At 35.6% G+C, this 136421-nt stretch overlaps 8 protein-coding genes across 10 annotated transcripts; 3 read left to right on the top strand and 5 right to left on the bottom strand.

The window, feature by feature from the left end:
• Positions 1 to 7100: 7100 nt before the first annotated feature.
• LOC121428778 (heat shock 70 kDa protein IV-like) lies at positions 7101 to 11445 on the bottom strand. The gene is made up of 2 exons (XM_041625600.1): positions 10962 to 11445; positions 7101 to 9735 (listed from the first exon to the last, which is right to left on the bottom strand). The coding sequence occupies exons 1-2, from the start codon at positions 11147 to 11149 to the stop codon at positions 7998 to 8000; spliced, it is 1926 nt and encodes a 641-aa protein (XP_041481534.1). The 5' UTR covers positions 11150 to 11445; the 3' UTR covers positions 7101 to 7997.
• A 1600-nt stretch (positions 11446 to 13045) lies between these two features.
• On the top strand, positions 13046 to 16573 carry LOC121428833 (heat shock 70 kDa protein IV). Its single transcript, XM_041625698.1, has 2 exons — positions 13046 to 13373; positions 13958 to 16573. Exons 1-2 carry the CDS (start codon positions 13186 to 13188, stop codon positions 15693 to 15695), a joined length of 1926 nt encoding a protein of 641 aa, XP_041481632.1. The 5' UTR covers positions 13046 to 13185; the 3' UTR covers positions 15696 to 16573.
• A 3634-nt stretch (positions 16574 to 20207) lies between these two features.
• On the top strand, positions 20208 to 41259 carry LOC121428582 (protein GPR107-like). Of its 2 annotated transcripts, none has more exons than XM_041625307.1 (13): positions 20208 to 20343; positions 25063 to 25233; positions 26794 to 26894; positions 27484 to 28096; positions 29941 to 30033; positions 31032 to 31241; positions 31871 to 31944; positions 32741 to 32858; positions 34029 to 34203; positions 37375 to 37421; positions 38712 to 38759; positions 39386 to 39552; positions 40737 to 41259. In XM_041625307.1, exons 1-13 carry the CDS (start codon positions 20260 to 20262, stop codon positions 40828 to 40830), a joined length of 1995 nt encoding a protein of 664 aa, XP_041481241.1. In that variant the 5' UTR covers positions 20208 to 20259; the 3' UTR covers positions 40831 to 41259. The 2 variants fall into 2 exon arrangements, with proteins under 2 accessions (XP_041481241.1, XP_041481240.1); XM_041625306.1 differs by having other exon boundaries at positions 37372 to 37421.
• A 9047-nt stretch (positions 41260 to 50306) lies between these two features.
• On the bottom strand, positions 50307 to 76320 carry LOC121428503 (folylpolyglutamate synthase, mitochondrial-like). 2 transcript variants are annotated; one of them, XM_041625161.1, is made up of 13 exons: positions 76155 to 76320; positions 67997 to 68581; positions 64536 to 64682; positions 62127 to 62245; positions 57610 to 57802; positions 57118 to 57179; positions 56450 to 56552; positions 54762 to 54839; positions 53794 to 53956; positions 53028 to 53156; positions 52547 to 52773; positions 51719 to 51788; positions 50307 to 50872 (listed from the first exon to the last, which is right to left on the bottom strand). In XM_041625161.1, exons 2-13 carry the CDS (start codon positions 68396 to 68398, stop codon positions 50352 to 50354), a joined length of 2214 nt encoding a protein of 737 aa, XP_041481095.1. In that variant the 5' UTR covers positions 68399 to 68581; positions 76155 to 76320; the 3' UTR covers positions 50307 to 50351. The 2 variants fall into 2 exon arrangements, with proteins under 2 accessions (XP_041481095.1, XP_041481096.1); XM_041625162.1 differs by having other exon boundaries at positions 64551 to 64682; positions 76155 to 76319.
• Positions 76321 to 82923: 6603 nt separating this feature from the next.
• On the bottom strand, positions 82924 to 93386 carry LOC121429314. The gene is made up of 11 exons (XM_041626325.1): positions 93246 to 93386; positions 92610 to 92684; positions 91677 to 91728; positions 90537 to 90768; positions 89975 to 90083; positions 87882 to 87954; positions 87015 to 87072; positions 86553 to 86647; positions 86253 to 86335; positions 84883 to 85089; positions 82924 to 84051 (listed from the first exon to the last, which is right to left on the bottom strand). The coding sequence occupies exons 2-11, from the start codon at positions 92673 to 92675 to the stop codon at positions 83692 to 83694; spliced, it is 1335 nt and encodes a 444-aa protein (XP_041482259.1). The 5' UTR covers positions 92676 to 92684; positions 93246 to 93386; the 3' UTR covers positions 82924 to 83691.
• A 5156-nt stretch (positions 93387 to 98542) lies between these two features.
• Positions 98543 to 117262, top strand: LOC121429090 (4-trimethylaminobutyraldehyde dehydrogenase A-like). The gene is made up of 9 exons (XM_041625993.1): positions 98543 to 98828; positions 100464 to 100609; positions 101655 to 101784; positions 102396 to 102602; positions 103589 to 103713; positions 104560 to 104700; positions 112258 to 112446; positions 112841 to 113070; positions 116294 to 117262. Exons 1-9 carry the CDS (start codon positions 98696 to 98698, stop codon positions 116499 to 116501), a joined length of 1509 nt encoding a protein of 502 aa, XP_041481927.1. The 5' UTR covers positions 98543 to 98695; the 3' UTR covers positions 116502 to 117262.
• Positions 117263 to 120880: 3618 nt separating this feature from the next.
• Positions 120881 to 129570, bottom strand: LOC121428525 (selenoprotein F-like). Its single transcript, XM_041625213.1, has 6 exons — positions 129517 to 129570; positions 124605 to 124737; positions 123827 to 124003; positions 123395 to 123458; positions 122918 to 122967; positions 120881 to 122300 (listed from the first exon to the last, which is right to left on the bottom strand). Exons 2-6 carry the CDS (start codon positions 124653 to 124655, stop codon positions 122172 to 122174), a joined length of 471 nt encoding a protein of 156 aa, XP_041481147.1. The 5' UTR covers positions 124656 to 124737; positions 129517 to 129570; the 3' UTR covers positions 120881 to 122171.
• A 1797-nt stretch (positions 129571 to 131367) lies between these two features.
• LOC121428881 lies at positions 131368 to 134742 on the bottom strand. Its single transcript, XM_041625756.1, has 2 exons — positions 133533 to 134742; positions 131368 to 133095 (listed from the first exon to the last, which is right to left on the bottom strand). Exons 1-2 carry the CDS (start codon positions 133823 to 133825, stop codon positions 132447 to 132449), a joined length of 942 nt encoding a protein of 313 aa, XP_041481690.1. The 5' UTR covers positions 133826 to 134742; the 3' UTR covers positions 131368 to 132446.
• Positions 134743 to 136421: the final 1679 nt, after the last annotated feature.

The following is a 136421-nucleotide window of genomic DNA, read 5'->3' as shown; positions in this document are numbered from 1 at the left end:
TCTCGATTGATTTCTTCGATGGAATCGGGAGTACTCTTAAAATTATCGACCCTAGCTGACCATGCACCTTTATACCTCAGTGTAAATTGATTTCTCGAGTCTCGACTGCAGGCTCTCTTTTTTTTCCTTTTCAGAGCCTATTTTATTTCATTTCATTTTATCTTATTTATTCTTTTATTTTCTATTCAATTTTTTGTTTTCATTTTATTTTATTCTAATATCCAATGCAAAATAAACACCCTTTTTATCGAACGTTATTACAATCTTTCTTTCCAATTAAGTTTCTTCCTGTCTATTTATGCCCATTCATATATTTCCATTTGGTGCTGAGTAGTAAATTAAGCGAGAATGGCACAACCCATATTGATTTTTTTATTTAGTTCTGTTCAGAGTATTAAAAGGTATATATCAACAACTATATAGGCAAATGTAGAATTATAAACAACACGTCATATGTGCAGCTTGTGTATTCCCTAACTGATTCCATTTTGCAACCTGACAATCGCTAAATAACTTGGCTGAACTTATGCCCACATAGGCCTCCCTTGATTATTATCACTATAATGGTTATTATTATTGTTGTTATTATTATTATTGTTATTATTATTATTGTTATCATTATTACTATTATTAGTAGTAGTAGTAGTAGTAGTAGTAGTAGTAGTAGTAGTAGTAGTAGTAGTAGTAGTAATATTAGTACTATTAGTATTATTATCATTATTATTGTTATTATTATCATCATCATCAACGTCATCATCATCATTATCATCATCATTACAGTAACCAAACGGCCCAATTTTTTGTTTGGGGATCAATTAAATTCCAATATATATTTTAGTCAACTGATTTTCAAAAGCTATACTTTGGACTTATCACTATAGACCTACATGATGTATTTTTGAGTCTTGCCTTCCATAAAAATATGAAGACAAAAATGTAGTATTTTTATGAATGATTCTGAACCAAGTGTCCCCCGAAACTACCATTCCATTCCATTCCTTGTTTTTATTTGGCAATAAGTCATAATTGACTATTTTTGCCACTCACTGTAAAAAGAGTTGGGTAACAATTTTATTGAATAATATTATTTTCATTTTTTTTCTATTTTTTTTCTTCCCTTTTTTCAATCATTTTTTGTATATTCGTTCCTTTTATTTCTATGTTTTTTCTATGAAAAAAACGAACAAAACAAAACATTTAATACTATAAGGTCGTTGATCGATGATCTATGTGATATTATACGAAAGAAAATCATTATAACAAGGGGGGCTAACATTTTAACAGGTTTTCTGTATATACTCTGAATTATCAGTGTACCAAGCATCATTTGTGATATATTTGGGTTTTTTTTCTTTACAATTCAGTTAATCTCAGTGGCCTAAGATAATTTTCTGGGGTTTTATTGACCCGTAAAGTACGTAAAGACAGAGGAAGAAAAGATTTATGAGATCAAGAAGTGATAAGATATGGAAAATGAACTGATTTGGAATGACTGAAAGAGAGACAGGCAAAGAAAGAAGAGCCCCCTCCCATACACGCTGGACATTATACAGTGGTAAACTGATCCAATCCCATTTGGGTACATTCATCATTTAAAATTGACCCGATTGGTAGGATTGATCAGAAGATGGCCGAAACAATATGCCTTCAAAAAACATTCTCATTGCTTTTCATTGAGCCACTCCATTTTCACAAAAATATAAATCTTCTGTTTAGTGTCAAATTTATTTGATTGAAGTACAATGATTTTATAATCTTGTTTATCGCAATGACTTAATATATGTTTATTTTACAAAACTGTGTTTTCCTGATCTGTAGTTTATATAAAATGAAAACAAGACCAACAGAATTTGTACAGTTTTTAATTGTCTGGAATAATTATTGTAAATGAAAATATTGACACTTTAGATATACGGATACAATGGGAAAGTGAGCTTGCCTTATAGTCAACTTATTTTTTTCTGCTCCCTTGTCAGTTTTTAGGGAGGGGTAGTATATATTACTATTGTAATCCCTATACACCAATGATATGCTCGTAACCCTCGAAAGAACTTCAATTAATGTCATCATAAGCTCCCAGCGTGGATGATTTTGTGCAGAATATTTGGTGCCATATTTGTAATTATATGCTAATGCATTGACTCTCTGATATAAGAGTTCATTCGAGTACAGTCCTGTACATTGATAGTGGAGATGAATTGCAAGCATGTTAACATGCAATAGCCTACCGTGATGAAATGCATTTAATTACATCTCATCTCTTTCATTCCAACTTATACCCTATTGTTGCATCACAACTACTTTTTACACTCCTTGTGCTTCATCGCATAATAATGAGCGAACATGTGCACGCTTTAATTAGTCAGCTCTTGTTTCCATTCTCCCCCTCCTTCTCCTCGTACTCTCTTCCTCCTCATCCCCTCGAACCTTTGTCTCATGTTGTCCTTCTCTTCCATCTCCTTCTCCTCCTCCTCCTCTTTATCCCCTCCTCTCAATTCGATTCCTCCTCACCCCCCCCCCGACCACCGCCTCCTTCTCATGTTCTTTCTTTTCCTCCCCTCTTCCCGCACAACAGTCTCCTCGCCCATGCATCATCATTTTCGTCTCTACCATTAAAATCACCAATATCGTCATCATCATCACTCGTCATCATCACATGATTTGCAGGAACTCGATCCGAGGCCTTTTGAGATGAATTAACGATTTGATATTAGACTTAAGCACTGACTTTTAAAACTACGACTCCAAAATAAAGTATAATAGGCATTTAACTATCTTATATTTCTCAAATCTCCTAAAATACATGCATAAAGCCCATAGGTGGCGGAGCAGAGGATTATCTTTTGTGTTTGGGGGGGACGCAACAATAGCCGTCCCCCCCAAACACAAAAGATAATCCTCTGCTCCGCCGCCAATGATAAAGCCTTATCTACTGAAAATGATAAAAATAAAAAGATATAGTGATATGATGAGATCATTTGATTGGTGCGTTTGTTCTTTTTTTAAATAAGAGCGCCGTTAAAAACCATGCAATCAACAACAACATTGCTAGTGACAGTGATGTGATCAATTGATATAATCTTAATTAACGTGAAACATATAGTTTTAATATCAATTCAATTGTTGCTGCATTTTGTATATGCAAGAAGGCAAAGGGGATAAAATATTAAAACAAAACCTGAAATTATGAGTGTTTCATTTGATTTCAAGTCATTTTCCTGGATCATCAACTCAAACTTAGAGTGTGCTTTGTCTTTATATTGCTTCACAACGTCTGCGAGACATAAAAAAGTAACATCTTCAAGCCAGCAGAAAGATTGAACGATATTTTGCCCTCTGTCTTAAAGGTCTTGTATACACTCAAACACAAGCAAGTATATATTCTCCAGGCATCTTTTCCTTTGCACTCATCTGCGTAGTATACACCAATGGGGCCCCCTTGATGAATTATTCACAGAATTTGATCGCTCAGCATAAGAATACGACGAGGGGCCTCTATCTAGCTGGTTGGGGATGCACTACTAAGTGACGTGTATGCATAGCAACACATTTCCAATCATTGCCGACAGCAGTTATACTTCCAGCAATAGCATTTTGGTATAATACATTGATTCCTAATATTGGGTGATGTAGTCAGGGGGTAATTGGATTTGTAAAATGGTAAATAAATCAATACATATAATACATGAAGGCGTAAAATATAACTGAAGCCTCTGTACTTTAGTCATACTCGACTGATTTTCGATTATCTTTTTCTTTGGGAGAGCATCCCCTTATAAGGATAATATAATATGACTATCATAAGGATATTTTTACTGGTGTGGGTCTTAATACGGCGCCGACCCCCCCCCCCACGAAGGGTAATATTATTTGAGTATGATAAGAATCTACTTGTGTAGGCCTTATTGCGACGACCCCCTCCCCCCCCACACACACACCATCCCCCGAAAGGAGAGTATTATTAGGGTATTTGGGGGATTTTTGTTGGTATAGGTCCTATACGCCTCCCCCCCCCCTCCCTTCTGGAGAGAGTGGGATCAGGCGGATTATTCTTCTCATCTTAATAATCATCTAGGGAAACTCATCAACATAAACAAAAAATATGACCCCTCCTGTACCGTATTTTTCTGTTCCTTATGAAGAGCGGTACATGCATATCGATAAATATATAGTCTCGATATCGATATACAGTAGTTCAGTATATAACTTACACAAATAATCAGTTATGACAACGAAAAGCAAAATGGTTGATTATCAGCAACTAAAAAAAGACAAATCATCAATTTATGTTAATCAAGACAATGAGCGATTATCAGATTGTATGTGATCTGCCTCGGAATTAAAATGTTAAATTACCAAAAAATTATCTGACGATGCGAAAATGGGACCCGTCTCAATATTAATTGTAAATTTATCAAATTCTATCAAGTAAGACAACAAATAATTACCTGACAGTGATAATATGTGATCCGTTCCCATCCAAATCCTTTCCAATAATTCCATCATCACTTGGCCCGCTAACACTCCTCTCAAGAGACGGTGCGAACGCCATACAGGAGAAAATTTATAATCGTCTTCATTGGCGGGAAATCGCAGAAGCAGTGTGTATCTGCATTATTAGTGATCTCCGTGTATCTCTTTTTCAGATCCTGACGAATCACAGACTTGCCGGCAAAATAAATCCTTCTTTCAATAATCATGAACCTATGGAATGTTCAACACGCCTAATATTCGAGCAACCAATTGCATAATACCATTTCACGTTACATAGCTCGATAATAGAGACAACATTATTAACATGTCCTTTTTCAATAAAACGCGGAATATGTTTCCGAAAATGTTGTGAATGAATATTTTGACGCCATGCAGGTATCGCCAGTGTAATTTTTCAGGGCTCCGACGTTAACGCAGAATCTGGTATCCATAGAAGTGAAGAAAAAGCTACAATAATGAGCTCAAGTCTTCATGAAGAAATAAGCACATATGAGTCACGTCGACATTAAGTGAGGCAGGCAAAATTAGAGTTGTTCACTTGGGCAACATCGACGTCTCTAAAAAAGAGAGCCCATGCATTTTCAGCATAATGTCGGCCTCTGAGGAGGCAGATGCGTTCATGTATACCATTCGTTCCATCCAAACCACCTTCCTGCATAGAAAAGACAGTTTGATCAAGGTCCATGGTTTGATCGATGGCCCATTTACTTAAATATTCCCTTGGGGTATACGATAGTTAGTAATTACACCATTAAGTTGCTTAAAAATGCAAATGTGTTTCGTGACCCATACACAACCCGTCTGCTTTTGAAGATTGGATTTACATCTAAGATGAAGGGCTAAATACAGAAAGATGAATTGATCTTACGAAATTCGCTCAATTACCCCCCCCCCCCCTATGGCCCTGGGGTTGCTGAAGCACCGCCCAAGATTTGTCTGGGCGGTGCTGCGTAACCATAGACCATACAGGCAGCACCCCTAGAACTCAGGTTGGTATGCTGTAAAGTAGGCAATCAACCATGCAAAATCACCTTCATTTTAGAGCGAAACGATTGTGTTTTTTTGCTTGCTTGTCACTATTTTTTTTTCCAAACCAGCACTCCCTCTTAAAAATTCGTTCACAGGGCACTACCCACCCCCCCCCCACTTCTCCAAGCAGGCACTCTAATATCATTTGCATAATGTAATGAATATTTCATGATGTTTGTTCCCGGTCAGGGCAGTAATGAAATTTGAGCCAAGGAAAAAATATTTACATCAGGGTATTATGACCAGCTATAAAAAGAGCCAAGGAAACAAAACAGTAAATTTTCTAGGTAGTCTTTTTTATAACGATAATATCTTTTTAATGTGGGGAATTAAAAGAAAGCCTAGTACGAAAACACTTACCATAACTCATATCAAATCATAATAACGTGCTAATTAATTTTGACCATAAACCGTACAACTTGCACAATTCTATACCTCATAGATCAATCTTTTTCATTTTTTCGCTATTGAAAATGACCATTTCTATATACTTTTGTTCGAAAGAATAGTTCATGTCATTCCCCTTATTCTCTTGCTCCCTCTTTCTCTCACACAAACACACCCTGCCTCCTTCTCTCTTGAGCCACCCCCCCCCCCCCTCTTTCTCTCTCTCTCATTCTCCATGTACGTCACTCCCTATATTGTGATAGTCAATGAACGAATTTAATTAATTTTTTTATTCATATAGATGATAATAAAGTCTACGCTCCCCTTGATCTTCAATTCCCACTTTCTTCCACCTTTCTCTTGCCAAATGTCAATCTCTTGAGCATCTCCCCTCCCCAGCTCTCTCTCTCCATCTCCTCTCTATCTATCTATCTATCTATCTATCTATGTACACAGTAAAAAAAATTATACAACGCTGTTTACTATATGAACCTTACAGTAATTGTTTAAACAGTTATAAAACAACTGTTTGAATATTAAGCAACAAAGTTTAATTTTCAATATCTAATTGTCAATAAATTAAACATGATTGTTTAAATGGTTTAACAAATACTGTAAGGTTCATATAGTAAACAGCGTTGTATAAAATCTTAAACAGCGTTTTTACTGTGTATCTGTATGGATACCCACTATCTCTATCTTTAATATCTCTCTTTCCTCTCCCTCTTGTCACTCCCGCCCTATATGCTCATTTCCGCTCTCCCAAACCCCACGAATACATATATGAAAATGCACAGTTGATTTTATTTATCAAACCTTAGATTTTATTCAAATATTCTGTATGTGCATGTAATATTATAACAAATAAATAGAGACAATACGACAATACATAAACGAAGGCACACAGGGTATTGACATCCTATAGACTCTCAGCTGATATCGAATATTGGAGAGAAATGTTGGATACAAGTATAATCATCGCGATTAATGAACAATACATTATCTCCCTTTCCTATTTTCTAATAAGAAATCATATCAATTCTTTGGTATGAAATAGAAATCAATCATTCATAATTATGAAAGTTTCACATTTTGGTGACACGACATTCCCTCCTGCGACATTTGCTCCGGTAATATCTCAGAGGGCACAGGGTTAGAGTTAGGACTGTAATTGAGTTTTTGGTTCAGAATCATGTTAATATAAGGATTATTTTATAATGGTTATGATATTTTGCTTATCTATAATACTCTGTTTTTGTTTTACTTTTACTTATAGAAATATCATATACTGTAATTAGGGTTTATTTAGTCATGGATGATGGATTTTATGTTTTGCTTAACGGGAATATTTTTTCATCGGAGCAATTGTCGCCGGATGTCATGGAACTCGCATTTTAATCATACAATGCCGTATAAAAAGGAGCCCGTTACACAAAAGTTAACTATAAATCGCTAATTCAGTTGGTCTATCAAGATCATCGTTGCATGCGCATTTTGCTCAGTATATTGACTAGGAACCAATCAGAACTGTTCTTTCAAATTAGTGATTAATCGCTAACCTTTGTGTTACAGGTCCCTGGTCATTATCAAGTAGCGGTAAATCATGACGTATTGTACTTTCTGCTAAGTTTGACCTACTATCATGAATATATATTTATATTAAATTAAGTATAAAAAAACCCAAACAAACTAGTACTGCATTTTAAATGTTTGGCTCTTTAAAACTAAAAGCCACGACCCTAATGACAGAGTAGGTTGAAAAAAGAATAAGGCACAACCTATTAAAGAACAATGTGACGTTAACTTTCATGACCTTTGAGATGTAAATGTTACATTAATGAGCCACATAATGGAAATAATTACAAATATGTATATACTTATAATAGACATTTTCAACACTTTATGAATTTCGAACAATTACTTACAATCAACTGGTCTTATAAAATATTATAAGATATGGGGTAAGAGTTTTTCATCAGGATAGGGTCAAATATAGCGGCCACATATATCTCTGTGATGCAAATGAATTTATTCCAACTGAGCAGATATTGCAACTAAGTCATTTTTAACACAGAGAGTGTATAGATTTAATCCACTTCCTCGACAGTAGGTCCTCCATTTCCTGATGATGGTGAGTTGGTCTGTGGTCCTGGTTGACCTGAGCTACCACCGGCATGAAGTTTAGCCATGATGGGGGAACACGTCTTCTGCAGCTCTTCCAACTTGAACGAGAATTCTTCCTTGTTCGCCAAAGAATTATTGTCCATCCAGGTGATGACTTCATCGACTGCTTTTATCACGACTTCCTTGTCACTGGAGCTAACTTTGCTCTCTACCGATGCATCATTGATTGCGGACTTGACGTTGAAAGCATAGCTCTCAAGTTGGTTCCTGGCAGCGATGCGCTCACGTTGAGCATCATCCTCAGCCTTGAATTTTTCAGCGTCATTGACCATCCGATCGATATCGTCTTTAGAGAGTCTTCCACTGTCGTTGGTGATGGTGACCTTGTTGCTTCGTCCAGTGCTTTCGTCCTTTGCAGTGACGTTCATGATACCGTTGGCATCGATGTCAAAAGAGACTTCAATCTTGGGGACTCCTCTGGGTGCAGGAGGGATACCAGACAACTCAAACTGGGCAAGTCTATTGTTGTCTTTTGTCATGGCTCTTTCTCCTTCGTATACTTGGATGGTAACAGCTGGTTGGTTGTCTGAGTATGTTGTGAAAGTTTTGGCTTCTTTAGTAGGAATCCTTGTGTTTCTCTGAATGAGCTTCGTCATCACACCTCCTGCTGTCTCGATGCCTAGAGAGAGCGGAGCCACATCGACAAGAAGAACTTCTTTGATTTCTTCACTCTGGTCTCCTGATAGGATGGCAGCTTGGACAGCGGCGCCATAGGCAACTGCTTCATCAGGGTTGACGGACTTGTTGAGATCTTTGCCATTGAGGTATTCCTGGAGAAGCTTCTGGATCTTTGGAATTCGTGTCGATCCACCTACAAGTACGACGGTGTCAATCTTATTCTTGTCGATCTTTGCGTCAACGATTGCCCTCTCTACTGGTTCAAGGCACTTCCTGAAGAGGTCTGAACAAAGTTCCTCAAATCGTGCTCTGCTGACATTGGTGTAGAAGTCAGTGCCTTCATAGAGTGAGTCTACTTCGATGCTTGCTGAAGCACTGCTTGACAGCGTTCTCTTGGCCCTCTCTGCTGCTGTTCGGAGGCGACGAAGTGATCTTGGGTTTGACCTCATGTCTTTCTTGTGTTTTCTCTTGAATTCCTCTGCAAGATGATGGACTAGTCTGTTATCGAAGTCTTCACCTCCAAGGTGAGTGTCACCAGCTGTCGATTTCACTTCGAAGATTCCATCATCGATGGCCAGAATTGAGACGTCGAACGTACCACCACCAAGATCGAAGATGAGGACATGCTGCTCTTCCTTCAGCTTCTTATCAAGTCCGTAGGCGAGAGCGGCAGCGGTGGGCTCGTTGATGATTCTGAGAACATTGAGTCCTGCAATAACACCTGCATCCTTTGTGGCCTGTCGTTGTCCATCATTGAAGTAAGCAGGGACAGTGATGACGGCATTGGTGACCTTCTGACCAAGATAAGCTTCTGCTGTCTCCTTCATCTTTGTCAGGACCATAGAGCTGATTTCTTCTGGTGCCATAATCTTTTTCTCTCCCATGTATTCAGCCTGTAGCATTGGCTTGCCTCCTTTGTTGGTGACAGTGAAAGGCCAATGTTTCATGTCAGCTTGAACGTTGTCATCTGTGAATCTCCTTCCAATTAGTCGTTTGGCATCAAAGATTGTGTTCTTGGGATTCCTGTAAATATGGTATGAAAATAATATCGGTAAAAACAATAAAATACATATTGATAATGGAAAAGTTACTAGTTTTTGTAATGTATTTTAAATGTTTTTTTTTTTTTAGTTTCAGTCACTTCTACAATGATTATTTGCTAATATCGGAAGATCGGAAGTGACCAGTGGCCCGTTGCAGAAAGAGTTGCAATCAAACGCAACTCTAAAAATCACGTGCAACTTGATTTTCAACCAATCAACAGCGCGCATTTGGGACTTGCGATTGATTTTTTGACTTGCGTTTAAACGCAACTCTTTCTGCAAAGGGCCCCAGATGACTTAACCTTATAACATGTATACGATTTATAAAATAAAGGCCTGCGTGAATTGAAAACATCTCGTGTTTTTCTACTGCATACATGACTTGTATAAAATATGACATTGCATTGTTGTGAATACTTATAATATCTTCTGATTATACAATTATGAATGAATCACAATCAATCTGTACATATGGTACATAATATTATTTTATTTCATCTAATTTGTTGCATCTATTCAGAGATTACTTCGAAGAGTTTTTTGGTTCATTATATTTTCTAGTATTATTAAAATGTAACTTCTTGTATTATTCACGGCCGAAGAAAACAAAGCAAATTGGTTTCCAATTGACAAGAAAAACAACGCAATTTAATGAGAACTCGGATGCAAAGCAGTGGCGTACCTAAGATTTTCCAAAGAGGGGGGGGGCAAATTCGTCAGCCAAAAAAATTGACAAGCAAAAAAAGGGTCTTCAACCACAAATAAAGGACTTCGTACCATAAAAAAAGTTCAAAGGAGCGGGCCACTTGTGGCTCGTCATGCAGGGATCAGTTGTGACACGTCAGGGGGGCAGGGCTAGGGATTCGTCCCTTGCATGGGTTGTGACTCATCGGGGGGGGGGGACTCTGCCCCCTCTGTCCCCCCCCCCGTGGGTACGCTAATGATGCAAAGTACTGTATGGAAATTAATACTGCGCATGCTTTAGTTTGTAATTCACTTTTTTTCCTAAGTATTGTAAACTCAAATGATTTTTGAAATGAACTTGATCCAATACTTTAATCATAAAGTAACAATTTAATTCATATATTGGTTTTTATCCCGTCTTCTTTCTCTCTCCTTTCTCCTGGTTCCTTTTTTTTTCTCTCTCTCTCTATCTTTAAGTCTAGGCCTGTTATTTATTACATAATATTGTTTTAATCTACTTACATTGCCACCTGGTTTTTAGCCGCATCTCCAATCAATCTTTCTGTATCTGTGAAGGCGACATAGCTGGGTGTCGTCCTATTTCCTTGATCGTTAGCAATGATCTCCACCTTTCCATTCTGGAAGACTCCAACACAAGAATAGGTGGTACCCAAATCAATTCCAATCGCTGGTGCTTTTCCTGGTGCCATTTCTTGTTGCAGATTATTATTTTCGACGAGTCAATTTGAAATTTGTATTATTAAAAAGAAATATATCTGGCTGGTGTCTGTTTGTGAAACTTTGTCGATAAGAACTTCAGAAGAAATTATTCGCAAAATTTAAAAATACTCGTAGAATTATTTTGTTAAACACGGGTTACACAGCTTTATTGCAGTTGTGGAATCAGTTTTCTTTCCTCTCAGAGAGCCTTCCGAGCTATGAGAAATCGAGTTCGAATTGAAGTTTGAGAGACGGTCAGCCTGGTTATATACTCAAACCCAGAGCTGAGAGAAGCTTCCAGTCATTAGAGAAGTTTCTAGTCGGAGAAGGTTCGAGTGTGAACACAATAGAACAAAAGAAACTCGCTGATCATGCTCCGCACGGGGGCATTCCCAGATTGTTCTCGAACGTCTGCGAATACAAGACTAACGTGACGTCATTACAGACATGTAATCCATTCTCTGTGCAAAGTACAGGCCTATTGTACTGTTCGACACGCGCCGTAAATAATCACTAATAGGTTACAGTCTGGAAAATTCTGTGTTGTGCAAGACTGTTTGGTTGTGAATTACTTCATTTCATTCTAGAAATATCGATCTTTTTTTTCTTTCTCTAGTCAGACCGGCAGCAGGCAGCAGCAGAAAGTGAAAACCACATCGCATGCAGATCTATTTCCTCATCAGCTATTTTAATCATATTTCATGCATGATAGTGCGATGATTTAAGAAATAATATACATGCCAGGCTTGACCTACTTCTGTTTTTGTGTCATTTTCTACGACAGCTAGTGTGTGAACTACAAATGAAATATAGACTTAAGCATGATACTATAATCATAATTTTAAAAAGATTTCCATTATTATAAAACTAATGAGTTCAATATCAAAATTTTGTTAGTATAGGCGTACATTGTTGTTGTTATAATAATAATAATATTGTTTATCATTATCACTGTTATTATCATTATCATTGTTGTTGTTGTTTTTATTGTTATTATTATCATCATTATCATTATCATCATTATTATAATTATTATTACTATCACCATTATTATCATTATAATTAATATTATCATCATTATCATTTATAGTAGTAGTAGTAGTAGTAGTAGTAGTAGTAGTAGTAGTAGTAGTAGTAGTAGTAGTAGTAGTAGTAGTAGTATAGTGGCAGTACTAGTATCAGTAGTAGTAAATAGGAAAACTATATAGCCGTAATTATGGTGGTATATAATCAAAATTAGATATAATTTCTATTCAACTATGTGTTACTTTTTTATTATGTGGCAATCTGCAACAAAATAGTTTATAGGTGTAACTCAAATGGAGTACTACATATTTTCTTTCAGATGGTGCAATTATTTTCAAATCATTTCATATTATCGGCGGTGTTAGAATCACACATTTTACTACTAGCTGGGCTGATGTACATAGTATGTATCCTTTCTATCATATATTCTTCGTTATTTTATTAATCTCAATCTCTTGAGTTTTATCACCAGTAATTTGAGGTAATAATTGATATTTTGTACAGTTAAAACAGTATCAGATTGAAATAAACCTAGTGATATGAATGACATAATATATGCGACCGTTATATCATTTCTCGGGATAATAGGCACCTATACCGTGTGTCTCTATGGAACGAGCAGGGAGATTGGACGAGAATGTTCTTGTACGTTCCACACACCCCGAATCGCAACACTGCGCACACTGAATGGGCACACTCATGGTGACGTCATGAGTCGGCTTGGCTATTTGACCAATGGCGATGCTCGGTCGAGAACGATCGGGGGATTCCCCTAGGGGTGCTATTCGTGTTCACACTGCTCACGCTCTAGAATCTTCTCGTTTAGTCGGCGAAGCTCGTGTTTTGGCTATATAATCAGACTCACCGCCAGTCGGGCTTCAATTTGAAAACTCGACAACTCGTAGTCAACACGACAAACCGAGAGGAAACCAAAGGAAGAACGAACTTGTATTATCAAAAGCATTTTTGGAAGCAAAATTTTGATCAGCTAACAGTAAAAATGGCACCAGGAAAAGCACCAGCTATTGGAATTGATTTGGGTACCACCTATTCTTGTGTTGGAGTCTTCCAGAATGGAAAGGTGGAGATCATTGCTAACGATCAAGGAAATAGGACGACACCCAGCTATGTCGCCTTCACAGATACAGAAAGATTGATTGGAGATGCGGCTAAGAACCAGGTGGCAATGTAAGTAGAATTATTTTTTTTAAATTAATTTCTGTGTCAAGTTGGAATGAAGTTTCTACTATGGTAACTTTACCATCCAATTAAAACCTTCATGGAATCCTTGATTTTCATTTATGCCTGAAATGAATTTATGTTAATTATAGCTTACTTTCTATTAGAATTCAGTCATATTAGATTATAAATAACTGATGCACAACATTTATAGTATACCAACCCATTCACATAATGGAAGATTGGGAAGAAAACAAATAAGTATGATAACTAAGAGGGATGCGCGCTGGGGTATAAATTTCTGACACGGGTATGGAAAACAAATTTTCAACACTTTATTCACGTTTGCTTTTTTGTCATCATTAAGCATTGAATATTAGCATGGACCCGAATTTGTGTACAGATATTTTTAATCTATTATTCCCAAAATATGATTTCAACATAATTTATGGAGCATTATAATAATAGAAACATTATTGTAGACATAATTTATGTCATCTTTAATTGGACAAATTAATTAATAGGAGAGTTTTATTTGCCTTTGTACAGTAGTAATCTAAACAAGTGCTTTGTTTTCATCTATCATTATACAGGAATCCTAAGAACACAATCTTTGATGCCAAACGACTAATTGGAAGGAGATTCACAGATGACAACGTACAAGCTGACATGAAACATTGGCCTTTCACAGTCACCAACAAAGGAGGCAAGCCAATGCTACAGGCTGAGTACATGGGAGAGAACAAGACTATGGCACCAGAAGAAATCAGCTCTATGGTCCTGACAAAGATGAAGGAGACAGCAGAAGCTTATCTTGGTCAGAAGGTCACCGATGCCGTCATCACTGTCCCTGCTTACTTCAATGATGGACAACGACAGGCCACAAAGGATGCAGGTGTTATTGCAGGACTCAATGTTCTTAGAATCATCAACGAGCCCACCGCTGCCGCTCTCGCCTACGGACTTGATAAGAAGCTGAAAGGAGAGCAGCACGTTCTCATCTTTGATCTTGGTGGTGGTACGTTCGATGTCTCTATCCTGGCTATCGATGACGGAATCTTCGAAGTAAAATCAACAGCTGGTGACACTCACCTTGGAGGTGAAGACTTTGATAACAGACTAGTCCATCATCTTGCCGAGGAATTCAAGAGAAAGCACAAAAAAGACATGAGGTCAAACCCAAGATCGCTTCGCCGCCTCCGAACAGCGGCAGAGAGGGCCAAGAGAACGCTGTCAAGCAGTGCTTCAGCAAGCATCGAAGTAGACTCACTCTATGAAGGTACCGACTTCTACACCAATGTCAGCAGAGCACGATTTGAGGAACTTTGTTCAGATCTCTTCAGGAAGTGTCTTGAACCAGTAGAGAGGGCAATCGTTGACGCGAAGATCGACAAGAATAAGATTGACACTGTCGTACTTGTAGGTGGATCGACACGAATTCCAAAGATCCAGAAGCTTCTCCAGGAATACCTCAATGGCAAAGATCTCAACAAGTCTATCAACCCTGATGAAGCAGTTGCCTATGGCGCCGCTGTCCAAGCTGCCATCCTATCTGGAGACCAGAGTGAAGAAATCAAAGAAGTTCTTCTTGTCGATGTGGCTCCGCTCTCTCTAGGCATCGAAACAGCAGGAGGTGTGATGACAAACCTCATTAAGAGAAACACAAGGATTCCTACCAAGGAAGCCCAAACCTTCACAACTTACTCAGACAACCAACCAGCTGTTACCATCCAAGTATACGAAGGAGAAAGAGCCATGACCAAAGACAACAATAGACTTGCCCAGTTTGAGTTGTCTGGTATCCCTCCAGCTCCCAGAGGAGTTCCAAAGATTGAAGTCTCTTTTGACATCGATGCCAACGGCATCATGAACGTCACTGCCAAGGATGAAAGCACCGGTCGAAGCAACAAGGTCACCATCACCAACGACAGTGGGAGACTCTCTAAAGACGATATCGATCGTATGGTCAATGACGCTGAAAGATTCAAGGCTGAGGATGATGCTCAGCGTGAACGCATCGCGGCTAGGAACCAACTTGAGAGCTATGCCTTCAACATCAAGTCCGCAATCAATGATGCATCGGTAGAGAGCAAAGTTAGCTCCAGTGACAAGGAAGTCGTGATAAAAGCAGTTGATGAAGTCATCACCTGGATGGACAATAATTCTTTGGCGGACAAAGAAGAATTCTCGTTCAAGTTGGAAGAGCTGCAGAAGACGTGTTCCCCCATCATGGCTAAACTTCATGCCGGTGGTAGCTCAGGTCAACCAGGACCACAGACCAACTCACCATCATCAGGAAATGGAGGACCTACTGTCGAGGAAATGGATTGATCTATGGAACAGCACAAATTACGGACTATGAAATAATTTCTTATATACTAATCTTATAACATTGTTGTTTGAAAATAGTAATGCAAAAAATAATAATTACCAATTTGATATACAAACTCATATTTATCGATTTCACAAAGTATAACTTACTAATAAGTAATAGAAGTTTACAAGTATTATGTTAAAATGAAGAATTTTGATTTCTTACGGATACTACAACTAAACAACACAACTAATATTTTTTAACCATTTTTTGAATTTATATTAATTCATTTTCATCATGAGCAACACCTCTCTGAATTTTATTTCGTGTTTTATATTATCTTCGTATATGTTATTGCTTGACTCAATGTTTTGATGTTTATATAATATATTTATTCATGTTTTTGTCATGATTTATATTTGATCATTATTTATAATCAGATGAAATTCAAAATCAACTTATATATGACTGTCTGCATGTGTGCTGCCACCGATATATTAATTTTATGCTTATATATTCAGGTCAGTTTGAATACCATCATTTTGCAAAAGTTTAAGACCGCTATCCAATGTACAAAACTAAAAAGAAATGTATTATGTTAATTTTGCAGTCCTATATTTTCATAGGAATTTTTTTACGAATCTTGAATCTTAAACTCACCGTATGTCTATAATCACTTATTAATGTGGTAAGGAATAATTCACTTATACCATGCAGAATATTTAAAATTCGTGTTATAGCGTCTAAAAAAATGATGGTATGAAATAAAAAAAAAACGATTAGGTAATTAATCATTATTGGTATGGTGTATCATGTATCATGAACTTAAGATAATAACATTAGTGCATATTGTATTCATATTATCATGAATTTAATAAAGATAAAATTGAAGGAATATTAATCGATCGTCATTGATTGGTTCTTTTGTTTAGAAATGAAAGAGAGTAGGAGAGGGGGAGAGACGCAGAGATGGATAAGGAGGTTGAGAGAGATGAAAATAGAGAGAGAGAGTGAGAGGAGGGATGAGGTATTCAATTATATTGAGAAGGCGAGCAGATCATATGGTGAGTGGGAATTAGAGAGATGCTGACAAAACGAGAGAGGGACGGGGTGGAGAAAGGTCATTTTAGAGTATAGGAGAGGGCGAGACCAGAGAGAGGAAAGGGACTGAGAGGGAGAGAGAAGGAGAGGGGGAGGAGGGAAGAGGTATTCAATTATATTGAGAAGGGGGCAGATGGTGAGAGGGAAATAGAGAGATGCTGACAAAACTAGAGAAGGACGGGGTGGAGAAAGGTCAGAGAGAGCGAGACCAGAGGGGGAGATAAGGAAGTGAGAGAGAATGAGGGGGAGACAAGAGAGGAGGGGTTGAGGTATTCCATAAATTGAGAAAGGGGCATATGGCGAGAGGGAATGAGAGAGATGCTGACAAAACTAGAGAGGGACGGGGTGGAGAAAGATCAATTTAGGAGGGAGAGAGAACTGAGAAAGAGAGAGGGTGTTGGTGAGAAAGACACTCAAAGAGAGATCGATGAAATAAAGAATGAGAGAAGATGGTGTTTACTGACACTGGAATATATACAGTGCGTATAAAAAAAACGGGACAGATTTGAAAAGTCTATAAAATTTTAGTTTCAAATTATTATTTCTATATTTTGGTGTTAATAGATGCTCTAAGGTCTGGTCTTTCGAATGCTATTAAAAAAAATTAGTTTCGTTCATGCTTGAGCGAACACGGGACGTTTTTGTTGGGGGTTCAAAAAGAGGCTTGCGCCAGAATTGCAGAATATGAGTAATATGATGATCGGACTTCTTGCTTATTAGCAGACTTCCTCTTAACCTTTTCATTATCTTTGCCATAATTTTCAAATCATGCGGTCAAAATTCATTTTCAGATCTATTTATTTGCTTGAATTATTCTGTTATTTCTTTTTAATATGCTCTGTTAGCTTTGAATATTCCTTCTTCAAGCTAAAATTATTTTTTCAACCGAATTATGGGAGAGCATGGATTTTTTTATTCAAATCCTTTCATTATGTGCTACAAAGATTTTTGAACAAAGCCACACAGATGGGTGGGCGCTCGGGTTGCTCCCCCCCCCCCAATTAAAAAAATCATGACCAAAAAAAGTGGACAGGAAATAAAAGGACAGATAGAAAGTAAAATATGATATTATTTTCTGAATATTATGTCAAAATCTATCACAAAATTTGATATTGTAATTAAAAAAGTGGGAATATTTGCGTGCTCACTTCGCTCGCTCACAACTTTTTAATACATTTTACCCGATCTGCCATATCTAGCTCCTTCAAAATTGACTCAATACACCATTGTCATTGAAAGACCTGAATCCCTTCCTGTGTTTCCTGTCAAGCAATTAAACTTGGTCAAGGAATTAATGACCCATTGAAAAATAGATTCATGTCTTTTAAAGGTACATAACATTATTTGTTTCACATAATAAAACGATGTTAATAATCACAAGTTTTCCCAATTAATCATTCAAATCTTCTTGCTTGGGTTGACAAAAAAAATCTTCTTTTCTCAGTTACTTATGAAGGAAAATTAAAAGGTAAGAGAAGATTAAATGAAAAAACAAAATAATTCAATTAAATAAATAACTTTGTAAATGAAATTTGAGAGCATAATTCGAAAATTGTGGCACAGATAATGAAAAGGTCAAGAGGAAGTCTCCTGATTAGCAAGAAGTCTGATCATTGTATTACACATATTCTGCAATTCTGGCGCAAGCCTCTTTTTGAACCCCCAACAAAAATGTCCCGTGTTCGCTCAAGCATGAATAAAATTTATTTTTTTAAATTGCATTTCAAAGATAAGACCTTAGAGCATCTATTAACACCAAAATATAGACATCATTATTTGAAACAAAGATTTTATAGACTTTTCAAATCTGTCCCGTTTTTTTTTGATACGCACTGTAGAGTGGAAGAAAATATATGTATAAGCCACGGTAATTTCCCAAGAAATTATTATCTAGTTTGAATGTTTGACTCTAACTTATTTTTTATTTATCTATTTATTACACATATTTAAAAAGGGTATAGCCCAATAAACAGAAACACTGGTTTTCATCGGGGCCCTTTGTAAAAATGCAATCTTAAATATGCATGAAAATAACTACAAAGATATATATCAGCCCAGTACAAACATATAAATAGTGTATAGCAATAAGTTACAAAGTACAAATTGAATCTGAACATTTAGTAACCTTAGGAAATTGAGCAAAAACAAAAAAGGTGAATAAATAAAATGAATGACAAACAGCAATACATACATACATAGAAATACTGCTTGATTCTTTAACTGAAAAGATTAAACAAAAGAATAAAGAAAATGTAAAATTGAATTTGGCTAAGCGAATTAAACGAAGTGTAAACATTCGCGCACAGTCGTCCATAGATACAAACAAACAATATAAAATGAATATGTGTGATATCAAACAGACATCAACATTATCTGACATAATCTCAAATCAAGATAATAAGACTGCATGATCCAATGATAGTTGAATTTAATAAAGTGGGGTTAAGTAGTAGTATGGAGTTGATTTGTCAATATGATTACAGATTACTTTTGAAAGTATTGAGATTAGGGGAGCGTCGAATTTCAACTGTGAGATTATTCCATGCACGTGCTGGAATATGCCCGTACGTGTTAACAAATGACCGTTAGTAATATATTATGTTCTCGGGTCTGATATACATCTAGTAGCTTTCAATTTAAATTGATTAAGATTTATCCTATTATAGTTCGAACCCCCCCCCCACAAAAAAAACCACATACAATTGATAGCAAGCTCTTTGCAAGTCAATTTAATTTACGCATCTCTTGCAATACATGTAGTTTCGAATTTGCAACTGAACTGATTAGTCTGGTCCTTGCAACAACCTTAAAGTAAGCCAAATGTACTGGCTTTTTAAAAAGCCAGATAAAAGTAGATTGGGGGTTCTGCTCCCCCCCCCAAAAAAAAATAATAATAAAAATCTGACGAACAAGGAAAATGGGGAAGAAAAAAAATGATAAGTAAAGGAAACACAAAGGGCGGACATTTTGTCAAAATCTATCACAAAATAACAAACTTTTCACCCTGAAAGGCCAACATTTTCCGGATATACGCCATATGTTAAACACCACATTTGATTTTTTTTTCATTTTACCCCTTATCTTTTCTTGTACACCGTTTTAGACTGATGAAGTGTTGAAAATATATTTCCAAACGTTTCCAGTTCCACGTTTCATTTGGCATTTCGATCAAAACATTCTTGTTTTCAGACCCGATTCTTATCCCATGCTTCATTTAAATCATGGATTTAAATTCATCTTCATGCACATTATCATCGCCGAAATTTCAACCGGGGATTTCATACTGATCTTACAAAATAAGATTATATAATATTTTATTCTTTATGTAGATGTGACGAAAGGAATATGTTTTAAATATATATTTAGTTTTTATCTATTCAGTGATGCATGCACGCGCACATTATGGGTTCGGTTTCTTCATAATCATATGACGTCATCAACAGTCTGTTGAAGAGAACAAAGTCCGACCTGCTGAGGAAAATGGCAACAAAACTTATCTTTTTAGCTTTATTTATAAATTTCTTTGGACTGATAGTCTGTAGGAAGCATCATTTGGTTTTGAATGTAAGTTTTAAATTCATACTTTCTTGTAATTTGATTCATATTTAGGTAAAACGTGTGTGATAGTGTTGTTGAATTTTAAGCGTAGTCCCATACGTTGAATATCATGTGAGCTTGATGCATTTTCCAAGACTGAGCTAGTTCCACTCACACAACATGCGAGGTTAGTAATACTAACCTCGCACAACGCATGTGATTTCATAGTGGACTTTGACGCTTTCATTCATCACCCGAATGTGAGGGAATAAAACACGCCAAAACTTTCAATATTTCTCCACTGGCACTACCGGTACCGTATGTTAATCTTGTAATTTGTACATTCGTATTTTTGCATTTAAAGAGAAATTCTAGTAGTTGCAGTAAACACTGATTTCATGAGAAAGTCTGTAAAACCAGGCTTAATTGTCAGTATATCATCGAGGATCTATATCTGGTACCGTTACATAAACTGAACTTTGTGAAATCTTGAAATCTACGCGGAAAAATGTTCACACTGAAGATCACCAACACAGATAGGCACACGTGGGACAGTGTATTATTATTGCTGGAATAAAGACCCGACGGAAGTGACCGAATCCACGCTCATTTTGCTTATTTCTCAGCAATTACACAATTTCTTCCAGAATCCTTTGGCACATATTTTTTATTCATACAAACAGACACTTGGGTGGTCATTATATTAGATTCTGTAAAAATTCATTTTGAGATCATTACCAATACTGGAATTTATCTTTAATTTAAAAGGAATTATTCATAAAAGTGTTTTTATCGCTTACCTTTAAATATCAACCGTTCAATCCATCCTTATTTATCCTTAATACTGCAGTGGAAATTACGCAAACAACAATCAGAATTCAATTTTGCCTATCGAACATTCTTGATTTAAGTCGTCGGCTCATAATAGGAAATTGTACCAAAAATCAACAGGTTGCATCTCATGTATATACTTAGGTAAAGTACGCCATCTTTTGACAAGATGATGATGAAAGTGGATTGAACGAGCAAGAAAATAATGCTGATCGCCTAGAATGCAGCTAGCAATACAAGCTGCAGAACCGTAAACAAACCGGCTTGTGAATAGTATCACGCGTCCTCTTTAGGCAAAAATTGATATCCACGCTGATCAAGAGGCATCTATGTGAAGATCATGAAAAAATGCTTTTATTTTATTAAGAAACGGCAAAGAGAAGTCAACAAACGATTCATATATGGTTCGGTAAATGTCATAGCACAATTAGAATTCTTAACTATGATGTAAAGTCATAGTTATTTGAGCTAAAAAGGTGTGAAAGATTCGCGTGTAGCAGGTGCATATGAATCCTTCACACGCGAGATGATTTGAAACCATGGGTGAGCTAGTTCTAAGTTAAATTAGACGTCTAGTCAAATTTGCATTTATTTTAATTATATTTTATAAACTGAACTGTTTCGCTGCTCGCCTGGAATGCTCATTAATATTAGCTCGATCTTTGGGGATATTGCTGTAGACATCTAGCTGTGACAGTTACATGTATCAAACTCGACTAACTTACTTAAGTTTAAACTTTTACCGGAATAAAACAATTATAGTGGATCAATTTTTGTCTCACCTGCGAAGCAAAGTGAGACTATAGGCGCCGCTTTTCCGACGGCGGCGGCGGCGGCGTCAACATCAAATCTTAGCCTGAGGTTAAGTTTTTGAAATGACGTCATAACTTAGAAAGTATATGGACCTAGTTAATAAAACTTGGCCATAAGGTCAATCAAGTATTACTGAACATCCTATTAGAGTTTCATGTCACATGACCAAGGTCAAAGGTCATTTAGGGTCAATGAACTTAGACCATGTTGGAGGATTCAACATCGAAATCTTAACCTGAGGTTAAGTTTTTGAAATGTCATCATAACTTAGAAAATATATGGACCTAGTTCATGAAACTTGGACATAAGGTAAATCAAGTATCACTGAACATCCTGCATGAGTTTCACGTCAAATGACCAAGGTCAAAGGTCATTTAGGGTCAATGAACTTTGGCCGAATCGGGGTATCTGTTGAATTACCATCATAACTTTGAAAGTTTATTGGTCTAGTTCATTAAACTTGGACATTAGAGTAATCAAGTATCACTGAACATCCTGTGCGCGTTTCAGGTCACATGACCAAGGTCAAAGGTCAATGAACTTTGGCCGAATTGGGTGTATCTGTTGAATTACCATCATAACTTTGAAAGTTTATGGATCTGATTCATGAAACTTGTACATAAGAGTAATCAAGTATCACTGAACATCCTGTTCGAGTTTCAGGTCACATGATCAAGGTCAAAGGTCATGTAAGGTCAATGAACTTGACCATGGCCATGTTGGGGTTTTTTGTTGAATAACCATCATATCTCTGTAAGTTTATTGGTCTAGTTCATTAAAAAGGGAAATAGAGTAACCATGTATCACTGAACATCTTGTGCGAGTAAGAGTAGTATTCAAAGTGAGCACTGCTGCTATATTGAACCACGTGATGCAGGTGAGACGGCCAGAGGCATTCCACTTGTTAAGTTTAAAGGATTAAAGACAAGGCTGAAATTTGTGAAAATATCATTTTGAAATTCCTTCATCACATAGGCTTAAGGCTTACTAGGCTCAATGATTTGTGTTCTTTATTAAATTGTATTCTCAAGTACCGATAGAGTGTGTCTAAAATGTCATCAAACTTAAATTTGTCTATATTAATATTGTGCAATTTTTCACCTCTCTTCTACTACTAGTACTACTACTTGCTTATTTTGTGTGTTGATACAGGCTGGGGATATGGGTGTGTGTACTTACTGCGCAAAAACAATGTATGACGGGGGGACCTAAAAGCTAGTACATACACATTTTGTTTACAAATGATAAACACTATCAAATTAATATTTTGAACAACTAATCTGTCACTTATTCGTCGTAAATATTCTAAAGATCTTTATCGGTAACCTAGCTCAGTTGAAGTTTGTTCAGGCTCCACTCCACCTCACTACCGCTACACTATGCTCCACCTACCCAAACTTCGAGACCGTGAACTCTATCTGATATTCCGAGTGACAAAGGTGGGATTTTATGGGAAGAAAATATAATATTCATGTAACATCACTATCTTTTAAAACAATTAAAACTAATATTCTTACTTTACACCAAGTTTTACTTAATTTCCATGCTTCTAAGATCTATCAGTCTCAAATTTGGTGATTTAGAGCCAACTTGAAGTTCCTCATACATATTTATAATCTGCTGCCGATTTCAAAACATCGCATGCGAGGGTCCGAGCTCGGACCGGACCTCGTGCGATATGGCAGCGAATTATTTATATGTGTGAGGAACTTCATGTTGGCTCTTAAATCACCAAATTTGAGACTGATAGATCTTAGAAGCATGGAAATGAAGTGAAACTTGGTGTAAAGTAAGAATATTAGTTTTAATTGTTTTTAAAGATAGTGATGTTACATGAATATTATATTTTCTTCCCATAAAATCCCACCTTTGTAACTCAGAATATCAGATAGAGTTCACGGTCTCGAAGTTCGGGTAAGTGGAGCGTAATGTAGCGGTAGTGAAATGGAGTGGAGCCTGCAGGAACTTCGAGGTATCGGTAACCAAGAAGAAAATTCACAAAACCCACCAATAATATGAAAATCCCATTGTTTCCGCACACCTCTTGATTATGCCACTCTAGGTAGAAGGGGTCCTAAAGCTATGCACTCAATTTATCATGCAAAGAAATAGTATTTCCTGTGCCTTAATTCCTAAAATATGTTCATACTATTACATGTATTGGGAAACATGAAATTAAAGTGAACATAACTCTAAAATTTCCAAATAGTTTTGGGATTTCTATGAATTTAGTGCAGCCTCTGTAGAAAAATTGAATAGGAATCGTTTGTCACTCTGCAGTCACAGTTCCACAAATACACATTTTGCCATTGAAATTGCATGCGGGATGTGTGGTGTGTAGCTTTTAATAGGACCCCCTACCATTTAATTTTTTTTTAAAATCATGAAAATGGGTGTGGAAAGATTTCACCAGCAGCACTGACATTGATAAACAGCAGTGAATGAAAACAGCAGTGAATGAATGGACTGGTGACTTATTTCACAATAATACCCAAAATTTGAGCGAAAAATAAAATCTTTGAATCGAAAAAGAAAACACACCTTGGCCTGTCATTTTAATATTTTAGAGAGAAAAAAAAACCCTGGGCACCCTCTGTGCAAGTACTACCCAACGCTAGCACCAATGAGGTAAATAAATAACAGTTTCGACCTCATAGGCAACAATAGCGCATATAAGGGGTGCTGCATTTGTAGAAAGTCAGCACCCATGGAAACACACAAATGCACACAAATGATTGCGACAAGGCTTGTTGTGGGATGAATTGTCTGGTGATTTTTTTCCCTCTTTTAGCTAAGAACTTTTTTGAGTGAATTAGCTTATTGCAGTTTAGTATTTTAATTAAATATAAATCTTTGGATCTTGCACAATGGTGCTTGAAAGTCTGACTACCTGGCAGCTTTTTTTTCAGCCTTATTGAGGTCCAGGTGTCCCCTTTAGTGGTACTACATGTACCTGTCTAGTGAGAGCCCTTTCAATGTTTCTTATTCTTTTTTTTGAGGGGGGGGGTTCCCTCTATTCTTCTGAACTCAATAAGCCTCCATTACATGACTTATCCATTTCAGGACTAATTGTTGAACCATTGATTATTTTCCATATTCCAGGATGAACTGAGAAGAGACATCGAGATTACAAACTTTGGTCTTCTCCAGGGCGGGATGATCTCAATCAACATTACAAACATGAGTTTTGCTGCACCAGAGACACAGAGTCCAAAGACATTGATTGGTTTCACATTAGACATGTCCGGAAGCTATGAGAGTGCATCATATGCTGTGAGTAAAAGACCGGGAAGTTCCACAAAGAGTTCACTGTGACTGAGGGGATATTGCACAAAAATATGCTGCAGTTTTACAATTGATTGATCACTTTTAATTGTAGCAGAGCAGATTACAATATGTAAATTTAATGCATAATCTGATCTTGATGGATATGTGGGAGTGGGTGTCCTGTGTGCATGATCTGAGGCCCGTTGCAGATAGAGTTGCAATCAATCGCAACTCTTAAAATCATGCGCAACTCTAAAAATTATGCGCAACTCTAAAAATCATGCGCAACTCTAAAAATCATGCTCAACTTGATTTTCAACCAATCAACAGCGTGCATATGGGACTTACACTTGATTTTTTTACTTGCGTTTAAAGGACAAGTCCACCCCAACAAAAACTTGATTTGAATAAAAAGAGAAAAATTCAACAAGCATACACTGAAAATTTCATCAAAATCGGATGTAAAATAAGAAAGTTATGGCATTTTAAATTTTTGCTTATTTTGAACAAAATAGTTATATGAACGAGCCAGTTACATCCAAATTAGAGAGTTTATGACATCACTCACTCACTATTTCTTTTGTATTTTATTATATGAAATATGAAATATTTTTATTTTCTCGTCATTGTCATGTGAAATGAAGTTTCATTCCTCCCTGAACACGTGGAATTCCATTATTTTAACATTTTGTGCTTCAGGCAAGGAGGTCCTAATTGTCAAATTCACAAAAATTGAAATATTGTACTTTTTTTCAAACAATAAAAAACAAAAGAAATAGTGAGCGAGTGACATCGACTCTCTCATTTGGATGTAACTGGCTCGTTCATATAACTATTTTGTTGAAAATAAGCGAAACTTTGAAATGTCATAACTTTCTTATTTTACATCCGATTTTGATGAAATTTTCAGCATTGTGCTTGTCTGATTTGTCTCTATTGATTCAAATCAACATTTTTCTGAGGTGGACTTGACCTTTAAACGCAACTCTTTCTGCAACGGACCCCTGACCAATGCAGTGATGTGTTATATAATGCACACAACTTAAAGTTAAGTGTGACTTAAATCTTTGTGAAACACCCCCTACAGAAGGGGGGGGGGGTGTTTCAGAAAGATTTCAGTCTGTCTTTTAAAAACACACTTATATTCCTAATTGTTTGTGGTACATGCAGATAACACATCACCGCATATAATATCAGGGGATGTGTACTACCCAGTAGTACCCAGTATTTATCAATGAGGTCACTGTGAACGTATGACTTTTAGTTAGATTAAGAAATATGACAAAATATGAATAGATATGATTTCATATAATAAAATACAAAAGAATAAAAGGGGATATGACATCAACTTGCTCAATGCATATTCATAAAGACATGCAAAGAACTGTTTCACCAATGTAATGCACATCTTCAAAATAACATAATTTTGTTATTCCTTATTTGAATTTGATGAAATATTTATGTTTCATTTGTCGATTTTACTTTACCTTTTCAAATCATATATTATTTTCAGCTTGGACTACCACTTTAATATTATATAGTTCATCATTTTTTTTTCAACTTTAGGAAGACCACACCAATGGGAACTGTGTCTTGAAACCAGGAAGTGTTGGTAAAAATGATTCTGTGGCGACAGTTTATTTAACTTTCAATTTTACAACCAAAAGGTAAGTTGGAGTCATTGTCAGATGCTAAAAAAAATCATATCATTGTTATCAACAAGAAATTATGGTTCTTGATTAATGTTTGTAGAATTAAAAATTATGTGCTGATGTATTCTTATGTCATACAAAGTATGAATTAGTTGATACTTATTATAAATTCAATTCATATAATTCCTATGAAACATTCTGTATATGAGATACAATTGCGTGAACACTTTGATTAAATTTGAGCAATTAAAGATTAAAATATAATATATACGATATCAGATTAAAAAGGGCACATCAGTATTGGAATAAGGTGATTTCCTAAAACCTAAAAAGCATTTGGGCTTTCCCATCAGGGTTCACTGTTTTAGTCGAAGGCAAATTGTGGATATTGTATCTCTTCGCCCACATCCTTCCTGAATCATTTCTGCAAAAAAAGAGACTTGAAAAATACAATAAAAGTGTACATGTATATGTGAGACAAGTGGTAAAAATGAAAGGCAGTACATACTTTTAATCAGTTAAATACCGGATGTGATATTATGCGCTGAATGTTAAAAGTTCATCGTCCTTTTTATGTGTATATCTGTCTATTCTTTTTTCAAAGCCTGGAAGTCAACAGATGGGGTAGAAATCTGAGGAATCTTTATATAGTTCCGATGGTTGAGGGTAGAGACGTTTGTAGTGATGAAGAACCCCCTCCAGCCCCGAAGCAGCCTCCGGTCCCTCAACAGCCCCCAGGAGATGGGCAGAGTATGGCTAGAAGGAGGAGAGAGGTTTCCGATGTCCAACCAGGGGATATAGACCAGGAGCAGTCAGAAACTGGACCTGGACCAAATCCAGATGATAAAGACCGGGGTCAGTCAGAAAATGGACCTGGACCAAATCCGGGTGATACAGACCATGTGCCAGTGGAAGAGGAAGCTGTGGCAAGTGCCCCTGAGGCAGGAGGGGAAAAGGCAAATCCAGACCAGCCAGAGGCTGGATCTGTAGATGGCCCACCTGAGTCTAAACCAGGACAAGATAATACTGCTCCACAGGCAAATGGAGTTCCAGAGAGTGTAGGAGACACAGAATCAAATGGAGCGGCTGAGAATGCAGGAGACACAAATTCTGAAAATCAAGATTCTTTAGTTTCACCTACAAGTGCACCAACACATCTGATCAGACTGCCCACGGACATGGTGATGAAAAACAATATCTTATATATGAACACAAGTGTAAGTAGGATAAGGATTTTCTTATGAAGTATTTGCCTTTTCTGATTTTGATATTCTACAAATACAGAGAAGAAAAATAACATTATATGTGAATACAAGGGAAGATTTAATTGGGAGCAGTTTTAGCTTTTGTGCTTTGTTTTTTTCCTAATTATTTTTATCAGACTAAATGTATCAATGAAATAGTGAGGAAAATGTTTATGTAAGTAGAATTAAGTATTTTCCTTTGTATTATTTTACCTTTTATTTTTTAAATTGACAAGTTGACGAAACTGTGTTACTGTGCTCCCGTTCAATATTTCTTTGCAGATTATGATAGGTTTAATCTTACACTCTCTGATATGCATTAGCTATTTTTGTCTCAATCTAACCTAATAATCTCTTTTCCTGTTGGTCGGACGTTGGTCTGTTAGAAAATTTTAATTTTTTTGTTTAACTTGTTCTCATTTCTTTATTTTAAAATCAGTTTTGTTCATACTTGTAACACATGATCATTGGATAATGCCACATGTGACATCATGAAAATGATGGGGTCAAAGGTCAACTAGGGGTCAAAAGGTCAAATGATATAAGGCCATGTTTATCCTTTTTTGAAGTTTTTGTTCATCTTGCTTTCATTTTCTTAAAGGAGAATGAAACCATTGGAACAAGATAGCTTGTGTGAAAACAGAAAAGTCAAAGAAACAGATCAATGACAGTTTGGGAAAATTCGGACAAATAATGAGAAAGTTATGAGCATTTAAATAATGCGATCATTAATGCTATGGAGATAGCAAGTTGGCAATGTGACAAAGATGTGTGATGTCACTTGTGAACAGCTCTACCCATTACTTTAGTATATATTTCACTTGAATTGCCTCTTTAATCACATCTATCCATAGATCATGTGTTCTTTCTACATGAGGGCATGTAACACATATTTTTTAAGAATACATCATGGATAGAGAGTTTGTATCATCATAAGAAAAAGCAAAAAGAGACATTTTGAGGGTATTTTATAGTCCACCAAGGGGAAAGTTGTTCATCAGTGACATCACACATCCTTGTCGCATTGCCAATAGGAGGATCTCCATGGCATTAGTGATTGCAATATTCAAATGCTCATAACTTTCTCATTATTTGTCTGATTTTCCTCAAACTTTCTTTATTCTTATTCTTTGATTTTTCTGTATCTACACAAGCCTATTTGTTCCAAAGGTTTCATTCCCCTTTAATTTCTGAATCATCTTTTCTCACACTTGGTTGAAATAATCCTTGGGTAATACCGCATGTGCATTGTTGAGAAAGATGGGGTCAAAGATCATCTAGGGGTCAAACTTTTGTTGAATCACTTGTTGTAATTTCTTTATTTCTACATCAATTTTTATTACATTTGGTTCAAATAATCATCGGGCAATGCCTGTGTGTGTTGTTGATGATGATAAGGTCATCTAGGGGTCAAAAGATCATATTGCATATTTTATGGAATGTGAAATCAGGCGAGATTCATGGTTCTTGAACCACCTTTTTATATCAGAGAACAGAATCATTCTTTGTATTGTAGGACACAATTTGAATGAGTTAATTGGTTGATTTTAATGGCTGCAATTCTTAGCTGGCTAAGCCTTTTTTTTATTACAGGGCTATAAATTGCTTTGATTTCTCAAAACAAATGAATCTTTATCCCTTGAGGGCTTTTGTCCTGCCAGTGATTGTCAGCAAGCATATTATTGATCTCATAAAACGATAATTGAATATGATATTGATCATGAACTCTTATACATGAATATGAATAGTGGTGGCATTGCATTAATACACTTCTTGGCCTGTTCTTTTCTGATAATGTAATTTCCCTTCCTTTGCAGTTTGTAGTTTGCATTCGAAACAAAAGTGAGCAGGGCCTATACAGCTTCTTCTATCACCATTGCTCAGCTAAGAGAACACCTGTCAACTTTTCTGTGAGTATTCTCTAAGGTACTTGCACTTGTATAGCCAATGAAACTTCCAAATAAGAAAATATATGCCAATAAGTGTGATGATGTAAACTATCACTTTCCAGGGTAATTTGGATGTGGGTGTCTTTTGCTTCAGAAAGATTGCATCTGCATTCATATCAATGCGGTAGTGGTAATTTGTCTCGTCCACTGATCCCAAAAGTTGATTATTTGCTTTATATTCCACATGGGAAATGATCTAATTATACAAAGAAAAGGGGAATATTTCTTCACACAAATGACACCTGAACTGAAATACACATATGGCTATTTTACGCAACGCTGAAAAGTTCAATCTGTCTTGTCTTGGGTCATGTCCCTGTTTGCTTTAAGTGTGTAGTTGTTTTTGCTTCAATTGTGTGCTAGGTATGATAGTTCACAGGTCAAAAAACTTTTCTAAGATAGTACATAGTGAAACACACTCTAATGAAGATAGTACTCAGTGCAATACACTTTCATTTTGAACATACTTCAGATAATAACTTTTGTTGAGTCTCTAGTGATGAGATCTTTTTATTCGATTGATCAGCAAAAGCAGAACACCACTTTGAGTTTGATGGGCAAATCTATAAGTGATCACATGATTCAATTTTAACCAATCAGATAGCAACATTCTATGTGTGTAGAATCTTAAAGGGTCTAATCTTACACTTATTTCCAAGGTGGGCAGTTTGAGATTAAGCCTATATTTACAATGTAGGCAGTTTTAAATGTTCCTTCTGCTACCAATACTAAAGAAGAAAGTTTAAGCACATACTGCAAAAGTGCATCAATATTTATCTGCCTTAGATATTATAAACATTGATTGATATGGTCATTTTCAGAAGAGATATGTCAGGTAATATTGCATAAATTCCCTTTATGTTATAACTTTTACTTTCGATCTACATATATTTGCCATATACCCTAGAAAATTATATTAATCAATTCTTACATGCTTCTTTGAAATTGCAACATCCTAGGTGTCAATCGTGGAGAAGAATGTTGGGCCTAACTACCTATCGGCAGGGGATATACCTCTCCCGACCCTCTATGCTACCATGTCGCTTCTCTTCTTATGCTCGGCTATCTACTGGATCTATTACCTGTGCCATCAAGAGGTCGTCTTTAAGATACATTACTTCATGTTCTTCCTGGCACTACTGAAATCACTTTCACTTATGTTTCATGCAGTGAGTATTGTACATGCCTATCCCTTCATTTTAAACTAAAGCATCTCCTTAGAAAAACAGCCACTGAAATGGGCTTATCCAGCTATATCTGGAAAACTGATAAAAAAATGATGATACTTTTACAACTTGATTATATATTTCTTCCAAGATTCTTGCAGCATTTAACTAAATTCTTGCAAAAATTGAAGAATACTGAAAATGTTGGCTTGCATAAATTTCTGATGTACATGAGGCATAATTTACCTTATCTGATTTGAAGCAGTTAAAGAGTATAATCACTAAACTCTGTAAATTGGCAACATTGGAAATTTTTAATCACTGTGCATTATTCAATTCGATTCACATTGTATCCATTTTCCAGAACTGGACAAGATGAAAAAATATGATTTTGCCTATTTGAGGGCTTAAAAATTTTGACACAAATCCAGTGACTATGTTAATAATTCACACAGCATTTATGAAATAAGATCTTTACAAACTAGAACAGGATGAATGCATTCATGATAAAATTAAGGAATTTTCACATGTTGATTGTCAGCTTGATGCTATCCTGGCGCATTGCATTTCAACTTTTTTAAATGAGATCAGTTATGTTGTCTACTTTCCTCCTCTTGTTTTCTTTTTTCAAGGTGGATTACCACTATATTGCCCATGATGGTAGACCTATGCAAGCCTTTGAAATCCTCTTCTACATCACCTATTTGTAAGTTAAACTTATTTGTTGTTAGTGTAATCTGTTTTTTAAAAGATTGACCAGATGGAAAAAAAATGTATCCACTGGGTCTACTACATGTAGCAGATGGTCCCATTCTGAGATCCTACAACACCCTTATGGTTATATCTTCATAGTCCACTCTTGGTCTGATGCTCACTTGATCCAACTGTCATTTAGTCTAATGCTCAGATGGTCTTATTTCTGCTTTGAGTGTTCAGTTCAACTAATCGTATGTATCAAGTGGTGTTCGACCAAGTGAATATTAGACAAATTTGGTGTAATGCTAATAATACCGCTGTTCTTTGGATAAACTGTAGATGAACTAGGATGAGACCAAATCAAAAGAAGGCAAAGTGGATGTAGAACAAGTGGCAATTTCCCCAAAATACATCAATATCAAATGAATAAAAATATCCCAACACATGCTGAGACAAGGTTTAATGTAACAGTATCATTCATTTTAAAATAATAAATGAAATGATTTATTTAATCCTAAAAAACCTCTAAATCACATTTTTTACAGGGACATTTGCTGATTTCTAACTTCGTCCATCCATTTTGTTTATTTCTCATACAGTGAGATTACATGGTGAATAACACATCTGCATGCCTACATTTGATGTGACTTATCTTGTATTGAAAATTTACATTTATACACCTACCTCTGTGTGTTAACCACCTTCATGGAATTTGTAATTTCCTTGATTAAATATTAAAAATGATGAAATTTTGGGTGGGAGTCATATAAAGGTATTACTGTATATTGTTTGTTTGTCACTTACAGAACGAAGGGTGCTCTGTTATTCGGAACCATTGTACTCATCGGATCGGGTTGGGCCTTTATAAAACCTATTCTCTCCGATCAAGATAAAAAACTTTTCTGGATTGTTATCCCCCTACAAGTGAGTATTGAATTGAATTTATTTTCATACTTCACAAAATAACAAAATAATAACATAATACAAGAAATGCATTTGATTACATAGAAAATACAAAGATAATGGCAGTAAATAAAGTGAAATATGAAGGAACCTGCATGAAAAGCAGAGCTTGTAATGTCTGCAGGTTCAATTGCAATCTTAATGCTAGAATTCTATTTTTTTTTTAAATTGAAAGGCTTTTATATACTCAAGGTTCCCACAGTCATAAAAAATCCTGGAAAAATTTGTGGTCATGGAAAATTCAGGGTATTTGGAAAATTTGTGAAAAGTCATGGAATTGCATTTACCTCTTGGCCATGTCAGCTTTCCAGTTTATCATGTCTCGCAACTCTCATACTCTGTGATCAGACTCTGCTACTATGATTGGTGTTCGTGATTTCCATTTTTCCCAGTTTTGTGACATCCCAAATTCTACTCCCGGGACGTCACGGGAAGTCATGGAAAGCAGCAGTTTAGTCGTGGAATTCTGTTTTCAAATTTCTGTGGGAACCCTGATAATACATATTATATACGTGAATTCTTCCAGGGGGTCATTTCATGAAAAGCTTAATCATTGAAAATCACTGATCATTTGCTTTCAGCCAATCAGATGCATTGATTTCAGTAGCTCATAACATCTGTCCATAAAAATCACTGATGAAAGTCTTCATGAAAAACTCCCATTTATTTTCTGTAGAACCGTGGCAATGTAAATCTAGCATTGGGATCCGATGGTTTATAATCAGAAGACAAGAGGAGTGTTTCACAAAAGGGTTCGTCAGTGATTTTCAGTGACAGATGTTATAAGCTACTGTAAATCCTGGCCTCTCTTCAGCTGAGAGCAAACTTCTCTGTAGGATTAAAGGACAAACCTTTCCCACTCTACCAATAAGCATAGTCTAATATTAATTACATTCGATGATATTTTGGGGACTCCTTGCTTCAAACATATATGCTATTTCTTAGTTCTTACTATATATTTATCTACAAATGTAACTCTCTATTTTGTCATTTAAATACTAGTTTTGCATGGTAAAATATAAAACAAACAAACAATTAAATGCCACTGAGCCATCAAAACCCAATTATGTGTTTATTTGCACGGGTTAACATGATTTTAATATTCTATGCTTTCATGCCTACTTGCCATAGATTCTTGCCAATGTTGCGTACATCATTACCGATACATCCGAGGAAGGAGAAGCGCAGTATTCCACCTGGAAGGTGATGTTTGTTACTGTAGATATTATCTGCTGCGGTGCTATCTTATACCCTGTCATATGGTCCATACGTCATCTTCAGGATGCGGCACAGACAGACGGCAAAGGTAAGAAAACTTCATACGACACCTAGATAGATCCATATCATTCAATTCATTGGTTAATATTGATCATTCAGTCTATTTTATGACGTCATCCGTGTAATTTTGGATCCATCCGATTTCATCCATTATACACTCGTCAAGACCGCCGGCACTACACATAAAAACAATCCTGTTTGCAGTGTGTAATACTGTTTCATGTATGTATACGATAATCAACTTTTGCATCCAAATTCGTAAATTTCAAATGATAAGTATTTATCTGTTTATGTGTTAAGGTCACCGCACACCTTACGACCCAACTGGTCGGCGACTGGCCTGCAACTGAGTGAGGGGAGATGAATCGCGATCCGATCTACGACTCATGCATGCGCTTTTTGCTTTTTGCCATAGCATCTGAGAAATTGCGCTTACTACTGCGTATGCGCGTTGTTTATCATAATACGCGTTATGCAACTCTGCTGTCTGATTGGCTGGAGGTTGGATTGAGCTTGCGATCCAGTCATGTCAAATCCTTCCGATTTTCCTTGCAACTTGTCTCTGACTGGTCTGCGATGCTCAAGCAGACAAGAGCTGTGACGTCACATCTCCCCTCACCCAGTCGCAAGCCAGTCGGCAACCGGTCGGGTTGTAAGGTGTGTGGTGGCCTTGATATAACGCAAATGTTGAATCTTATTTTCATTCGGGCAATGGACAGAATACTTCATTCAGTACAAGACAACATGATACATTCACTTCTCTCCTCATAAAATACTCTCTCAATTGCACTCATAAACATTCATTATTTATGTACTATCATCCTCTTCAATGACACGTCTTGGTCTAGTGGTTCTGACTCCTGTACTCTGGAACAGAGGATCGTGGGTTTGAATCCTAGCCATGATGTGTTTTCTTTCAGCAAGAAATTTGTCTATACTCTGCTCCAAAGTTCAAAGTTTGCCTTTATTCATCCAAATCAGAACTTTGTTTCATTCACTACTTCAAGTTGAAAAAAAAACACCATCTAAATACCATAATGAACATACAGTATTGTTATTATTACATAAAATACACAGTTCATGTGAATGGGTACCTGGCAGAATGAATTCTTGAATGCACTGAGCGCCGCTGAAAAAAGTCGTATCAAGAGCTAACGTCAGGTGCTTTGTATTGTCATGCAAAAATTGTTCTAAATCCAGCTATTAATATTATAATTTTACTATCACAAGGCAGTCTGTCTCTTACTTTCATAAGGAGATCTGCTGGCACATGAAAAGCACTATTAGAATCGATAAATACAGGTTGATATTGAGGCTTAGTCAAATCATACCGTTAAACAAATCACATAAATGTCACTCTCTTTTGAGTATTTCTTTTTCAGGGAGTAGATTATCATAATTTGCTAATATCAAACTTTGTGAGATGCACTGATAATGAACATGTATATAATACAGCTGGATATATAGGTTCAGCATCATAAGATTGTTAAATCAAAACAAATTAGACACATGCAACGCTATCTTGAATATTGATATGGAGTTGATTGTAATATGTAAGCGCCAGACTGTATAAAAAGCACTTGAAATTCATAGTATAGACTCATCATAAGGGCTCAGCCAAGTATTATTAGTAGGTCTGCATAACAGTGAACATAGATGGCACGATGTTCAGCTCCTCTCATTCTAGTACGCAAGCCTGGGCATTAAGCCCTCGTATTTGCAGCACCGTCATAGCATTGCACTTGCAGGCTCCCCAGATCCAATCCAAGTTTCGCCCCCACATCTATTAACAAAATGAAAAAAGACTTCCCTGTATGTTGAGGGTGTAGTCCATATACCAATGTATCCCTTCTTCCTGTCTGTTCACTGAAATATCGAACACACATGGAAACTTATTCCTCATAGGACAGATCTTTTGTCTCATTTATGATGATCCCGTATGGTCCTGAAGCTTTGAACTTACTTAGGATTACACACTGTATTTGTGCTCCAATTATATCAATAATCTTGTTCTGTGTTTTTGGCTGGTGTATCTTACTGATCTTTTCAAGAAAGATTGGAGTTGTTCGTTGTCATGACAATGGAGAATAGCTCCAGGAAGTAACCTATATTGGCTGAGGTTTCTCCTTCATGTTGTCCTCAAAGTGGAAGAGTTTGCTTTCCTTGGAAAGCAATGAATCTGTCTTTCGCTAGCAATGAATGTCTTTAGATGCACCAAGCTTCAAGTGTGCCTGAGGTGCATTTTTCATCTGATAGTTGGGCAACCGAATTTGGTTTTGTTTTGCAATGAGATGAATCTGCACATGGCATCCTTGTGTATTGTTCCATTTGCATGATCTTTGAATTTCTTCATTGTCTTTTTCCAGTTGTCCAATCTGGTTTGGACAAACTCCTTTTTACCCTTTCCTGGTATACTTGCCGGAAGTTCATGACGAACAAAACAAGGCTTTACTCACTTAAATGTTATATTCCAAACATGTCAGTACACCACTCTGGTCAGAGGATTCTTCTCTTTTCTGCACTAAATGTAGTGACTGGAAATTTCTGCAGTTCTGGTTGATATTGACCTTCTTCTTATAAAGACTTCCCTGGTCCTTAGTGCAAGGTTTTTGAGGGCAGCATTCTTTTTCGTCATGTTCCTCCTTCTGTTGTGATGACAGAACTCCAATGTTTCTTCCTCTTCATTCCAAGTAGATGGACTGTTGGGGGGGGTGGACAAATTGGTGTATTCTTGTGAGAGTTGGAGAAAAAAAGGTGTCAAAGCTACCTCATTTGTTTTCTTTGTCATCTTACATGGAGTAATTACATATAGCTCAAAACCAAAGATTCACACCATTTCTCACCATTCTGTGTTTTAATTAAGATACAGTGACCAATGTACATGTACAAGACTAATACAGAGCATTCCAAATAATAAAGATCATCAAAGTATATTACACATGGAGAAAGATACGAAAGTATGCGCCCACACAATTAAGATTTTGTGAACAAGTTCAATTTTATTTAGGAATGATGCCGGCCAAATCTTGAGAGAATTTTAGAAAAAAATGGCAAAATCAGCTTGTTTCCTTGCATAGCTATGAAAATGGGGAGGAAGGGGGACATAAGCCCCCCCCCCCCCTTCCCTCCACTCTCCATAGTCAGAGTACATTGCCTTTCAAAAGTTTCTCCTTTATTATTTTGTTCTCTTTTACAGCAGCCATAAGTCTGGTGAAGTTGAAGCTCTTTAGATCGTATTATGTTTTGGTAAGTGTCAAGATCCATTTAATTTTCCAACCAATGAACATATCACTAGATTAAATTTTAATCTCCAACCATTGAACACTTGTGTAGATACTAAGGCCCTGCTACATAAAGCTTGTTGTCACATATAGGCAAGAATTCTCTGACAAACCTACTCACAGCCAAGCAAAGGACATCATTGTGGGAGCTTATAACTGGAACTGTTTGTTTGCCATTGATTACATATATTTAATGGTCAAGTCCACTGCAGAAAGATGTTGATTTGAGTAAATAGAGAAAAATCAAACTATCATAATGCTGAAAATTTAATCAAAATAAGAAGAAGGTTATGACATTTTTAAGTTCCACTTATTTTTCACAAAACAGTGATATGCTCAACTCAATTGCATGCAAATGAGACAGTCGAGGATGTCCCTCACTCACTATTTCTTTTGTTTTTTATTGTTTGAATTATACAATATTTCATTTTTTACAGATTCGACAATAGGGACCAACTTGACTGACCCATGTAGTATTAAACAATGTTAATTCCACATGTTCATGCCGGAATGTATCGATGTTTCACTTGACAATGAGGAGAAAATGAGAATATTTCATATTTTACATAATAAAATATAAAAGAAATAGTGAGTGGATGACCTCATCAGTCTCCTCATTTGCATACCGACCATGATGTGCATAACTGTTCCTGAACCTTGAAATATCATGACTTTCTTATTTTTCATCCGATTTTGATGAAATTTTCAGTGTTATGTTTGTTGGATTTTTCTCTTTTTATTCAAATCAACTTTTTGTTGGGGTGGACTTGTCCTTTAAGAAACAGGATCCAGAGCCATGATTTTTAAATAATAGGTAAAGAACAGGGGAGCATTTCATGAAAGGACTTGTCGGACGTTTTATCCGACAGTTACCATAGTAACAGTGCCATTCAGCCAATCAGAATCAAGAAAAGATGTCAGATCTGACCACTTGTCGGACAAAAATATTGATGAAACGCCCCCCTGGGGGTATTTGAAATACATTTATTACTAGTTTTTGATTAAAAATGTCAGATATAATTTTTTTTGCATTTGTGCTAGGAAACATAAGATTTTGTAGTACTTTATGATAAATGTGTGATGATATGTTTACAAGTGTGAAATGTGGTACAGTGAATCTGTTATCTTTTAATCAGCTATATCAATTTCTATGACTTTGCTACAAGCAAATTTCAAATTCATATATTAGATCCATTAAGTGCAATTTAAAATGGATAGTCTTTAAATGTATAATACATTTTACTTTACATTGCAGGTGGTGTGCTACATCTATTTTTCCAGAATAGTTGTTTATATCTTAAAGGTAAGATTTATATTTCCATATATGTTGACTTAACTTCACACCTTCCAGTCATGCATAATAAAAAGTTTGATTTCTGGAATAGGAGTCTAATTTAACAGGAAATAGAAGGAAGCAATCCTTAGAAGCATGTCATACTCCAGAATGCTTATTAGAACAACAAAAGTTTATAAATAAAATAATTTATGCTTTCTTGAAGTTATATCAATTTCATTACCATATGCTTTTTCTGGCGAAGCTAACACAGGTAACAACATATGGGACCCCACTATAAACAGATTGCATTTTTCAGTAATTTGGGGGGTCTATGTTCACTTGATACTCTGTAATTATCAATATCTGCCAAACAATTTTTCAGAAACATGTAACATGTTCCTGAAAAATTGTTTGGTAGATATTTTTTATATTTTTTTAAATTCTGTGTAAGGTTTGTTCAATTCTGTGAACATTTTATTTTACCAGTAGTTGTAACCAGTACCAGGTTTTGTATTCAAAGCTAAATTTTCTGGCCATAATATGACATACTACCCTGCCATGAATGATTAATCACATTCATGTTTTATGTGTAATCCTGTTACAGTACTTCTACATATGATTGATATTGCCAATTTGACTTTGATTCCTACTAGGTAACAATGCCATTCCAGTTCATGTGGTTGGACGAGTTCTTCTTTGAATTGGCAACCTATGTCTTCTACGTTGTGACTGCCTACAAGTTCAGGCCCGGTACTGATAATCCCTACCTTCAACTCCCATCTGATGATGAAGATGAAGATGAGATTGAGATGGACGAGGTGTAAGTATATTATATTACTCTTTAAAGGTCAAGTCCACCCCAGAAAAATGTTGATTTTAATATTTAGAGAAAAATTAAACAAGCATAATGCAGAAAATTTCATCAAAATCAGATGTAAAATAAGAAATGGCATTTTAAGGTTTTGCTTATTTTTCACAAAACAGTGATATGCACAACTCGGTGACATGCAAAACAGTCAGTCGATGATGTCCATCACTTTCTTTTTTTTCTATTGTTTGAATTATACAATATTTCATTTTTACAGATTGGACAATAAGGACCAACTTAACTGAACCATATAGTATTAAACAATGCCAGTTCCACATGTTCAGGGAAGAATTAATCGATGTTTCACTTGACAATGAGGATAAAATTTATAGAAAATATCATATTTCTTATAATAAAAAACAAAAGAAATAGTGGATGATGTCATCAGTTTCCTCATTTGCATATTGACCAGGATGTGCATATAACTGTTTTATGAAATTAAGCGAAACTTTAAAATTTCTTACTTTACATCCGATTTTGATGAAGTTTTCAGTGTTATGCTTGTTGGATTTTACTCTTTTTCTTCAAATCAACTTTTTTTTTGGGTGGACTTGTCCTTTAAATTCATAACTTCATATGGGTTTCAGGGAATAATTTTGCTTTACAAATTTGAATAGCATATTTGGTCAAAAGAGAAAAGCTCTCAACTAAGTAATGTACAGTCCTATGTAAAAATATGCTATACAAAAGACTTTATGCATAGCAGTCTTTCAAAATGTGGAGCAAATTGCGATGCGATACCAGGAAAGTTATTTCCTGGGTTTGTTGAAACTGGGCTGCCTGAACCTACACCATATGGGCCCTGTAACATAATATGAATTTGATATTCAAAATTAATTTTCTACACATCCCGATATTGAAATTATACGTAATCGTATAATTTACTATCTATGAATTCCATAAAGCAATCATACATTTGTATCTCTGACCCCCATTTTCCCATTTTTCTACTAAACTTTTTGAACTGCTAAAATTTTGGTAATTCAAGAGCATTTCATCCTTTTCATAGAACATAGTGATTTCTGTGTGTGTGATGAATACATTAAGTACATAATTCTTCAATTTGTATTCGCGTCATGATAAAATATGAGTAATTATATATGTGCGTGTGTATATATATATATTTTTTTCAATAGATTGACAGAAACTGGCCTTTCAGAGGGTCTAATAAGGCATGCTGGTAACGCTACATCCAGAGTCAAACAACGTGAGACTAACCACAGTGCATAGACAGAGGAGCAACTTGACAAGATAGGCAACTGTAGGTCAGAAAAGAATAACCACAATCCATAGACAGAGGATCAACTTGACAAGATAGGCAACTGTAGGTCAGAAAAGAATAACCACAATCCATAGACAGAGGATCAACTTGACAAGATAGACAACTGTAGGTCAGAAAAGAATAACCACAATCCATAGACAGAGGATCAACTTGACAAGATAGGCAACTGTAGGTCAGAAAAGAACAACCACAATCCATAGACAGAGGATCAACTTGACAAGATAGGCAACTGTAGGTCAGAAACGAATAACCACACCAAATAGATAAAGGAGCAACTTGACAAGATAGGTCAGTTTAGATTGGGAAAAAAGTTTTGTAATCTTTTTCCAGTAAATAGGAAGTCCCAGGTTTTATGTGATCGCACAAGCCTATTGTGTTGTCACGAGAAAAATGAACATTACGAAGGAGCAACTTGACAAGATAGGCTACTGTAGGTCAGCAAAGATTTATGAAATCCTTTTTGATACAAGTCCCTGAATGTATGCATTCAGATTGCACGGTGACACAACATTTGCTCCTGTGACATTTGCTCCGGTCTTGATATCTCAGAGGGCATAGGTTTAGAGTTAGGATTGTAAGAGGGTTTTTGGTTCAGAATAATGTAAAGGTAAGGATTAGGGTTTATTTAGTTTTGGAGGTTAGGTTTAATGTTTCGCTTGACATACAGATTTTTCATTAGAGCAATTGTCGCCGGAGCAAATGTCATGGAACTCGTTGCACATCGTGAATGTGTCTCAAGAAAAGGAGTAATTGTTTTGTTTTGATTCTTTTATGAAGTCACAATAAAAATTATCTGCTGCATGAATTACCTATCAGCTCTGTTGCATTAGAAGTTGTTGTTATAACTTTGCATCGGTATTACATGTAATCCTTGATTTTGATTGGCTCTTCAGCATGTAGTTGAAAATGTTGACTTTTATGCAACTGGGTCCTGAATCACTTTAGCTGCAGTATATAGTGAAAATCCTGAGTTTTATTTTCCTATACAATAATCTTTTGGTCTTGTTTTGGTCTTGTTTCATAAAATTTGTTATTAATAGCAAGTTAAAGCTGCTGTTATAAACTTATGAAATAGTGCAATATGGATGGTTGAGAACAAATTGTTCATACAAATTTCTCACCTCTGTTATTAATAAAAAGTTTTATGATACATTGCCTGGATGTGTTTTCATCTTTTCTCATACTCTTGTATACATACATGTATCTGAAAACCTGAAAATCAATTTCTCAACAACGACAAAAAAAAAAGTTTAAAATTGCAAGTTCTTGTAGATTTGGTGACACTTGTGCTTCACAGTCTTTATGTCCATTCTAATGCACAGTTCACTGTATAAATGTCATGATCTATTTCAGATCCACCTTTAATAACTTTCAGACAAGTTTTATTTCAGAGCTTATTTTGTCTCGCAATACTTTTTTTCCATATCTTGTTTAGTGTATAGTCCATGAGATCACAGTTTCCTTTCACTCAAAATCTTTTAAAAATGTCAAAGTGCTGTGGTGTGCCTGGTATCTCAGTGCTCATTATTCAAATCCACATAAAAAAAATAAATTTCCTTGGGTTTACCATTAAAATGTGTGTTACAAAGGGGAGGGGGGGGGGGGGTAATTTTAGGATGGTTTCATAAAAGTTTGTAGCACTTTCAAGTTTTCATTATCTAATAGTTGCCATAGTAACAGTGAGACTTATATGTTCCTTTATAGCCAATCAAAACCAGTTAAAATTGTCAAATAAATTGTGATATGCCTCTTTGATAACGCCATAAACCAAAAGTAAAATGGGCATGTAAGGATAGTGGAAGATAAATAAACCCCCCCCAAAAAAAAAAAAAAAATATGTGTGTAGTCAAGACATCTTGCTTTCTTTGTATCAATAGAAGAATTCAGAACATAAATTGCTGAGGAATGCTAGTAATCAGAAGCATTCCATGGTAGATATTGGTATTTATCAAAAGTAGATTGGATGAAAGTTCCAATGTCAACTTTGTGCCAAATGAAAAACTATGGTATTTGAAAGTTAACACGAATTTTCATTTGTTTTTATGCCATGAAGGTATTACTGTATATTATATTTATTGAGATTGTAGAAGCTATTAGAAGTTATTGTTAATTTATAGAGTTTATAGGCTTTTTGTTTCTTATGGGTCATAGGAGGAAAAATGAATATTGCATGATTCCACGATACTCCCTTTTGCTCAATCAAAAAATTCGGAGTTCAATATCTGCCTGTAGTACACCTTTAAAATGCATGTTCAAAGATTTTCCTTTCTCGCCAAAGTATTTTTTTAATGATAAGATTTGTGGGTTTTTGTTTTTCTGCTTTGATTAAAATATATTCTGTTTATAATTTCCTATCATGAAATAATCTATTCCAAATGGATAATCATCCTTGAATTATTATTTTCATTTAATGCATTGTATGTGTTGTATATTGAGGAATAATTTATGACTTTTTTGTATTTATGATTCTTGCCATGCAGTGGTCTTTTATGATTTCTATTAAGGTGAAAAGTTTGAATGTTATTGTGCACCATGTCTGAGCAAGCCTTATATTTAATCAGCAGCATATTATACGACACTCATATCACTATCAAATTTATTTCAGTGCCATTAAAAAGAACAATTTGGCCAACTTTGTGAAACAAAGTCTTTTCTCTTATAGATGTCGGGCAGAACAGATTCAGTGTTATATTGGGTACGTAACAATGGTTTGCAAAACTCTTTGAATAAATGGCCCTAGATTTTTCCCCAAAGACGCCCTCTGTTGTTGATTTGAGAAATTTTGACTAGAAATTATGCTGATGATTTAAATTGACAAGGTCTTATTATTATTTATTTATTTTTTTTTTTTTTGGGGGGGTTGCTTTGATTTTTTCACTAGTTTTTTTGTTGTTGCAGGTGTGTGCTCAAAACAATGATTCTGTTGGAGCTATCTTTGTTTAGATCTCATCATAGAAGCATAGCTCAAGTTATGTGGACACCAGCTTTCATTGAGAATGGTTTATTATTTGCTGACCCCCTGACTTTATGAAATGCATTGGAAATACATGTAGCAGAGACATCTTTGGGGGGAAAGCAAACTCAGTTTCCCAGTGAGATATTCTTTGGCCAAGCCTACTTTGCTTAGGCTTTGGGCAGTTGTCGGGTCAGGGAAAGTGAGCTTATGACTTTTTCATATTAAAGGGAATAGGTGGATTTGCATTGTCATCTGTACTGATTAAAGGACACCGCACACTGTAGGATTGGTGCGCAACCCATTTTTTTATAATGAAATGCAGTAGGATTTGATGCGAATATAGAGACATTGAACATCTACTGTATGAATTTCTAAATCAGCGTACAAATACTGCTGTTCAAATTTGTGATTATGCTACCAGCCTTATTAGAATAAGAGCAAATTGAACATGGAGTCGGAATGACGTCATAACAGTCGCACCACTGGCTACAATTTGAAACTTATTTGGCCTAAACTCCAAAATAAAGGCTTTCAATTATCCAATATTGTTATATTAGTATTCTTACAATTGATTTAATTTCATTCTCACTTTTAGAAAATAAGCAAAATGTGATTTGTTCCAAAATCAGAACGTTGACCAGTCGTAAGGTGTGCATTGCCTCTCAGCATCTGAATGGTATCAATTCCCCATGAAAACTGACGATATATATGCCTTTAACTTAAATATTGATTTGCATCGATTGATCTCCTTTAAAATTCAATTTGAAATGCATGATCATTTCTAAAAATTATGTTCTGCATGCTTGCCCAATAGGACACAAAGTATATGTCTCACACAGTTCACTGTTAAAAATGCAAGTAAAATATATGTATGTTTTGTTTGTACATCTATCCCTCGATATGAATATTCATTTAAAAGTGAGCTTACATCAGTATTTATTTAATGAGTATGCACGAAACTTATATATATATATTTTTTACACAGTATAACTGAATTCAGTTGATTTAGTTTTCACAGGTTGTAATCTCTTGCTTGGTAATTTCTGGTAGTTGCAAGGCACATAAATATCACTGGAATTTATAGAGAAAGAAAATGAAGTTTCAGAGAAAGATGATATTGAAAGGAAATGTTATGATCAAACCCATTTCGGGGCATTGAACAATCAAGTATGTATGTGCTACATATTGTCCATTTGTGTATTTGTGACAATATTTTATAATTCTTTACTGTTATTTTTGCTTCCCTCCCACTTACTGGACTTTTTTTTTATCTCTTTGATAGTGGCCATCATTACAGATTCAATGAATACCTTCTTCACCGATTTAATTTAAGCTATTGATTTATCTGTATTATGGTTGGAATTTAAGTAATTGAATATTTTTTATGATTATTCAGAAGTATGTACATATATATATTTGTGGGTAAATAATTTAATAAAGTTCACTTCAAAATTTAATAGTCCTGTGACACTTCGTTTTAATAAGCTTCTGTCTCAAATACTGTGTTTGAAGCATACATGCAAGTATAACTGATACACATTAGGGCCCCTCTTACAAAGAGTTGATTGATCACAAATTATTACCTCATTTAGCACATGTCAGCTGTATTGTGTATTAAAATCATGTTAAAATTATGAACAGCTTTATGAATTATGACACATACATTCGCTGGATCTATTATATAGTGTACACCACATCAAGAATACACAGCACAAAAGAACATACATTGTGGCCCAAGAATTGGGCTAAATTTTTTTTTAATAATGAAGTATTTGTATGTACATTGTAATCGCATGCTACAAAAAATTTAAATAGGTTATTACTCAAATCATATCAGATTTTCAGAACGCGGAATAATGTGTAATTAATTCAAATAAATCCTCTATCATTCCTCAACCAATTCATTCCCTGCCGGAGTTGAATTACATTATGACATAACCACACGCAATTTATTACTACATCTGTAAAGAGACAAAGCTAAAAGAGAATATCTCGATTATGAGTGTTAACCTGTTGCCTATTGAAACTGGGTAGTCCCTGAACAAAGCATTTGGCAAATATGGATTTCAGTATTCAAGAGGTTAAAAAATCATAGATACCACTGAACTGCTCATTCCATACCTGTATGTAATCAGAAAAGTATTGAAAAGAGATCAAATATGATAACAGTATCATCAAAAAGAGGCCAAAGTAGAATACAGTTAAATGGAGTTATACCCATGTGCCGATTTAACACTCATATGAATGCATTTCTAGACTGAAAAAAAGTAGAAATCAAACAATACCAGTATTCCAATGAGAGGAAGATAAATAGCTTCAGTATACCTATTATATCACATGCTACTTCAGACTTTGTTGTACAAAACAGCTTTACAAATATGATTACAGATACTGTAATGATTTTCATATATTTTTAGCTACCAACACATATAAAGGCACACTGAGAACACAACAAATCAAATCTGGAAGCATATATATAATATATATAATAGAACCCCATTTTCTTCTACATTAATAAGTTCCCCAATTCCTTCTTACGTAACCCAGGGAACTCCCGCCCGCTACGTGGGCGGGAGCCCAGGACCTTACGTGTAATTGACCATACTCACCTGACTAGCGTGAAGTATGGTCAAAATAATTCTCCGAATAAATAGTTAAAATAGAAATCAAGCACTTACCACGATTATATGGATGAAGGTCTAACGAGTGGCAGTTTCCTGACATCTGGGCACAAACTGGAACCTCAAAAAAACCAAAAAGTTCTCTCCTACCCCCGTCTCGATCGGCCATTTTTGTTATGAATCGTAACAAAATGGCCGATCGAGACTGGGGTAGGAGAAAACTTTTCGTTTTTTTTGAGGTTCCAGTTTGTGCCCAGATGTCAGGAAACTGCCACTCGTTAGACCTTCATCCAGATAATCATGGTAAGTGCTTGACTTCTGTTTTAACTATTTATTCGGAGAATTATTTTGACCATACTTCACGCTAGCCAGGTGAGTATGGTCAACACGTAAGGTCCTGGGCTCCCGCCCGCATAGCGGGCAGGAGTTCCCTGGGTTACTTCTTACATAGACTCTAGCCACAGAAACTGCTCTTTAGGTCTGCGTGATATGGCAAATTATGGTATTCTATTAGGGCCAGCTACGACAGCTGTAAAACCACAATATGGGGATTGGTCTCCCCCAATACGGTAGACTACAAACATCGGTTGCACCAAACAGGCCACTTTTTAACTTCAGGGTCGACTTCGCGCACAGGCAGTGAACGCGATACTTCAAAAATGAAAACCACATGGCAATATTGAATTCATCAAAGACGGTCTAAATTTTGCAAAGAAATATCGGAGCGAGTTTCTCTCCCACCTCCTAGGCCCTCGCAAACAGTATATCCAGTCGAGTCGTGTCGGCCAGTGCTGAATAATTGCATTTATGCAATATCCACTTTAGCACAAGCGCGCGCAAAGGATGTCAAATTTCCCATGAAGTATTGCAGATTTGTCGTTCGCCAACGTTCTCTTTCACCGAGGAGTTGTAATAATTGGAATTCCCTGTTGGATTCAGTTGTAAACGTTGAGCAAATCCAAATTTGCGACAAAGACTGACACATGAAATAGACATGGAGATAAGGGTGGCGGTTGATGGTTATATGGGATTTTTTTTATGACCCTTTGCAGATTTCCCCCCCAGATTCTACTGGGTTAGAGGCCATTGGAATAATGGGCATATATCTTATTTGAAACATATCAATAGCTACATTTACATTATCATTAGAGGTGATATTTAGTATCATAGAGAGTGTTGTCTATTTAATTGGTATTTCATTGACACAAGATTATATTATATTGTACAGCATATGGCTGAACAGACACATATAAAAGAATAGCATTCATTTTAACCATGCTAATGCATATATACCTCTAAAAATTTGCCACAGACATCTGCACTTACAAATCAAGTATTGAACTGGATTTTTGGAGAACTCAGTAAATTAAGCATAGATTTTTTTACAACATTCACCTAAAATCAATAAAATAAAAGTTAAAAAACATAGAAATACATAAATGCACAAAGCAATAAAATACATAGGAATTCAATAACGTTTCGGCATTCTTTTCTATTCACTCGTTGAATTGAGTCTTAAGCCCCTTTTACACCTTCACGGATGCAACACGGATCTCAGTCCGTGATGATCCGGGGTGCCAAATTTGTATTTTCCTAGTATTCCCGGAGTGAGTACGGAGTTAACTGGTTATTAACGCGGATATGTAAGGAGTCTACAAGGATATGCAAAGGTAGCAATAGGGATCCTGTTTGATATGCTCCCGGAGCCAACACGGAATACCCGGATGATCACGGATGTTACTGGGTCTTTACACGGACCTTCACGGTTGCTCACATTCTGTACTGGGATATATCTTGCTAGAATGAAGTTTCGTCCCTTTTGGCAGCATCTGGAGCATGCTCGTGCTTGGTTATGAATACGGACTATTGTTCATGTACGCAAACAATACAAACATTTGACCCCGGATAAGGCCGGTATCAACAAGGATCACCCGGTTCTTACAAGGAGCCTCCCGGATGCATTCGGTAGCTACACGGATGTACAAGGAGGCTACAAGGATGAACACGGATGATTATCAGTCCGTGTACTCCGGGATGAAAAATTGAACATGTTCAATTTTTCTCCCGGACATGCCGGTACATCAAGGATGGCGCCGGATGAGTAGCCGGAGTGTACACGGTAGTCCCGGACTGTACACGGATGACCCCGGATTGACAATCCGGGATGATCCGTGTTGCTTCCGTGAAGGTGTAAAAGGGGCTTAAGGCAGAACCATAATTTCATAAATTCATATGTGGAATTCAATAATCAAATAAAACAAGTACCCTAATCTTTTGAAAATTTAACTCATCAGTCTTGTTGTTTATATCTGTCTCTATGGGCATGCAAATTTTCACAGCACAAGATCAGTGGTCGAGATCTAAATGAAGGGGGGGGGGTCAAAATCAAATTGACTCCCTCCTGTAAAAGCCTGGTCTGAAATTGCCCAGTTAAAATGGGGTTAAAAAATTACATTTAACTTTCACATCAAATTGGATGATAATTCTAGACCTGGGTTAAGCGTGGCAAATGCAGAACCAAGGATGTTAGTGCTGCAGTTGGATTTAATCATGGTGGTGCCCCACCCACAAATTGCTCTTTTTTTAAAACTTCCAGGGGCTCCCAATCCCATGTCTTTATAAAAATTTGTATTTTTATTTTTACAACTGATTTATTGAGATAAACTTTGAATTGACTTAAACCTACACCCAATTGCAAGGGCCTGTTTGAGAAAGAATTGCGTTCAATCACAACTAAAAAAATATCAATCACAAGTCTTGAATACATGCCTTTGATTGGTTAAAAATCAAGTTGCGTTTGATCTTAAATCTCCCTGCAACTGGCCCCACAACAGCATGAGTTATCTAATTCCTTCCTGGTTCAATTATAGCTTCATTATCGACAAGCAACTATGTTTTCTTCAATTGAAGGTGAGAATTGCAATAATGCAACTGATGTTCTACAAACAGAAGTAAAATCACACACATACACACGTCAATCTCTCTCATTTCTCTAAAAATATACAGTAGTTTGTTCTAAAAGTTTGAGGTGAATGACTACCAGTAGTTAAAACTTTTCGTATAAAAATGAAATTTACATGACAAGCTACAATATGAGACTAATATTCAGCCATGCAATGGCACATATATTATGGAAGAATGATTTGAACTTTAGGAGTTGCCAAGTCAAATTATCTTCACAAATGTTACATTTGGAGAAAAATGGGTTTCAATCAGAGGTAACAGATTTCTATGCAGTACCTTATTTCACTATTAAAGCTACACCCCTTCAAGATCCTTGTTCCTCATTGTCCACTCATCCCTTTATAATGGAACAGCCTTTTTGAAGAAATTTAAAAAAATGTTCCACTTCTGAACCTTAAAAAAAATTCCTATAAAAAAATGTGTTCATTCTTTCTAAATTTCCTTCCAAGCTTTCATGAAAAAAGCCTTGAGCATTCTACAGAGTGGATTTGGCACGATACAAGTCTCATTTAAGTAATATTATTATTATCATTATTATTAAATCTTCAATTTACTTCCATTTGGCTTTAGAAAGACAAATGATTCATTCACCTGGGTTATTTGAAGAATGTTAATAAGATAGTACAAGAAAGCACCAGGTGGGTGTTTCATAAAGCTGTTCGTAATTTAAGAATGACAGGTAATTCTTTCTTGTGGAAAAAACATGGGAAAATGGTATATTCATTGACGATGATTAAGTGCGTATAAAAGGTTTACCAGTCATTCTTAAAGTCGCTCATAACTTACAAGCAGCTTTATGAAATGGCCCCGAGATATACAAACTATGTATACATGATATTATCCATGGCATCTTCCAAAATAAGACGAACCTCTTTTTCAATAAATGTTCATGAAGTATGTAAATGATGATTGTCTAAAGTAGTGATGATTATTCAGGGTTCGGCATGCATGCTAGTTTGGGATCTAGTATACTGATCACCCCTCCAACCAAATGGAGGCTTCCTGTTATCAATACTTGAATGTGATTGGCCGATATTGCATGGTTTGATGGGGTGGGGTCGTGTATACTTGGGGAGCTCAGATGGGAGTCTTTACAACATGCGGCCCACTGTAGAGCATCGGTCATGGATGGTAATTTCACTATCTTGGTATTCACGTACTGCTCTGAGCCAGGTCTATCCAGATTGCTAGTCAGTGTTCTATCACCTGATTGGTCACAAGTGCTCGAGGGCTGATCCACTGGATCAACAGGGGAGTGTTGTACCACTTGATTGAGGGACCCTGAGGCTTGCATGTGTTCAATGTGACTTGGCTCTCCGTGAGCAGCAGTTGGAGTTTCAGAGGAAGCAGCATCTGTCTGAAGTTGTTTTAGAAGGTTCTGGTAAGCTATGTAGTTCTTTTCGCACCTATTCATCTGTCTCTCCGTGGTTGTAGTATGATTGGTCGTGTCTGAAACCACAAAAAAATACATCAATCATCAGATTTCTAATTCACTCTATCAGAAAACATGAATATACAAGTATACAACAGCATATACAGTCAGGAATTATTGAATATCTTTTCATAAAGTTTGGCTTGCCTCTAGACCTACAGAGAGGGTCGCAATATCATTTCAAATGACAAATACATAAATTAATAAATCTACATCTGCCCCTACTTCCATTTTTTACAACACTGCATGAACTATGAGCAGTATGATGATTTGAGGACAAATCTTTTTCTGATTTCAAAATAATCTTGAAAATGAACTTTTCAAGAATAATTCCAAGGAATGTTAAAAATTTTCACTCTCAAGCATTTAATCAGGGAGTGTGTTCAAATAATGTATTCCATGTATTCAGATGATCTACAACACAGCCTAATCATTTCAGAAAGGTCCCATTTAGAGAGGATTGAGTATACATATTTAAACAAATTGCCCAAAAGAACTCCTCAGAACTTGGACTTGGATATTTTAACTACAGCAGCATGTTTAAGTAAAAATTTAAATTGAATTATGTCTCGAGAGCCAAGAAATAGAAACAAATTGCCAAGGAATATCTATAAATATGAAGTCTTAAATTTCCTTTTTCCATACTACATAAAACTGTTTTGATAAATAAGAATACTCTGGTTAAAAATGGCAAGTTTCCTTTCCCAAAAGCAGGAATAGTGCTATTTAATACCAGCCATATTAAACGCTACTATTGAACATGGTTGGTATGTCATACTCATCAACAAATCTGATAGACATCAAATTCTGTGGCATTTTAAAATAGTTAAGTGGATTCTTTATATGAAGAGTGATATTACTACCTGCTGATGTCTCGTGACTGTAAAGACTAATGATGTTTGGGCAGAAGACAGTACCATGGAATCCAGACTCCTAAACAGCGACAAAAAATACAATACAGGGTCTTAATCATATTCATATGACTTGACACTTGGGCGATTTCATTGGACTATAACAAACCTTTTGCCCAAGTCCATTAAATCATTTTACACAAGACATATTTTCTATTTTTAAATAAATCTTGAAAATGAATTTTTCAAGAATAATTCAAGGAATGTACTAAAAAAATTCATTCAATCAGGGAATGTGTTCAAATAATGTATTCCATCACCATGGAAACAATAGGAGATCAATATAATGAATGCATAAAAAATGTGTAATTCATACAAGACACCAACTTGCATCTACTGGGAGTAATACCAAAAAAAGATTAACTTGTCAAAGGTTGTTGCTATAATGTTGACACTCAACAGGTCAATCTTGTGATTAACACTCTAATCCACAGTTGTTTTTAAGAAATACACAAATCATATTCACACATTCATCTTTGGTGTATATCATCTACATGTATACAAGTGAATGTCAGAAACCAGGCCCTGGCACAGTGTATATAGCCTTCATACAATATTTACTCCTCACGTTTTAGGTATTCACAAACTGAAAATGCAAGAATAGAATACAAAAGAAAATTTAAGGAAAGAATTGAATGCCAAAGTTGTCAGAAAACCTGAAATATTGCCACATCCCCTCATCCCATCAGGGGAATCTGTTACTCTGAGCCAATCAGATGCAAGGATTTCAGTAGCTTATATCGTTCCATGCAATGCTCCCGAGAACACCAGCGGACTCACCACTAGTTTTGGCAGCAGACTGTACTCGTCCCTGTCCCCTGTGGTATTGAAGATGAGAACCTTGGCAACAGGCCCTTCCAGCTCTCTTGCTTCCGCTTCAGCCCTCCTGTTGAACCACTTACAGCATGCCTTGATGCTACGAGGCGTGTGAGCGCCGTCCAGGTAGTAGGTGACCTTCCCGCGCCGGATTATCTGGTTACGACCGGGCCAGTAGCATGATGTCAGGCCTGGGGTTACAAGAATTGAATTTTATATTCTTACTTGTAAATATTCTTCATAATGAGTGAAAGTTTTTTTAACACTGCATACTATTACCCTGGCTTAAGCATGACCACCTTGATTGATGCATCAAGCATTCAAGAAATTCCTTCCCATTGGGTACCCATTTACTACACCTGGGTGGAGAGTGGCAAATGTAGATAAACGCCTTGAATTTTCTCAAATGGCATGAGTGCTGAAATCAAAGGCATAAAACTCTCACCTCTTATGAACTGTTCGGGTAAAGTGAACGGCTCGGCCTGTGGTACGTCTCCTCCATTCAGTACTTCGTCCGTGACAGGTGACGTGTCTGCGATCCTAGGGTACTTACAAGACAGTTCACCGTCATCATCTAGTATCAAGAGAGAAAGATAAAAAAAAGCTGAATTAGAAACACTATGAAGGAAAAGGAATAAAATGTTGCACACGTGTTACTCTTTGTAGTAGTCTGCGGGCTAAAAGTTTGCTCTCTTCTTTAATTGTTTTAAATGTTTGCATTTTTTCTTCAACAGACATATTCTTGGTAGTTTATTAAAACCTTGCACCTCAAAATTAAGAAAATCTAAGATAGCTTAGATAAAGCTGTATTTTTAAATTATGGCAATGTTGGCAACCTCGTTTTATTTGAAAAGTCTCTTAAATCCTGAAGAGAACTTTTCTGGGTAAAAAAATGTTGCTACGTCAAAAACTCTAAAAAAAAATATTTTATTCTGAGCTGTCGTAAAATTTCTTGACTGTTGAAATGCAAGGTTTTCACAGCCCATTGGCATTAATGTAGATAAAACATTAGGGAAAACACGGTTTCACAAAAAAAATCTGAATACTTATCACATTTTGGCAAAAAAATACAAAACAGCAAAAAATACCATAAATGAAATACAAAACAACTCTATATAATATCACAGCTGAATATATCAAAATATTTACATGGAAACAAAGATATTGAGTGATTACACATTGTACAGACAGAACAAGGAGAAGTCCCTCACCATCAAAATCTATCTCCCCTGGTCGTTCCTTTGTCACCCATGTTTTAGCCAGCTGTAAGGCCAGGGTTGCATTCAAGTGCTGGTGGGTCCCAGCAAGTCCCAGGTTGATGTCATCACCATAGAAACCATAGGACATCAGGCTCGGGACGACGTGAATGGATGCCTGCAAGGAACAAATATAAGGGCAAGGTCATGAAAAAAGTGAATTTAGGTTCTTGAAATTCAAAATGTAAGTACTATTTTGTGAAATGTTCTTTTCACTACTAAATCATGTCTTGATACTGCAGTATATAAAAATATTGAAAGAACTTAAAAACTTGGTGCTTCCATTATTTTGTGATAAAAAATACTAAGTTCGTAAACAAAATGTCTCTTTAGAGATAGAGTCAAGGATCACCTTAATGTTGTATAACATAGAAGTTACATGAAATTATGACACCTCAGACCTAGTAAAACTTTGCAACAACGGGAACCATTATTTTTTTTAAACATCACAATTACAGATTTTAAATTTCAATACTTCAAGGGCAAGTCCACATTCCATTGGGCACATTTTTCTTTTTATATTACAAGACAAATAAGTTATTTTGTAATTGATTGGCCTATCACAAGGTACATGTATCTTCTATTTCGGCCAATTCCCTCCTCATTTTCCATAATTTATTTGATGTACATTGTTATTCATACATAGTTATTAATTGTTAATTCTATGTATTTTTATATGATCTCTTGAAGAGAAATGAACGAAACTTGAAAAAATTGAATAATTGAAAACCAACAAAACTCACAGGCCAATGAGAGAGGCATCAAGGTCAAACAACAGGGCATCACAGTGACGGCCTTCAATGGATATGGCTTAAGTAAGATATAACTCTAAAAAATGAAGCTTAAAGAACCATTCCACTTGAAATAGAAAAACTATATTCTCTTAAAATTGAAAAGGGCAAACTTAGGGATAAGCGTAATACCTGTTTTTCCCTCGCCCGATCTTTGATGACTTGGATAGAGTTCTCAGGTTGTGGAACAGTGAACGCAGGTCGGCCGGACTGTAAAAATGCAAAAATAAGACGTTACATTTAAAAGGGAAAACAACAAGGTGAAGAAAAAAATAAAAAATAATCTATTAATAGTATCAAACTGAAAGGCCCAAATTCACAAAGGTGGTTTTAAAAACCCACGGTTGAGTCCATGGTTTATGCAGATTTCCTGCATAAATTACGCTTATTCATACCTGCCAACCTTTGATAATAAAAAATCAGTATCAAAGCCACGAGGGCGCCGAGCGGGTCGCGCGCGCAGTCGTTCAGCAGCACAGAGACTGACCAATGATATTACCAACACACTCTAGACACCAGTACACGACACATTCACTAACTCATTCCACAATACAAAATCATCCGGCGAAAAGGGCAAAACTTCGAATAAAAAGCGAAGTTTTCTTACTAAATCACCATATTTCGCGTCAAAAATATCACCATCGTTAATTCTTTACATCATAGTTAGGAAACAAGGGGTCTAAAAAAGTGAATTTTTCACGGTTTTTCCGATGTTCGTGGATTTTGAAAATGTGTCCTCACTGAAAACTGGCACTTTCGCGAGCCGATGTCAGCCGCCATTTTGTCATGGAAGTCAACGCTAATATCGGCCGCTCGCGCTGCGTGTACGCTCGTAATTTTCACATGCAGTTGCAATGGAACTGTGCACTTAGCCGTGCACTCCAGTTGTTTATGCATTAGTCGTATGTTACAGCCGCTTATGCGTTAGTCGCATCATACAGCCGTTTCAATAATTTCAACACTATATTGATTGACCCAAAAATCAGAATTTTCGTTTGAAAATTTGGAAATCGGAATGGAGGCCAAAAAATCAGTATAATTCCGCCAAAATCGGAATGGTTGGCAGGTATGCTTATTTTACCACATATAATTAAAAATATCCAATGCTGATGCGCCCTTTTGTCACAGTGCGCAAATTTGAGGCCTGTTGCCAAGGTTATCCACGCTATTTTATCAATGAGTCCACTCTTCAAACACTGGACTCATGAAAAAAATAGCATATCTTACCATAGAAACAGGCGTCAATTTGGCGCACTTTGACTAAAGTGTGCATCAGCAATGGACATTTTTTATACACGCACCCAATGCGCGCTATTAAATAAGCGTAATTTATACAGGAAATCTGCATAAACCATGGACTCAACCGTGGGTTTTCAAAACCACCTTAGTGAGTTCGGGCTAAAATGTCTGCAATGAACAATTGTGCTGCAAATATTCTCACATTTCTAAAATCATGCAATTTTCACTATTTGGACTTGGATTTTTGTATTCATGTACAGATCTCTCTTAAAGGCAATCGATGTTTAATATTGCATGTCGTGTTTGATTAAAATTACATTGTGTACAGGTGGACGAGGGCACTATGCGGACTTAGGCAGGGATGATGCCAGACTATTTTGAAAGGGGGGGGGAAATCACCTGAATGTGGTATTATTTACTTAGTTACTTATTCATTTACTTTTCATGACCCAGAACCCTCATTTAATTCTCTTCCTTCCATTTTTTTTTCTTCTTTTCACTCTTGAGAAAACAAGGGTGTGCCCCTCCCCCACTTGTAGCACCACCCTTAAATTAGAGTACAATATCATACTTTTTCCTACCTTGATAATACCAGCTTTGTGCCATGCAATCTTGTCTATGGTATTGCCAAGGACTCCAATGTGATCCATACCAAGCGAGGTGATCCCAACTACGACAGGTTTCCTGGAAAAAAAAAAGAAATTACAATTTTCGAGACATTTGGAAGCACATTGGGAGAACATATCATAATGTGATGTACGCAGTAAAAGAACTAAGTACCATTATTACCATTTTCTCCAGTTTGGCTATGCTACTTCTGTTGTTTGAAAAAGTTTTCTTCACTCTGCTTAAAAATATACTCAATTTACAATACATGTTTCACCACAATCAAAAAGTATAGAGACATACATTACACAAGCAATTACTGTGCCTTAGGAACAATTTTTTTTTAATGGAGGTCATTTGGTTACATTTCTCTATTTTTTCACATGTTCCAGAATTCCAAGATGCTGCCTATTGAGAATAATCCATGCAGCACCCTCGCTCCCCAGGGCCATGCGCATTGATTTCAATAGGTTCCTCGTATCATATTTCAAATAACTTAACTGCATAAAATGTTTTCTTTGTCATTATGCCTAAACTTGCTTATTACATATTCTATAGTAAATTGTGAATTTCCCTTTTGTAACATGTCAAACAATCCTCTTCTTCATACAGGTTTTGAAAATAATATCTTCTTTATTTTTACCTGATGATATTAGTGCAGTCATACTCCCCACCAATGCCTACTTCCATGATAGCAACATCAACCTGAAAAAAGAGTTGTTTTTATAATCAAAACCATCTCCAATATCAATTAAATGAAAAAAAACAAATCAAGAAATTCTATTGCATAATCTTTCTTACTTATGTATTTATTTATTTATTTACTTATTCATTTATTAATACTTATTCATTTATTTATTCATTCATTCATTCACTTATTCACTCAGCCCTTCATTCATTCTTTCTTTCTGTCTTTTTTTTCTTTTATTCATTTATGCAATCAATCATTTATTCATATTTAATTGGTGACTACAACAACAATATCTATTCAATATTTGACATCATTAACACCTTTCCTTTCACTGCATCATATGGAATTGAAGACTATTTCTTCATATTTTTTAATCTCAACATCTGTATTTAATGTTATCCTCAATTCTAAAGATTTATACTTCTTTGGGGTTTTTTTACATACCTTCTCCTCGAGAAAAGTATGGAATGCCATCAGTGTCAGAAACCTGAAATAAGGAGGCATTTTGCCATTATAATCATCCTTGGATGCCTCTAGTCGACTGTAAACTGTGAAGAAATGCTTGGCAAAGTCTTCTTTAGGAAGGGGCTGACCATTTATCCTGATTCGTTCCCTTACTTCAACCAAGTGCGGAGAACTGTTTGATGATGAAAATAAAACACAAATTTATAGCACAAGCTGTTATGATATTCTGCGTGTTTTATCTTTTTATCACAGATAGATATCGACATCAATTATTGATTCTCAAAACTGAAAGTAAACAAATAGGAACATTCCAAAACTAAGTACCTTTATCAAGTTTTCAAGAACATGTATTAATTGAAAACATTATTCTACCACCCGAGACAAAAACAAGGAAACAAACATGTGCTGACAAAAAGCACCAAGGTTCACCTCTAAAACTGTACTCATCACACCTCAAGAAAGTACAATGTACACATGAACAATGAAAAATAAAATGGAAATAGAAAAAAAAACAATTATCTTGATCATAATATTTACTACTAGAACATGGCTCAATGGGTTGATATTTTGTTACGTTTAATTTTTAGGATTCATTGAGTAAAATGGAAAGTGAACTACCACATTGGCAATGGGTGATATTTCACAACAAATTAATGATTTATTCAATTTCATAGAATAAAACAAAAATATTGAGTTTTTTTTTACTCTTTTCTGACATGCCTTGTACAAATGACATTGTAATGGCAGCTACGTGGTATTGCATCAATTAACCTTTCTTCCACTGTAATTTATGAATTTGTATTTGCAGTGAACAGGTTTTCGAACATAAAGTACCTGACTCCATGAATATTTTTTTCTACTTACATGAAGTAGCATATAATACAACTTACAAGGGCTGAGGAAAAGTCACTTTACATGTAATAGCCTACATTCCATAGAGAGGGATATAATACAGTCTATTTCCTAAATGGAATCGCTAAATAAAATATCTCAAACTTAAATTGAAATGCAACAGTTCATCGCTAAATCAGGGGATGATTATTCTTACTAAATTCAATCAGCAATTTAAAGATAAATTCCAGTTGTGGGAACAATTCCAAAATGACTTTTTACAGAATCTAATATAATGACCACCCAAGTGTCTGTTTGTATGAATAAAAAATATGTGCCGAAGGATTCTGGAAGAAATTGTGTAATTGCTGAAAAATAAGCAAAATAAGCGCAGATTCAGTCACTTCCGTTGGGTCTTTATTCCAGCAATAATAATACACTGTCCCACATGTGCCTATCTGTGTTGGTGATCTTCAGTGTGAACATTTTTCAGCGTAGATTTCAAGATTAAACAGCGTTTAAGTTCAGTTTATGTAACTGTACCAGATCTAGATCCTCAATGATATACTGACAATTAAGCCTGGTTTTACAGACTTTCTCATGAAATTAGCGTTTACTGCAGTCTGCAACTACTGGCATTTCTCTTTAACTCACAAGAGAAAACTTCCCAACTATGTTATTGACTCTCATAATGTGATAACTGAGAGTAAAAAAAGGTAACATTTTAAAACTACCTTTATCAAGTTTTCAAGAAACTGTATTAATTAAAAAAAATATTTTATCACCCAAGACAAAAACAACAACATATGTTCTGTACAGTGCTATGCAAGAATCTACAGAGGACTTTTTGTGTAGTCGTCATTGTATATAAAAAAAATGAGGAGCAAATTGCAATGCGATAACAGCAAAATTATTCCCTGTATATCTATAAACGCAATGAATAATAACCACAATCTTACCACTTCAAACCTTTGGAGGCACCTATCATAGCTCATACATGAATAAACACTCAGACTTACAGGCAGAAAAAATGTAAATGGTAAATTAAATGCATGTGTAAAGCTGAGAACTAAATTGTTTTGGGTTTTTTTTTTGTAGCTATACCAAGAATGCAAACAGTATCCCCATGGGTGTGGAGTGCACTGGATGTTAAGACAAAGAATTTTTCAGGCAAAGCAAAGTTACAACTTTCCCTTTTCTACTTTCAACCATTTTACTTAACAACAAATCTGCCATCCTTTTTCTGCTTTCTATAACTTGGAAACAAAAATAATGAACCCCTCTTTTTTTTTTCAATTTCATCAACTTTATAACAAGATATCACGAAAAAGCTAGTTCGTGATATTGTACACAAAAATATGCACTATATCACAAACAAGCTTTTACTTTAATATTCATTCCACTCTTATCAAACCAGCATCATATTTTATGTTTGACTTTCCAAAGATGTGCATAAAAGTGTTTCAAGAAACTGCCATGGCTTGCAAATATCAGTAACTACAATCTGCATTGGTCAATTTTAACAACAGCACATTAAGTCAAACTTCTGCTTTAAGATGCATCTCTCTCTGATTCTATTAATGATCAATGTACATTGCATGTGTGATTATAGTGCTATCGCTAGATTTACACCAAAAAAACCCAAAACAGAACATGAGTTGTGATGAGGAGACATCGCTGAGCCAAAAGCCCCAGTAGCATAAATAATCTTATTATTTTCTTATGTATACTTTAATATTCTATATTTTATCTATATTCTTTTATTTTATATTACTATTATCCTCACCATGGTGAAAATTCTATAGCTATGTAAAGTAGCTCCATGCAATTACTTAGAGATCGAAAATTGTTCAAAGTTAAAACAATAGTTAGGGACAGTGATTTTCCGCGATCGCGGAAAACGGACGGAATTCACGGAAAAGACCTTTTGAAACGGAAAGTGGCATTTCAAACGGAAATTCACGGAAAACGTATTTTCCCTCAAAATACACAGAATAGCAACAGAAATTACTCCAAAATAACAACAAAATGAGAGTATTAAATGGCCACAAAACCCCAGAAAACACGATCTCACTTCGCTACAATCATGACAATTCACACATCGTGACTGCTCTCGACATCATCACACTCGATAGTACCCCGCGCCCGTACCCGGCCTGCCGGGTTGAGCTTCATATCGCTCAACTGCACGGTCGTGTGTTGCTGCCCTCTACGTTTGAAGATGTAACAGCACGATATCGTGGTCTTAAAATCCAAGATGGCGGATTGGCGAAGGCCGTTGTCTGATGATAACGATGTCCAAAAACCCCCAAAATTATCGATGAAATTTAATTTCACTGCAAAATAATGCTAATCATGTGAAAGGTGAGGATGTATGCATGCTTAATATGATCGAAAAATTATTAAATGCACCCGCATAGATCCGATTAGAACGGATTTTATTGTGTTGTTGGTCCAGTAGCAGATACAAATTTTGGCCAGTGCGAGTGTACGCGCTGTGATTTTGCTATTCAATGTGTAAACGGAATTGTCACTTTTCCGTGTGTACAAAGTGTATGGGGAAACGGAATTTCCGTTTTCTGACATGCTGAAACGGAATTTGAGATTTTCTGAAACGGAAAAGGCCATTTTTTGAAACGGAAAATCATTGTCCCTAAATAGTCGACCATAACAACACTCGGGGAAAAAAACTTTAGAAAAAGGGCGTGCCCAATTTGACCTCACTTTCTTTCCAATGAAAATTACAATGCGAAACCAGTTGCAGATCGCGATCTTGCCTCTAAAAATTTAAGCATAAACAGCACCTCCAAAACCACATTTGCGATCGGTGTTCTGAAACGTTTGAAAACACTGATTCTGTCTACGCAGTGGAAGTATAAACACACCCTTAATCTTGCTAAAGGTGACATTGTCTGCCCTGTATTCTGTACATATGTGTAGAGTTCAACAGACGTTCAGTTTACACAATTGAGCTGGGCCATATTGTATAAACTTAAATATTTACCATCACAACAGCACACTGATTAAAATGAACAAAACATGATCTAGCATTTACTAGGCATGATTCAAACACATTTAAAACTGGGTCTTCTCAGAGTAAAATTCTTACAATCGATGGTGTCTTTGAATAGTCACAGATTGTAATTCATTTAAAACTTTCATGTTGGCTGTTAAGCAAGGTGCCCATGGCAATTACCATTAATGGCACGATTCAACCATGCATGATTATTTTAGATGCAGCAGTTCAGCAGAAAAGTTGACCAATATATTTTTCTTAATTTTATTTTCAAAGGTAATCTGAAGTTCTGATCAAGTACTTCTCCTTTTAGAAAACATTTATACTCACCCATCCACACACAGTTAGTGGTGGGAGAGTTCAGATTTAATACTGAATATTGAAATTTCCATACTTCCCCAAACATTTGCTGCAATGCACTTTATGGGACCATATGTAAAAATATGGTCCAATATTTTCCGTCCATATACCAGGAAACTTCTCCTTCCTCAGCATCCCATGTGGGTGCATTTGAATAATTCAGGTTACATCTCGAACTTTTTATCTATCATCTATCTTTCTAATTTATATGGAAAATAAGGAAATTCTCAATCATTTATCAGCTTTCCCCCAAAAATTTAAATATTCCTTTGAAAACAAACGGCCTTACCTGTAGAATCCTGTCTTGAAACCGCTTGCACGTAATATGCTTTCAGTGAAGGCACAGACCGAGCCCTTTCCCTTAGTCCCAGCAACATGGATACATGAAAGCTCATCAAGTCTCTCCAACTGTCCAAAGAATCAATGATAAACAAATATTAAACACTATAGTTTCTATAATAAACAAGACAAAAATAAACACGAAATAATAAACAAACTCTTATCGGCTGATTATTATTTTGATGATAACAGCTTCCAAGACTTGGTTAATGCTATCTCTTCTCAATAAGAGAGGCTTTTAGTATTCCTCAATCTACTTTAATATTGCATTTTTTCTCTATTTTTTCTATAGACAGCTGATTGGTCATGTATTCTAACTATGAATTTTTTTAGCACAACGTGGAAGCATATCCATGGGAGAAAAAAATGAAAGAAAAATTAGTGTACCGGTAGTCACAAAAATGAATTTAAGACATGGTAATAATTGAAAATTCATCAGACTGTATTTGGGTATTAAAGCAATGTTTTAATAAAGCCCTTCTTAAGTGAACATTTTCTGTGAATTACATGTTCTTTCTAAAATCAGTTATTTTTTTTTCAGTATTCCTTTTCTATAGTAAAAGGGAGGGGGATGGAACTGAAGCAATAACCTTGCATTTAACCTTCAGATAAATGGCTTTATAATTAAATCATGAACTTTATGCCAAACATACTTCTCAAGTACATGTATGGATACACATTTCAAGGGGACTTGAAATTTGTTGACAATTCATAATGTCAACAGAAGATAAAGACTACATGACCTTAAATGACCTATTATTTTTGTATGTCATTCACACACCAATCACCTCATTTTATAATGGCATGACCCAAAATGGCCTGATGGTATGCAGGGTCCAGGGAATGATTTTTGAACAGGTGGTACTGCTTTAAATTTGACAAGCACCCAACTCCACCCCCCCCTAAAAAAAAGTTCTCAGTACAAAATGTAATGTAGGTCATTTTTTTCAGGAGAAATTTGACAAGAAAAAAAAAGCTTTCCCTTAAAAATATAGGTGTTTTTGGTTACATTTCTGCTATTTATCTCATAACATTAAACAGATTTCCAGGGGGTGGGTGCTGCCTATGGAGAGTTACATGTAATGTACACACAGCACTCCAAGGTAAATCTTGGGGGGAGGGTTCTTCAGCACCCCTGCTTCCCACGGCCATGAAAAACTCGGACACACTCTGTAATGCACTTTGAATATCACAAGAAGCACGGTAGATACTTTTCAAAATTGGAAGATGGAACATCACTTTTTATGCATTACAGCAACAGCATGTAAGTGTGGTCATAGGCGACAAAAGCCGGGGGGATGGAGTGTCCTGTTCCCCTTAATTTTTTTCTTTTTTTGCTTGTAAATTTTGTACTGCAACTCCCACTAAATTCAGGTGGGCCCCCTAAAATATTTGTGGTCCCCCCTAAAATTTTGGTTGATAACCTTTTTCTTATTTTTGCTTGTCAAATTTTTTACCTGTGTACATCCAAAAATTTCAGGTGGACCCCCCCCCTCCTAAATTTTTTGGCTTCCGCCGCCAATAAGTATGGTGACAATTATACAGTTATTAAAGATGAATGGGTTTAATACAGGAATACATTCACACCAAGAAAGGGTAGTTATTAATGTGAAAAAAGATCCGTAACAAGTAGATTTTCAGTACAATACGTTATACATGCACATGAACAAGTACCTATGAATATGAGATCTCCATGGGAGTATGTTAGTTTGTGCAATAACAAAAGGTTTCGAATAAGAGATTAGAGGGTGTCGCAAGAAACCCTTCCCACTCAACGGCCAAAAATCAATTTGAAATTTGCAAACATTGATAGATCAATATACAATTATGCTGAAAAAAGTTCCAGTAATCAGCCATGATGCCATCAATTAAAAAGAATTGATATCAATTGTCAGAATAATCACCTTGTGTGGTGAAACTGACTTGCATTTCATTGTAGGTTTCTTTCTTGCAACATCCTGTGAGAATTCTAAGAGTCGATTGCAAGTCAATTTAGGACTTCCAAATCAATTACAACAAATTGCAAATTATTTGCATATGATTGCTCAACAGAATAAACGAAGTTGCAATATAAATTTTTTTATTTGTTTGAAAATTACAACCAATACCTGAAGATTGCATCACCTGCTTTATTTTCATGTGCCCTTTGTATACTATAATTCCCACCTGTTTGGAATAGTTGCACTGTCTAGTTTTATGTTAGTTTATACCAATTTAATACAAATCTTCTCTTTCCATGACTTAACTTGATATTTACTGTACCTTTATATCCTTGGTGCATGTTAGTATCTTTGTAAATTCTCCAGTTATATCAGTAATGATGAAAATACATGCAAATTTCTACAAAAACGGCACATACAATGTTTGAGCTCACCGAAATGCCGACCCTCGCTGCAAAGTCGATGACGTCCGGGATGTTCTTGTATGCACCCATGTCACGATTCTTGCGTATCGCATCCAGGGTCTTGGCGTTGGACTGCAGCGTGTTCAGCTTCCGAACGGCCTCCTGAAATAGAGGGCACATTGTGTTATGTTACAGATGATCCAGAAAAAATAGGACAAACAAGATGTCGAGCACCACCTGTACATATCAGAAAACAATATGGTGGAATTTTCTGGAGGTGCAAGGAACACAATGAATCATAAATGCCAAAGGAAGGAAATTTTGAGTTCCTGTTAAACACTTTGACTTGTTCAGATTATCAAAGTTCTAAAATAATTGAGGATCGATATGGACTCTCTTTCATTGACGGATAAGGCTGAAGGTCGATCAAGGTTAATAGTCCATCTGAATGTGGGGGGGGTGAGGGGGGTCTACATGTGCATCACTGACAGGGGGGAATCTTCAAAGAGCACTGAGAAATCCCCGGGACTTTTATTTTTTACATTGGTTTTCCTTTGAGTTCAATTTGATAATAATAACGCAGTTCTTGACTAGCGCATCTCAAATTATGTCATAATGTCCCTATGCGCTACCAAAGGACTTGGATAATCATTATTACCCTGGCTTTAGCCCCACAGCATTTTACAGCATGGTGGCATTTCAAGGAATAACTTCCTGCCAGGTACCCATTCACCTCACCTGGGTTGAGTGCAGCATAATGTGGATGACTTTCTTGCTGAAAGAAATTACACCATGGCTGGGATTCGAACCCATGACCCTCTGTTTCAAAGTCAGAAGACTAATCCACTGGGCCACAACGCTCCACAAGTTGCACTTCAGTTAGCTTTTAATAGATAGGCCTACTATTCGTATTTGTCACATCAGTCATTACAGTCAATGGTCCTACTTCCCTAGTCATCTATGTTCCTTTTCCTATTCAGATGTGCTCATTCATTTACATCCTCACATCTGGTTCTTTTGTTCAACATTCATATGTAATATGTAATCATCTGACATTTTATTCACGTCCTCCAGCCAATCTCTTTGTTAGTCTTGTGAACTGGACTCCTACATTTTAGTTTGAACCTTCCATTCTCTTTATTTTGATTGGTTGATACTCCTTAATTTGAACAGACATGTGTATATAAATTGTTTCTGAGTTCTGATGTGGCAAAGAAGCCACTTTAATACAGCAGAAGCGGTAGAGCTCTGGACTATAACCTCACATGTCTCCTTCCTACATTTGTTCTGTAATTTTTTTTTCAAGTGTATGCAAGTGTAATTTTACCCCTACATGTACATGTAAGTCAAATTCTTAAATCAACATTTATCTTTTAATATTAAACTTGCACTCTCAGTTTTTCAAAGATATATATATTTCTCACAAAGAGCTGAATGAAAAGCATGAATTTACGACAACAATGTAACATTGGGGAATGTCATTACAGGTACCTGGTAAAACTTTGCTTTACCATTACTGCAAAGTCATGTTTTGCTAAATTTAGTCATCCAATTACATTTGTGTTTACTTATCCTTGAACACCTTTGTAAGAAAAATAATGTACACAGTTCATCCCATAAAACTGGTTTTGATATGACAGAAAATATTTGTTTCCACAAAGCACAATAAACCGTCTTTTTTTTCTTTCTTTTTTTACTTTTATCAATCAACAAAGACCTACCCTTTTGAATTTTTCAAGCCCAAATGAATTTGATAGTATCAGCTTTCAGAAGACATGCTAACAGTGAAAACTCTTTGCTTTTGTAGACAAACAATTTTCTGAACTATTGGAGGTCTCCATGTACATGTACATACATGAATTCACACATAACTGTAATTTGTGTCATAATCATTTATAAAATCATGCTGAATTTTCAGCTGTTGGACTGTCTCCTAGAACTCTTTATGGTAGAAGGGTTAAGCTCTAACTTTGTATGCAGGTAGCATTCCTTGTACATGTACATGTATATGTCCATTTCAACCAAATATCAAACACCCTCTACATGTAAGCCATAATTTACAGAATTGAAAAATATACCTCTCATACATCTTTTCATTTTTCAATTCCATTTCATAAGTTCTACATGTACATGTAACTGTATCATTACTTTTTATTCATTGTCATTCTGTCCCCCTCCATCACTTAACTTTTATACAATCTGAACTATCATTGAAGGGATCTATTGACACTAAACGAAATTCATAAAATAATCCACATTTTGGCATACATTTATCAGACCATCACTTCTGTTAATTCTATTTCACTTCACAAACAACTGTTCAAGCTACATGTATGCTAATAAGAGTATTTAAATTTGTATCTGCATAACGGAAGCCAATCATATACCAGCAAAACCCTATACATGTACAGGCATGGGTACAGGTACATAGGAGGTCAGATGTTTTAAATGATTACCGATATCATTTTTTTTTAACCAAACATTACCAAGAAATCAACTCAATAATATTTTATTCTTGATTGTGTTTAATTGTTCATCAGTGTCAGTCAAGGTACTGTACCTTCATGCATTTTACAATTTCTGTGACATCAATGTGATGCTCAATGCGCCATTTTACAAAGTAATGTAAGATGGTTATTTTGTCATTTTCCCATTTTGTATATTTTCTTAAACTTGTGTGTTCTTCAGCTGTTTTACATTTCTGTTCCGTCTAGACTTGAGTTCATTTGCATTTCTTTCAGCACTGCCCTTGCAGTCTGAACTTAGGTTATATGAGTTTTATGATATTCAGTTGTCATTCTCCTCTGAATGCCTTTCCTCTGATTCATTTTTGTCATCTTCATTCCTTCTCTATTCTCTCTTCAGGTGTTCCACTCATTCCATCCCTCACCTAACTCCTTAGTTTCTATTTCCATTACTACATAATCACCCAGACATCCTTTATTATCTTCATCTCATTCATTATTGGTTTATCTTATGAATTAAGTTCTCACATTTTAATTTGATCCTTCCATTCATTTTATTTTGATTGGTTGACTCTGCTTGATTTGAATATATGTAAATTATACTATGATTCTGAGTTTAGCTGAGACAAAGTAGCCCAGAGATTAAATCAGTGCACTATGAGACTTCATTGACTTCAGGGGCCCGTTGCAGAAAGAGTTGCGTTTAAACGCAAGTCAAAAAATCAAACGCAAGTCCCAAATGCGCGCTGTTGATTGGTTGAAAATCAAGTTGCGCATGATTTTTAGAGTTGCGATTGATTGCAACTCTTTCTGCAACGGGCCCCAGTTCAGTTTATTTGCATCCTCCTCTGTTTCACTTATTTCCCTCTAGTTCAGTCATTGATTTGAGCTACAACTTAGAACTTATATTATTTTCCAGCCCTAAATTATCATCTAATTTTTCAACCTTGCAGTAAGTTTTTAAAAAATAACTAACATACATAAAATATAAATAAGGGGGAAAAATCATACCTGATACACTTCATCTGTGGAGCCTACAACAGGTTGCTCAGCCGCCAAATCATCAAGTTTTGCAGCTTTCTGGGGTTTCTTAGGAGAAGCATTGGCTGCAAGGGCCGAGCTGGTCCCCAAAGAGGCGATGTTCACAAGATCTCTCATTTTTCTGTCTTGTCTGGAGTACTTGCTTGGCAGTAAATGAGCAAACAGGGGGGTTGACCTTTGAGTTAGCAGACGATTACTTCTTTGTACTTTGGAACTCGACTTGCAAGTGATCAGAGCTTGGGTTTGCCGTACATGTATGCTTGCAAGGGTACTTGTGACTGGCTGATATTGGCAGCCAGGTGGCGCTATTGATGAATGGGTGAAATGGAATGGATGATGAAGTTGTCGGAAGAAAGAGCTCAGTCGTTGCATGGCTGGCTGGGCAAAAAAGCCCCTTCTTAGCAGATTTCACTATCGTGTTTTAAATCAATAATCCAGGAAAACTGATTTTAAAATATACACATGCAAAAAGTACATGTAATTATTACAGTTTGTTTAATACATGTATTTGTTTCGGAATGAACAGGTCAATCATCTTCAGCAATGGACAGGAACCTGTAACAAAAAAAAAGAGAATACCGTAAACAGAATTATGTATGCAAATCATGGAGGTACATGTAGAAAGAAATTTATTGAATCAGTTGCCATTATCAAAAACATCAAGCCAAGTATGTGAATTAAATATAACTCCCAGTGGTCAAGTTCAATATCTTGGACCTATAGGAAGAACAGAGCCATTACATGTACATGTATATCAATGGGTCTGAATACAGTGATCCATCTGTATCTTTACAAGAATTAATCTTTTAATCTCAATATTTTGAACAGTGTATTTTGTAGCGATTTTTATACGGTGAATAAAACAAAGCCAAACCAATACACCATTTGCAAACTTGGGCTTATGTTCCTGGGTTTGGGGGTTACAAATGGTCTTCAGGGTCATACCACGGACTTGTGAACAATGAGATTTACAAAACAGCACCACAGCTTAATAGATAATACTGTGCATGCATCATAACAAGGACTCCAAGCACAACAAACAGTAAACACATGTACAGTCCTTCCCTGTGCAAATTAGCTCAAGACCGAAGAGACCATGAATAGCAACCTGAATCACACCTTCATTACAGATTTACAATATTCTTCACAACACTGCCTGCATGTGTAGTATTGTGTACATACAAATAGCTAGTACCACACCTGGGCCCTTCTTATAAAGAGTTGCGATTGATCAGGGCCCTGTTGCACAAAGAGTTACAATTGATCCGATTAATCATAACTTTATGGAAATCCATCAGTGTCATAATTTTTTCTACAAAAATTTTGAACAATGTCCTTTTCATGCAAAGAGAAGCACAGTGAATTTTCAAGAAAACAATGAATGCATGAATATACATCACAGCTAAAAAATATTTTGAACATGCACAATGCTGATGTTGCTGGCTGTCCATAGTTGCGATTAATCGGATCAATCGTAACTCTTTGTACAACAGGGCCCTGATCAACCACTACTGTGGAAGGCCAGCAATGTCAACGTCTAAAATGCATTTTTATTCAAATTATTTTCTACATGTAGATATGATGTATATTCATACATACATGTACATTGTTTTCTTGACCATGCAGTGTGTTTCTCTTTGTTCACAGTACAAATGTTCTGAAGAAAAATTATGACATTGATGGATTTCCATAGAGTTACGATTAATTGGACAAATTGTAACTGCTTTAAAGGTATGCATAGGATGTATGTTCTAGATCTGTGAACAAATCAACATTACAGGGTCTTGTGGCCAAAGCTAAAATCAAATTGGTTTATTCTAGGCCCTATCTTACTAAGAGTTATGATTGATCCAATCAATAGTAACTCTATAGAAATCCATCAGTGTCATAATTTTTCTACAGGAAATTTGTAAATTGTCAATTGTAAACAAAGGCGGACTTACCATATTGTCAAGAAAACAATTTATGAATATACATTCATATCTAGAATTTTTTTCAAACCAACATACATTTTAGATGTTGATGTTGTTGGCCGTCAATACATGTAGTTACAAATTGGATAATCAAAACTTTTTGTAAGACGGGGGCCCTGGTAAAATCCTTCATCCACCTTGCCTAGTTTATGCAGATTGATTGAAATTTCAGATGTGCATACATACATGTATATATACTGTAATGTTATAAACAGACTGCTGATCACTGTGAGTCCACTTTGCATTTGAATATTTCCTGCCCTTTATCTTCACTCTTCCTTTCTGCTAATGATGCCAAGGTTTAACAGGCAATTACATTCCTCTAATTGTACTTATCATTTTCCTTTAAACTGAATAAAATCTAGTACTATCATACCAGACTTTACAACTGTTAATGTTCAAAATTTTCCTGAATTCTCGTTAAATGGAGAAATCATGAATTTCCTCAAAACAACATTTCCAAAGGTAGCTGGGCTACTTTATAATATAAGAAGTGGTAGTATCCTCTTTTTTTTGGGGGGGGGGGGGGTTGTAACAAAACTTACAAGAAATCTAAATTATGTAGCAAAAATTAATGTACAGGATCATAAATTCATGTATACATGTAGAGTAGTGTTGTCAGTAGGCCCGGAATCGGGATGAATTCCCGGCGGTCTGAGGCTCCGAGACGGTTCCGGGATCAATCAACTTAGACCGTATCCCGGCAGGAAAATAAAATCAATAATGGCCAAATTCATGTTGTAATATTTCCCTAATTAGTAATTGTACTTAAGAAATACGAGAGAACAATTTAGTTTCAACTGGCTGTGTGCACATGCACCTCGAAATATCACGCAATTACATAGCTAATCGTCGGAGCCGTGTGCAAAGCTAAATTGCATGCACGCAATCTAGCTTTGCACACGGCTCCAAGAGATCTACGCAGACATCAATCGTCTACTGTATAGTCTCATGTGCAGACCTCTTTCGCCTCAGTTCGTTTTACCGAGTCATTCATTTACCTTATACTTTCAAGTTGAATCTGCTACGATATGTATGGACTAGTGAATTTATCATGAAATAATTTACTAACAATTGACGATGATGATCTATGAGTATTTGCAAATTTAGTCATTTAAAAAAAGTCGACATTAATTTTGTGATGATTGTATTTGTTGGGGTATTTTTTGCGAAAAGGTTTGCAAATAACAACTAGACGAATGCGCACCATGTTTCAGCTGGTTAGAGCCGGGAGAGAGAGAGCTATAGAGAGAAGTGAAATGAGAGATCGATAGACTTTTGCTGAAGGTAGAGAGAAAAGAGACAGACGGACTCTGAAGGGAGAAGAGAGACATTTAAATTTTACCAAAAGCCAAAGAGGGGAGGGGTGTGGCTTTTTTTTAGGTTAATATCACAGTTGGATAACACTTCCCTGGTTGTACGATCATTTTTTAAACGATCGGGCAACTTCTTGTTTTTGCGAATCATATAAAGAATGCAGATTATTTATTCATGCATGTTCACCGTATTACACAGATAAAATATAAACATATATATAAAACACAAGTAAATAATGAACAGACAGACGTTTTGCAGCATAAACTAAGCATAATCACACCTTTAAACCGATTTTGCATCCATAAACAAAATTAAATGTAAGGAAAATAGGAAAGAAAGAAAAGAATACAAAAGTGAAAGACTACCTAGATATAAAAATGAAGTATCAAATTGTTATGAATATATGGTATTAGTAATTCAACAAAATGATGAGAAAGAATCGTGTGTCCTCTAGATCCCCATGTCATAAAAATAAAAGTGAGATAAGAACATATCAATCAAGAGAGAGGATATTAACATCAAGGAGATGACATAACAGGGCAGAGTTACGAGAGAGGGAGAGAGAGAGTGAAACTGAAAGTTAATCCATATTCCGGGCTAGCTAGGGCCACAGGCGCACTGACAAGACATTAAGCAATTTGCTTATATAACTGTCAACCACGTGCGCACCGTCCACAGATCAGTGGCACCGACACGTGTGTTATTGGACTGTCAGATCAGCAGCTGGATCGACTCAAACATAATTCGGGTCATGTCAGTGGTCATCAATGTTTACAGTTTGCAGTGGTGGCACGCTTTGACTGTCTCATCATTATTTTCCCCACGTTTTGAGTGAATGTTTACAAATTGCGGTGGTGGCATGCACACTTTGACTGTCTGGTGCACCCCCAGTGCGCAGTGTTGTATTTAAATGTAGGTACACAGTTTTGGATTGCATTTGTGCGTGGAGATGCGTTTCGGGATTCGGGACGAGCCGGGATCCCGATAAGGAAATTTTGAAGTTGCCGGGATCCCGATAAGGAAATTTTGAAGTTGCCGGGACGGTTTCGGACCAGGATTTTTTTTCTGGATAACACTAATGTACATGTAGAGTCTACAGTATACGTCCAATTCTATCAAAGAATTTGAATTGACTTGAATTGAAGGTTTTATTATCATTTCATCGCAGCCAGTGGCTGAATTGAGAAAGATTTACAAAGTAAAAACATAATATATAAACATAAACAGTGAAATATTTGATGTAAATCATAACCGCAACAACATTGAAAATAAACAATTTTTTTTGAAAGAAATGTCCAATAACCAATTAATACTCCAATAAAATTTTGAGACATAATAACCCATTGAGTATGAACTTATATATAGTTTTACTTGAAGTTGAAATAGTTGGTATAAAGAATAGTGTTTTAAGAAATAAATTGCAAAAATTTGATTATCGTGTAGAAAGTTATGGAAAAAACTGCAAAAACAAAGGTTTCACGGAGTGCATATTTGAGTAGCCTTGTACTCTCGAAAAATTCTAGTAATTTAACATAATTAGATGAATTCAAAAATATATGAAAATAATGCATCAACAGTTTAAAAACTTAAAACACTCAAATGTACATCCAAATTTATGAAAGAAGTTTATATTAAGAAAAAATTAGGCTTGATTTGGATGCAATGTATCATTCAGTATACTGGTGTGTTGGCTCAGTTGGGAGAGCGTCCGTCCCACAACTGGGCAGTCGAGAGTTCAAGCCCCGGCCACGTCATACCAAAAGACGTTAAAAAATGGGAGTTGCTTCTATCCTGTTTGACTGTCAATGAGTCAACGATTATTACAATTAAATTTATTATGCGTGTCCATACTTTGCCGATGGTCATTATCTCAAAAACTAGCCAATATCCTTAAAATCTGACATCATCAACGTGAAAAGCGACCCAAAATTACCCATTAGTAAAAATTTCTTTAGGACGAGTTCAGTATTCATGAAAATATTGGCAAAAGATCGGCAAATTTGTCACTGCTAGCGCCCGTATTCAAGATATCAACAAGCATCACGATATCACCATTTTGCAAGCAGAAATCATCAAAAATGTGAGTTAAATGTGGTACTAACCAATTCCATAGCATTTTTCCGGCAATCTGTCATAAATATTTCACTTTTTGAGCTTGAGTTTTTGTTTGAACCTCCACAAAAGCTTTGGTGCGCGAAGTTAGGTCACACTTTTTCTGAACGGTTTTCCAGCACAGCCCGCATTCGCCGATCGGAATAGAATTTTGAGATCGCGATAACGGCAAAACCCCTTGACCTACTTTACATTTTCGTCCATGATTTTACGATCTTGCTGTCAGTATTGTAACTATTTCTTGAATTGGTTTTGTATAAATTATGAATATTTTGTGAACAAAATTAAGCCTGATGAATATTTTTGAAAAGTGCGCGAAGTTTGGACACCCCATCATACAATTCATTTATAATTACTGAATAAATTTTAATATTTGTAAAATAATACTACTAATCTATAAATGGTTTCTCAAAATAGCGTCGTTAGCCGGAAGTACGTCATATAATAGGCGGTTCAAGGGTCTACGCTATTGTATTTCCATTGTTTACGTGTGGATCGAGGAGTCTACGCAGCATCAATGAGGTAAGAAATCTTCATTTTTTAATATTTTTATTCAACATTTTTTAAAACCTTCCTACGCATTAGGCGTAGGAAGGTGTAGAAATTAATTAGATTAACATATTTCGAGCGATCATGTTATGAAAAGATGGATTTCCCTAGGGAAATCCATCTTTATTATTGTCCTTCGCTTAATTAAGAGTATGGCTGATGTCAAGACGTCAATGATGAAGAAGTATATGACAGTATATAAAACACATGGCCAAATCATGGTTTTGGGAACCACTCGTAGATTGTGTACGCGCCAGGGTGACCAGATTTCACAAAATGAAATACGGGACAATCGACAAAAAAGATCAACAAAGAAGGGTTGTGAAAAAAATATAAAGAATTGGGAGGGAGGGTGAATGAAAGAATGAAGGAGAGAAAAAAAGACGAAAGAAAATGGATGAATGGAGAAGAAAGGGGGAAAAAATTATAAAGTAAAAAAAAGTTAGAATAAAAGAAGGATGAAAGAAAGAATAAAAGAGAAAAAAAGGTTTTAGTCATTCTTTGAATTGAATATAGAAAGAGAGAAAAGAAATAGAAAAAAGTTGAGAAAAAATAGAAAAAAGAAATGAGGGAAGATGAATACATGTGTGAAAGGCAAAATAAATGAGAGAAAGAAAAAACGAAAGTAAAAACATGAGAAGGAAGGAGGAAAGGAAGGTAGGAAGGAAGAAGGGAAAAGAATTAGAAGGAAAAATAAAATAAAGAATGAAAGAAAGAAAGAAAGAAAGAAAGAAAGGAGGAAAAAGAGGGAGGAAAGAATTAAAAAAGAAAAATAATGGAAGGAGAGAAAGAACGAAAGAAAAAGAAGAGGAATGAAGGAAAAAGGAAGCAAAGAAAAGTTTAAGGAAAGAAAAAATGAAGGAAATTAAAAAAGGAAAAATTTCATAAAGAAGGCAAGTAAGAGAAAGAAGAAAAGGAGGAAAAATTAACACAGAGAGAAATGATCTGTAAAGATAGGAAATAAAGATAGACGGAACAAAAAAGGGCAAGCAGGAAGGATAGGATGAAGAAAGAAGGATAGAAAAGAAAGGAAGAAGAAAAAAATACAAACTTCAAGCAAACAAAAACGATCCAATCATCTAATAAATATCATAATGATATTTGGTGTTTTTTATTATATTTTTGAAATTTTTTTACAAACTAGAACGTTTTCGAAATTAATAAAATTTCAAAGTGAAACACTGTCATAATTAAAAATTAGATGAAACATCGCGGCATCATATACATAACAAAACTCAAAACGAAAGCTGAAACAACTAGATCTAGTTATGAAAACTCAATAACTTTTTCCTCCGATTCTGAGAATCCGAAATATAATCTTAAAAAATTCCCGCCGATTTTGTGATTATTATGGTGGAAAAACTGTTTATCATGTCATTGTTTGCACTATATACTACTAACAATCTGCTCCAAACCTGGAGCTTGCCACACACAGGAGGCCAGTTCGTTTGCAATGTGGTTTAGCGAGAAAATCCAAGCAGAACTTGCAAAGGTTTACAGTTATCGATTTGATTGTTGTCTCTGCTTCGTCATCTGTTGGTTATTTGATGAAAATTCGTCACTTTTAAATGTACATTTTGTTCAATATTTTGAAATACACCTGTACGGGACAAATAGGCGTCCTTGGAAGGGTTTGTCGGGACGCCGGGACAAAGGAGCAAAATACGGGACGATCCCGGGAAATACGGGACGTCTGGTCACCCTGGTACGCGCACTTGTGTACAAAGTGAATGGAGGTGGAATTGGGGAACCGTGCGTGTGACTGAATAAAGCACTGCTGTGTGTGCGTGTGAATTGAACGGTGGTTCCCAATATCACGATAATGCAAAACATCATCACTGCGTCCTCAACTTCAAGACTACATCATATTAGAGTCTCCAGTTTGCTAGGGGATCCAGGCCAGGCGGGAGAATCTCCAGATCAGAAAGTACTTGGACTTGGAGTCTCTGCCGACGAGTCCTGGGCTCTGGCCCGCAGCTCACTGCCTGGAACTCTGCTCAAATGAATCACTAACCAGAAATCATTGATACAAATGACAGACCTCGACTTAATCTTTTCTCTTTCATTTTTTGACAACCAGAACTTTCAGTGTCAGACTGTCGATTGCAAAATGTCACCCTCAAAATTCAAACATTCTAATTTCAAAACTACTAAAAAATTAATGAAAACATACGAACCTGGATCACGAACATCGATCATCACATATATCGGCACGGCCGGCGGGCTGGACAAAAAAGACCTCAAATGTGTGTTTTGAAATGGTTCACGTGTAGATTTCAATGGTACGGTATACGCCCGGTACTACTGCGTAGGCCTACGGTAAGTTCAATGGGTGGCCCCCAATCATTGTTTTGATGCACGTTCGCGCGAAAAATGGCTGTTCAACCAATCAGGAACAGATATAGATTTATGCGTAACGTAGGCCTAGTGAAAATAACACACTGCACCAAAACATCACATTTTGAAATAAGATGTCATGAAGACGTCCCCGCATTCCAACTAAATAGCTGACCTGGGGATTTAGCTATATTTGATAATGTATCTTAGAGCAATAATTATTTCTTAACTGTTTGCTAAAATCAGTTTAGGAAAGAGGAAGCCTATGCATCCGCCCCCCCCCAAAAAAAAAATGTCCAAAAACTTGAGAAATCATGCCCCTTAAAATACGATTTGCCACCACCTTTTACTGGTCAACCCTTTAGATCTACTACTGCTTTAGGGGAAGGTTATTGGCGGGGTTATTGGATTGTATAGTCTGGTCAGTTAGCGGAATTATGTGGACACGGTGGACAAAAGCGTGATTTTTTCTCCAGACCTTTGTTTATGTATAAGAATTAAGAATGGGGTATGCTCCAAAAAATCTGGCTGCAGGAACAGTGAAAAAATGGGTGAAAATGTCAGAATTTATGAGTTCAGATTTGTCTGATATATAGACTAGCGCTAGTGCAAAACTCAATAGCAGTGCATTATTTTGCATTGGATTAGTTCTTGAATTCAGACCCCTTTTGAACAGATCTTCTGTTTGTCCTCGCATCTCAATGCACCAAATATCTGAATGAAGATGCTAACCAAGCCGAAGGGTGACGGTGGAGGGGGTTGAATGTTGGTGTGTGTGTACATATTTTGGTCTTGGGATAAAGGTGTGCAAGACACATTTTTTGCATGTGTTGGAAATTGTGTTGCCATGGTAACAGTGTATTATTGCAAATATAAGGTAAAAATCTTGCAGTTAGAACCACTTCCTCTGTTTTTAACCGATTCTCATGAAATTTGGCACACACATTGGTCTTGAGGTGAAGATGTCTAAGACACACTTTTGTGTGTCTCTCAGAAATCTTGTTGCCATGGTAACAACATATTATATGGTGAAAATTGGGAAAAAATCTTACAATTCAAACTGCTTCATCAGTTTTCAATCAATTCTAATGAAATTTGGCACACACATTGGTATTGAAGTAAAGATGTACTAGGCACTTTTTTGTGTGTTTCAGAAACTGTGTTGTCATGGTAACAAATTATCATATGGCAAAATTTAGGTAAAAAACTTGCAATTTGAACTACTTCATCAGTTTTGAACCAATTCTCGTGAAATTTGGCTCACACATTTGCCTTGGGGTAAAGATGTGCAAGAACCTTTTTTTTGCATTTGTCAGAGAGTGCATTACCAAGGTAGCCACATATGATAGCCAGAAATGTAGGAAAACTTATTGTGGATAAAACACACCCCTGTTTTTAGTCAGTGCTCATAAAAATTGGAAGAAATATTCATCTTAGGGTAAAGATTCATATTAAATTCTAAATATCTTCTCTGCATTAAAATGTGGGGGTATTAATCACCTTCATTAATATTTCTGGGTTTGGGGGAAGGGGCAGGATTAGTCCTTTAAATCTGACATCAAAGAAGGTTAAAGGCAGTGGCCATTAGAAACATAAAAATGATAAACACTCTTAAAAAACGCATCCCCTTAAGGGCATATAGGCTGGAGGTACACTGGGTGAATATGAAACCTTCCGCTGAAGCAGAGGAGTTCCAACACTGGCAAGCAAAACAAAATGTGTACCCCTTCTACTTTCAACAGCTGATTTTCCAAACCTTAGTTCCACCTCCCCAAGATGTGCACCCCTCCCCATACCACTTTTAGTTCTACTTCCCCATGCTCAAACCAGTCTACACCTTTGTCCCTCAGGGGTCAATGCATTTTTAAAGCTAGACATTACTCTTTTTTTTGGGGGGTGGGGTCTTTAGAAAATGACCTCATTAAAATTACAGTTAAAGGATTATGACTATAGGAACTTAACACCCCTCCCCCGAAAAAATAGGGGGCTGATAATACCTTTTAGCAGAACCCCCCCCCCCCCCCCTTCAAAGGTAAGAAGAGTCCTTTGCACTAAAATTACACGAAGAATTGTAAAACTTAATATATAAAAAGACAAAAACAAATACGTACTCAGTCTTTTATTCATATTCCGTTCCTACTCTTTCTTTTTAACTTTCACATCACTCTTGATTTTGAGCTTCACCATGCCATCTCCTTCTGTTTCCTGTCTCTCTCTAAGTATATTTTTTCTGACATATTTTAAAGTGTACCTTTAATCATGCAACTAATTATTATAGAAATATAAATATATACAAAAATATCTGCACTTGTTTTAGAAATTCACTTGCAAATCCATGACTCAGTAACATACACCTATGTGCACAATAGATTTTAGCCTTATATTTTCTTTCATTTAATTTTTTCAGTATATTTCTGTGACAGCCCCTGCTTCATGCTTCAAATAAAACATTGATTAATTGGACACCGGAAACTTTTTTTTCAAAGCAGAATGTTTGAGGCTTTAAATTAATATGCTGAAGTGTAAAGGATTTCCCCCTTTTTTTTTTGGGGGGGGGGGGTTAAGTTCCTAGTCGTTATAATTTCATTTTAATCTTTATGTGGCAATTTTCTAAAGCCCCCCCCCCCAAATAAAAAATGTAAGGGGTGTTTTTTTAAGAGTGTTTAAGTTCCTCATGGTCATGGCCTTTAACCTTCTATATTTTTATGTTGTCAGTTTTTAAGGACCTTCTCCGCCCCCCCCAAAAAAAAGCCTATAAATATTATTGAAGGTGATTGATACCCTGCGCTATTATATGACGTTATAAAGGGAAATCAAACCCAAATAAACACATGTTTTTAGAGGAAAATGAAAAATCAGACAAGTTTATAGGTCAAAGTTTGAACAATATCGGACAAACCATAACAAAGTTGTGAACATATTAAAGTTATAAACATTGGTAATCACTATACCCATGAAGACTTCAAATTGACCGCATATGTGATGTCACAGTGATTTAAGAAGGCAAGGATCATTCTTCCATGTACTGGAATAATTAATTAGCTAAAATTTCTTTTTTTAAAGTTTTACTTCAAATTATATCTTTCTTTCATGAGGACACAAAACATACTACCGGGTTTATATTACGGCCCCAATGGAATAGGGATTTAGGAGAAAACCAAAAATCCTGATAACTACTAGTCTTATGGGAAAGTTGTCCTTGCGGCCCCACCCCTTGTCATAATTTACTTACCCAGTTGCCAATTTGAATTCTACATATACTAGTAGCCTTAGGGATCTTAATTTTAAAGCAGCCATAACTTTATTTTGCTTGTCCGATTTCTTTAAAACTTTCACCATTCTTATTTTTCTCCTTTTCCATGCACAAAACATTATGACCAAGGCTTGATTCCCTATTAATACTGAATATGAATCGTTACCCAAAATGAATATTTGTGACAACTTATATGAGCACAGGCTGAAAACTGAGAAGTAGACTGATCCACAATGAGTTTTCCCCATATTTCTGGCTAAATGTGGTTACCAAGGCAATGCACTCTCTGACAAAAGGTTCTTGCACATCTTTACCTCAAGGCCAATGTGTGAGCCATAATTATTTCATGAGAATTGGTTCAAAACAACAACAAAAAACTGATGAAGTAGTTCAAATTGCAAGGTTTTTACCTAAATTTTGCCATATAATATGTTGTTCCCATGGCAACACAATTTTGGAAACACACACAAAAAGTGCCTTGTACATCTTTACTTCAATACCAATGTGTGTGCCAAATTTCATGAAAATTGATTGAAAACTGATGAAACAGTTTGAATTGTAAGGTTTTTCCCCCAATTTTCACCAGATATGTTGTTACCATGGCAACAAGATTTCTGAAAGACACACAAAAGTGTGTCTTAGACATCTTCACCTCAAGACCAATGTGTGTGCCAAATTTCATGAGAATCGGTTAAAAACAGAGGAAGTGGTTCTCACTGCAAGATTTTTACCTTATTTTTGCAATAATACACTGTTACCATGGCAACACAATTTCCAACACATGCAAAAAATATGTCTTGCACACCTTTACCCCAAGACCAAAATATGTACACACACACCAACATTCAACCCCCTCCACCGTCACCCTTCGGCTTGGTTAGCATCTTCATTTAGATATTTGGTGCATTGAGATGCGAGGACAAACAGAAGATCTGTTCAAAAGGGGTCTGAATTCAAGAACTAATCCAATGCAAAATAATGCACTGCTATTGAGTTTTGCACTAGCGCTAGTCTATATATCAGACAAATCTGAACTCATAAATTCTGACATTTTCACCCATTTTTTCACTGTTCCTGCAGCCAGATTTTTTGGAGCATACCCCATTCTTAATTCTTATACATAAACAAAGGTCTGGAGAAAAAATCATGCTTTTGTCCACCGTGTCCACAAGTAGGGCATTTTTGACGCTAACAGACCAGACTAGTATGAGCATGGAATTACATTGTATGAGTGGTTCCATTTGCTATGGCATATGATCTAATGGAAAATTTACATTTTAAGCAAAATTAACCTGAATCTGTATAGCTACCCTCTAAAACTAAATAAACCCTAATTTTATTTAGATTATTCTGAACCAGAAATATTATTCCAGACCAAACCTAGCTAAGTATGCCCTCCGAGGTATATTAAGACCGGATATGTCGCAGTGAGGAGCATAGCTGTCGATTGAACCCTATCCTAAACCTAAAATAAAACGCCACCACAGCTCTAACCTGTTATCTTAGACAATTAAGGTGAAGCCAGGAGAAAACGTCTGGCCATGCATGTACCATCGATCTGGTGTCATCCTACGACAATGGGATGATATTCATAGCCCCCCCCCCCACACACACTGATTTGTCTGCCTCCAGCTCTCTCTCTCATGAATCATTTTTCTCTTCAAGCTCCCTCATAATTGCAACGTTTTAAGTTTAACATTTTCTTTCCTTAATCTCATATCCTTGATTTTTTTTGTGGGACTGCCAAATCTCTAAAACAGATGAGCAAGCCAGCAAACCACTCAATCATATGGAGGCCGGGGGGGGGGGGGGGGGGGAGAACAGTGTTGATACCCTGCTAATATATTAATTTTTACAAAAAGTTATGAAAACATTTTTTCTATCAAAACATATTTTCTTGTGATGACTATCAAATAGAAAAATATATGAAATTTTAACAATAATTATGAAGAAAATTTAATGTTGCAATTAAAACATTTTTCGATTAAAAGAAAATAAATGTATGATCGAGGGATATAATGCTGTATCAAAGTTATGAAAATAATGCTTAGTACATTTGGATAACATTTCCAAGACCTATAGGATTTCCCATGGAAACATAATGTGCTAGTTTAGTAGGGTGTTCAATCGTACATTCTCCGTCTTTTTCTCAATACGCACATACAGGAACACTCACTATCAATCACCACACAAGACTATATGTATATCAATTAATTTTATTGAAGTTATAAACAAAGATATCTACAAATCAACAGTATTATTTACAACAAACATGAATACTATTTTAGACTAGCTATATGGCCACAATGAGTTTTCATGTTTTTGAACTATATATATATATATTCCAATCTAACAGCATATACCTTCTGAAGGTAACAATTTGTCTCTTGAAATTTAAACCTATTATACAGTGCGTCCCAGAATAAACGAAACGGAGATTTAGCGATCATTTATCATTGCTTAATCATAAATAAAATAGACAAATGACCTACCAATTTAAAGCTTAGAATCTCCTCTTTCATCTGATATTACTTAGATTATTTCTCATTCACCCATGAGTGAGCAAATACAATTTGAAGAAAGGATATCAAAAACTCATTTGGCGGGGGTTATCTGGGTTTCAAAAAGAAAACCACATTTTGAAAAGTTCAATATCTCCTCTTTAATTTGATACCTAAATTACAGAAAATGGTCAAGAAATAACAAAGTTCTGGTCATTTGAAATAAGGCTTGAATTTCAATAATTTCATAAAATGAAGAGGTTATCCAGGCTGGCTTTCAAACTCACTCAACACTCGTTTTGTTGACGATCAGCCATGCATTAAATCTTTTGTTCACCATGCGAAAGCTTCTGTGGGAAACCGGTGAAAACACGTTTATCTCATGAAATTATGGAAATACAAGCCTTATTTCAAATGACCAGAACTTTTTTATTTCTTGACCATTTTCTGTAATTGAGGTACCAAATTAAAGAGCAGATATTGAACTTTTCAGAAATGTGGTTTTCTTTTTGAAACCCAGATACCCCTCGCCAAATGAGTTTTTGGTATCCTTTCTTCAAATTGTTTTTGCTCACTCATGCGTGAATAAGAAATAATCTAAGTAATATCAGATGAAAGAGGAGATTCTAAGCTTTAAATTGGTAGGTCATTTATCTATTCTATTTATGATTAAGTTATGATAAATGATCGCTAAATCTCGGTTTCGTTTATTCTGGGACGCACTGTAGATGTGAGTTAACAACATGCTGTTAGAAAATATTGACATTTGACCGACCCCCCCCAAAAAATATATATATATATATATATATATGTTTAAATGGAGAGATTATCAAAAGACAATATAAGAAGTCTAACAATAATTTCCAGAATGAATGCAAGAACCCAGATGTGTACTTATTTCAAAATAAATTCAAAGTAATGTAGAATTTGAAACCTTGATTTCTTCCCCTTCACTGTGCCTCATGATATAATAGATCGTCATTTATTAAATTTTGATGGACTGGCTCGATCATTACCCCCACCCATGATAAAATCCACACAGGGCACAAGGGGCAGGGGTCCTGCTCTTTTTATACACATATATTGTGCTTGGACTTTTTGAAAAGTTCACAACCAATATTTACTAGAATTTTTGCAGAAACAAATTGTGTTGACGTGGCAAGGAAATTTAATGTTATATGGTAACACATGATATATGGCTGGCTTCACATCTGAGGGACAATTTAGAGGCTCATGTCTGTGTTTCATTGATGTGTCCTAACTATCTAAAACATCTCTGTCTTTGGAACATCTTGGGCAGACTTGGCAAGCTTGGCAGTATATAACAGAACCAGTTTAGGGAGCAAGGAAATGTAATATCTGTGAAAACTCACAATATGGCTTGTATTTGCCCCTCTGGATGACTTGTGCTACTTGAATACGTCCTGACTAATTATCTAGTATGTGCTCTGTCTGGGTAACATCTTGGGCGGATCTGGACGTGGTGAGCTTAAAGATACGGAACCAATTGAGGTGGCAAAGAAAGGAAACATATCAGTAACCCCTGATACAAGGCTTAACATTTTCCCCCCTCCCCTACCCCTCCCCGAAGGATATTATTCTAGTGTCTGTGTTTCCTGAATCTTAGTACATTCTCTGTCTGCGGAACATCTTGGGTGGACTTGGTGAACTTGGAGGCAGAACTGGTGGAGGTGGCAATGGAAGGGAGTACTCGGGAGAATCTTCTTCATAAGGCGCATACTTTCCCTTCTTGAGAACAATCATCCCATGTTGACCGTGGTGTTTCCTTGCTGTCATGGCGTACCTTTCAGCCTCCTGGAATGGCAATGTAGGATCTAGATGGGGTGGGTAGATGAGGGATGATGTAGGGATGATAGTGCCTGCCATGTGATGAGGACCGGGGTAGGAGAAGCTGTCACTGTTGCTGCTACAGCTGAGTTGAATGGAGTCCAGAATATCAACAGTGTGCGTACCATGTAGCATCTGTATAATGAACAAGAATATCAATTAATCAGGGGTGTGAGTGGTCACAGATAAAAAGATCTGAAAAAAGCTGAAGAGTATTGAAAAAGCCTGAAATAGAAAGAGCTCCCATACTTTTTGTACAGAGGAAAACAAAAAAAGCTGAAGTTGAGCTGAAAATCATAACAAAAAAAATCTGAAATCAGATAAAAATCTGAACACTCACACCCCTGATTGATATCTGTTTCTGGGCTACATGTACATACCAAAATATATTTTTTTCTGTTTCCTCACTGTCTTTCACATGCCCTCGTAAACCCACGTGGAACACACCCTCTTACCCCATCCCTTTGATATACCACTAAAAGGAGCATATCAAATCCTAACAAAAGTAATCCATTCATATCATAATATATAATTTACAACTTATTCAAAGAAAAGCGAAATAGCATGAACAATGAATCCCAAGCGCAGGGAAGATAAGGGTTCAAATTCAAAATTCAAATTTGCTTTATTTCATTTTTAAAGAACAAAGTAAAATGGTTGTAAATAATTACAATGACATTTGCAAGTGAAACTTACAATATGAATTGAGATAAGGTACAATGTATGATATTTTTCATGAGTAAAACAAATTATGATATAGAAAGCACATGCTTTTTAGTGTCTGGAAGCTTGTCTTTAAATAAAGTTTTTAATCACTTTGAAATAAACACAATGTGATCATGCATGATATTGAGTACAGTCTATTTGATCATCTCTCACGATTACAGCTAAAGAACCTACAATTAGGGCAAATTTTGCAAGCTTCTATTACGAAACACATGAACTAAGGTTGTTAAGGTTGATCACCTGTGTTTCAACCCTAGGAAAGAACTCATCAACTGATATATCCACCGTTGGCTGATGTTGAAGTGTCCTTGCACATTCTTCATATGCATTGATTTGTATCACATCTGATGGAGGTGCTGCGATGGTATGAGCAGTGGACACCGTCCGTGAGGATGATCCCCTGGTGATGTGAGGCTTGGTGAGTTCAATCCCATATGGACTTTTGGACTGGATCAAGATTATGGGAGAAAGTCAATGGTTAAAAATAATAATAATAATGTGACTTATAAAATGCAAAATCCACTCTGTAGAGTGCTCAAGGCGCATAAAGAGCTAAGAGTTAAATAAAAAAGTTTCAAGAAGATTTTTAAAAGTTTCGACAGAGGTACATTTTTTTATGTCTTCAGGAAGGCTATTCCACAAAGTGGGGCATGCAAAGTAAATGATCTTTCCCCCCAGTTTTTTAAAACTTTTGGAATAACAAGGAAGCCAGAAGTGGATGAGCACAAAGACCTGCTTGGTCTGTAGTAATTGATAAATGAAAGACTGTATTGTGGTGCTGATCCAAGAATACTATGAAAAGCAAGCAACAAAATCTTAAAGATGATCCGATTTTTGATAGGGAGCCAGTGCAGCCAATTCAAGATGGGAGTGATATGAGAGCGTTTATTTTACAAAGTGACAATGCGAGCAGCTGCATTCGGAAGCTTCTGGAGCTTATTTAACCGAGCCTGCGGTAAATTAAACAACAGGACATTAAAAATCTAGGTGAGAGGAAATCAAGGCATGTACAATTTTTACGGTCACAGAATTAGATAAATATTTCCAGATAAATCCTAGGTTATGACAAAGCTTGAATTTTCATTCAATATGATAAAATTATTTTCTCCCCTAGATAGGTTCATCTCGTATTTCACATACAGATCACATAGATACATATTACCACAGAAGCACTTAATCAAAGTTCTTTTGTTGTACTGTATTTGAACTAAGAATTTGTCAGGTTTCTCTTTCATGTAGGAGAAATGACAGAAAATCTGCCCGAAATACCGGTTCTTGTTACTCTTTGTTAAAGAGACAAGTGTTCCATATGACAAATTTCTACATAATTGAAGTGCTGTGATATAATTTGCCCTTTGAAATGATACGAGTTATATTGAATATATGAAATCCATTTGATTAGCAAAAATATGCGAGATATAAAATGACCATTTTCAAGTACCCATTTTTCTAAAAAATCAAATCATTGATTTTATGGTGATTGATACATCATGCTCCTAGGACTTAACTCTTAGCACTTTACTGATATATGAACCCATCTTTGGTGACACACTGGGTTTGAAAATTATATGAAGGAAAAACTATGAAGATGGATAGATTAATAAATATACCTTTGGAATCAGGTCAGATCTTCTTACAATATCACTTTGCTGTACACTGCTCTCACTAGCTAGGCGACATGACTGTACACTCCCTGGAAAAACATAACAAGAAAGCTGATAAATACAGATCTCCCCCAGGTTAATTTGTTTGACAAACATACATAAGCCCCAGGTAGTTCTGCTGAAGTTGATTTTATATCTTTGAGTTGGTACAAATTGTACTTGTCACATAGGTTACTCCATCACTGTTTGGGGCTTATTCACAAACATCTCATGCATTCTCCACTCCCTGGAGAGATATACACTGACCTGATTTTCTGTCAAACTCCTTGGTGAGATTCTTCCTGACTGAGGAGTGCCGCCTGCTCGGTATGTGAGGTTTTCTGGGAGTTTTCAGGGCAGAACTAGAGAAAAGGTAAAATAAATATAAAATGTACTCATGCATTATATCAATCAAACTTTAAAGCTCAAATTATTTGACTGTATTCAGATACTGTAACATTACAATGAAAGAGGAGTGTTTCACGATCCCATTCACAGCTAAGGTATTATTTACAAAGGAAAACAATACCCTGGAAACAATACAGTTGTTGATTGGCAATTTCACTCATACCACGATCATTACATAAACATGATTAAGAAATGACTCTACTAAAAAAGATGCTTATGACATCCAAACATTACCAAAGCTGATAGATCTAGTCTATCTGTGAAACCTTCTTATAGCAGTTTGTGAAAATAGTTTTTTAAAACATACATTGTTATTATTACCTTTGTCTCTGCCTATGGAGCTGCTTCAGAAGACTATCTTTGATCTCTGCAAAGTAGTCTAGAATAAAAGTAAGCATATATTTATCAACACTTCTGAAAAAAACTTCAAAATTTGTAATGGATAACAGAAAATGAGTGCACAAAGCAACATGAAACAAATTCTAAAACGTGTAAATTCTAATTCTTCACTTCAATATTTCTTCCCTAAAAAAACAAAAAAAGAATTATCTTGGTCATGAATCAAATTAAAACTTGTTCAAAATTAAGGCATGGACACACACACAAAGATCATCATCTAGTCTATCTAATAATTGTAAAAGAGCATCCCCAGATCATTGATTACATAAGGAATGGAATCTGAAAGTAGTTGTGTTGTCCAAAACTTGCCCATAAGTTAGAGGCTCAATCAAGTTTAGTCATAACCACAAGTTTCAGTTGAAATGCTTTCTTCAACATGTCAGTAATAAAAGAAATATAATGAAGATGAAATGAAGTGTTTTCCTCCTCAAAATGAGTAATAAACAAATGAGAAGTGAAATATAATTCACATTTATAGGACAGGTGATGTAAACTGAACCTCAACAGACACATCAAGGAGAGTGTAAGGAATTTGATTGTGTGTAATGCAGTGGGGGAGGGGGGCTTCTTAAAGCACACAGGGACAGTTTTGGCATTGCACCCACTTCAAAATTGCCTGTGTATTTGCAAGTCTTTAAGATTTGGGTGTTCAGGTTTTTCTTTTGCCTTACTGAATTTTTAATTCTCTGGACCAGGTGCAAATACCTACTTGCCCCCTCCCCCCATTAACACCTTTGATTTTACTGTTTCTGATAATTTTGTTGTTGTTATTTTTCAGTTTTAACTTACCTCTGCCATGGAAGACACTATTAAGATTAAATGATGATTGTATCATTTCTGCAGCTTCTGATATCGGTGAAAGCTAAAAAGGGCAAAAAATGAGAACATTAATCATCTACCTTCCAATCAAATACAACAGCTCTTTTTAATATGTTTAATGTGCACTTATCATCACAGCTGCCAACCTGAACAAGAACATTTCAGTAGTTTAAAAGCTGATAATCAGTACATGTATTTTGGAGAGGAAATAAATATTTTCAAAGAAATATCATTGGACTTGATGAAACTTAAGAAATCAGTATTTTGCAAGTGACCATCAGTATTCTTCTCATTTCCCAGTACGGTACTTTATACGGATAGTCAGTACTACTTGGCAGCTCTGTATCATGTAGGCCTTATCTACCACACTTTCAATGTGTGCAGAATGATGAGATGTTTTGTTCTATCATAAGGAACAAAAAATATATAATAAAATTGACAGTTTTTTATTCTTGTCTACCAAAGACACATTTTGAGATGAAATACAACACAGAAAATCAAGCAGACAAACACATATTTATTTATTTCTAACAGAATTTTTTATTCCATTTTCTCATACCGATCTGCAAATTTCATGTTTGTTTAATAATTTAATTTATATATCACTATCTAGTTTGTAATGTTCATCTCTCCTAAACCCCCTTCTCTCTCTCTCTCTCTCTCTCTCTCTTGTTCTCTCTATCATTCTCTCTCTCTCCATCTCTCTTTTGACAATTGCACATATTTCTGTTAACATATTATTCTTTAACATATATCTTATTGCATATGAGACTAAACTGAACTACTAATCTCATGGTTTAAATGACACTGGAAACAATACTTTCACATCTCCTTTACATTTAATTTATGATGTGCATGTTACTCTTTATATGATATCTCCTGTTAAAATAAAACCATTATACTACAAGCACTGAAGTAAAAATACATGAAGTTACATTACACTACTTCTACATCTACATTAGATTGCATACATAATTATGTTTGATTTTTAATTAATGTTTTGGGGGTCTAATTTCAATTGTAACTAAAATTAATCTGTACACTAATTTTACCTATTTTCATGCACATTTTAAAAATTACTTATGACATGACATCCTTTATTATAGAAAATGAAAGTTAATATTTTGTATTACCTGTACATAGTTTATTTAGAAAAATTGTATAATGCAGAAGAATTGAAGACCAGCACAAAAAATTGTGAAACATATGAAATAAAAAATAATTTACATGTACAAGGTGAATATCCACTCTCTAGAAAATAATTCTTCTACATCTACATTAGATTACATTCGTATCATCAGCATCCCCTTTTTTGGTATGAAAAGTTATCTAAAACTTAGGCATGACTAGTATGAAGTCTTAAAGGTATAAACCAATTTTCTAGAAATTAATTCTTGTACATCTACATTAGACCACACTCATATGATAAGCACCTTGTTTTGTAAATCAAAAATTAGTGCAAATTTAATTAACATTAGGGTAAACAAGGCTACCTATCACATAGGTTAAATATTAATTCTAATAAATGTACTGTTTCAATATCTACCTAAGATCTCATTTTTACAATCATCATTTTTTTTCATTTGAGGTAAATCTTCAAATATGAATATGGTATGTTGTTATTTTAAACATACAACACATACAAAACATACACAACGCTGTGGCCTTAATATTAGTACGAAGTTACAGATCAATCTATTTCATTCTTTGTCTACATTAGACAACAACCATATAAATTTCACTTTTCTCTCAATATGAATGATGTCCTGTTTTACTTGGATATATGAATGAACTATGTATGGAATAAACTACTAGTATCAAATTCTAATTAAAAAGCTACTCCATATAAATAATATATTCATAGCAGTGCTTGGATCACATTCATATTACAAGGAGGAAAGTATTATTTCTGGATAAAAAAGTTTATATCTATAGATAGACATAAAAACAAATACCAACAATCAGTATTTATAATTTTCATCATAATTGTAACTAAGCTGCAATTTCTCTCATCTCTCTCTCTCTCTCTCTCTAATGGAAAATGGAGTAGTATGAGAGCTTACCTCTGTACTTGTATTGACATGAGGTACAAAACTCTGAGTATGAGTTATATGTTCATCTGTTGACCTTCCTCTATGACGTGATGATCCTTCATTGTTATCTGCATGAGAACTGTTAAGGAAACAAATTTTTCACAGTATGTGATGGTTTAATTAGGAACCCTTGACAAAGAACTATATTGACTTTTCTAATTGAGGTATTAATTGAAATCAGTTTCTCTAGTATCCATTGTATTAAATTAATTAACTGCATGTATATGTAGCTAAGAGTCAAATCAGACATTACATTATTTTGAAACCAATTTAGTGGAGAGCAGGGTCGGACAAATTTTTTGCAAATTTAATGTTGCCATTGGACCAATAGGAAAAACAATTCAGCCCTTCAATTCTCAAATGATTTGACTTCATTCAAAATTATGATAACCACAAAATTAATCACAAGGGCTTTCATAGTTGACCTAAAATTAATTTTCTAAAAATGGTATTCCAGTTTATGGTAATATTTCCCAAATATTTTTTTTTTAATACTGCTAGTTGGCACTGATAAAAATATCAGATTACTCACTTAATAGCAGCAATTCGTTTGGGTGCTGGAGCAACATTGACAGGTTTTGGTGAATGAATACATGGCATAGGAGAGTCAGACTGCACTACTTGTACCAGACCAACAGCCATATCATCCAATATCAGGGGTGAATCGAGGTTTGGAGCTGGTGGAAGATTAGCTTCCGACACATCAAGTATCTTTTGTAAGCTTTCCTGAGTTTTTACCCTAACAGCATCTGGTATTATCAAATCTTGAAAGAAAAAAATTCAACAAAGAGGATAAAACATGTAATGTATTTCATCAGGTAATCTAGGTATTCATTCAGATTCATTTATTATTATTGATCCATGATAAAAAAAATACATATAAATTTGGCCTCCACTGGCTGTACATACAAATGATATAAATTATACAAACATAAAAGACATATAAATTGGGTGAATATATTGAAAAAATACACATAAACAATTCAAACATATATTGCAATACGACATAGAAGGGAGATGTCAAATAATTTACCCATGAAGACAAAGAGTGAGAAACGGCTGAGAGTTAACTAAGAAGAGAAAGAATTAGTTGGATAAAGCAAAAGTGGACACAGTGGAGAAGGAAAGTGAGCAAAGAAAATTGAGGGAAATCATAGCAGAGAGAGACAGAAAGAGATAGACATTACAAAATTGCAGGAGGATACACAGCTGTATTCATACATTATAGCTTCCTTCAAGGAATTCAATCATAACCATATTTAGTATTTTGAAATCTGGAGAATGAAAATAATGAAAAGGGCAAACATATACAGATTTTCAAAAAAAAGCTCCATCTGCAATAAAACAATCTGAAAAACTTTGATGAAGAAACTAGTCAGATAAAATGTCAGGGGAAAATGGTATGATAACGTAAAAAAATAAAGTAAAGTAAACTTGACATTCAAATACCAGTTTTAATTTTTTAAAAAAATGCTATCATAAAAACCATAAAACATGCAAGCATGAATGTTATCTTTCATACACCATGACACTAAAACAGTGGAATTTTCACTTTCAAATTTTGTTTGCAATGCATCATATTGTCCTGCTTGTGGCCTTTTTTTTTCTTTGACAACCTGTGAACACCTTAAGAAAATGAAATAGAAATAAAGTTCAAACTTATGATGCTTACCTCGCAAAACTTTGTCAGATTTCTTTGCTTTGTTGTATATTCCAACTGAGGTCTAAATCACAATAGAAAAACAAGTAATCTTTAATTAAAACTTGATGAACTAGAATAGAATGAATTAGGCCTATACGATGATATTCAGGACCTGATTTTAGCTGCAAAATAAAATGCCACTTTTCTACTTTACATGCTACTCAGAATTCAAAATCACAAGAGGAATATATTTGCCAATTTGCCTTGTACATAATGCTTGTCCATTTTGTTCCCCATACACCAATTTACTTTAGACAGTCAGTGGCCCGAATTCACAAAGGTGGTTTTGAACACCCACGGTTGAGTCCATGGTTTATTCAGATTACCTGTATATATTATGCTTAATTTAGCACGTATCAGGTGCTTGTATAAAAAATGTCCAATGCTGATGCGCGCTTTTGTCACAGTGCGCCAAATTGACGCCTGTTACCATGGTTAGATACGCTATTTTATTCATGAGTCCACTGTTTGAAGAGTGGACTCATTATTAAAAATAGTAGGCTCATGAATAAAATAGTGTGGATAACCACGGCAACAGGCGTCAATTTGGCGCACTCTGACAAAAGCACACATTAGCATTGGACATTTTTCAATAAACGCGGAAAACAAGCGTAATTTATACAGGAAATCTGCATGAACCATGGACTCAACCATGGGTTTTCAAAACCACCTTTGTGAATTCGGGCCAGTATGTACCAGTATGATCAAATGTTAGAAATAGATTTTTTGACCATATCCACTGAATTTGTCCCCAGTATGTACATTAGAATCTTACTAAGACAGGCCTTAGACTAAGATGTCAGGTTTTTAATCAAAGGCTTCAATCTTACATGGCCTACTTGTGGTGATGCAAGCAAAAACAAATGTTTAGTAACAGAGTGAAATTTCTTAATTCATACTTACAGTGATCCTATTCTGTGTAATAAGTGGTACAGGCTTGTGTGGATCTGACAACATGGGGAATTCCATCTTGTTACTCTACAAATATGAATGAAAAATAATAATTCTATGTACACGTACATCATGTATTACATTTTAAACTTTTTAGATTGAATATAAGAAAATTCTACCAATTACAGATTGTGAATGACAGATAGATTGATCACAAATTGTAAAATAAATTTCAAATTCCTAGTATAACTCTACAGACTGATAAAGGACATCCATTAACTTACATGAGAAAATAAGCAGAGGAAAGGGGGGAAGCTAGAGAAGATAAAAGATCAAGATTCATGGAAAAAATGAAAGCTAAAGAAAGACATCTGGAAATTAGAAGGGATAATACTGTAGGGGGATAATACTGTAGGGAAAAAAGAAATAAATTGTAAATAGTGCATATATTTTATTGTCAAATAATACAAGTAAAAGGGTATTAATCATATGTTCTTTAATTTATTGGACACTATTATGGTAAGTTATAAATTTAAAAAATACAGATAACTGTCTATTTATTATCTTATATTCATTAACATTTATTTCATACAGGCTTTGTGGAAAACTAATGATCAATCAATATAAATTTCTACAATAATATTTTACCTTTTCATGTCTGCTTTTCTTTTTATTTCTTTCAGAATTTGATTTCCTCCTCTTTTTCTTGGAGTGTGAGCTCTTTGAAACAGCAGTATGATGGAACCTCTCGGTTTCTTTCAATTTGTCTTCAACATATTTCTTTGTAGATTTGCTGGGAAAAACAATATTGATAAAACTATAACAGTTTATATGACAGAACATCATTAATATACCATTACAAATATCATGGATACACTTTATAGATCAATATTTAAATGAAAATTCTGATGATCAGATAAGCCTGGACTCTTCATTCTGACTGTTGGAGATCATGGAACAGCTTCACTGAGAAGATTTTTCCTTTGAATTCTGTAAATCCATTATGATAGCTAAAAAAAGTGCACTGAAGGACAAGTTCATCCCTAACAACAAGTTGGATTGAATAATCATAGGAATATTAAGCAAGCATGAGACTGAAAATTTCATAAAAATTGGATTGAGGAACACCCTCGGGAATTATTTCAAGTAAACCTCATCTCAAAGCCAAGATTCTTCCGACTGTTGTTGCAAAATGCATAACCCTATATCACTTACATAAAAGGATTATCAAAGCCTTGGTAATAAAGCTCACTTCAGTAAGATTAAAAGAGGGGGAAAAGGTAGGGATTTGAGAATTTTGTGATCCTAAATGCTAGAATACTTTATAGTGCGTGATTGTATACTGAGTCTTACTGACCTGCCTTGTAATTGTATTGTTTTGCATCACTTTATTGTATGAAAAGCAATAAAGGAACAGTGTAAGAATGACAAAAATACATATACATTTACAGAGTAAAAGAGAGCCCAGGACATGGTCACATTACTGACGCAAGCAGGGCAGATTAACATAATGTTACAGTTATATATAGTTAAACTACCAAATAAGATGGAACATTCGGTGAAAGTATAATAAAGTGTTAATCATCAAATTAATTTGTAATTAAAGTAATTATAGGCCTGTAGATAAAATCATTTTAGATAAAAACCAAACATTGAGAAAAAAAGACCATGACGTATGTGGACTCATGCATTAGCATGAATTACACTGTGAATTGATGTGTACAACTTTACGCTATGTACGCAGAGGAATCTGATTTTCCCATTGGACGTTATTTTTTTAGTAGTATATTACGAAAGATGATGTCACTGCCAATTTAGAAAGGTTGTCTCTGAAAATTTTGTAAGGGGTTGGTTTGCCAAATTCATTTAAAAGCATTTTAAGTCGCTTTGTGTTAATATCCGGGGTAATGTAGCCTCTTGATCCCACCTCAATTGGAAAGTATTTTACTGAGTAGCTGTTGGATTCAATGTCAGAAATGAGTGGGGCGTATTTTCTTTCTTTATATTCATGTGTTTTTTCTGTATTGGTTTCAAAAGGGACCGAAAGTTCCAGTATCACTAGTTTCTTTTCATTTTTCCACAATGCACATATATCAGGGATCAGATTCGTCTGCGTACATTGCAACGGGACGGTAAATATCCCGTTTTTTGGATTCTGACTTGAGGTCGGATGTAATATCTACCTCCTGGTTTGATGTACCTTTCCGCAATGTTTCCAATATGTACAAAAGAATATTGTCATGCCGCCATGTATAACGACCTTCGTCAAGGGCAACGGGACATGCGTTAAGAACGTGGTGAACCGTTTCCCGGTTATTACATCTATTACATTTCGCTGATGTCACCTTCCCCCATCTTACAAGGTTTGCATTGGTATTCAAAGTGTGTGAGAGAGAATTCATGAGAAAGCGAGCTACTTTGTGTGGGAGATTATAAATTATGCTTTTCCAGTCGACTGACTTTTCTTGAAGGGTAGCAAGTTTGAAAAACTCGCCTTGAACAGAGAGTGACTGAACATGGGAAAGCCACGATTCTGATCTCTCTTTCATGAAATAATCTTTGATTTTGTGTTTGAGTTTGGGGAAAGTGACATCAGCTTGTTGTACTTGTGAATATACTCTATCGCTGTTCACTGTACTTGATTTTTTACGCTTCCAATTAGACTCTCTTGCTAATGCTGAATCTAGACAAATATTAACTCTAGAATCAGAAATACGTCTGATTCTACTATAGTTAAGAGCATGTGATTGGTAATACATATCTGAAATCGACATGATATTTAAACATTCAGGCATATGTATAAACGCAAGTGTGGCGGGTTTGGCGAGGCCAGACCATTTCTTGAGATAACGATTGGTAAGTGCATCAAGCAATTTCAGATGGGAATCAGTAACATCATTGACAGTAAGGTGATAACGAATAGAAGGAAGAAAATAATCGGCATATATTTTCAACTTGTACTCATCTCTAATAAGGGTGTGGTCGATGTTGTTCACGGCATTATTGATTAATGAGTGAAGACATAGATAGACATCTTCAGATGATGTTTTGTACGTAACAAGTGAACCAAGAAATTTGAAATCGTCTTGCTCTAGGGTTGCTAAACTTACTCCTTCTAAGAAGAATGGTACATCTTTAGGGGAACCACCGACTATTGATAATGATTTACATTTGGGTAGCTTTAATTTCAGACCCAGAGAGCGTGTATGTGAAGCGATCTGATTCATAAGACGCTGGTGTGACTTTCTGTTTCCGGTAATTAGGCAAAAGTCGTCAGCAAATGGGGCGGTGATGAAATTTTCATCGTTCAATTTGTAGCCAAAACTTTTGTTATCATTTAAATATGGGCATTTAAATTACGAATTAAAAAATAATCTCAATATGCTAAAAGTAGTCCAAACGGAAATTTTTAGAGGATGGAGATGAAAAATGGCCAAAACAAATTTTCAAAGTCTTTGGGTTTTTTTAAAACCACCAAAAATATGGTCAAAAATTGCTGATCAGTGATTTTGACTTGTTTGAGTATTTACCAAATATTCCCACAGAATACACACGTTTGATAATACGATACCACTTTCAAATGACCAAAATACTTCACATGCAAAGGTGAGAGAATTTGAAGCTGATATCTTTGTATTTTGTAGATAGATTAAAGTTGATCTAGTAACGTTAGACCTCTGTAGTGTTAGTTAGAATTACTGTAGTCATGAGTCATGGTGTAAGGTTAATTTACATCTTAAGTTATAGGCCTATATTATATGATGAATTTATGAAAAGTTTTCAGTAGATAAACCACTGACTTTCATAGATTCTTGATCTACTGTGTAGTGTGTAACGTTAGGTCAATTTCTATTGACAGCAGTCACTCTCAAGAGTCTCACTCTCACTTTAGACTCACATCAATTTCAGCAAACAGACAAAAGTTCAAATAATTTTGAAATTCTGGCCCAGCTTGGTTTTTTTGTTCAGTAAACTTGTAACATGAACTTGACACACATTTTCTTTACAAGCTTCAAATTGAGGAATAAGAATTTGAATGGATTTTAATTGAAATTTCTCCTCACTGCAGCAAAACATTGCCAGACTAAAATTACGGCTACGAAACATAATGTAGGATCGGGGGTCAGGTGTCCGGACACTTTATGAAGCCTTATTTTTGTCTTTGGATTACACTAAAATGTGAATTTACTGGAAGTAATCATCTTATATTTTGTTCTCTATATTTCCTAACATTTTGTACTAAAAATTGATGCAACTTCGCTTGTAAATTTTTCCAAATGACTTAAAGGGGAAGTTCACCCTGACAAAAAGTTTATTGTAAAAATAGCAGAAAAATAATAAAAAATATTGCCGAAGACGAAGACGTTTGAGAAAAATTCATGTCATAATTAAAAAGTTATTAGAATTTCAATTATTTGATTTGTGATATCATAATGCAAGCAGCATTTCTACATAGCGAATGGTAAATATCAATGAAATGTCATTTTCTCAGAAAAGTGAAAATGGTTTTCACTGTATGATGGTGGGCCCCAAGTCTGCGCACCTAACAATTTGAGTTAAGATTTAACATGAATTTCTTCTTATTTCACAAAATATTTTGGTTAATAGTGTTCCTTACATTATTAAGAGTAAGTGTACCAAATTTCTCATTAAAAAATGAAAGAAAATATAAGATTTTCTTTAAAAAACCTCGGGTAGTCATTTTCAGATTGAAAAATAAATGGTACCCCATGTCTGCGCACTCATTCGCTTTGCACACGATTCGGGGATTTTGATGACAAAGGCTGCATTTTGAGGCCGTCACATGAAATGCCCTGAATTCGTTATTTTTCCACCATTTTGAGTCGGATTTTTTAATGAATACCTGCCTATGTATTGCATGTGTAAAGTTCGTGCCCGTTGCATTTCTTCTTTTACTAGAATCGCGCAGATATGCGGGTGAGCAGACTTGGGAGACCGCGCAGACATGGGGGAACTGACCATACCTTTTGTATATCAATAGACAAATCATTTCACTCGCGATCAGAAACTATACAAAATTTGAAATTCATGCATTTTATATTACATAACACATGGCCCTGGGGCATCTGCTCGTTTATCAATGAATGTCATTTATGATGTCACAAATCCAAAACTTTGAACTCTAATAACTTTCTTACTCTTTAACAGATTTTCCTCAAACCTTCACCAATATTTTTCACTATTTTTTCTGCTATTTTTACAACAAAGTTTTTTTCAAGGTGAACTTCCCCTTTTAGTAAAATTAATTGATCGTCCTGACACACAACAACTGGGGTACCGCATTACCGGTAATGTGCACAGTAGGCTACAACCACTGGTCCCCGGGCACAGCTCTGCAGGAACCGCACTCCGGCATACACGGGAGGCAGGGAAGTTTGTATGGCTGGAGACGGTGACCGTCAGGGATGCAGAAAATGGACCCCAAATTACTGAAGCCTCATTGCCTAACTAGTTGATGATCTACCTACCTAGATTGTGAATTATTTTCCAAAGTCTGTTTAGCTTCTGTATTCCCCTTGTTGAGTGGAATACCCAGAATTTCCATGTCAGAATCATCCATTCTATCCTTGGAAGACACAGCCATGACAGCGATGATGATTGGATGAAAGTAAATCTCGGGAAAAGTTTTTTTATATCGATTTTAGCAGCTTTGCTATCGGTTATTGAATAGTCTTTTGAAACGAATTTAAACAAATAATGAATAAAAAAGTGTCTTTGTTGACAATCTACCTATCTAAAAAGTCATTTCTTTTATTTAATACATTTTTTGGCTTTAAAATATCTCAAAGTATGATATTGAAATTAAAACGATAAATAAACACAAGTCATAGTATCATTTTACTCCCTAGAGGCTGTATTTACAGTCTACATCTAGGTACACAGTGCACAGTGCATTTTGCCAAAGCCTCGATCTTGAAGTTTGAGCTGCTGAACCGTAGCGGGGACCGAGGTGTAACGTTTTTAGGTAGCAAAAAAGGCCAAATAAAGCTTTTTTTAATCTTTTCTTCGTTGAACTAACATCTGTTGTACGATTCTCGTTATTTTGGATATTTTAGTGCCTGAAAGTCATTTGTATTATGTCTTCATATCTTGCAAAAAATGGTACAAATGCTTTCTGGACCAGACCTCTGAACTTCATCGCCGGTGAAAGGGTACGGCCCACCAACGTAAACCGCAGCCAAACGTTTCCCGTAGTGGAGCCTGCGACAGGTAATACACCTGCGCTTGCGGTACCGTACTTGTCGGACATGCCTACGCAACGGTAGTTGTGACAACTGACATGTATCCGGACGATCAATTTTAGAAAGTCATTTGGAAAAATTTACAAGCGAAGTTTCATCAATTTTTAGTACAAAATGTTAGGAAATATTATAGAAAACAAAGTAGAAGATGATTACAACTATTGCATTCATATTTTTAGTGATGATCCCTGGCCTGGGGGGAGCCGGGAGGGGGGCATGCAATGTCATTGACGAGTGGATACCATGCGTGACCCCCACCAAAACGTAAAATGAAGAATAAGGATGTCTTTTTTAAGATAGGGCACGTTACAATGATAGTGTCAAAAACGCTAAAATAGTGAAAAAAGGGTATCTATTTCGCTGGGAATAAGGTACCGGTACGTGTTTAGGGTCAAATTTGTGAGGGTATTTTAAAGACGAATGTTTTTTAAAGGATGTACTTTTTGCCCATCAACACAACATGTTTAGAGCTTAATTTGCACGAGGTGTGGGAGGTTGGGCCTTATACAGTAGGTAAAGGTAAAACCGACGTCCAGACAAATTAAATATCGCTTTACTTGTTTAGGGGTTCAATTCAGGGAATACTTGCTGAGGGTATTGTTTTGTTTCCAATACTTGTTAAGGTTGGGTTTCACACGCAACTTAAGGGGGGCATTTTCAGAATATGGATAATCATCATACTTGTTAAGGGTGCTTTTTGAGACCCCATGGTTGCGCATGGTATCTACCTGTCAATGGAGTATGTATTTCCAGACACATTTTATGGCGCATTTAAGCCTTATTTTTCACTATTTAGCAAATTTTATGGTAAGTTTTGAGTGATGTCCTTGACAATAATGCTAATAAAGAATATTAAGGTAATGCTTTTTAGTAGAAATGCCTTTTTTTTTCGTTGTCCTACCTAGTTAAGACTGGCTAAATTTTGAAGAAAAAAATGGTGTGAAAGATGATAAAAACTTGGATGTTGTTTGAAGGTTTGCATGGTGGCATTACAATTGCTGATGTGGTTTATGGTACACCATGTGGAGTGTTATAGAAACAGTGGATAGAATAAGAGAAGAAGTGGATAGGCGAGAAAGTGGAGATTTGAGAGTAGAGTATTCTTTCTTGAAAATAGTCCTGAAAAGGACTGTAAACCAGAAGGAAGTGAGAACAGCTTGAGTAGTAGAGCTGCATGATGAGGAGATGCTGGCTTGAGTCGGCGAGTAGAGTTGATGAGTAGTAGAGAGACTCGATTCGGACAGGTTGACTGTCTTCAGGAGAAGACGGACATTCATTCATTTTGATGTTATTGCACAATGCACATATACATATATAGTAAATTATGCACAAATCATGATGCACACAACATAATCTCCTTAAAATGGGTCAATTTTAGGAATATACTGTTTTTATCAGTTTAAGAGGATCATACATGAACTCATCTCAAGTAAAGATTGGGTAAGGATAATTTTTTAGCGGAATTGAATTTACAAGTTGAAGGCAGCTGGTTCACATACTGGCTATCAACATTGATCTAATGTGATATAAGAGGGGCTGCTGGCAAGCAATGTGGGAAACATTTTTAATTTGAATGAAAATTATTCATTTATTGGTCATACAGGCAAAATACTATGTGAAAGCCCTAGCTCAGGAAAGGAAGATGTTGACAGAGCAGTTAAAGTTGCACATGAAGCCTTCAAGACTTGGTCACAGGTTCCAGCCATTGAGAGATCCAGGATCTTGCAAAGAGCAGCACGGAAACTCTCGGTAAGTGAGATAGCTTAACTGTAGGAGGTACTGTAAATTGCAAACCAGGGGTCCGTTGCAGAAAGAGTTGCGTTTAAACGCAAGTCAAAAAATCAATCGCAAGTCCCAAATGCGCACTGTTGATTGGCTGAAAATGCAGTTGCGCATGATTTTTATGCGTTTGATTGCAACGGGCCCCAGACCTTACCGCTCAACAACAAAAAGATGTGGACAAGGGTATAGAAACCTCAGTAATGTTATTAGTAAGAACTCTCCATATACATGCTTTTGGAATCATTTTTTTTCAGCATAACAGGTGATGGCTTAAAGTGTTTGGACTGTTCTGAAGATATGCAAAGTTGAAGTCATTAAATACAAATGCTGAAACAAAATTTTATTTTCATCTATAAATTATCATTTGTCTCACTTTACTTTTGACTGGCTGTCGCAAGTAGAATTGCATGTTTATCAAAATAAATACATGGTCTTCATTCAATGATGTAAGTAGTATCCACTGTATCCATTAATATAGCAGTAGAAGTCATCACTTTTCACCAAATGTAACAAGTATTTATCAACCCAAGTGCATTGCCTACATTATTATTGTACCTCAACCAATGGATGATGGACCATGAGGGTAAATTAATTGATTCTCATGGATGTGACTTAAGATCTTTAGACTGTTGGTAAACTGTTGCCCAATCTGTTTGGAATTCTAATGTGATAATGAATCACTGAAATGGGGTTAATCAATTCAACTCAGTTGAATTTACCTCCACTGACTTTCAATGCTCCTTAGAGAGAGAAAAAAAGAGAGTAATGACTTGTGCAAACATTTAAAATCATTTCCAATAACTTATACTACTTTTTTTTTTCTTTTTCATATGTTTGGGGTGGGATGGGATGGATATGATATTACTTTTAATTGCAACTCAACTAAAACATATTCTTCTTTTGTTTGAGTCTGCTCCATTCAATAAGTCAGACAACTTTCAAGTAGGCCTATTGTTTATCAGATAATGGATATGAAAAAGTATGTAGCCATTTCTTGGTGTTTTCTATCTAGGATAATCTAGAAGAGTTTGCCAGACTCGAGACAACCGACAATGGAAAACCTATCTGGGAAGCCAGATGTGACATTGAGTCTGCCATTAATGCAATTGATTTCTACGCAGGACTTGCACCATCTCTCACAGGTAAGCTCCCACTCACTCTGTAGATGATTGTCATGGTATGTACATTCATTGGGTATCACGGTATTAGGTGTTTATATTGATTGAAATACTTTTAATATTTTTTTTTCTCAGTAACTGAGGAACCATCATTTTATAGGAATAAAACTGTCAAAGAGGCCACTAGCGGTTCCAGGGGGCACATCCGGCCCCTCCCCCCTTGAGAGCCTTAATCAATTTTTTTAATGTAATATGTTTTTGCACAAGTGTGCCCCCCCCCCTTATTTGGAAGTCACAACATATATTTTTAATGGGGTCGCTCATACACAAGTGAGGACTTTCAATTTTAGGTTAAAATCTTTGAATGTCAAATTTTTCACAGGGGAAAATGTGCCTCCCTTTTGGAAAATTCTGGATCCGCCCCTGACAGAGGCTGTGTAAAAGTGGCTCTTTGTGCTTATTAAGTAAATCATTTGATGGATCAACTTTAAAATCAAACAAATTAAAATTTCAACTACTGAATATCTGAGATACTTCAGCAAGTTATATGAGAGAATTGCCTTATGAACAGGATTACATGTCTCTCAAATTATATTTGTAAATTAATATCATTAAAAACAACTGTTTTGTCACAGGACAGCACATCCCATGCCCAGATGGGTCCTTTGCATACACCCGTCGTGAACCCCTAGGGGTGTGCGTTGGTATTGGTGCATGGAACTACCCTATACAGATGGCAGGCTGGAAGTCGGCCCCCGCCCTGGCCTGTGGAAATACCATGGTCTTCAAGCCATCCCAGTTCACCCCTGCTACTGCATTACTGCTAGCCGAACTCTATGCAGGTAATTACTGTATAATTATCTTGCATACTTTGCAGATATTCAATTTTTCACAAATTTGCAGCTTAGAATTGGCACTTCTTTGTATGGTCGTTGATGTACATGAGACAAAGCAAACTCTTGTGTCTAAAATACCTATCAAAAGTCCTTGCCTCACCTGTTAGCAAGAATCCTACTCAGCTACTTTCACTGGGACTTTCCTCCATTCCCCATAGTTTTGTCTATGTTGCAATGGAAGAGGGAAGATGCTAAGTAAAATTCTCTTGAAACAAAACAGTTTGAACTTAGTTAAAGGTACCTATTAAATAAATGTATGTTTTTGATAAATATATGATGAGTTTGATTCCTAAAATGAACTCCAAGAAAGGTCAGCAATGTACAAGTTAACCCATCCCAGTATCTGGAATAGTCAACATGTTCTTCAGTATGAGTGTTCAAAAACAAGCTGAAAATCTGTTTGTTTTTTCAGTAGTATCCTTCTTTTATATATTAGGGTTCCCAGCCCATTAGGGAAATCAGGAAACTTGATAATACTTCAAATCAGGAAAAAAATGCCTCAAGTGAGGGAAAAATCAGGGAATTTCGATCGGCCCAAAAGTCGAAAGCATGGTAGTCAGTCAGACTCTGTTATATTTTGTTGCATATCAAAACAACATCCATTGAATGACTGGTTTATGGTGGTACTAAACTATCAGTTTTATATTACTGTTTTTTACTGAAAATACATGTTATTCACTTCAACAACTTAGAAAATATGCAAAACTGTGAATAGGAAGTTATTAACTTTTTTTCTTTTATTGAAAAGCTGGGAACTCTGTATATATTGTAAGCACTTTAGAATAGAGTTTACTTACATATTATTTTTTGTAATGTGCTTTTGAGCATGTACATTTAAAAAGTGATATATGGTTAACTTCCATGTAAATGTACAGTATGTAAATGAATTGTGAAAATATCTGAACATAACAATATTATTTTCTATACCTCAGAATGTGGATTACCTAAAGGTGTATTCAATGTCGTTCAGGGCCAAGGGGAGACGGGTCATTTGCTCACCAGCCATCCTGATGTCAAGAAGATATCTTTCACTGGGAATGTGGCTACTGGAAAACTGGTGGGTAACGTTTGTCTGTCTTGAAAGCCTTTTCATACTAAGCAAACTTCTCCCAAATGCGTAGTAAAATAACAAGGATGGCTGAGGATAGCTACTGTACCCATTTTCTCTTACAAAAGGGGAATGTAATAAATTGAGATATATCTTTTTATTGTTTGCACATTGAATATGAACATCAGTTTTACCTAAACAATATTAGCATTTTATTATATGACAAAATATGATCTGGGGCCTGTTGCTGAAAGAGTCGAGTTTAAACGCAACTCAACAAAAATCAAACGCAAGTCCATAATACACACGTTTCATTGGTTAAAAATTAAGTTGCATTTGATCGTAGTTCTCCCTGTAACTAGTAACTGTAACCTGTTGATATATCAATTGTATCTCATGAGGCACCCTGCTTGCTTTTACATCCATTAAAATACATGGATAAATTCTTCAATGAAATGCCTTGAAAGTCTGGGAATCTGGTTTCTTTAAGCTGTCTCTCTTAAATTTCCCTTGTGATTCTGGAAGCTCCATTTTGAAACTGGAATGTGAAATACTGCATGGTGACACAACATTTGCTCCTGCAACAATGGCTCCATGCTTTATTATGTTAAAAAGATGTAGTGTTATGGTTAGGGATGCAACTGGGTTTTATGTTGGGTTTAGGGTAGGCTATTTTGTTAAATCCGTTCCAGGGTTGACGTAAGTAATTTGATTAGTGTGTACAATTTACAGCGGAGCAATGTTTGCTGGAACAAATGTCATAGAACTGACATGTCTTGTCCACCAAGATCATGCTACTTGTTAATTTCTATACTGAAGGTCCTGTTTTCACATCTCCCCTCCTTTTTATTGTAGATCATGAAGAACTGTGCTGATGACATCAAAACTCTGACCCTTGAACTTGGAGGGAAATCCCCTCTGCTGATATTCGGTGATGCGGATCTCGAAAATGCAGCCAAGGGAGCAATCATGGCTAACTTTCTTACACAAGGAGAGGTAAATGATCAGGTTATCAGAGAAATTAAATCTCCCATGTTTAATCTGCATGTGAAAAGCGTGACCTCTGTTAGATGATGTATTGTAGTATTGTGGCTCTGACTCTTGCTTTGTCAACAGAGGTTCCTGTGTTTAAATCCCACCATGTCCTAGCATCCTTTGGCAAGGCATCACAGTCAGACCGCAGGTCCCTATGCTAATGAGCAAAAACGCCAGATTCATCCAAATAATCTCGTGGCTGAATCCTCCTCCTTGCAAAATCTTGTGATTCGTGAGATTTTCTTTCTCTAAAAATTTACCTGTTTTAACCTCAAGTTAAATGAAATATTATTGCACCATCAGATAGAGTAAAAGTTACTCTTTCATATTGGTCATTTATTTTGTAAATAATATTTTGTTAAATAAGTAAATTTCTGAGCTGAAAATGTGCCTCAAAACTGAGTTTTCTTCCTCTGTTTTCTTTTGCAAATTATGCAAAACCTTTTATTTTGAGCCTCAATGATATCTATATCACCATAAAGCTGAAGTTCTGTACTTTCTCACAATGCCACTCTTGATATGCGGCACCTTTTAATCGGGTCAAGATCACACTTTTCCCACCAAGGTACAAGACGAGATTTCTGAAATTTTGTACTTGCATGAAATCAAGAGTTCTGATTGGCTGGATAAGGTTCACAGACCAACAGGTGCGGGGTATTTGAGGAGATTATACCACATAGTCTAGGAGCCAGGGGGCTTTATTCAGAATTTTTGGTGGGGAAGGTTTGACAAGCTTATCCGGGGTAAAATTGTGCGCTGATTCCAAAAATGTCACTCTTATTGACCGTACTCACGCCATTTTGGTCATTTTGGCCAAATTTTGACCAAAAATGATCATTTTGATCACTCTTTGGAAAATGGTCCCTTAACAGACTGCTTTTGTAGCCCCATGCAATTAAAAGGGTCTATCTTAAGTAAAAATGCACACAGATTTCAGATAAAGTGCTTTCATTTGCCAAATCACAATAGCAGTGGTCATTTTGGCCATAATTTGGCCAAAAATGACAATTTTCATGATTTTTTGGCCGAAATGTGTTACAAACATTGATCAGAGCTACGACTGGATGTTTTTAGAAATCCACATTTATTTTCAAAATGTGCGCTGGATCATAACCATCAACCTCATGTAATTTATTTCGTCAGTTTTGACCTATGAGGGTCATTTTGGGTACTTTAGACATAACTGACCATTCGCGCAGTTTGCATTATTAACTGTTCAAATAGGCAGGAAATTGAGGTCTTCAGCATGTTTTTTCTTCTTCCCTTATAAAATGAGAATGCATTTAAATGTCCTTCATGTGTAAAATTTTATGCTGATTCCAAATATATCAGTCATAATAACCCTATTTAATAGCTTGTGGTAATTTTGACCACTTATGGCCCTCAAAATGGCCAATGACATCAGTTCATTTTACCCCCAAATACTTCGAACGTTACCGGAACCATAACAAGGTGTGCTGCGACACCTAACATTGGTGTGTTAATCCTTTAAATTGAACATCTCACAAAGTATTTTGACCTTATGTAATTTATTATATCAGTTTTGACCTATGAGGGTCATTTGGGGTACTTTATACATAACTGACCCTTCACGAAGTTTTGCATAATAAAGTGCACATATACATGTAGGCAGGAATTTGAGGTCTCATAGCGTGTTTTATCTTCTTCCCAATATAAAATGCAAATGCATTCAAAAATCCATCTTGTGTAGAATTTTATGCAGATTCCAAATATATCAGTCTTAATGACCCTATTCAATAGCTTATGGTTATTTTGGCCACTTATGGCCCTTAAAATGACCAATGACATCAGATCATTTTACCCCCAAATACTTCGAACGTTACCAGAACCATTACAAGGTGTGCTACGACACCTAACATTGGTGTGTTAATCCTTTAAATTGAACATCTCAAAATTATTTTGACCTCATTCCATCAGTTTTGACCTATGAGGGTCATTTTTGGTACTTTAAACATAACTGACCATTCGCACATAGGCAGGAATTTGAGGTCTTCAGTGTGTTTTATCTTCTTCCCTTATAAAATGGGAATACATTTAAATGTCCATCTTGTATAGAATATTATGCTGATTCTAAATATATCAGTCTTAATGACCCTATTGAACACCTAATGGTCATTTTGGCCACTTATGGCCATAAAAATGACCAATAACATCAGTTCAATTTATCCAAAATACCTCAATGTTACCATAATCGTTTCCAGGATGTGCTGTGACATCTAACATTGGTGTATTAATCCTTTAAAATGAACATTTCAAAAGTATTTTGACCTCATGTAATTTATATCATTAGTTTTGACTTTTGACCATTTTGGGTAACTGACCATTCGTGCAATTTTGCATAATAACTGCAAATCGGCAGGAATTTGAGGTCTTCAGTGTGCTTTATCTTTCTCCTTTATAAAATGGGAATGATGCATATGTCGTTCTTGTGTAGAATTTCATGCTGATTCCCAATATGTCAGTCTTAATGACCCCATTTAACAGATTATGGTCATTTTGGCCACTTTCTTTTTGGCCCCCAAATGACCAATACCATCTGTTCAATACTTCAATTTATCCAAAAATACTTTGAATGTTACTATAATCGTTACAAAGGTGTGCTGTGACACCTAACACTGGTGTATTAATCATTTAAATTGAGTGTCCCAAAAACATTTTTGACAACCTTGGTCATTTTGGCCAGATTGTCCCCTGCCCAATACTAAATTAGCCTTTAGTGAACATAGTGAGGAGATAATTCAGGATTGTGTTAATATTAGCATCAATTATTTATAAATTGGAAAAGTTTGAAAGCTTTTGGGTGAAAATCAATGCAATGATTCCATATAAATCAGTGTTATTGGCCGATCGAACTATTGGACTTTGTGGTAATTTTGATCGACTTTCCTCAATAGTTTCTCGTGACCACACATTAGTTGATTTAAAAAGGGCTCAAATGTTGCTTAATATTATTTTCAGCTTGAGCTACTACACCAAGAGTTTAATGAATGTGATAAAAACCTTTACATCAAGTACACATAAGGTTGTTTGACCATGCACTTTGTTCATTTTCATGATTTTAGGTACATTAACCATTTTGTAATTCATGGAAACGAATTCAAGAATGATGTTACACTCTAAAAAAAGTGCTAATTTAGCTCTTAAAGAGCGTGTATAGTGACTGCACTTCGGAGTGCTGATTTGTCTAGTTCAAATATGAACGAGAAAATCAGCGCTCCGAAGTGCAGTCACTATACACGCTCTTTAAGAGCTAAATTAGCACTTCATTTTTTAGAGTGTAGATAGGACATATTACAAAAACTTTCTGCACCAGATTAATACAATGATTTAGAATATATGAGTCTTAATGACTACTTAGTGGTCATTTTGGTCCCTACAATTAGCAATGACAATTACATGTATCAAAAGTATTCCAATGTTCTTGCTCTATATTTTTGTAAGATTTGTTGTATCAATCATAATCAGTGACAAATTATTTAATTCAATATGATATTACTAATAGTACATAATCAAAATGTGACCATTTTGGCTACTTTGACCGTTTATCCAATGTGTGAATTTTGAAATAAACATGACTTAGCAGCAACTGTAGGTCTATGAACATGATGAAATGCGTTCAATCCCTTTTCATGGGAAATATTAAAGGCTCACCTTGAGTAAAAATTGTGCCAAATATCATGTGACTGTCTACTGTGGCCCCTTTGATCACTGTATGTTCCTAAATAGCCAGAATTATTTTCCTTCTTTAAAGTCAAATTGTACTGAGAATCATTACAAAGCAAAATAGGTCACAGTGAAGTTCACAAAGAGTTTTGACTATCATTCATTTTTTAATTATATTTATATAAAAAAGTAGGGAATGATGTTATGGCTACTCAATGACCATACAATGACCAAATGGTGAGGTATTTGGCACAATTTTTTTACTCAAGGTGAGCTTTTAATATTTCCAATCGAAAGGGATTGAACGCATTTCCACCATTGCTCCTGTCATGTTTATTTACAAAAGTCATACATGCGATAGATAGTCAAAATGGCCAAATTGGTTTCAAAATTTTGATAATGTGCTATTAGTCATATCATATTAAAATCAATAATTGATATAATATATCTCATCAACAACATTTGAATCCTCCAAAAGCGACCAGAATGACCACTAGCTCATAAATGGTCTTAAAATAACATGTAAATGATGCTAAAATGTCTCATTCCTGAATTTGCTGCCCCATATATGTGAGGTTTCCATAAACATTTACTGTGTGGTCAAGGTGGCTAAAATCATGTAATAGACCACAGTGCCATGGTCAAACAACCTTATGTTTGCACGATGTAAAGGATTTTATCACAATTATCAGCACTCTTCACCGATTATTGGTAGCTCATGCTGATAATGATACTGACCAGCATTTGAGCCCTTTTTGACTCATCAAAGCATGCGAGGTCTCTCTCTTAGCTGATCTCTCCACTAATTGGAGATTCCTAGGGTCCATGGTCACTGGTCAATATTGAGGGAAACGTGGTCAAAATGACCACAGGGTCCAATAGTTATGGTATGTGTGGAATAATTTCATTGATTTCCACGAAGAAGCTTTCAAACTTCCCCATTTAACAATAATTGATGCTAATATTAACGCAATCCAAAATTTCTCCTCACCATGTTCGATATCACCTGAATTAACATACACAATGAGCAGGGCTGGCGGGGGGGGGGGGGGGTCAAGGTGGCCAAAATGACCAAGGTAGTCAACTTTGGGGATGCTCAATTTTAAGGATTCATTCACCAGTGTTGGGTATTACAGCACACCCTTGTTAAGATTCTGGTAACATTCGAAGTATTTCTGGATAAATTGAACTGATGTTATTGGCCATTTTAAGGGACATAAGTGGCCAAAATAACCTAAAGCTGTTAAATAGGGTCATTAAGACTGATATATTTGGAATCAGCATCACATTTTACATAAGATGAACTTTTGAATGCATTTCCATGTTATATGGGAAGAAGATAAAACACGCTGAAGACCTCAAATTCCTGTCTATGTGCAGTTTATTATATGCAAAACTGCGTGAATGGTCAGTTGTGGCTAAAGTACGCCAAGTGACCCTCATAGGTCAAAACTGATGGAATAAATTGCATGAGGTCAAAATACTTTTGAGATGTTCAATTTCAAGGATTAATACACCAATGTTATGTGTCACAGTATGCCTTTGTAACGATTCTGGTAACATTCAAAGTATTTTTGGATAAATTGAACTGATGTCATTGGTCGATTTAAGGGTCATAAGTGGCCAAAATGACCTTAAACTGTTAAATAGGGTCATTTAGACCGATACATTTGGAATCAGCATAAAATTCTACACAAGGACATTTAAATGCATTTCCATGTTATATGGGAAGAAGATAAAACACGCTGAAGACCTCAAATTCCTGTCTATGTATTATATGCAAAACTGCGTGAATGGTCAGTTGTGGCTAAAGTACGCCAAGTGACCCTCATAGGTCAAAACTGATGAAATAAATTGCATGAGGTCAAAATACTTTTGAGATGTTCAATTTCAAGGATTAATACACCAATGTTAGGTGTCACAGTATGCCCTTCTAACGATTCAAAGTATTTTTTGGATAAATTGAACTGATGTCATTGGTCATTTTAAGGGTCATAAGTGGCCAAAATGACCTTAAACTGTTAAATAGGGTCATTTAGACTGATACATTTGGAATCAGCATAAAATTCTACACAAGGACATTTAAATGCATTCTCATTTTATAAGGGAAGAAGATAAAACATGTTGAAGACCTCAATTTCCTGCCTATTTGAACAGTTAATAATGCAAACTGCGCGAATGGTCAGTTATGTCTAAAGTACCCAAAATGACCCTCATAGGTCAAAACTGACGGAATAAATTACATGAGGTTGATGGTTATGATCCAGCGCACATTTTGAAAATAAATGTGGATTTCTAAAAACATCCAGTCGTAGCTCTGATTAATGTTTGTAACACATTTCGGCCAAAAAATCATGAAAATTGTCATTTTTGGCCAAATTATGGCCAAAATGACCACTGCTATTGTGATTTGGCAAATGAAAGCACTTTATCTGAAATCTGTGTGCATTTTTACTTAAGATAGACCCTTTTAATTGCATGTGGCTACAAAAGCAGTCTGTTAAGGGACCATTTTCCAAAGAGTGGTCAAAATGGTCATTTTTGGTCAAAATTTGGCCAAAATGACCAAAATGGCGTGAGTACGGTCAATAAGAGTGACATTTTTGGAATCAGCGCACAATTTTACCCCGGATAAGCTTGTCAAACCTTCCCCACCAAAAATTCTGAATAAAGCCCCCTGGCTCCTAGACTAACATGGGAAGTGTGACCTTCCCACGAACCTGGGCACTGGAACCGTTGGAATTTGCCATTGTGTGGTCTCTTTGACCAATCAGAGTGCAGTATTCTTGTTTTCAAACTGCTTTATATACTTGGCAAATGAAAAGTGTGATCTTGACCCGATTAAACCAATTCTTATTCTGAAACCTTTATCATTTCAAAGCATACATATTCAGCTTTATCATGATATAAAAATCATTTGGGCTCAAACAAAAATAAAGTGTGAAAATAGCAGCTTTTCTCAGGTGAAAATATTTTTTTTATAGCATATTTTAGATCAAAATTTTAACCTGTATTACAAAATCTTTGAATAAATCCAAACACATGACCTGAAAGAATGATACTCCTTCTTTACAATGGTAACAAATTCATGAAATTTGATGCACAATTAGAGCAGCAATGATCAAATGAAAAGAGGTGTTTTGGTCCGCATCAAGCTCATTAAATATGCAAAACATCTCAAGTCATGAATATCACTTGGATGAAAGAAGCCACTTTCTTGGGATCTGCAGTCTGACTGTCAATCTACCCTTTCCCACTCGTCACCCAGGTTTTAATTATATACCCGGTAGGATGCAAAAGCCTGTGAAGTATGCCCAGTAATTGAGTTGAGAATCTCTTGTTGGTATGCTCTTTAGAGAGTTGAGAAAGTGCATACATTGTGTGCGGGCAAGCCAGGATCAATTTAGTGGGATAATATGTATTTGTAAAACATTTTATTCCAATATTTCAAGCGTTATAAAAGCACAAAATATTATTCATAATCTTGTAATCCTGGCAAAGTCAGGGGAGATAAAATGATGTTTTTTGGGTCTTTTTTTATTTTATAGTTCTTGTGAACATTCATTTTCATTAGGTCACTCAATTAATTTTTGAAAAGCTAATATTTGATTTCAGGGTGCATGATATCACAATCTATTATAATTATCAGGTCAATAAAAGTCATAAATCATTAAGTATGCAAAGTGTCTGTGTGATAGTACTTAAATGTTGGAAAGATTTTGATCAAGATTAGTATTAACGATTGTCTAGAGCTTTGTGTAAAAGTTTTGAGTTAAATCTTGCATTCCGATTTAGCAATCTCTCTTTTCCTCTCATCCACTTTTGTGCTTGCAGGTTTGCAGTAATGCAAGTAGAGTGTTTGTAGAGCGAAGCATAATGGATGAATTCGTCAAGAAGTTTATAGAGAGGACAAAGAAGATGAAGATTGGTGATCCTCACCTGGAAGACACTACCTTTGGAGCCTTGATCTCCAAGGAACACCAGGACAAGGTCATGAGATACATTGAAGGAGCTAAGAAAGAGGTGGGTTGAAGGGTAAATTGCCAACTGGTCTACACCATCAATGTGAAGAAAAGGATAGAGCTTGTATGCTGCCACACGCATTGTGTTATGCAGGCGAGACTGATTGCCAGAGGTGCTCCACTTGTTTTTATATCAATGGTTTACACCGTCATTGTCTACTTTTCATATGGTCTCATCCTTGATGGTTTAATCCCATTTTTGTGTAGTTTTTCTACAAACCATTTGGTCTCATTTACAAAATGCAACTTAAGTATGATGAAAACTATTAAAGTTTAATTTGTAATATTAGTGAAGCAATGGAAGAAGAATCAATTTTAACTGTGCATCGAGTAGAATGCATTTAGTTTTATTAATTGTCTTTGTTTTAAAGAATGCAGATATTTTTGTTTTGCAGGGAGCTAGAATTCTCCTTGGGGGTGAATGTGTGACACCCGAAGACCCTGCCCTTGCTGGAGGCTTCTACATCTCCCCTACCATCATGGACAATGTCACAGATGACATGGTCATTGCAAGGGAAGAGGTCTTTGGTCCTGTGGCGTTGATCATGCCATTTGAATCGGAAGAAGAAGCTATAGAGAGAGCTAATAATACTCAGCTTGGACTTGCTTGTGGCATGTTTACAAAGTGAGTGAATCTAGGGATTTCATATTGACTGGGTTGAGGGGTATATTGAATATACAGAGTTGCCAAGTAGTACGGATTTTCAGTATTTAGTACTGAAAAATGAGAAGAATCCTGGGGCGGTATTCTGAACATTTTCTTTTCTCCATATTTTATCTTATCTCAGAGATATGACAAAATCGATATTCTGGTGGATGTCATAACTTTTGTCACAAAAATTGTCATAAATTTTGTCTCTTCTCTTTAGCGCGCAGCAAAAATATGCGACTTTAAATGCGCGTAATCCTTTTATACAAGCAAAAGATATGACAGAAGTTATGACAGGGAGTAGCAGTCATAAATTATGTCATATCTTTTAGTACCAAATATCCCGATACCCTGCCAACTGAATGTCAAGCAAATAATTATATTATTTAGATTAGATTGTGGTATTAGTTTCACTCATCTTCCATGCCAATTTTCAAAATTATTTTTTCATGCTACAATTAGTTAGGCCCTACATATTTATTCCTCCTTTTTTTCTTTGTTTTCCTTATACTATTCTACTTCTCCTCTAAAATTCTTCACAGCTCCCTGTCTCTCTTTGTAATTAAGCGCATCAATATATGCGTAGTTGCGCGATGCCAGCAACTGTTTTCATGGTTTTGGGGATACGCCCTACCTGCCACGGGGCTTTCCTATTGGCTTGAAGGGCTCCAACTGGGAACTAACGATGATTTTGATTGGTTTGCTTCCGAAAAGATAGGTGGGAACTTTGAGAGATATGACAGGGAAAAGACAATGTTCAGAATACCGATTTGTGACAATCATAGCGGTGTCACATCTCGGAAAGAAATGACAAAATTATGACAAAATTCATGACAGAGTTCCAGAATACCACCCCAGATGTTTCATGCAAAATACTGATTTCTCAAGTTTCAGTTTTATGTGTTGTCCTATAGTATTTCTTTGAAAATACTGATTTCCTTGCCAAAATACTGATTTTCAGCTTTAAAAATACTGAAATGTTCTTGTTCAGGTTGGCAGCTCTGAATATATTGCCTGCCAAGGGAAAAGCATGCCGAGCCATTGGTATGTCTACTGTGAAGCTGTGGCCATAGAATGGTGAAATTTGAACCTGTTATTTGTAGCACTGATGAACATGTCTATTAGACTGTTGATTACAGATCATTCGTGCAGATATGCAATATTGGCTATTGTGATGTGAATTGTGAATGTGCATGCTCTTTAAAGGAGAAATATATTGATTATGAATGTGGTCTTATTATATATCAATGGAAAGGTAATGATGTGGGGATCATCAGTGGGTCATTCAAAAATACCGAAAATAATACAAAAAGGTGAAAATCGCCGATTAAAAAACGCTAAAATGCCCCTCCGAAATATGCCTCGCATCGGTCTCTGAATTGACTGGAATTTGATGACGTCACTGTCTGTACGAGAGGCGTGATTGGCTCTCCCACGTGAAGCTCCACTTGCATGCAAAACCTGTTGCGTGGGTACGTTTTCTCCACACTGTCACTGAATACTTCTATCACGAAATGAAAGAAAACCCAGAATTTTATCTAGATTTGGATTTTCAAATTGATGATTTTAAAGATGAAGAGAATGATGATGAAGTGAACAACACAGTGAGGTAGTTGGAGGTAAATAATAATATTCACTCGTTCTGTTAGATGTAATTTGTAACTCATTAATTTGACAAAATTACGAAACTCGGGGAATTATTTATATATATAAAAATGTAGTAACATCTCTTATTATTTTTTAATTGTATTACGATAAAACCTCTTTTGAAGGAAAACGTTGAGATAAACTAAAATTACTTTTAAATCCCCCCCCCAACATGCGTAGCTTGTATGTCATTGCAAACAAACCATCGCAAACATGCACGTATTCCTTCCTTGCTGATTGAGAGCTGTGCAACACGTGCATAGATCTATTCTCTCAGTCTCAGCCAAGGCGAGCAAACAATACGGCATGTGTTGTTGTGATGGTTTGTTTACGATCACATAATGCTACGCATGATGGGATGATCTTTTACATCTAATTTTAATTTACCTCAACGTTTTCCTTCAAAACAGGTTTTATCATAATTAAAAAAATGATAAGAGATGTTACTATATTTTTATATAGAATAATTCCCCGAGTTTCGTAATTTTGTCAAATTAATGAGATAAAAGTTACATCTAACAGAACGAGTGACAATCTATCCAGCCACATGAAGTTTATCGTCAGTGCATATGCCATATCGTCTGGTACTATTCGTTGAGTTGATTTGCCTTCAGGTTCGGATTATTCACTTGTTTGTAAGTACAGTTACATCATTTTCCTTCTTATGATAGACTGTCTGGATGTGGTTATTCATGTTCAGCATGAATTCAATTTGGCCCGCGCGGTGTAGCTAGCACTTCCAGCAGCATGAATTGGTAGCGAATCGGTATGTACATGACTTTACTTGTGATTGTGTTGCAAGTTGAATTTTCATCATCATCATCATCGGCGTAATTCCCCCAATTTACCTCCAACTACGTCACTGTGTTGTTTCACTTCATCATCATTCTCTTCATCTCAAAATCATCAATTTGAAAATCCAAATCTAGATAAAATTCTGGGTTTTCTTTCGATCAACAGGTTTTGCATGCAAGTGGAGCTTCACGTGGGAGAGCCAATCACGCCTCTCGTACAGACAGTGACGTCATAAAAAAATCCCCAATTTCGCGGACGTAATTCTGCGTGTTTGAAGCATTCAGAGAGAGAACTTTAAACTATCAATTAACTGAGTTTCATCCGTCTCCATGATAAATGATGTACACCATCGTGTTCTCCTTATTTTCTCCTTTATTGTGATATATGATTCTCCAGTTTTACGATTTTCAATATATTTCTACTTTAAGACATACTCCATACTGAACAAACTTTTTTTCATTCCTCCACCAACATCGATGGTGTCCAGATTTAATGTTATGGGGTAGTGTGTCTGTCCTGTGTTTGTTCTTGCGATACTTGACGAATTGTTTGACAGATGTACTTCAATCTTGGTCCACAATGCAAGTATGCATTATGAGAGTGATAATGATCTGATTATATTGGTGTTCACAAGGTCAAAAGTCGCAGATGTCTTTATGTGCCCGAAAGTGTCTCTTTCTCGCAATAGCCAAAGAATCTTTAAAGGTGTCAATTTTAGGGATCATATACTGATTTTCACTCACTCTCTTTCTTACAGAGACGTTCAAAGAGCACACAGAGTAGCAGCAAAACTGGAAGCGGGGAATTGCTGGATCAACAACTACAACAACCTTCCCCCAGGGGTGCCCTTCGGTGGGTATAAGCAGTCTGGCCTGGGCAGGGAGAATGGGTCGGCTACCATAGAACATTACACTCAACTCAAGACAGTGTATTTGGAGGCTGGTGACGTGGACTGCCCCGTGTGAACGAACCAGTCATGGTGCACAAATAGATCATATCTGACCTGCTCCAGCAAATCAGGCCCTCCTTGTCAACAAAATGCAAACCAAAGATTCCATTCTATTAGGAATGCACTGGAGAATATATTCTTACTTATATATTCATATTTTTATATTATTTGGCAAATTTGTCTTAAGTGATTTTTTTGGGTGAAATTGAAACCCTGCAATGTTTAGAATATATTCCTAGTGTAGGTCATGTGCAGCTCAATTTTTTGTGTAATGGTGCTTAGATTATAGACTGAAACAATCTTGTGTGCTTAAAGAATAACTTATGGGAATGATTATGAATACTGTAGAAATATCAAATAAAGTGAATTATTTTTCTAAGTTGCTTACCAGCCAAGTATTTTTTCTAAGAACATTCTGCCACCCATCTGTATGTATGCCTTGTCATGTCTTGGAAATTTGAGTGCTTCTAAATCGTATAATGAGATGGTAAGCCAGTAAATATGCACCAACTTGCATATTTTGTATTTTTCAGCTTATTATGTATGAATGTATCTGTATATTACATCAATGTGAAAATATTTCCCATGAATAATTGTATAAGAGGTATTCTTTTCTGGAGCCACTCCTTTCAACTCGCTGCCAACACTATAAGCATTTGGGCGATTCCATGCTATAAAAATCAGTCATTTTCACAACAGTTTTCAACCTACTCTCCAAATAAACGAGAAGCTTGAATTTGTATTGTGGTAATAATAAAGTACTAATGGGTTGTCCTTAAAAAAAAATGACGACCAACATAAAAATGTCATCCATGGGTTAATTAGAGGTGAAAATATAATATTTTATTTGCTCAACATTCAGCTAATAGCCAAGAAATTGTTGTTGAAATGTCTTGTACGACACGTATGGAATCGCCCACTCTGTGTAATTTGATTTAACATCTTGATGAATGGTGAATTATAGTCAAACTGAGCTTTATGTTTAACATACCAGTTTGAGACTATAAAACTGCTGTTATGTAATGACAATGAACTTATAATCAGTACAAGTCATATTTAATTTGTTTATTGTATTTCATATTGAAATTGGCGAGGATCAAATGATTGATTTGTGTATATCTGTACCAGCCATTTGTACATGTAAAAACAAAAATGAATACTTTTCTATCATTTCATTGAATTTATTTACTATGGTAAATATGTATGCAATGTAAACTCATTATCATCCTTTCTATTTTTGTTACTTCTTATGATCCACTACATTTTATTTCATGAGATGTATCATTTTAATTTCACCAGTTTTGGTCGTTTTTATTTTCCACTCTTGCTTTCTTTTTCTACAAGGATAATCCGTGCTAGATTTTTTTTCCCCTGCAAATATGTTTGTCTAATTTTGTTTTTAAAATGGTCATATATTTTTTTTGCAAGTAATGATAACCATCATTCATAATTTCTTTAAGAAAAGATGATTGGTATAAAGAAAATCAATGCACCTGAAAGAATGCATATATATTGAAGTTGGTCACCATGTACTCATCAGAGAAATTGATAGGTACATAAAAGTAGATGGTTGAGAGTAGAAAGTATTTTCATTGAACATGTATTACTTGATACCATTTTTACATGGAATATGTTTACATGTCATCAGGAGATATTGTTTGCTTTATTATGAAATTCATTAGTACCAAAGTAAAGCACAAGTGCAATTAATTAATACATCCATTAGTGAAGAGAAAAAGTGTGCAAAACAAATTAATTTTTTACCAATAGACATCAAAATCGTTTCATCAGTGTTATGACATGATTTATTTATGCAGAAAACTTTCATCAATTGGGGATGATAAATTGAATGATTTTAAGCTTCAAGCAACCTTAATTATTTTGGGGGTAAGCTTTATTTATGTAGTTATACCTTTATTGGTACAGTCAGATTTGGCAATGTACGTGTTTAACCATATTTAACCACCTTATCAAGAAGCATCTGTGTTCATATTCCATTCCCCAAAAGTACACAAAGGAACACTAAAAGTTGTTCCATCATAATGCGTTCCCTTAGAAGTTCTGCAAAAGTACTATTGATCATATACCAAAGATTAACATACTTTCTTTCCTCGTATACTTCAAATGGTTTAATTTGGAGAATAAATTCTTTTGTAGGTTCATTTTTCAAGGGGGTGCAAATACATTAGAATTTTAGACGGAGGAAAATAAACAACTCTCATTTAGCTATGCTGTTATCTAGAAATTTTATTGATACAAAGATGTGTTTGATTTTAAAATCTACAAATGCATTTTTACTTTGCATGCCTTATATATAACCAAAAAGTCTCGGTTCTCAGAAAACCAATTTGTCATCATGAAGATATAAGTTTTGTGAATCATGTGATGAATAAAACTTAAAAATTTGCCTAAATTTGGAGAAATACATTTACTTTGATTTCCCCTTCATTACACACTAATTGAAATGAAGCATTCATTGTATTTAGCACCATCTCCAAGGTGAACTATTATTACTATATTCACTCATTTGTTAGTTATCAAAGTTATATTATCTTGGTTAATTACTGCTATATGTTTGTATTCTCATTCTAATTTTTTTTTTTTAAGCAATCACTTGTGATGTATATTCAGAGTAATGATTTCTTATGTTTCAATTTTCTTGTGATTTGTTCATAGTATTACCAGAATTAGTGGAATTGCTCATTAAAATTAGTATTTTTTTTTTAGTGCTTACATTGAAAGTAATTATTGCTTTGATAAAACTGGCATATTGCATCATATCCGTTTAATGTGTCTATATATTTTATGCCTTTATCTTCCCAGTATTTGATTATGTGATTGCTTGCCAGGGCATGTGGAAAAGGTGATAAAGAAATTGGATTATGTTTGATTGGTTGTATATGTTCATTAATAGCGCTTAATACATCGGAACGACATGTCTAAGCGCTTTACAGATACATTGTTACCCGGTCATGGGATTCAATCAGTCATTCCCACACACAAGGTGTGAGGGTGCCAATGGAGGCAGAGTGCATTTGGGGTTGTATTTTTCTTTCATTTCATTGTTAACATGTATATTTGAAAGTATGATTTTTATTCATAGATTGTATATTGAAAATAATTTTGATTTTGACAAAAATATAATTATCTTTTTAAGAGATTATATTTCTATTAAAAACATTTTTCATTATCATATACATAGTATGTTACTCCTTTGTTATTGGACTATATTCATATATATTCAAGGGTTTTTTTTCTTCAGGTGTTTGAGGGTATATCAGCTGGGCGTTTCATAAAGCTGTCCGTAAGTTAGAAGCGACTTGAAGAACGACTGGTGATCCTTTCTTGTGGTAAATGATATACACCAAATTTCCACTGGTGTTGACTTAGCGCGTAAGAAAGGATCACTCGTCGCCCTTAATATACTAAAAGCTTTATGAAACGCCTACTTGGTCTTATTAACAGTAATGCAAATCACACTGATGAAACGGACTTTCATGTCATTGGAAATAACACAATAGTTTTGGCCAGTCTGGAGTCATTTTATTTGTCACGACTGGAGCCTAAGATTGATTGAAGTCAGATTTAACTATGGAATGGCAATAACTAATTTGTCACAAAATCCGAGCACAGTGCTCTTAGATAATGTATGCTTGTCTGTGTGTTTCCTCAATTTGACGATTCAGTATCCTTACTGTTTACAAAGGATGAAGCATGCACCTAGATGATTATGATGCTGCTGGTTTTCCATAATTGAGATCGATTATAATCACAATGCTATATTTAAAGGACAAGTCCACCCCAACAAAATGTTGATTTTAATAAAAAGAGAAAAATCAACAAGCATAACACTGAAAATTTCATCAAAATCGGATGTAAAATAATAATGGGGCACATTTATTTTCAATTAAGGCTTGATGTGGCATTCTTAATAATATGGCCAGTCTGACCAATGGATGGTACAAGCAATTAACATTTTTTAGTGCAAAACATGCAAAAAAAATTTACTAACTACTGTCTAATGGATGTGTGACATAAGATTATAATACTACTTTGTACTGATAAAGGGAAAACATTCCAAACAATATTCAACTGATAATGAGCAACATTTTTTAACATGAATTTCATACATTGATACATCAACAAAACATTAAAACAGGCTTTAGGCATTTTACATCATAGAATTAAAATGCACATATTCAAACAGATCATTGTTATACCAGTATTTCATTCAATATCCTCTCGTTCGCAGGTATAAAGTTGTGTTTAGTCTGACAAAGTTACATACATTTCTGGCTCGACATAGCATGTGCTTCATGTGATGCCAAATCTCTGCCCCATAATACCATGATTTCAATTGCAAAATGATTTTGGGTTGCTTGATAGTGGGTATGTTGAACAGTGTGGATATGCAACAATGATTCTGATTGGCCACTGCATCTTTTACAATGATTGCAGACTTTTGTGAACAATGTGGATATGCAACAATGATTCTGATTGGCCACTGCAACTTTTACAATGATTGCAGACTTGGGAATATCACTTGTGAAAGGATATATACATGGAAGAGAAACTGACGTTATGACCTGGATGTACAGGATGAATTCTAAGCCCAGTCTCAAATGCATGTTACATGATCTCAATTTCAAATGATACCATCTCAATCAATCAGAAGTCATGATTTCAGTAGTTTTTCACCTATAACCCAGCACTGATGAACAAGTTTCATTAATTGGACCCTCTGCTAGTAAGTAATGGAATAACAATTGTATTGAAACCTTAACAAATGAAATGAGTTTAATAAATATAACTGGCAACAACATGTACAATAATACAAATTTGGTAAATTGTCAAAAATAATCTCAATAGTAAGAATGTGCAGTATTATCATTTGATTGATAATGGATTCACCATCAATATTTTCTTTGTATTATAAAGAGAGTGTGAAGACGAGACTAACCATACATTGGCATCCAACAGTCCACACCATTTGGTTTATTGAACCGTTTTCATAGACTATGGTTGATCTCATAGCACTCTGCTATAGCTATCCTTCATTCAAGGAACTTGGTTACATATATAAGAATAAATAATAGGGTCAAAGGTCAAATAAAATCTGAGTATTAAATTGTAGGAGGTAAATATATCACTGGTTTGTGAACAAGAATGCATCTTATGATCATTCCTCTAGGAAAACTGAATTTCCATGAAAGACTGTCTTTTGCAAGAATTGAATACATGTATTTCTGCTCTGGCCAGTCAATAGCTGATACAATTCTTTTATTTTGAATAGGGACTATTATAGCAAGGGAAAGGAAGTTCCCCTCATATTGAATGAAGCATAGCTATATCTCGGGCTAAAAATCTTCACAGAAATCAGAAAAACATGAAGACATTGCTATTTATACATGACACAAGACGACATTGGAAAGTCTAAACATACTACGCACCATTATGCTATTTGGTTGGCATTATTCCTCAAATTGTTCAATGAAATATGAAAAAATGGTAATACTGGTAATGAGTGGAGAGCACAACACTCAAATATCCATTGCAATACCTAAGTGTGATTTCAAGAATTATTCTTATTAAGCAATGTCTTAATGAAATTCCATCTCTCTTTTACTTTTGCCTCAAACCCATCAAGGATTTTAAGGACCTATATATAACCATCTATTTGGAAGGTTTAAGGTTTAAGCCTCTCCATAAGGAATTCATCAATTGAGTCGGTGTTCCACTTCTCAATGCTTAGAGTTTCGATGACCTTGTTCTTCTCATCCAAGAACTTCAAGACAGGATCCGCACCTCGCAGATACTGAAGAAAACGAAAAATAAAAGAGGAACTCCCATTGAGATATGCACTTTCACAACTGACGGGTTTAGTTGTGTTTGAACATTCATTATGAACATAAAACATATCAATATGTAGGAATATTGCCACTAGTCAGAGAATTATTTTGAGAGATTTTGTTTTCTGTATTTAATGCAGTGTATAATCAGATTTGCAGTGAAAATCTGAAGAAAATAACTTTCCATATTACATTTCAGTCATGAAGCATCATCCAGAGTCGATAATAAATCAATACATACAATTTTAACGCCATGGAAGGTTACATTAATTCAGGATTATCTGTGCTTTGTGAGGGGTATTTGGGAGGTGTGGGTATAATCAACAAGTTATAAACAGTACAACAACATAAATTATGTGATAACATGGATGAAAGTGACTTCTAGTTTTTTTTATACTATAAAACCGGAGTCACAGAGTAAACACATATGGATACGTAGAAGACATAAGGCAATGAAATTTGATTGATTATAAGAAACTATGTGTTTTGTAATTTCATTTTTTTTATGATCAAAGGAGGTAGCAGTACAAGCTGAAGAGGCATATACATTGTTGTACTTATGTAGCAAAGGAAATTAACTTACCTTGACTTTCAAGTTGTTATACTTTTTAGGTCTCTCACTCTTTACAAAAGCTAAGAAGACACAATACAAACAAAACATACAAACATGAGTTACAATTAAGTTGAACAATTATATACATGAAACTAGGGGTTTCCAATCCATCTGTATGAAATGAGTCATGTATCAAGATTATACTAAAAATATTGAATTTATTATATTATCACACTTAACAGTCCTTCTCCTTCCACTTCCACGGTCAACCTAACCATATGATGTTAAAGATAAACCTGTTATTAAAAGCTAGAGCTCCCATCATCAGCTAGTCAAATGGTACCGTGTGATTGGTCAAGAGCAAATATATGACGAAGAATTCTAGCATTTATTACTAAAACAATATTGTGTAACAGGACCCTAGTGTTAGAGTGATCATGTGACAATTTCTTTGGATAGCCAGATTTTGGACAATAACTGTGTCTGCATTTTAGAAATTCCACTCACCTTGAATCTGTGGAAACCGACCCAATTTTCATCCACATACTTCTAAATGAGCATGGTGGAATGGCTGTTGGGAGAGACAATACACAAAACAGAATAAGTATAAGGAATGGGAAAGTTAAAACTAAAAGAAAACAAAACAATGATAAAGGGTCCATTTCTACACAAATTTTAGCCTGAAAGCAAATAAATAAAATCAATGTTCATATGTTAAGGTGAGAAGAATCATCAAATTTGTTTTGTGATGCTCATGTAAGTTTGTCATCCAGGCAATCAGAATAAAAATTCTCAAAATACATCATTAATAACTTTGCAAGATTTTTTTTTATTGAATGATGATCTCCACATGCCAGTAAGCAGCAATTATCACATTTAATACATTTTACACAAGTAAAATTAAATGAAACAAACATTATTTGCACAACTTGAACTTACTGCAAAGGAGTCATCTTCAGCATCGTCTTGGCAACATTGCCGACAGGGTCCCTCAAGCTCATTCAGTTTAAATTCACCTAAATTACCACAGGCACTACATAACAGATTGGAAGAGAACCCTTTGGTTAGGCATAGCTCTGACGATAGCTTCTCTAGGCTCCCCATACTCCTGGTTACCTGCAAGGAGACGATAAAAATGTTAACAGTATTTATTTTGTTATCACTTAAAGTTAAAGGGTAACCTTTTAATAACAAGGCCAAATCATATTCTTGTGCCATACAGGTACTTCCATTCTGGGTCAGTTGCAATGGCATCACTTTGATTGGACCACAAAGTTGGGTTCAAAACTACAATCAAATAAAACTCCCAAGTGCATGATCAAATGAAAATCATGTTGCGCTTGATTTTTTTTATTAATTCATTTGTAACCATTTCTGCAACAGGTAAGAAATATAGTACTTACTACACTTTTCATTCCTCAACAATATTGATTAGGTTGAGTAACACAAAATCTGATAGCTCCAGCGGGAAAAAATACATGGGGGCTCCTGCGATTTCAGCCCAAAATGCTCTAAAGAGCCCTGGAAACTAAAAATAAGGAGCCATGGAAACTCCCAATTCACTGCCATGTTTAAACTTATCCAATGATGCAGAATCAGGCAGTAAGCTGTGAAAAGTAGCCACCAACAATAAGAAATTGTTTGATTTCATGGCTCAAACACATCTACAGTAATATTACCATATCCCAACTGGTGTAATGGGTTCGAGATGACTTACCTGTACAATGAGAACCAGGAAGAGTGCGAGGAGATACCATAGGTCCACCATGATGGTGGTGAGAGAGAGGTCCCTCCTCTAGGTCTAGGACACTCTCTCAGGACCAACACCAAAATGTCTGTTCCAAGAAAATCTGTCAGAGTAAAAAAAAAGACTAGGTGAAAGATTTCTTAACTAACCGGTATTATTACTATTATGACCTAACAATAACACTATTATAGTATGATGGTGGTCCCAAGTCTGCGCACCTAACGATTCGAGTTAAGATTTAACACAAATTTACTTTTCTTTCACAAAATCTTTCAGTTGATAAAGTTCCTTTTATTGTAATAAATTTATTATAATGATTAAGTGTACCAAATATCTCATAAATGGCCATAGCATAGACTGTAAAGTGTTTGATACAGTCCCACATGAACGCCTTCTCAGCAAGTTAGCAGCATATGGAATAACAGGAAATGTCCATAGATGGATAGAAGCCTACCTGTCTGGAGTTATTGTTAATTCATGGAAATCAATGTCACAACCAGTAACTATCGGATTCCTCAGGGCAGTGTCCTTGGACCAATTCTTACTGTGTGTTTCATTAATGACTTGCCCGATTGTCTCATCTAGAGTTAAGCTGGTAAAGGTTTACAGAATCGTGACTAATTCAAGTGATGCCAGCTATCTCCAAAATGATCTACATGAAATCTCAGACTGGGCAATAAATGGCAACTACATTTTAATGTGAATAAGTGCAATACAATGCATTAGGGGAGACAGAGCAGCTTAGCTACAACATCTCTAGCGAGGATGGAGAGAATATACGGTAAAACCCTTGCATACAGAAGACAAAGGGCGGATGTTATCCAGATTTTCAAGATTATGAGAGGAATAGACAATGTTGAAGCTGATCTGTTCTTTGAACGAATCCATGACTCTCATACAAGAGGACATAGCATGAAACTAAGGAAGCAGAGATTTCTATGCAGATCTGCTGTTCGCCAAAATTCATTCTCATTGAGGAGCTGCAATAATTGGAATTCCCTGCCTGAGCTGAGTCAGTTGTAAGTGCAACTATTCTAAATCAATTCAAATTTTGACACAACCATCCTCTGAAGTACAGATCTTACCAAAGATAAGAAAATCAACTAGTGGCACAGAATTATAAGCACATTGCTTTACGTCTCAACATCCAATTCCAACTCCAAGTAAATCCGAGTACAAACAAAAAGTTATTTTAAGTAAGTACAAATTTGAAAGAAATATGTAATTAGGGTGTCAGAAGCCACACTGAAAAGTGTCAGCATAAAACAGGCTGATTTAGGGGAAAATATGGCACATTTTTTCGGGAAATTCAAGCTGCTAGAAAAATGTGATCTGAATTGATTATTAACTTATGTTTGGTATGTATGGAAAGAGAAAATTCAGGGGCTTCTTTTGACAGTAAGGACAATTTTATAGGATTATTTGAAATAAGGATTTGGAGATACATGTAAATTGCAAACCCTTTATTTGTTTGTGTGTGTGTTGAGATTGCCATTTCCCCATGCATTTTCTATGGGAAAATGAAATTTCTGTTTTGCACAAATTTTTCACTTTGTCAAAATTTTTCATTATGATCTGATTTCCAAATCTTTATAAAAAATCAGAAAGAGCATAAAAAATCCTATTGGACTCTTTATGGACAAGTTTTTGGCATAAATAATAAATTTATAACAGCTCTCAGAAGCTAAAAACTTGGAGTTGGATTTGTGTGTGTCCATTTCTTAACTACACAGTCTATGGCAGAGAAATGCTGAAAATTGACCTAATTTAATTCTTCTTTTTTGCAGCCAATAATTGGATTTTAAAAAAATGTTAAATTTCTGTCAGTCTGAAGGTCATTTCTCTTCAAATTCACAAAGAAAATGTGATATTTTCTTGAAGAAATATATTTTTTCTCCAGACACCCTAGGCCTAATGGTTAGCTACAATTTTGAATGAATTTTAACCCCTAACTTCAGTCAAGTCGACTGTGTATTTGAGACCTAGCAACGACAAGATCTGGGGTGGTATTCTGAAAACGTTCTTATCTTAATTTTGTTCTTATCTACGTCACGTTCTCAAATTGGTATTCTGAAAACATTCTTATCTTTTTCTTATCTCTTGTTCTTATCTTTTTCTCATCTTGCTTTCCATACTATGCTGAGCGCGTAAATTTATAATTGCGCATATAATACAAAAGTGCGCTAAAAAGATAAGAATAAAATCAAGATAAGTGGTATTCTGAAAACGTTCTTATCTTTTATCTTTCTTATCTTCTTACGATATTTATGATGATATTCAAGATAGCTAGAGGGTTATCACATCTCATGATGTCCGGGTTAATACTTGCTCAAAAATCGATGGACACTGGTAGTAACGAATATTTCTCCCATCCTTTCTTTCATTCACCCTTTATTTTGCCCGTCTCTTTTTCTATGCTTTTTTTTCTTCATTCATTTATATATTCATGTTATCTTTTTCTTCTTTTCTATCTGTCTGTCTTTCTTCCTTCCTTTCGTTCTCCAGTTATGTTTTTGTTTTATTCTTTTTAATTTCTTCTTTGTTTTTCTTTTCCTTTGTTTCATTTATTCTTCACGTTTCTTCCTTTTTTATTTCCCCCTTTTTTCTCTTTCTTTCCTTTTTCCTTGTTCTTTCTACCTTCACTTTATTTTTTTGTATTCTTTTTATTTCTTCCTTTCATACTTTTTTCGTCTTTATATTTGCTTTTTTCTTTCTTTCTTCCTTCGCTTAAATTTCAGATTTTCCCCCTTGTTTTTCTTTGTTTTCTTTCTTTAATATTTATTTTTTGTTCTTTTTTTGTTCGTTTGTTTGTTCGTTCGCTCTCATTTCTTTTCATTTCTGCTAACATTTTTGTGTCTTATTTACTTTCTTTTTTTCTTCTTTTTCTTTCTTTCGCTCATTCTTGTTCCGTTCATTCTTTATTTACTCTCTTTCTTTACTTTTTTTTCTCTGTCTTACTTCTATTTATTTATTAAAATCTTTTTCTTTATTCTTTCCATTAATGTCTTTCCTTTTATTCTTTTTTATTACTTCTTTATTTTTCCTGCCGTTTTATTTTCCCTTATCGTTCTTTTTCTTTCTTTCTTTGAATTTACCTTTCTTTCAATTGTCTTTCTTTAGTCTTTTTGTTTTAATTTCTCTTTCATCTTTTCTTTTATTTCTTTATCTCTCTCTTTATTTCTTTGTTTCATTTTCCTTTCCTTCACTTTTTACATTTTTATTCCTTCCATTTCTCTTTCTTGCTTTTTCACTTTATTTCACTCATTTTTCTGTTTTCTTTTTTCGGTTCTTTATTCTTTCACTTTATCTTCTTTTATCTATTTATTTTGTCCTTTTTCGTTTTTCACTTTAAGTTTCTTTCTTTATTTTTACCTTCAGTTTTTAAAATACTTTTTTTTTACTTTATCATTGATAATCGTTCTTTTTATCCTCCTTTTTATATCTTTTATTCATTCTTTTTTCTTTCTTTTAATTTTTGATTTTCTCATAATTTCTTTTTGTTTGGTTACCTTCATTTACTCTTTCTTCCATTATTTTTCTGCTTTGTTCCTTTCATCCTTTCTTTTAATTTCTGTTTCATTTTGACCATTTTCTGTCTCCTTCTCTTACCTACGTACCGTAAGGGCACTAGTATTCAACCCGGGCATAATTCAAAGATTTTGACATATTTCCAAAAATATTTAGAAATATGTAAACTATCTTAATTTCATACCTTTGTTATTTCCTGGGTAATCTGTTGTCGGTATTTTCTTTATCAATCTGTCGACTGTATGCGCGTAGGATCGAATTATGTGCCGATGGCCTTTTGCACTGAATTGCACTAGTATTCAACCTAGTGAGGATAGAAAGCAAATCTCAGAAGGGTTTATATTGGTAAATTAGATCTAGATCTATGTAAGTCTCTGGCTTTGATTAATTCCCTGTTTGGTCTCATCTCAAATGGTCTAGTCCATAGTCGGATGGGACAAGGGCAGATTGAGAGACAGGACCATCTTTCATCGCTAGGTTGAATACTAGTGCAGACGGGTTGAATACTAGTGCAAAAAGCCGTCGCCGTATAATTCGATCGCCCGCGCACACAGTCGACTGGTTGAAGAAAAAATAACGAAAAAAGAATAACCAGCATTTGCTCTTAGAAATAAGACGGGTCTGAAATTCAGGTAAATTCTATGTTTCTATATATTTGAGGAAAATCTCCAAACGGGTTGAATACTAGTGCCCTTACGGTACTTTCTTTCTTCCTGTTTTATTCTTTATTCGTACCTGCTTTATTAACTTTTATTAACTTTATTTGTGCACGTGACTCGAAATAATCAGTAATTGCGTATAAAATGCATATTTCGCGCAAAGCGCCAGAAACAGTGAACGCGCTGCGCCCACAATATTTTCTTGACATAAGGAACGCTTCTATTGGTTAAACTGCATTTTGTTTGGTAATATCCTAAAAATGGGCGTGTTGAAAACTTGAAGATAATGAGGCAGTCCTTACATTAAGTTACAACTTACACTTTACAGAGTCAGACTACAATGCGTTAAGATTTTCAGAATACCGATTTGCAATGATTTTAGTGTCTTCTTATCTCAATGAGATAAGATAAAAGATTTCAGAATACAAAAAATATATCAAAACAGAGCTGTTCCCATGTCCATGCATTGCTGAATTGGAGTGGAGAAGGTGGAACAAACACAGAACTCAATACATGGGACACTACAAAAATGGAAGTTGATTTCCGATGAGTAACGTTAATCTAAATCTAGTATAGATCTAAACATTCATGATGGAACAAACGAACCCTATAATTATTTTGAAATCCTCCCCTTTGAGCACTTATCACGATGATTCATATAGATCTACCTTACATGATAAGCAAAGCAATCTTACCGAAAAATTTTCACACGTCAGCAGTGCGAGAGCGAATCCACATCGCGATACGAAATATACTGCTACAGATAGCTGGATCGGATAAATGGGCCGGATATATCCGCTGTACGCATGCACGTGCCGGTTAGGAGGCTGTTTGACAAAGGTGACCGACCTGCCCCGCCCCCTTATTCATTCATTCATTCATTCTTTTTCATTCATTCTTTCTTTCTTTCATTCATTCATTTATTCTTTCTTTCATTCATTATTTTCATTCCGAATCTATTTATTTACATAGTTGAATAATTTATTAATTTTACAGGCCTATATAAAATTATATTTCAATAATTTGTTCTCTCTCGATATCTCGCTTTTATAAATGCACGCATTAATTCCCGGGATTAATTCAGACATTTCCAATTAAATCATAAATCGATGCCTTTGTCATATGCACCCATGTGCGTCTCAGTTGTTTGGGGTGATATTAATGGTTTTTGTCATTAATATTTTCCCTTTTTCAGTGCTTCTGGATAATGGTGGACCATTGAAGATATTGGGATAAACCCGGGGATAAAATCATGTTTATTTTACATGTACGTCGTACACTTGTTTGATTAAGCGGTCCCTTAATTAATTCCCATGCTTACAGAGATCAATGGGGGTGCTTTGCTCTAAAATGGGCCTTTGTATTATGTTTTGGTTTTTTTTTCTCTCGTTTGGTAGGTTTTAAGGAGTTGGGGGTTATAGACTATATTAAACCTCCTCCTCACCTCCCCCCCCTCTTTTCATCTCGATCTTTTCCTCCCTTTATCTTATCTCTCTCATGAAAAGTAACTTTCATTTATTTTATGGAGAGCGATCTTAAAGGGTACATACTCCGAGCTGAAAAAAATCGATGAAGAAATCACCAAATTGTAAACTTATACACTTTGTAAAAACAGACTAAATATGCAAGCCTATAATTATGCAAGCTGTCGTGAATATGCAGTAGGTGAGTCGATGTCATTATGTGTACGTCCCCACTTTCCCTTTTCTTATGTTTATTTCGTTTTTTATATACACCTGATATCTCCCTTGTAACAAAATAAGTTTTAGCAATGATTATCTTACGCAACAAATAAGTTGTTTGGTCCTCTTTTTTATACACTGAATTTTAATAAATATGATTTCATATTATAGGTTTTCCCGTCCAATTTCATCAGAGTTGCAATAAAATTAATGAAAGGACGTTCGAAATATTTCGTCCACCCTCTGCACACATAGTTCATTTTCATTCATTTAGTATTCAATTCCGTTCTATATCATTCCTTTGAATTTTGTAGAAATTCAATTTAGAGAGAAATTCGTTCAAATTAATGGCCCTAAGGTGTCATTTAATTTCGCGACGACGAGCTGATCGTTTAATTTCGCCTAAAACACCATTTTCAATTTCATTTATCGGCACACATCATTGCACTTTAAACTTCCAAATTCAGATAACATGTTTCTGTATTAATTTTTTCCCAAACTTTACCCTTTCTATTTTTGCGGATCTTTTCAGTTAGAATCATTTTATTCCATTATGTTTGATAAAGATGTAATTCATGTAACACTTATAGGATATGGTTGTAAACGCTTATTCTTTTAATGATTGATGAGTTGATGCAGGGGCGGATCCAGGATTTCCCAAAAGGGGGGCACATTTTCTGGAGGAATATGACGAGCAAAAAAAGAAGGTTTTTAACCAAAGAATAAGAGTAATTGTGCCTCTCAAGGGGGAGGCACGAGTTGGCTGTGCCCCCCCCCCCCTGGATCCGCCATTGAGTGGGAGGATGACCTAGTATGCCATTGGTAAGTATTTTTTCTTCATCATCTTGTTCTCTTTTATTTGACATAATTGTATATAATTTAAATCGTTTTGGGGAAGGGATGGGTATCATGGTATTGACCACAGTCTATAGTTATGAAAGTGGAACAAAAACGAGTTGTTGTTCCGATGATGGTCTGTCAGATGTAAAATTCAGTAAAATTTTTAACATCCAATGTAGGAGAAAAACCCATTTCCATAATTATACAAAAGAAGTAAAAAACAACAACAACGAAAAACACTGTCCATATCCTGTAAGTGATTGCATATTAATGATTTTGAATTCCTAAACGTTCGCAAGGAAGGTACCGTTGCGAATTTGAAAACACTACTCACTTATTTTAATTTGTTCGTTCTTTAAAAATGTTTAAATGAGATAACTATGAAATCGCGTGCCATTAGAATTAAATTAAATTAAGTATTTGGCTATTTAAATGCTGATCTCATAGGTCATTCAAATTAGTTGCAAATTAAAGTATTTTACATCATTAAATCGGTTGAAATTTTGACGAAATTGGACGGGAAAACCTATATTATCAAAGAACAAGCTGGGATGGATATGACATCATCAGCGTGCTAATCACATATTTATGAAGAAAATGCATATAAAATGTCATAACCTCATTTCCTTTGGGATTTCCTTGTCTGATTTTCCTGCTGATATACTTTATCCCTTCAAAATAATATGATGTATTCAACCTGGAATACCCCCTTTAAGCGCAGTGAGTGACCCCTTCTGATTCATAGATTGTTGAAAGTGCCACTTTTAAAAAAAAATCAGGAATTAATACATCTTTATTTTGGGGCTGAAGGCGACATTTACTGCTATACACCTTTGGATATACAGTTTAACAATTAAATGTAATGGTTTCATTGGCAGAATTTATTGTTATAGATCACCATGCTCTTTCTTATTAAAGTAACGGACATCTATATCTGAACAGGATCGAGTCGCAAGTCAAAAAAATTCCCATAACCTGTCGAAAAAGCAGGTGGCCAACATAGCTATATATTCAACACTCATTATTTTGAATGTTGGTTTGTTTTCATTGCTTTCTGTAGTACAATCAATAACCAATGTAATAATGCATTATTACCATTTTCGTTAGACTTTCATTCGATGTTCATACATCTCTTCATAAAATGGCAAGACTTGGTCAGTGCATCTTATGACGTCTTGAGTTACTTCGTCACGAGAAGGCATCCTATTGGCTGGTTTGAATCCGCTACTCCTCGTCGCAGTTCCATACCACGCTACGATGTTCTCCAAGAGATCATCGGCAGGCAGCTTCCAAGTCTTCACGACGTTCAGCGAAGCATCCCACGTCAATCGGGATTTTTCGTAAGGCAGCCCAACGGCTCGGCAATACTTCGGGAGCATTTCGGAAGGGTTCGCAAGCAGATCGTCACCGTCCATCACGATGGGGTTGCTATCAACATTCTCCCGAATATACTTCCAGAGGTCATAGACGTCCTTGATGAAAAGACCCGGGGTCATGTAGTGGTTATGTCGCTCGAGGTCGTATGTGGACTCGTCTGCGGCTTCGCCGGTCAAGAGCCCGAGTTTGGAGCAGTGTTCGAACATCATTTTCCTTTGGGAGTAGAAGGAGCGCAGAGGATGACGGATGAGGAAAGTATGCTTGAATCCAGTCGGCAGGAATGGACGCTCGTTCTCACCAATGCTGAATGCAATGTCTTTCACAAACACATGCTTGTTTGACCAACTTTCAAGGGATTTCTTCACTTCGTTATACCTGAAACCGAAATTCGAATAGAGGAAAGAGCTCATTGTGATCGATAGACAGGAACATCCTTATTTTCATCAATCTAGCTGTGACAATAAGGCGTCGAATTTGTGACGACAGTCTAAAATATTCAGTTGAACTGCTTTGAAACTTATGAGTGGATAGAATGTTAAAGATGAAGACATCGGCCGCAGAAAGGGGGGGGGGGGCTGGGATGGCAAGCCCCCACTTTGTTTCAAAACCATGTACAAAAACGTAAAAATGACCATATTATTGTGATTTTTCTTGCATGGCCGATCAACCCCCCCCCCCCCCCCATTTTGGCTCGGCCCCCGCACTTTCGAAACCGTTCCACGCCCCCACGGTCCATGCAATTAGATCTTAAAATGTATATATTTCCCGTTTCTATAGGATAGGATGATAAAGTGCACTCAGCTTATGCTTACGAAAGACTTTCAGCTTTGAATGATCTACAGCTTGTTGATTCGTTCATGAAGCTGGCTGCCTGATGAAAGGTATGTTCGTTGCCATGGTAACAGGTCGGCAAGTCGACGTGCTGACGACTTTGGATTTCCCGCCTTGCGAGGAAGCAATAGCAGTAAGGTTCGAACCACACCTGCGTGTCAGGTGTGAAGCTAAGACATTTTGTTAGAGCGGTAGAAACTGAACGAGGCATGCACCAGAGAATTGTGCGGGTTTTGTGTTCGCATTCTCCATCACTGACAGCAGACGATGACATCTTAATTCCAATGTAGTTAAACCCCTGTTAATTAAATTCCGGGACTTAATTGGTATTCCAAAATCAATTCAACTTGCAGTGCAATCAGTCGAGACCAATTCTTTGACAGGCTCATGAATCGAGTTATCAAACAAGAATCATCTGTCAGCCCAGTCCAATGAACAAAACAAATAAAGCTGCAAATTTACTCAATATTTAAAATACAGGCACCCCAACAGGCACATTCGTTACAATGAACAGCCAGTAGTATCTGAAGGACACGTGTATATACAATCTGATACCATGTGATATATACACGCCGCAGTCGACCTACATTTGTTGTCTTCGTTGGCACTGAACACAATGTGCAATTTTAATTTGAAGGAGTATGCATGGATCGTATACGACCTTTGGTCAGGTCAGAGGAAATGGCAATATTGGGATATAAGGCCACGCACATGAACGTTCAGTCAATTTCAAGGATTTGTTATTATTGAGCGACCAAATTAATACCCTGGGAAGTTGCAGTCCTTGACTGGTGAGAGATTCCGTGACCCCCCCCCCCTCCCTACCCACCTGAAAACCCCCATTTCCTTTTAGACCACTAGACAGAGAAAATTGGAAAAGAAATGCAGGGAGAAATGAACAGAAAGGGAAGGACAAGAGAACAGGATATGGTATGAAAAACAAGAGAATGGAAAGAATAGAACACAATATAATTAAAAGAATATAATATGATAAAACAAAATGGGATTGGCAATGAAATAGAACATAATAGAAAAGAAAAAAGAGAAATAATGGAGTATAAAAAACAGAAAAAACTATAAAAGATAGAATGGGGTAATCTTTTGAATGGAAGAATCGATTTTGGCACTTAAAAAATTCCGGTTCTTCCCGCCAACCAAACTTCCCTCTCATGATCATACATTTCTGTCACCCCACCCTCTTCTATACTCTCTCTTTTTGGGGCCAATTTCATAAATACAACTATTACATTGAATCATTGATTGCAAATGGCTGCTGAGCCATGTTACCATAGTAGTTGCCATAATGGCCAAGCTATCATTGTTTATGAAGTGGACCTCTGGGGACCGTCTTACAAAGGGTTACGATTGATCCAATCAATTGTAACTATGGAAATCCATCAGTGTCATAAAATTTTCCACAGGAAAGTTGCACAATGTCCTTTGTAAACAAAGAGAAGCACAGTTATTTTTTTCCAGAAATGATGAATGCATGAATATACATCATATTTAGAAAATATTTTGAAAAACATGCATATTACTTGTTGACGTTTCTGGCCATCCATAGTTGCGATTGATCGGATCAATTGTTGCTCTTTGTAAGACGGGGCCCTGGTCTGTTCCCTTACTCATCCCTTTTATCATCTCATGTTTTGAATCTATCTCCCATTTCACATTTTCCCCATTTTTTCATCCTTTCTCGTTACATCAACTCACACCCTTTTAATTCTTTCCATGTTTACTCTTGCACCATGCATTCCTTTTAATTCCACCATTTTTGTTCTCTCTTTCTCCTCACCATTTCTTTCTAAACATCCGCTTTCAATCCATCCACTTTCCTTTCCCCATTTCCAGCAACTTTTTGAAAAGGGGCAATTCCACCTGAACAAAAAATTAATTTGAATAAAAGGATAAAAGGGGGAAAACATTGAAAACTGAATGTCAATTAGGAACATTGTGACATTTCAAAGTGTTGCTTAAATTCACAAGTTACATGCACATTCTGGGGGTAAGCAAATGAAAGAGCATTCTTTTTGCAAAAAAATATATTGTATGGTTCATACCATAAAATACAAAATATATTTTGAATGAATTACATTTATTCTCTCATCTGCATATCCATGTGCTGTGTATAAAATTGTTTTGTGAAAAAAATGAACAAATTTAAGTGCCACAACTTTCTCATCAAATAACTTGAACATCCATGGAAGATTATATTTTTAGCATTATCTTGTTTAATTTTTTTCTCCTACTATTCAAATCAAAGATGGACTAGCACTTCAACAACTCTTCAAAGACACTATTCTACACAGCTTACCAAATGATCATAGATCTGATTTTTAACAATTGATTTACATTGGTCACTATGAACAATCATTTAAAAATAATCGTATGACCAGGGCCCCATAACACAAAACTTAGCAATGATCGTAGGATATTTTTCTACAATCGATTCAATTGACCACAGTGTACAATCAATCGTAAAAATCCAGCATACGACCAATCGCTAACCTTTGTGTTACGGGACCCAGTATGACCAATCACTAAACTTAATTTTATGGAACACACATAGATGTTGAAATTCATGCATCTTCAAGCAGGTAGGTATTGGTTGAAATTTGGTGATAGAATGAACATGACTCTAAATCTTTCTCAATAATATTGGATATTGTCACTGAATGAAGAACATGTCCTATTTCTTTTGTTGTAATAATTCTTTTGAAATCTGGGGATGTGTTTAAAATTCTGAAGCAAATTTTTCTAAATTCTTTCATTCAAAAAGCAAATTGTAAGGACTTTGATATTGTATACCTTTACCAAACTATCAGGTGGGTGTTTCATAAAGCTGTTCGTAAGTTAGGAGTGACTTTATG

The sequence above is a fragment of the Lytechinus variegatus genome, chromosome 15, assembly GCF_018143015.1.
Source record: "Lytechinus variegatus isolate NC3 chromosome 15, Lvar_3.0, whole genome shotgun sequence".
Classification (NCBI taxonomy): Eukaryota; Metazoa; Echinodermata; class Echinoidea; order Temnopleuroida; family Toxopneustidae; genus Lytechinus; species Lytechinus variegatus.
The sequence above is the reverse complement of the archived record's forward strand: the minus strand, read 5'-3'. Positions and strand labels throughout refer to the sequence as shown.

Excerpts from the sequence above, each read along its gene's own strand:
- LOC121428778 (XM_041625600.1), bottom strand. The coding sequence starts at position 11,149 with ATGGCACCAGGAAAAGCACCAGCGATTGGAATTGATTTGGGTACCACC. Across the intron at positions 9,736-10,961 it reads GCTAAAAACCAGGTGGCAAT|GAATCCCAAGAACACAATCT; the intron begins GTAAGTAGATTA and ends CCATATTTACAG.
- LOC121428833 (XM_041625698.1), top strand. The coding sequence starts at position 13,186 with ATGGCACCAGGAAAAGCACCAGCTATTGGAATTGATTTGGGTACCACC. Across the intron at positions 13,374-13,957 it reads GCTAAGAACCAGGTGGCAAT|GAATCCTAAGAACACAATCT; the intron begins GTAAGTAGAATT and ends ATCATTATACAG.
- LOC121428582 (XM_041625306.1), top strand. The coding sequence starts at position 20,260 with ATGGCAACAAAACTTATCTTTTTAGCTTTATTTATAAATTTCTTTGGA. Across the intron at positions 20,344-25,062 it reads AGCATCATTTGGTTTTGAAT|GATGAACTGAGAAGAGACAT; the intron begins GTAAGTTTTAAA and ends TCCATATTCCAG. Across the intron at positions 30,034-31,031 it reads GAACACCTGTCAACTTTTCT|GTGTCAATCGTGGAGAAGAA; the intron begins GTGAGTATTCTC and ends GCAACATCCTAG.
- LOC121428503 (XM_041625161.1), bottom strand. The coding sequence starts at position 68,398 with ATGCAACGACTGAGCTCTTTCTTCCGACAACTTCATCATCCATTCCAT. Across the intron at positions 56,553-57,117 it reads GACTGCACTAATATCATCAG|GAAACCTGTCGTAGTTGGGA; the intron begins GTAAAAATAAAG and ends TTTTTTTTCCAG. Across the intron at positions 53,157-53,793 it reads AGGGGAGATAGATTTTGATG|ATGATGACGGTGAACTGTCT; the intron begins GTGAGGGACTTC and ends TCTTGATACTAG.
- LOC121429314 (XM_041626325.1), bottom strand. The coding sequence starts at position 92,675 with ATGGAATTCCCCATGTTGTCAGATCCACACAAGCCTGTACCACTTATT. Across the intron at positions 86,648-87,014 it reads CTCCATAGGCAGAGACAAAG|TTCTGCCCTGAAAACTCCCA; the intron begins GTAATAATAACA and ends CCTTTTCTCTAG. Across the intron at positions 84,052-84,882 it reads TTCCTAGGGTTGAAACACAG|ATGCTACATGGTACGCACAC; the intron begins GTGATCAACCTT and ends TTCATTATACAG.
- LOC121429090 (XM_041625993.1), top strand. The coding sequence starts at position 98,696 with ATGTCTTCATATCTTGCAAAAAATGGTACAAATGCTTTCTGGACCAGA. Across the intron at positions 101,785-102,395 it reads ACTTGCACCATCTCTCACAG|GACAGCACATCCCATGCCCA; the intron begins GTAAGCTCCCAC and ends GTTTTGTCACAG. Across the intron at positions 103,714-104,559 it reads ATGTGGCTACTGGAAAACTG|ATCATGAAGAACTGTGCTGA; the intron begins GTGGGTAACGTT and ends TTTTTATTGTAG.
- LOC121428881 (XM_041625756.1), bottom strand. The coding sequence starts at position 133,825 with ATGTCATCGTCTGCTGTCAGTGATGGAGAATGCGAACACAAAACCCGC. Across the intron at positions 133,096-133,532 it reads TTCAAAGCTGAAAGTCTTTC|GTATAACGAAGTGAAGAAAT; the intron begins GTAAGCATAAGC and ends TTTCGGTTTCAG.